Source organism: Sabethes cyaneus, chromosome 1 (assembly GCF_943734655.1).
Source record: "Sabethes cyaneus chromosome 1, idSabCyanKW18_F2, whole genome shotgun sequence".
Taxonomy (NCBI): domain Eukaryota; kingdom Metazoa; phylum Arthropoda; class Insecta; order Diptera; family Culicidae; genus Sabethes; species Sabethes cyaneus.
Genome location: NC_071353.1, coordinates 49,495,713 through 49,635,953, shown reverse-complemented (window position 1 = coordinate 49,635,953; position 140,241 = coordinate 49,495,713). Strand labels below are relative to the sequence as shown.

Here is a 140,241-nt window from a genome sequence, read left to right as displayed (position 1 = left end):
ACATTAGCCATTACCATAATTAAATCCTTGATCCGGCCTTCTTGTGCTGTCCGGGTGGCAAAGGAATATTGTTTTCATTTTGATTGCTTCATTTTAAATATTTTATTCTCGATAACGTGAAGGGCGAATTGATTCGGGTTTTCTGCATACTGAACATTACACTTTAGACTAATACCAAAAATTGTGTTTTCATATAGAAACCACTGCCCCACTCTCTGACAACCCCTTGAGGTTGGACATTAAAAAAAATAGAAGGCATGGTTTCATGAAATGGCGCTCGTGGTTTCGGACCCCGAGACACAGCACAGGATTCCAATCAATGGAAGTTAAAGATTCTACTTGAATTTTCATGCCTCCATACCTCAGCCATTTGGGTGAGGTTCCGTGTTCTTTCGCGCTTTCTTCGTAGGATACATTACTGCGCAGAATTTGGAACATGGATAAAAAATCTGTGCCTAAATCTGCGCATTATTGCATCACATTTTTCTAAGGAAAGCAATGCATGCAATCACTCTTTTTGTCTAAAACATGACTAAAACTAATTATTCTTTCTAATTATGCTGGGTAATTTGATCACTGCAAATAATTTCGATCATAAATTTGTTAATTTTCTAGCAGGACAATCTTAGCGTTGGTGCTAACGACGATGTTTTCTGCCATATAAAATACTTTCAGTTTCACGTTAAATTATTTCGCTCTCAAATATTATGGCCCATTTGTGAATAATGGCGTAATATTCAACAGACATTTATTAAAAAATAACGCAATGATCATAGTTATGCATAATGTTAAAAAATACTTATATAAAGAAAAATGCGCAGAATTAGGAGCTGCGCACAATTAGGGGCGGTCACGGTACTTCAAAAGTTTTTGTGCTGATTTGACTAAAACACACTTACCTTCCGATCCGTGAACTTTGAAATCACTGAAAAGCGATTATTAAAGCATATTATTGTCAATCGCAAGGAAAATTGTACCATACAAAGTGCGATATCGCTCATAAAAGTGCTATTTTAGCTTAAATCGTTTCGGTCTCTTCGGCGCACTTATTGCTTGGAAGATAACGAAAAAGTGCGCCGAAGATACCGAAACGATTTAAGCTAAAATAGCACTTTCATGAGCGATATCGCACTTTGGATGGTCCAATTTTCCTTGCAATTAACAATATTGAAATTACGCAACTGACTTTATTTCTCAAATTCGTCGTACCGATTTAAAATCGGCCCATGCAAAATTTAAAGATCACAACAATGTTTACGAAGCTAACGCGCATGTATTTGTGTAGGACGGCATGACAAATGTTATTCTACAAAATTTCTGTAGGTCAGGCAACTTGTCCTGGTTGTAGAATAACGACAATGCCTTGCGTGAGTTATTTTCATTTATGAATGACGGAAATAAAAACGATTAGTCGACATTTTCTTCTTCGTCGTACGAAAGAAACGTAAGAAATTGGGCTGGTAGCACTTCTTTAATCATAAAAAGCATTTAAATAGATCCCAGCTCACTTTAATTGACCGCGTATGATAGACAACAAACTACAATATTAGGGGAATAACTAGTTTTGCATTGTGTGTCATAAAAATGCTGATATTTTTAATAATTTGTGTTGGATAGGACGGTAATAGGAAATTACGACGAAGCAGCAACATACCCTACGCGAAGAAAGCCAAATTGAAACGCGAAGAAAGCGTGGAACATGTTTCTAAAGACGAAAACGTTGTCATCGTTGAATGAATGGATACAACTAAAGTTGTCGTAGTATCCACACGTCTACATTCTGAGGTTTAGTCAAAATGCGTCTTAAAAAGATGGTCTATACAGGAAAAAGTGCATTGACGTGTTTAGTTCATCTACTATCACAAATTAGAATTCTTATATCGGGTGAGATTCACAAGAATAGGTGGTAAAATTAAAACGCATCATCATATTTTAGGTTCAATCAATGTTTAACAAAGGTTATGTATAATTACCTTTATCATTCTTTAATAAATAAATAATATCCCAAGCAGTTTCGAGTTATTTGGCGAGTGTCATTTTGGAACCTAAAATGTATTTAAGACAATAATTACACAGTCACTATTCGATTTTATTATGCATCGCAGTTACATACAATGAGGAAACTTTTCGTATAGTTTTTATGTGTTCCACACACAGATTTTTGCAATGTGCCCAGTAAATGAACTTTATGTGCCAAACAGTTATCATTTATGTGTTTTAACAGTTATCATCAAAATTTGCACATACTATTTATATGCGTATAATTTTTATGTGTACAGGGATACCTCGATATAAGACAATTTATAATTTCAAAAAGTTGTCTTATATCGAAATTGTCTTATATCGAAACATGGTTTTTTCATCAAAATTTGGCATTGGCAGTCACCAATTTTGCTCTATGTTGTGTGTTTATGTTTTTTGAACTATTTAATATTGTTTGAGTTATTAGTTATTTACAATTTTTAGGATTATTTTGAAATAATGAACAAATCTATGGCGCCGCTTTTGGAATGGAAAATGTGCTCCGGTGCCGTTACCAACTATGTCAAAGCAATTTGTCTAATATCGAGGTAAAAATTGTCTTATATCGAATTGTCTTATATCGAGGTTGTCTTATATCGAGGTATCCCTGTACTTCTGGGCGGATTGTGTCTATATGTGGCACATGATAATCATATGGATTTTCATATGGAAATTTACCATTAATTATGTGCAGATTATTTTGAGTGTAGGTTAGCCTTTGTTATTAGATAAGGCCGAACCTATACAATTGTGCAGGTTGCTAAATTTAGCAAATATTTATTGCAATGTGTAGAATATATTTGTTTTGTTATCCTGAGAGATTAAAAAATTATGTTGATCCAAAAACCAGAAATATTATAACTAAAACCCTCCTATACATTCCGGTTTTCTCAGAAATTCGAAAAATCTGAGCAAACCAAATAGTTGAAGAACAAAAAACAGGCTGAAGCGCTTTCATCGACAAGCGCTTCTTCAGCTTCTTCACATGAACAGAATCGTACGAGTGTCATACGAGAAACTGAAAGAGTACGCCGAGTTCTAACGATGTAACCGTCTTTGGCAAAGTAGAGAGTAAATTTAATAAGTGCCGAATGAACCCAAAACTGCGCATAGATAGATGGATGATGGATGGATGATAGTTAAAATGATATGTTAATATTTTTTATATTTTATTATTATTTTTAATAAGTACTAACTGACCCGGAAAACAAATCTGTAATTTGAGAAACTCAGAGAAAGGGCAGCCAAGTAATTTATGCTGGAGATGTGTAACGCTGGAGTATCTAGATAATCTAAAGACCCAACGCAGACAACTGTTTAAAGCAACGCGCATCTTGCCAATTGCCCTAGCAGAAGCATTTCACAGTAGCTCTGAGCCATAGATAAAATGGGTTGTATAACATTTCGCGGAATACCATTTCGCGGAAAACATTTTCGCGGAAAGTACTATTTCGCGGAAAGTACCAAAACGCCGAAAACCTTTCGCGGAAAGTACTATTCCCCGGAAAACCGTTTGGCGGAAAGAACCATTTCGCGGAAAACCATTTGGCGGAAAATATTGTTTAGCGGGAAACATGTTAGTAGCAAACGTTTCCTAGATGATTCAGGGCGAGCCGGCCGCAGGCAACGGCGAGCTTTTTGCGGCTTTCAAACTGAATAAGCAGTCGTTCTCCGCCAAATAGTACTTTCGGCGAAAATGTTATCAACAAAATAGTACTTTCCGCAAAAATATTTTCCGCGAAATGGTACTTTCCGCGAAATGGTTTTCCGCGAAACAGTATATTCCGCGTTATGGTCATCCGCGAATTGGTTTTCCGCGAAATGGTATTCGGCGAAATGTTATACAATCGATAAAATGACGTAGTAATAACGTTTTGAACAGTTTAATTTTAAAACTAGAGGGAATAATGGGGGATGTCTTTCTTAAAAGACGCAGTCCTGCGTAAATTTTTCCTGATTGATGATTAACGTGACTATCCCATTCAAAATCACTTTCAAACATTACTCCAAGAATTGATACTTTATCTATATAACCAATCAAGTCAGTTCCAAGTACAATATCTGGTAGGTTGTCAACACGTCTATTTCTTTTGAATAATACAGCTTTTGTTTTAGAAGTATTTATGAGAAGAATATTTTGTTCTGACCAAGCGAAAACGTTCATAAGACCCGCGTTCAAAAATCGAGTCATTTCGAATGGACTTTGCTCATTACTGCATATATAGATGTGCACATCGTCAGCAAATAATGGGTGGCAACTAAAATTTTGGAATTTTTTTCTCAAGCTGGCAAAAAAAGACAAAGATACATGAAGAAGATCTGATTTACCGAAATTAAAGATACATTATCCATTGCTAAAAAAAAGTGTGCATTTAAAAACGGTCCGTAATCGGCTGTTCGGCGAAGCTTTCGTTTGACATCAAAACAGGAGCGTTGTACGGCCATCACGTCAACTTTGCGAATGCATCTCTTGATTCTACCAATCAACTGTTTGCAATTCGTGACTCTCCAGTTATTTTTGTACACCAAGGAACTCAAAATACCGAATAAATCTTCGATTGGGCGCACTGAGAGAGATTTTTCGGGTCGTGGTTTTTGGGTAAAAATAAGATCAAATGGGTATTCAGGAACGATTGTGTTTTTTTGTCGTAAGGCGATGATGCTCTATCCGGCCAAAACACGTATTTTCTATCTGCATGATGTTTTTGTAGAAATGGGATCAAAATTTTCTTAAAACATTTGTCTTGCGCATCTTAATTGATTTCCAAACCAGAGGACTTATTGTTAAAGAAACGAGAAATAGAACGATGTCCTTCTGCGTCCATAGTTTTGGCTGGTCTTCCACTACCTTGCTTGCGAATAGTTGTTGGGCATCTTAGGATATGGTAAACAGTCGAAGCCGCAACACAATCGCTTTTTAACTGTTGTGCCGTAAACTTTTTTCCCAAGATTTATGCGGAAGTTTGTAGAATTGTACAACGCGCTCCAGAAATGCTTCTTGTTTTAACAAGACAAAACAAAACAACAAAACAAAAATATTAATAAAAAGAGGAGAGAAAGAGCTAACACATACATACTCTCATTTCTCTCTGAGCTCATTTGTTGTTGAGCATAACGGCCGCGAAAAAATTCCAAAATTTTGGTTGCCACCCGTTATATGACAGTTGCAGACTTTGAGTATTGACGGTAGATCGTTAATGTACAAACTGAAAAGAAGTGGGCCTAGAACCGATCCCTGAGGAACGCCAGGCGAAACAAATAAGGAATATGAGACGCTTCCGTTCGCAGAGACAAATTGAGAACGATTAGACAGATAAGACTCAATAAATTTAACGGCACTCCAGCTGAAGTCGAAATTAGTGCACACTTTCTGTAAAAGTCTGTTATGAGATACCCGATCAAAAGCTTTAGAAAAATCTATCATGACAAGTATACCCATTCCCTTTTTATCAATCGTATTGTGAATATCATCGTGAACCTTGAGTAATGTAGTTGTCGTACTGTAACCTCTTCGAAAACCTGATTGAAAAGGGCTGAGAAGATCGCGTTCATCGATATATGTCCTTATTTGCTGTTTGACTATTTTTTCCAATGCTTTGGACAGGGAGCACAAAATGCTTATTGGTCGCAAGTTGTCAATCCTAGAAACTCTTGGTTTTTTTTCTGATTGGCAGAATTTTAGCCGTTTTCCAGACACGGAGAAATTTGCACTTGGAGGTTATCAAATTAAAAATATAAGTGATTGGTTCAATAATCGACGGTAAAATCCATTTGATGAATTTCATTGGTACCCCGTCTGGTAATTGCGACTCTCTTATCCGAGAATAGTTTAGAGCGTTTCATTTGCTGCTTTGCGTCAGTTAGTTGCTTGCAACTCTTTTACCTTTACATAGTTTCGATAATCAAGCATTACATTTAGATTTTTTTCGGAAATGATGAACAAGACAAAACAGTAGGGATCCGTAGTGATGCAAATGTTTATTTGACCGTCAACTCAAAAGCAAAGCAAAGCCATGGGTTTATACCGTCTTTAGACATTACCCTTCTTTATCGACAGACTTCGCAGCCGGCTATTAGAGTACAGGAAAATTACGGGGCCAGTGCAACAATTCTACTGACTCTAACTAGCAAGCACCGCCTAGCCGAGATTCGAACATAAGACGACTGGCTTGTTAGACCGGCGTCGTATCTCGAAGACAACTGGGCGGTTAAACCGTCAACTCAGTATAAGTAATTAAAAGGCACTTAAATTTACTTATATATGAATAAAACGCTGTAAAATATGTAAACATTGCCAGAAAAGTTCATCGTAGAAATGCCACTATCCATAGCTACAGCGTTTATTAATCAATTAATTCAATCTGGTAAATTAGCTCCCTGTCGTTTTATATGAGCTGCAGGTTTGCTGAAAAAAGCCAGACAGTCGATTGAAAACTATCCAAATTTGCAAATGTACTTTAACAAATATGGATTGCTGGGCAGCGAAATAGTCAAGCATTGGATGAAGGAGGTAGTTTTGGACATAGTTGAATACAATAGCGTTTTAATAATTCACTCGTGTTCTGGATATAAACAAATGATGGAGCTACCGCAAATCGCTCAGAAAAAAAATGAAAATCGAACTACCGCCTGACTCAACCTTAGTACTACAACCGGTAGATGCATATTTTAATCGGCTATGAGATCCATAATCATTTTTGTCCTGTTACTCAAGTGTTCAGGATATTCACAGCCTCCACTTCTCACAATTTCAAGTTAAGTTTACTCAAAAAAGTTCCATAGGCTACACCTATACGAGCAGTGCAGTGAAGTTCTGGATCGACAGCACTACACTATGACGTATATGGTTAAGCTCTAAACTTGTGACCGATAGTGATGTTTCCTCGTCAGCAGCAACTGGTTTCACTGGCATCTGGTCCGAAAGTAAACACCTATTCAGACAGTGGTAAAATTCGGCAAATTAACGTTTTCTTCCTTATCTATGATTTTAGTATTACCACTACACTTGTATGTCAGCCTCAACAAATTATGAGTCGGAATTTTATTCAATGCATAATTTGTTATAATATGATACAAATGATACCGTCTAAATCATATGAGGGTTGGCTGCCAAATAATTTGATTTATTATTTACTATAGTTGTGATACTTCTCTTTTAATGTTCCTAAAAGAACCAAAACATTGGAAATATTATATCACAATCAATCATTTGAGGGAAATCTTTAAAGGAATATTTTGATTTATGAATAATGAACCCCAATTTCATTTAATAAGAGAAGCTACACTGTTATTCAAATCTGCGCCAGCTGAAAATCCTATTTCGATCAGCCATCACACGCCGCTTGTTATCCGTTGATATAATTTATTGATTTTTGTGTCACATTTTAATCCTGTAACTGGTTTTTTCGCAATCGCTTTCCACACTGCACGCACAACGCTCTTCCATGTAGATAATCGCTTATCGACCTAAAAAGCTCATCAACTAGCTGCCCAGCAAGAGATTTCTTCCTTCGCCCTTATACGTTCCACCCACTACTACTAGATGTGTAGTTACATAGCGGAAGCAAACGGAACAAATTTTCAACATGCCGCCATCATGGTTTTTCTTACATCGCAGTAATTTTCCATTTGCTGCAAGATTAACGCTGTAAAGTTAGCAAAATATCGAAAGAAATGCTTACGAAGCATTCATTTTCATTTTCATAACACCACTGAATTGAATATTCTTCTATAATTATGTAATAAGATGTCTATTCCAGGATTTCATCTCAATTTTCACTGAATCTCATGTCACTATGGCATCCATGATTTGAGCTCCACCCGAATTTTCAACATCATTTTTCGCATATTTACACTGCACAAAACCACCCAGTTTTGACATTAATCGAAAGAGAATTATCACCGCTAACTTTTGGTACTAAATTTACCTAGACATTAGTGGTTTTAGATTGACACTATTCACTTAATAACGACCCGAAAAATGAAGCGACGTCATTTTGTTCCAAGCTCCCGGAGATGGTTACCGTTTCCCTGGTCGAACCGAAATGAGAAGAACTCCATGGAAAGCAACTGATGATTGGCGTCGTTTATCTTGCAGATTTCGGAAATCGCTCATGAAAATTGCAACGAAGCCGAGTGTGCGCGTTTCCTTCAGCTGACGGTGTTTGTAAACAACTCCACGTGCGTTCATTCATGGAAACGAGTGAGCACATGGTTGGTTCGGGTTGTTTACAAATGACTTTGGATCGTCAGTCGTGGGTGCAACTGGAGGACGCGGGTTTGTTGTTCTCGTAGAAGAGTACAGCTAAAACATTGTTTTCAAAATTTTCGTTGGAAAGAATGAGTGGAGCTTACCGACGCCACACATGTTGCAGCTGATTCTCGTTTCCATGGAGAACCGACCGTATCAGGTTCGGATGCTGAAAGGTTGAAGTGCATCTTCGAGAAAATCCTGTTGATTTTGATCAGTGTTCGTAAGTTTCCGTTTCCCGGCACGCTCACTGGCGTTTCTATTTACCGGCGGATGAAATACTGCAGTCGTCTCCAGGAAGTCAACAAAGGTTCAACATTTTTTGTTCAGGAAGGACAGGACAATAGTTCGAGGTTGCTTGTTTAGGTAAATATAATTTTGTATATAATATAAAAATGTGGGATTAGTCATCCCTACTTATTCGCTCCTGAATACGCTGATGATTATTATGATCAGCTGTTTTGTGCTGAAATGCTGGTCAATCGCCTTTAGTTATACTCTATGAGGAACGGAAAGCTTTAAACCGAGATGAACGTTTCAAAGCACCATGCATCTCCTTTAAATTCTAACTAGAGAATAAGACAGTGGCATCTAGTATGATGTTAGCAAACAGTTGATCGTTTGTGCTTTGGCACATTCCACGCAGTTGTACACCAAGAAATCGGCACTTAAAACTGCATATTTCAACTCATATTATACTGGATATGAACCAGTGATTATTGAATTATCAAGAAAAAGTGGTTCTCAACACAATTAACATACAGTACGTTTAATAATTAGTACATTAAAGTGTACATAATAGTACATAATAAAACATAGTTGAAAAAGCGGTATTTCTGCGATGGTGTCGCGTTATGAAATGTAAGTTGTTATAGGGTATGTTGCTACATCGTCGTAATTGCCTATTCTCGTCCTATCCAACACAAATTATTAAAAATATCAGCATTTTTATGACACACAGTGCAAAACTAGTTATTCCCTAATATTTTAGTTAGTTGTCTATCATACGCGATCAATCAAAGTGAGCTGAGATCTATTTAAATGCTTTTTATCATTAAAGAAGTCCTACCAGCCAAATTTCCTATACGTTTTTTCGTGCGACGAAGAAGACAATGTCGACTAATCGTTTTAATTTCCGTCATTCATAAATGAAAATAACTCACGCAAGGTATTGTCGTTATTCTACAGCCAGGAAAACTTGCCTGACCTGCAGAAATTTTGTAGAATAACATTTTTCATGCCATCCTACACAAATACATGCTCGTTAGCTTGGTAAACATTGTTGTAATTTTTAGTTCGGACGATGAAACATTTTGATGGACGAATTTTAAAACGGTACGACAAGTTTTAGAAATAAACTCAGTTGCGTAATTTCAATAATATGCTTTATATGCGATTAGCTTTTCAGTGATTTCAAAGTTCACGGATCGGAAGGTAAGAGTGTTTTAGTCAAATCAGCACAAGAACTTTTGGAGTATTTATAAAATCCCTCCAACAAATGATGAAAATTAGATTGGCTTTACCTATTACGACAGGAATTAGAAAAAACCCTACCTACCTAAATAACAATCTAAATCAAAGAGTAAATACTTCGTTAGAAAGTATATTTAACAAACATGATTTAAATCTTGTTTAACAACTTAGTCACAAACGTAATTTTTGCTAGCGGGAGTGAAATGTCTTTGAAAGTCGGGTCCTCATGGTGTCCCGTTACGTCCCGGAATACAGAGAATACAGATATGCATGCTAATAAATCGTATTTAACGACAAATTAGTGATCATCTTCTATTAATTGTTTATTGTTTATTTGTTTATAAGACTCATCTGACAATAAGCATGTATTAATGAATATTCTTAACTATTACCACTAATTTCTAACATTAAGCAAACGGTCATGAAACACATGTATTGGTACATTAAAGTCGAACATTTCGAACACCTCGTTCAAACGAACACACATAATTCGAACAGGTTCATGAGATCCATATAAATGGCTCCGTGGTTCCCAATAAAAGAAATTTCTCTGGTGTAATGGTCGTTCGGGAGCAGATATGGCCAGTTGTTTTAAGCAAAAACCACCGATGCGGTTCGTCGTCTGAGTTCTAGTGGCTGAATGCCAAGAAGCCGGCAGCGGTTTTCACAAGACAGGTAGCTGATCCCGCCACGGAGGATGGCAAAGGGCATAGCGGACGAATTTCTTCTGTACCATTTCGAATCTGTGCGACCTATTTGCGAGGAATGGACACCAAATGACAGAATTAATCTCGAGAATTGACCGCACAAGTGAACAGTAAAGCGATTTAAGGCATAAGGCAATCTTAAGCATGAATCCAAGTTGACGGTTGGGCTTGGACATAATACCGTCGTAGTGGCTCTTGAATGTCAATCCATTATTCCAACAGCACTCCCAAATCTTTAATACACTGTACGCGGAGGAGGTGGTGGCCGGAAACAGTATAGTCATATTCAATAGGCGCACGTTTTCTGTGAAACTAAATCACGTTACACTCCACTATACTTAGCTTTAAGCAGTTTGCTCCGCACCAGCACACAAACTCGTTCAAGTACTCTTGCAGTTCCACAGAGTCACTCAGGCACGTAATAGTTGACTGAAGTTTTTGGAGCGTCTTAGTAGAATACGAAACCTAAAAATAAAAAATAAGAAAACTTATCCAATTTAATTCTACTATGTGTATTTTATTCAATGACAGATACGTATTTCGCCTACGACTTGCAGGCTTCCTCAGTGTCTGTTTTCGAACAGTTCGAACAGTTCGAAAACAGACACTGAGGAAGCCTGCAAGTCGTAGGCGAAATACGTATCTGTCATTGAATAAAATACACATAGTAGAATTAAATTGGATAAGTTTTCTTATTTTTTATTTTTAGAAGACGTAATAGTTTTAAAAATTTTAGTATCGTCAGCATAAAATAGTCGACAACCATGTGGAAGCAGAAAAGTAACATCAATTATAAAAATTGAAAAGAGCAGCGGGCCTAAGTTACTACCTTGCGGGCCTCCAGATTGATTGGAGAAGCAGCTGGAGACAGTAGATCCTATTTTGACACATAAGTTTCTGTTTCTCAGGTAAGATCTGAACCAGCATACGGCATCCGTAGATATACCCAGTCGTTCCATTTTGCTAAGCAGTATTTCGTACCATCCGGACCAAGTGCATATGAGTTTTTCAGTTTACCCTAAGTAGATTTTACGATTTACGGCATCTCGAATGAAAAAAAAACATCACGTGGTACTACGTTTCGAGTAGTGGCGTCCGAAATTTTCAATTATTCGATTACCGATTAATCGGCGATCGTTGTCTGCACTATTCGATTAATTTAACTATTCGTACTAGTGGTATTCGATTAGAAATATTCGAATACTTTTTTCATTAATTCGATTAATCGAACGATTATAAACGATTAGCGGCCATTATTCGGAGATTATTCGCATTCATATTATTTCCTTTGAACTATTCGATTAATTCAACTACTCGTGCTGGCAGTATTCGATTAAAAATTATTCGAATATTTTTATAGTTCTTCGATTAGTTGAATTAATCGAACGATTGACGGACATCACTAGATGTATCGCAGGCACCGGTTAATGAATACCTACAGTTTTTGCGTTGTCTCCGCTGAGACGCACCACGTTTCGCAGGCATACAGCAGTACGGATTTAACGTTTGAATTAAAGATTCGGGTTTTCGTACGTAGAGTGATCTGGTTTGAGCGCCAAATGTTTTGCAGACCTGCAAAGGCACCCCTGGCCTTCCTGATCCGTGTGGCTATATCAGTCTTGGTACCACCATCGGGCGTTGTTTGGCTACCAAGATATTGAAAGGCGTCTACCTGCTCAACTTGTTGTCCCGCTACTGTGTAGTTGGTGGAATTGTCAGTGTTCACTACCATTGACTTAGTTTTCGCTACATTGACTGTGAGACCTGCTGCCTGGGAGCTCTCGGAGAGGTCGTCTAACTTGCTCTGCATATCGTTTCGGCGTTGTGCGAGTAAGACAATGCGTCGGCTAGGTCGAGGTCATTTAGCTGCTCCATCTTTAGAGGATTCCAAGGCAATCCTCGATTTGGTCTACTGTCAATTGCTCCAACTAATATCTCATCCATAACGATGAGAAACAGAAGCGGTGATAAAATGCAGCCCTGTCTCACGCCAGCAGTAACCCTTATGGGGTCCGTCGGACAAAACCTTGCACGAGAACGCCTCGTACTAAGTCTCGATGAGATGGACTAGCTTATCTGGAACTCCTCTACGCCTAAGTGCGCCCCAGATGTTTTCGTGATTGAGTCGGTCGAACGCCTTTTCCAAGTCAACGAACACCAGCAGAAGAGAGTCCTGGAATTCGTTGATCTGCTCCAATATAATGCGGAGCGTTGTGATATGGTCTACACATGATCGGCCAGCACGGAATCCAGCTTGCTGCCCGAGAGTAGCGTCGATCTTCTGGATCCGGTTGAGGATTACCTTACGGAGTACTTTGAGAGTAGTACAGAGCAACGTGATGCCACGCCAGTTACCGCATTCAGTTAGGTCTCCTTTCTTAGGGACTTTGACCAATATGCCCTGCATCCAGTCCACCGGAAAAGTTGCGGTTCCCCAAATATTGCTGAAAAGCTGATGCATCATCTGGGCTGACAAAGATGGGTCAGCTTTGAGCATTTCGGCTGAAATACGATCTATCCCTGGCGCTCTATTGGATTTCATACTCTTGATGGCTGCATACAATTTCATCCAGCGATGGCGCCTCCGAGTTCACGCGATTGATTCGACGAACTGTAGGCGTCATACGCTGCTGGTTTTGTTGGTCTCTGACATTTGAAACTCGGAAGAGTTGTTCAAAATGTTCAGTCCATCGCTTAAGCTGTTCTGTACGGTCAGTCAATAGCTGACCAGCTCTGTCCTTTAGCGACATCTTTGTATTCATCCTGGCACCACTAAGGCGACGAGAAATATCGTACAACAAACGGATATCACCATTGGCGGCGGTGGTTTCTCCTTGTTCGGCTAGGGAGTTAGTCCAGGCTCTCTTGTCCCACCTACTAGCACGTTTAACAGCCCTCTCCAGTTCGGCGTATCGTTGACGGGCAGCTGTCTTAGCCGATCTGGCCCGCGCTCGCTCAATGCCGGCTTTCACCTCTCTCCGCTAGTCGATCTTCCTCCAAGTTTCATCCGAAATCCACTCCCTCCGCCTGCTGCGCGCTGTGCCGAGGGTTTCATCACTGGTCGTGATGAAGGCGTTCTTGATGCCGGTTCATTGCTCTTCGACGGTTCCACCTGGTGGCAACTCCGAGGCTCGAGATTCAAGTTGTTCGACGAAGGCCCTTTTCACCTCAGACTTCTCCAATCGGCGGACGTCGTAGCGGCATCCAACTTTTTCATCCCGTCGTTGAACACGTGCGACGCGCAGACGTTTCTCAGCGATAACAAGACGATGCGTTTGTTGCGTACATCAAGAAGGCTCCTTCTCCATTTCCGGCTGATGAAGATGTGTTCGATTTGGTTTTCTGTTCGACCGTCGCGGGAAACCCGCGTGACTTTATGTACTGGTTTATAGGGGAAGAGCACCATGACCATGTCGTTATTACCACAGAATTCTGTAAACAGCTCCCCGTTTTCGCTCATCTCTCCTAGGTCCGCGTTGTTTGAGCCAATCTTCGCGTTGAAGTCGCCCATGTGAATTTGGATATCCCCCTTCGGGATTTTCTCAACCACGCTGTTCAGCTGGCTGTAAAAACTCTCTTTCTCCTGCAAGTCGGCAGCATCTGTTGGCGCATCGCACTGGATTGCCGTAAGGTTCCTAACCCGTGTTCTGAATCTGACAAGGATTATTCGGTCATTTATCGGTTCCCACTTCATCAGGGCCGCATGTGCCCTGCACTCAGTAGGAATCTAACTCCTCTTTCTCGAGTAGCATTTTCACCTCGTATACCAGAGTAGAGCAAGACTTGCCCGGATGATGTCCTGTGTTCGCCAGTACCCGGCCAGCGGACCTCGCTCAGCCCCAGGATTTCAAGCTTCAGGCGGCTAGCTTCCCTTGTAAGTTGAGCCAGCTTGCCCTGCTGGGCAAGGGTCAGTATATTCCATGTTCCGATTCGTGTCCGTGTTTTCATGCTAAGGGTCGTTTCTAATAATCCGGAGAGATTTCTTCTTTCATTTTCGGTAACTTTTTTTATGTTCTGGTATAGTAGGCTGTTAAGCTAAGGTCCTTATGCCGCTGATGGGGCTGCCATCTTAATGTGGGCGGGAGCCACTGTGCCCCCTTTCCTATTAGCATACGACAACCGAAGTTGCATACCCCAGCCGGCACCTCGTGGAGGTAGGAATAGGAATTAATGAACAGAGGTTATGGAATACACATGTTCACCCTTTGCCAGCCAATCTTCATAGCTCTTTAACAGCAATTTTTAAGTACATTCTTTTAATTTGTTGTAGGGTAAAGAACCGGTTTTAAGCAGCCTAAGCGGGTTATTATTAAAAGAAGAATTTTACAATATTCGTTAAAAAGCAATAGATTCGATTTTCGTGTGTACAATTTTAGGAACAGATGTATCAGCATTTTTTCGCTACATTACGTGATATGTTTTTAAGATGACACATTTCCAATATAGTTATACCTACGGGGTTTTGAAAATTTGATTTTGCACAAAAAAGACGAAGGAACGTTTAATTTTTCTTCTGTTTCTTAATATAATAGGATTACTTGCATGGTTTTAAAAACAGCAGGAATTAAGTTTTCTGGTATAACACTCCAAATGTTATCTTTCTGTTACCTTACGGTAAAATCATGATACTTTTGTTTCGTTCATCATTTTCCTTGTTCGAACTGCCAAATGTTGGAGTCGCATGGGCTTAATTAGCTTGCCGTTTACTCGCCAATTGGGAAAACAACCTCAAATCCGGTTAGTCACACAATATAATCTGCGTTTAAAAATACACCTAAACACAACTGAGGCAGTTGATCAACGACGCCCTGTTTTACGGTGGATTTGTTTAAATTGCGCATGGCTAAGAGAGAAACTTTCGCACCCACCAGAAAATATTTCCCGTGTACCTACAGCCAAAGTTGGAGAGCAATACATTTTACGAGGTTAACCAAAAATATAACCCTGGCTCGGATGTTGGAAGCTGACGGTGAAAGACTTATCGACACTTTACACTCGTCTTATTAAAAATCTTAATAGTAGGAGTGTTATAATTAGAATCGATATAATAAACACATTGTTATGTCGACAATCTTACGACACAAACCTTACTAGGAGGCTTATTGTTTGAGTTCATAATAGATAAATTTCTGAGAAAGGTTCTGAGTGTTGGCGAAAACATTGTAATTATGAATTACATTTATTGTAATCTATGCCATGTCTTTACTGACTGTACTTTTATGCATGATACCAAACAGTCGCTCATCGCAAGTAAGACTAAAAGTAATACTCACCTATATTTTTAGGAATTCAAGAGTTTTGTTCAGAAAACCTTTGGAAATAATACTGCTGAAGAACGAAATTACCAATCACTTATATGCCATGAGAATGCTACGCACAGTTCAATTTTCTATTACTTTTTTGACTGCACCGCCTCAACCAATCATAATTTCAAAAAGTTATGTATGAGTCACTCATAGAGTTAGTTATAGTTTACAATATTACTAATGTAAATATTGCTCTATGTTTATTACTTGCTGTTTAATTTGGTTGCTACCCCGACTGCGCTCTTTTTGGTGCCAATATTATTACTGCCTTATAGCACAATAACTACAAGAGGTAGAGCAATGTTTAGTTCTGCATTATTGTAGATTATTGTGAACTCTGCAACATTTCTATACACAACTATTGAAAATTCTGCTTGACTGAGAACGGTACAGTCTAAAGAGCAAAATCGAATCAAACTGCCTACCCTACCTGTAAGGAAAATTTCTTCGACGATTCTCTAAAGTTCGCAAGTTTAAACACAGCAGGTTGTTCGGTTAGAATTATGTAATAAATATCTGGTCGATTCGAAAAATTCGACAAGTTGTTAAAGTTTTGCATTTTGTATATCCTCTCTTGCATGGGTAATTGGTTTAACTCAACCGCAACCTACACGTTCGCGATGTTTATAATTCACACGTTTCCGTTTTGGAAATGTGCCCAAAACATTGTCGGGCAATTCGTTGGAATTTATTTCATGTTTCATATCTTTCGGCAAGCGAAGTGTACACTCTGTTAGTTAGAGCCCGCAGTCCGGCGGTGGTTCTACCACTAACTAACCTGTTGAATATCTGGCGCAACAAATATCGTTGCTTTGCTTTCGTTGGCTGAAGTAGCCAAACCGGGTTAAATTTAGTTTGACAGCTCGTATGTGTTTGCTTTTGAGAATTATTTTTACCATCCGTTCGGCATCGAATGGAAAGCTGAATAGGCTACATACACATATGAATATACATACGGCGTTCGTGGGGGTTGTTCTGAGTTAAAATATAACCAGGAAAATTTTCCACAGTTTTATTCGGTGCATCAGTTTTGCAATCGCTTGGACAAAATTTCTTATTTACGACATTGCATTTGCTTTAACAGTTTGCCTATGGCATACAAAAGTCGGTTGGAAATTAGAATTTAGAATTCTCCGAACACTAGCATTTTGAATGTGGTAGTGTTTTTCCGAAGGCGTTCATACCAATGAGAGCAGCGGCGTACATACAGTGCAACTCTGTAGGAAATTTAAAATTAAACTTTTCCGACGCGTTTGCACGCTTGGCGGGTCGAAATACATATATGTTCATGAATCATGTGTCAAAAATCTGAATGTGAATGACGTCACGCAACGTATTTTACGTTTAGCTCTTCGAACCGTGGTGGCCACGTACAGCAAACTGATCACTTCCAAAAACAGTCTGAAACGAGAAGATAATTTCGACCTTGCTAGCTTAACTTGTGCTTGTCGGCAAATCTGGATCTCGATTTTAACGAATTAGAAAAGTAGGTTAAATATATGACAAGAACATTAATCAGTCGTTCGTATGACGTAATTAATTCGACTATTTGTTCTGCATCTGTAAGACTAAATAAAAGTTGCAAGGTTTCGAAATCACCGATTGGGGCATTGTTCAATGTTTTTATGCAGTTTAATGTTTTAAAGTTTTATGCAATGTTTTTTTGACACTCGACACTTGACTTGACTTCATTTCCTAATTAATGGCAAAGCTGGTAAAATTAACTAGAATCCAGCATTGACCGATTTGTATTATTTTAAAATACATGCTAAGAGTTCACGCGAACGTTACATTAAAAGCGCGTTGGACGAAAGTTACCTACACTTTCATATAAATTTGAGGTGGCAATTTTTTGGAGTGCAATTTTCTTTTATTTCTAATGATGGAAAACTTTTGTGAACTTGCCAGTGATACTTACTCAACAGCTTTAGGTGCTACTATTGGTCAAACATTAGCTACCTCACAGCACAGTTGTATTCCAGATAAATCCAGGGATGGGAAAAATCGCTTCTACTGTGTTACCTGACTCACTGCGAATATGCGTTGTGTTCGCGGGATCGTGTTGGTTCGAAAGGTTTCGAAAAATATCGCCCTTGTATCGAAAATATCATTAATTTTAATCACTAAAAATAACGTACTTAAACGTTGTATTTCAAGTGCCAGTAGTACGCAATAATTGTATTGTGAAACTGAATTGTTATTTATGCACCTTTTTACAAGTTAAATGCAATAACAAAAGCACAACTTATAAAAAATCGTGTGTTATCGATATTAGCTGCATATGCGTTATAAACGAATAAAACGTATGGTTACGTTTTATTTCAATAACACGTATATTCGCAGTGAGTCAGGTAAACAGTAGCGATCAAGATCATAGGAGCGATCAGATTCAGATTCATCGACATCACTACTTGTAAGCGACAAATAGGGTACGGGAGGGTATTTCCAGCCCATTAAGCGGTAGCCTGAACAATATTCAGGAATTACGTTGAAACTATATTTATTCGAGACAAGATTTTTATACCAGTTGATAGAATAATATTTACTGAATCGGTTACCGGTACTAGACCTGTCGAGAACCAAGAAAAGCTTGTGGCTAGCTCCCCGCCTAACTTATTCTGTGTGTATCTCTCGCGGTTCCACCCCACCGTGACTTCTCACGTCGTAGAAAGACTTGTAGGGGAACTGTGGGTAAGACGAACAGGGTGGGTAAGACGGACAGGTGGTTGATTCTACCCGTTAAGCATTAAAATTCGTAAATGTTTTGATGGGCATCCAACCATCTTACTATCTCATGATGTCTGAACGTTTCCATCATCATTTAGAACTTTCCAATTTTGATAAAGTACAGAAAAACTAAAAATTGGAAATGATTCTGCTTCTGGATGTAACTTTTTTCCATCGAAATTAAGCTTTTTGAGTGGTTTAATTCCAAAATGTTGCCCATAGCATGAAGTATTTCGATTTAACATCTTTTCAAGTCACGTCTGCATTGAAATAATACGTAATTTCATTTGCGTATGAAAAAATTGTGAACGCTTTAAAAAATGTATAATGATGGGGTGAAATGGACAGCTGCTAGTGTGGGTAAGATGGTCAGTGAACATTTTATAATAAAATGGTTGATTTTGCTTCTTATAGTATTATCTCATGCATAAAAATGAAAATTTAACCTGAAAATGTGGACTTCAAACAAATTAGCAGCAGCCAGGCATGAAATAGCCTTTGGAATGCTTCTTCATATTGCCGCTGCCAAACAACTTTCTATTGGCTGCCTCTAGTGGAAGGGAGTGGACTGCCCCTTCATTTTTTGCACGCTCTCAATTGAGACGATTTACAATACCTGTCCATCTTACCCCACCACATTGTCCGTTTCACCTGCAGCACTAAAAAGGTTCACTTTTTCGGACCATTTTTAATACTCAAAATACACATTGAAAAACATTTTTTGTTAACTCTTTCACTAGCTGCTTTTGAAAACAATATATTGAACTGAAGTAAACTGTATTTAGGTTTTATAAATCATAAGTTTTCTGTATTATATTAGATGTTCTTCTTAACCTGTTCGTCTTACCCATAGTTCCCCTACGAGACGGTCTACAAATTACCGATGCGATTCGTGTTGTTCCGTTGGTCAAAAAGGGGACCGACCTTCAATCGCTCAACTTCGTTTCGTTTAATGTTGGCTTTTCTCTGGCGTACAAAACTGCGGCCTTGAACCCTGATGCTTGGCCACAAGGGATTATATTCAGGGAATTTGAAGATGCTCGGGCGAATTCAATGGTATGGCTGCCCCCCATTGACCCAGCTCCTGCTAGTACTCCATCGGTTGAACCCTGCGCTAACCCCGGCTCCGGTTCATCATCGGTCACTCCAATGGTGGTCACTTCTCCAGTCCCTTTAGGACACCCATCGGCTTTGGGTCTAGCGCAGACTCCTGCAGTAGGCGGACCATATTTTGCGGAATACGGACGCCACAGGGAGGCTCATTGATCCTGCCTGCCGACTGCTGCTCCCCCAACGCTACCGCTTTCTTCAGACGACCGCTTATCTCATCAAATGACGTGACACTGGAACGCACTGTTGTTGGTATCATGGATGCCTCCGACCCCCCCCCCGCCCCCCACCGTAGGCGTGCCACCACTGCCAGCGTTCATCAGTCGTCCCGGTCCTACGTTTGGGCGTGCGGAACGGGGCTTCCAAAACATTCTCTATGGCAAGTACATATTTGCTAACGCCTATTCACCCACTGACTCGCACTGTGCTTCTAGTACTGCCCAATCTGATGATCCATCGTCAGTCTCTGTAGTGCAAAACATTACTGACAGCACACCGACTACTGGACTTCGGCTTTACTACCAAAACGTTTGTGGACTTCGGACTAAAATTGACGATTTGTTCTTGATGACCACCGCATGTGACTACGACGTTGTTGTATTGACCGAAATCTGGCTGGACAGTAGTGTTAATTCCGTGTAGCTTTTTGGTAATCTTTTTACCGTTTACCGCTGTTTCTAGAGATTTAATCAGCTATGCTGATCCGACGCCAATTTGTGATATACTAGAGCAACTGTGGGTTAAAATTTCAGCCCCACCTCGCTGCATTAGCTTAGGCGCTATCTACATACCACCCGACCGTCGATCTGATTTTGTCACCATAGAAAACCATATTAGTTCGATTTGCTCCATTCTTGCGATTATTCTCGGAGACTATAATCAACCCGGTATAGTGTGGAAACGCATGGATGATGGTACCCCTGCTGTTGATTTTCTACAGTCCAACATATCTGCAGCATGTTCCACGCTATTGGAAGGGTTAAGTCTACATAACCTAACGCAAATTAACCATGTAACTAATGGCAACGGTCGCCTGCTCGATTGGGCACTCGTTAATGACGCTGCTTTATGTGAAGTGTTTGAAGCAAGTGAAACACTGCTACCGCTTGACTCTAACCACCAAGCGCTTGACGTTTCTGTCAGTCTACCAGAGCCGGTACAATTCGTGGATATCCCAGACATTTCGAGTTTGGATTTCCGCAGCGCTGATTTTGAGTCATTGAACGTTGCCGTTTCTCAAATTGATTGGCAGTTTCTGGAGTCCTCCCCGCCTGTTGATGAAGCTCTGGAATACTTCAACTCGGCTGTTATGTCAGCAATCGCTCGTTCTGTTTCTTATCGAAGACCAGCTCGAAAGCTCCTTTGACTAATCAGCATCTCCGGCTGTTAAAAAGACAGCGCTCCTCAGCTCTGCGAGAATATTGCAAACGACGATGTCCAATTTCTAAACGGCATTTCAACCGTGTTAGCAGCGTCTACCGAAAATATAACCGATACCTCTACAAGCAGTACACCTTTCGAATGCAGAACAATCTTAGCCGCAACCCTAGATTGTTTTGGTCGTTCGTAAATACCAAACGTAAAGAAGCGGGGCTACCGGTTGGCATGTTTCTTGGTGATAGTCATGGCAATTCGTTAGCTGAAAAATGCGTTCTCTTTGCTGCAAACTTTCAAAGTACATTCCATAACACTTCTGCCTCAAATGCTGAAGTCGATGGTGCTCTACGTAACTTACCTAGTAATGTTATTAATTTTAATTTAGCTGAAATCACGCACCGTCATGTTGAAACTGCAATCGATAAGTTAACATCCTCCTTTTCTGCTGGTCCCGATGGGATTCCATCATGTGTGCTGAAAAGATGTGCTGCTGTATTCATACGCCCGTTATGCCTACGTGATTACAGGAGCATTACATCACTTTGTGCGTGCTCGAAGAAGATTTTTGAAATCATTATGTATGACGACCTATTCATCAACTGCAAACATTACATCTCGTCGGAGCAACACGGGTTCTATCCTAAAAGTTCGACAGCCACTAACTTAGTGAACTTTTGCTCAACCTGCTTGCTGAACATGGGTGCTGGTGCTCAAATAGATGCGGTATACACTGATCTGAAAACGGCTTTCGACCGAGTTGATCAAGGAATTCTTCTAGCAAAACTCAAGAAACTAGGAATCTCGTCTGCTCTTGTGGAATGGTTCCAATCTTACCTGACGAACCGCACTCTTTGTGTGAAAATCGGATTGCAACTTTCAGCACAGTTTACAAATACCTCAGGAGTACCGCAAGGTAGCAACTTAGGATCACTGCGTTTTACGTTGTTCATCAGTGATATATCGCTGCTACTTCCGGATGGTTGCCGAAAGCTCTATGCAGCTCTATGCAGAAAAATATTCAAAGTCGTACGAAATAGCCTGGATTGCGATGAGCTTCAGCAGCTCGTTAACGTTTTTCATAACTGGTGTTCGCAAAATTTTCTGACCGTCAGCATCCAAAAGTGTTGCGTCATCTCCTTTCATCGGATAAAATAGCCCATTATGTACAGTTACACCATGTCCAGTCAGCCACTATGTAGAGTCACTCAGGTACGTGCCCTAGGAGTTTCTCTAGATGATGCGCTTTCGTTTAGAGTACACTGTAGTGTACTGTAGTGAAATCATTACGAAAGCTAACCGACAGCTTGGTTTTATTTTTAAAATAGCCAATGAGTTCCGGAACCGCTGTGCCTCAAGTCGTTATACTACTCTTTAGTGCGACCGATACTCGAAACCAGTTCTGTTGTTTGGTGTCCGTACCAGAGTACCTGGATTGCTAGAATAGAATCGGTGCAACGAAAATTCGTCAATTTTGCTCTGAGATTCCTACCTTGGCGTGATCCCTTGCAGCTACCAACTTACAGTGATCGTTGTCAACTTCTGGGTATGCAAATACTGGAATAAAGAAGATTCGTTTCCCAAGCTGTGTTCATCGGAAAAGTATTAATCAGCGAAATTGGCTCCCCGGAAATACTGCAGTGTTTGGATATATACGCTCCTGTCAGATCACTCAGACCACGACTTTTCCTGCACATACCGCAACGCAATACCACCTATGGACAACACGACCCGATTTGCTTCGTGTCATCTAGCTTCAACTCTGTTGCGGATCTATTCGATTTCAATTTGACGAGTGCTGCCTTTAAAGAGCGACTTTGGCGTAGATAGTTTACATCCAGCTTTATAACTATTTTATTCAGTAAGACCACAAATAGGTTAGATGAATTTTTTTAAATAATAAATAAATAAATAAATAAATAAATATCGGCGTCTATTTTGGTCTTAATAAAAACGCTACTGAATTTGAGTTATAGTCGCGAGAAATGATGAAGTCGCTGCGGCTAAATTGAGCCCATTTTCTATAGTGGTGTCTGTGTTTTTTTAAATCCGGCCGAAATAGCCAGCACAGAGATTATGGGCCCTATTCTCACAGGCACCTTATCTAAATTTTTTAGGTTAGGTGACAATTTGCGATTCTCACAGTCACCTGTATGACTGCACAAATCAAATGGGGCTTGTAAGGTGAGGTGACTTTAGGTGAGGTGACAGGAAAGTGAAAGAAGTGAGGTGAGGTGAGGTGACTGGGAGAATAGGGCCCTAAATGCTTCTTTTCAAAAACAGATCAAAAGAGAGACCGACGGATAACGTGTCGGTATCTATACCTATAAAAAAGGATTTCTGTCTGTCTGTCCTGTGTTCCTTATAGAATCAAAAACTACTGAACCAATCGGCGTGAAAATTTGCATGTAGAGGTTTTTGGGGCCAGGAAAGGTTTTAGTGATGGTTAGAGACCCCTCCCCCCACTAAGAGGGGGGGCTCCCATACAAATGAAACACAAATTTCTGCATAACTCGAGAACTAATCAAGCAAATAGAACCAAATTTGGCATGTGGGTGTTTTCGGTGACAAGAATTTATTCTAGGGTAATTTGAGACCCCTCCCCTCTTTATAAGGGGAATTATAACTCCTCTTCCCTTTAAGAGGGGGGGTTTCCATACAAATTTCCTCGTAACTCGAGAACTAATCAAGCAAATGGAACCAAATTTGGCATGTGAAAGTTTTCGAGGGCAAGAAAGTTTTCTATGTTGAATTAGGACCCCTCCTCACTTTAAGAGGGGGGGCTCCTGTACAAATGAAATACCAATTTCCTCATAACTCGAGAACTAATCAAGCAAATGGAACCAAATTTGGCATGTGTGTGTTTTTGGAGACAAAATTTTTTTCTATGATGAATTGGGACCCCTCCCCGCTTTAAGTGGGGGGGGGGCTCCTATACAAACGAAATACAAATTTCCTTATAACTCGAGAGCTAATCCAGCAAATGGAACCAAATTTGGCATGTAGGTGTTTTTGGAGGCAAGAATTTTTTCTATGATGAATAAGAACCTCTCCCCACTTTAGGAGGGGGGGCTCCTATACAAATGAAATACAAATTTCCTCATAACTCGAGAACTAATCAAGCAAATAGAACCAAATTTGGCATGTGGGTGTTTTCGGTGACAAGAATTTATTTTATGGTAAATTGAGACCCCTCCCTCTTTATAAGGGGAATTGTAACTCCTCTCCCCTTTAAGAGGGGGGGCTTCCATACAAATTTCCTCATAACTCGAGAACTAATCAAGCAAATGGAACCAAATTTGGCATGTGAAGGTTTTCGAGGGCAGGAAAATTTTCTACGGGGAATTAGGACCCCTCCCCACTCTAAGAGGGGGGGCTCCTGTACAAATGAAATACAAATTTCCTCCTAACTCGAGAACTAATCAAGCAAATAGAACAACATTTGGCATGTGGGTGTTTTTTTTGGTGACAAGAATTTATTCTATGGTGAATTGAGACCCCTCCCTTCTTTATAAGAGGAATTATAACTCCTCTCCCCTTTAAGAGGGGGGGCTTCCATACAAATTTCCTCATAACTCGAGAACTAATCAAGCAAATGCAACCAAATTTGGCATGTGAAGGTTTTCGAGAGCAAGAAAATTTTCTATGGTGAATTAGGACCCCTCCCCACTTTAAGAGGAGGGGCTCCTGTACAAATGAAATACAAATTTTCTCATGACTCGAGAACTAATCAAGCGAATTGAACCAAATTTGGCATATGTGTGTTTTTGGAGACAATTTTTTTTCAATGATGAATTGGGACCCCTCCCCACTTTAGGAGGGGGGGTCCTATACAAACTAAATACAAATTTCCTCATAACTCGAGAACTAATCCAGCAAATGGAACCAAATTTGGCGTGTAGGTGTTTTTGGAGGCAAGAATTTTTTCTGTGATGAATTAGGACCTCTTCCCACATTAGGAGGGGGGGCTCCAATACAAATGAAATACAAATTTGCCCATAACTCGAGAACTAATCAAGCAAATAGAACCAAATTCGACATGTGGAGGTTTTTGGAGGCAAAAATATTTTCTACGGTGAATTAGGATCCTTCCACACTTCAAGAGGGGGGGCTTCTACACAAATGAAATACAAATTTCCTCATAATTCGAGAACTAATCAAGCAAATGGAACCATATTTGGCATGTGGGTGTTTTTGGAGGCAACCATTTTTCCCATTATGAATTAGGACTTCTTACCTTTTTAGGAGGGGGGGGGCTCCCATTCAAACGAAATACAAATTTGCTCATAACTTTAGAACTAATCAAGCAAATGGAACCAAATTTGGCATGTGAGAGTTTTAGATGGCAGAATTTTTTTTCTGTGGTGTATTACGACCCCTTTCCCTTTTAAGAGGGTGGGCTCCCATACAAATGAAATACAAATTTCCTTATAATTTGAGTACTAATCAAGCAAATGGAACCAAATTTAGCATGTAGGAGATTTTTGAGTCTTGAATTTATTTTATGATAGTTAGAGACCTCTCACCCCTGTGGTAGGGGGATATGGACTCTCATACAAATAAAACAGAAATTTTTGCGAAACTCAAAAACTAATCCAACTCGAGAAATTCGAGACTCTTCCATAAAACATTAATCAATAACAAGACCACAAAAACTATCTATAGTAACACTAGATCATTCAGGACGAGCCGGTCGCGAGTGTTGCCGGTGACCCGCCGTCGGAAGCGCCGCCCACTGGGGGGCTTGCAAAACTCGAGATAGTGACAAAGATCATTCGAGATTCATGATTTATGTACAACACAGGTTAATTTGTGGCAATACGAAGTTTGTCGGGTCAGCTAGTAGCCTATATAGCGGCTCTTTGAAGATATCTAGTTTTGCAGTGACAACAGCTGGCTGCTGGAGCGCGAAGGATACATCCTGCGTAAATCAAATAAATTCCGAAATTCGCGTAAAAAACCGCGTAAATTCCAAAATTCGCGTAAAAAACCAAAAATTCACGTAAAAAAAACTTTGTGATTTTTGACATTACGCGAAAAAATAGACTAAAAATAGACTAATTGAGCACATCCGTGAAACTTAATGCCGAATAAAAATACTGCAATCCAGTCATTTATGAGTTTTTTTGCGCCGTTCCAGTCCCTAATGGGTTGTTCTATGCGTCCAGATTAACTTTGAGCCAAGCTTTAACTGAATAATTCCGAAATCCAAAATATTTTAGCACTGTGTAATTCTCTCTCGTGCAAGTCATGTAATACTATAAGCACGTTATTTCGTCTTTAACCAAAACCAGGACCCTGATAGGATGCGATATTCTTGTGGAAATCGCATTAAGCGAAGACTCAAACCAATCATGCTTGATTGCAGTCAAAACAACCATCAGCATCGTAGTTGCATTGCATTACATAGTGTTAGTGGTACATTTAGGCGCTTTGGTCATACATTCTAGTTATCTCCGTTATAGTGAAGCTAGATTAACACATCAAAAAAGTGTTTTTCGCTAAAATTATAGAAGATTAGGTTGGGTACCTCCGATTCGCTCTCAATTAGACACGAAGTTCAAAACCCAGCTGTAGTATGGAGCCCTTATACAGGAATTTGGTCGCGCAGATTGATACTAACACTACGTTCCGTTAAATGTGTGTCTAAATTAGTTTTAGAATATAGCACAGATTTAATGGAAATCTTCCGTCAGAATAAAGCTTCATAGCTGTGGAGCCCAGTCACTGTGAAATCGAGGACAATGAACCTGCTGGCAGCCTAGTAAAACAATCTCCACGGCAGTTCTTACTACTCCATAGCTTACCATACTGAAGAACAAGTCATAACCGAAATACGCGAATCTGTAGGATTGCTTTAAGTTGTAGTAGAAGTAAATGGAAATGGTTCCAAACTTTCTAATTGATTAGTGAACTCTACTTGGACTCTCAAAAATGATTTCATAGTTAACTCTTTTGTTTTTGGAAGTTTTTTTTGTGCAAAAGGATAAATTACCGAAGCAGAAGAAAAAATACCCTTCCCAGGTATTGTAATAAAATCATTGAAAATTAGCTAAGAATTATTCATTGAAAAACAACGTTCTTTAGTTTATAGACTTCATTATTTATCATAAAAATATTTGAGTCAGTAAAATAGCACAAATTATTCAAATTGTTAGAATTGGTATAGTTACAAGTTTTACAAGTATGTTACACATACATGGATTCGTAACACATTTAGGGTATAGCGGTGAACACCTACTGATCAGTCCGAACCGCATTCCTACAGGTATGTCCCAATTCAAACGGTGTTATTCCGTAAAAAGATAAAATTACCCGTTTCGGTTCTCGTGAAGTCACTCCCTGTCGTAGGAGTAAAAATACGACTGAGCAAAGGCAGCAAGCGGTAGGCTGGGTGCGCAAAATGTTGAATGTTGCTCAGGTCCCGCACATCGGCTCGCTGGGATCTACGGGAAAGTTACCGTAAACTGAATGAAATCCTAGAACGGCGAACCGACTGCGCATGTTTGTTAGCACGAGCTGCCACCAGCAAACTGTGCTGCGCGCTCTCAAGGTTCGTTGCGTCAAGTTATGCTTTGCATTAGCCAAATATATCTCGCACTAGTTTCACTACGTCGTGAGCCGTGATTAAGAATCGTCCTCAGTTGAGTCTACTGCGGTCCGCGAGATACACAAGATCACAATGGTAGGTGCTCCAAGTGTACTTGAGTTAAAATTTTCCAATATCTAGTGATGCGTGATAAGAATTCTTTTTCGGTTTTAATATCGATGCTTTGTGAAGTGAAAACAAGAAGTTCTTAAACATGGTTTTAACGGGCTTTCGAACTTAATTTTCCTTTCAGGCAGCCGATCTGAAAGACGTTGAAATTGAGAGTAAGTATTTCTGTAGTTAGAAACGACTAGTTTCAATCCCAAATGAGGTTCAGCTGAAATCAGTGGTAAAAATATGCCTTTCCATTGCGCCTGCTTGGAAATTATGGCGATTATATAATAATGCATTGTTCAGTGAAAAGTGGATTTTCCGTTTTAAGTGAAATAAATTGAGATCTTAAAGCAGCTTAGTGGTATCGCTATGATCAAAAATTAATTTTAGCTTTTCAAAACCACTAAATCAACTGGACCTCCGAGTTGACTCGGTCTGTTATTGATAATTCGAATTCTACAGAGGCACAGTTCGTGTTCTCCGTCTACGATTTTGAGGGCAAAAACAGCATTGATGCCTTCGAAATTGGAAATGCCCTGCGCGCTCTCAACCTCAACCCAACTTTGGACCTGATCGGCAAAATGGGCGGAACCAAGAAGCGTGGCGAGAAGCAAGTCAAGTTCGAAGAATTCCTGCCCATCTACGCTCAGGTTAAGAAAGAAAAGGAGCAGGGATGCTTCGAGGATTTCCTTGAGTGTCTTAAGCTGTACGACAAGAATGAGGACGGCACTATGCTGCTGGCTGAATTGAGCCACAGCTTACTTGCTCTGGGTATGATTGATAATATGATGGTCCCACAGGGAAAGTGACTCATTCTCTTTCGCACCTCAGGAGAAAAGCTGACCGAAGATGAACTTGACCATGTCTTCAAGGATTGCATGGACCCCGAGGACGATGACGGCAACATCCCATATGCCCGTGAGTATTGCTTTCCCCAACTACACTCTTTAACAATCATAAATCGCCCATTTGATCATTCACCGCCCACTTTAATTGCACTTGTTCAAATATATCAAAAATATTCTTTTCGTGTTTTCCATGTATTTTGTGTATCATCGGGATAAATGTTCATACATGTATACCTTGAACTTTCTGTTTGTAACGTGATAACCATGAAATTGGATACATAATGTGTGATAACAGCCTTCCTCAAGAAAATGATGGACAACATGATAGTCATCAACCTTAAGTAAACACTTGAATAAACGTCTACATTACTAAATTTACCAGCAAGTAATATGTAAGAGTATTCGTAAGTATTTTACTATGTTTTTCGTTCGTTAAACGCTTTGCCGCCATTTTTTAATTTTGATTCTGCCACAAAAAATAGACCAGAAAAAATATCTCGCATTCTGAAACTCGCGTAGCACCAATAATGTTGTGTGGGTGTATGAGCTGATTACTTAACCACATGTTTTCCGACAAACCGGCTATTTTCAGCGCAATGTGTAAAAACGTGAAAAATCCCACTCGAGCAAAATCTCACGCAGCGAATTTATATTTAGATTTTCGTAACTTGCGCTCTCGGTCCTGAAATTGTGTCTGCACCACCTTTCAATTAGACTTGCCATTCTAGCACAACCGAACGATGATTTTTCTAAAAGTGATAATAAATTTTGCTGGTTTCGTTTCGTGTTGAAAAACTATGCTTTGCCTAGCTTAGACACTTGCTTAGAGCGAATATTTCATTAGGGTTTTCTCTAATCTTTCAGCATTTCTTCAGAGATTGTGTGACTATACACCACCTGCATATTAGATCTGCGTCTGCAGTTGTTTCCGATTGCAGATAATGTATGATGGTTATATTAACGATAACTTACGTCCAGAAAAATAACGATATGCATAGAGCAAAACATCGAAAAAATATCAAAATGTTTTAAACGGCGCTCAACCAACACCACCAACATCAGCGCGTCAATACGAAAACTGATAATTTATAATGACATCTAGTATGGGAGCGGTTATTATTAATTTCTTTTTTTTAAGTTTAATATAAAATATATGTGTATAAAGAGATTACAAAACCGTTTGGCATTATTTTTCCAGTTTGATTCTCACTAATATCACAGCCTTTTGTAGTATTAGACACTGTTAGGAGATTTGTTTCTTTTTACCTACATCCTCTCTGCTCCAAAATAAAATCGTTTTAGAAAAAAAACTTGAAACTCCTAAAAAGTTGAATTTATTTTACAAGAGCCATTTTATTTACTAAATGTAACTTCACTGAACTGAACTATATGGATTTGCTCGTTCGACAAGCGCAAAATGACTTTCATATATCGTTGATTAGGATAATGATGTGATGGCGCTCAACCTTGATCCGACTTCGATAGATGCAGAACAATTTCTTTTTATAGAAAAAACAAAAAAAAATCTGTTGAAAAATCAGAAGGTTGTTGCCCGATAAGAAGTGGCATTGTTATGCAAAAATCAGCAAAAATGTCTTATTCAATTTATTTTCGGTATGTTAGGGTAACGACCCCAGAATTCGCCCCTTTTATCAGGTTTTTATGCTGTAAAATGAATAAATCGCCATATTATTATAAAATCAGCCCTGAACTCAGACAAGTAGGACTATATATTAATATTCTATCTATTTTGGCTATTAGGAATAGCGAAAATTGAAATTTGATAGCAAAAAAGCCAATTTTGTGCAGGAACCTCTAGTACCACATTTCGCCCATAGCGATCCAAAATTCGTCCCCCATGTGACCCAGATTTCGCCCACTTGTTATTTGTTGCAAATTTCCCAAATAACCTCAATTATTTTGTTAGAATTGTTGTTACTATTATTTAACTTTAAGATTATGTCTATCCAGTCCTTAATATGGCAATCAATTTGCGTCAGGAATTCGTTAAATGTTAATCTAAATTGAAATAAACTGATCATCATCACGTCCTGATACCTGATTCAGTAAAACTAAAAAACACAGAGAAGGTGGGGTTTTACTAAAGGTTTATTTTCATTGCAGTAAAATAAGGCTTTCGACACTCGTCAAAGATATTTAAAATGAATAGTGCTTTTTCTGGTCCTTTGTTGAATTCATTTTCACTATTGATATGTGGGCGAATAAATACAATTCAGTGCCTACAGAATGGTACAATGTTTATTTTAATAGTTTAAATAAACTTAATGATTACTTATATCATTGTTTAGTAATTTTTTGGGAAAGAGTAAATGTTTACTGTGAACAATAAAAAATTAGTTGAACTGGAAAATCTTGATATTCGGCTATATATATTGACTAATCGAAGGTGAGACTCGAGTCCACAACCTAACCTCTTCCCCAAGAAATAACTAAGCTTAACTGCTTAATATAGTCAATAAAAAGATGAAGAAAAAAATTGTTTAGTAAATCACTGTCTGTAAATGGGTATGTCGGTTTACAGTATTAAATATTCCTGGTAACTGGTAAGCATACCCATCTTACCTACTCAACTAGGATATTTTTTGACATAACTTGGAATTCTTAACTAGCATTTTTGGTTAGACCGGGTTTGTAATGCTAAGCTATTAGAATTTTCATGATATTATCGAAATATTCTATTTTATCAACACGATTATTTCTTTGTTGTCTGCATTGCACATTAAATACTTTTCAAAGTTTTATTCATGACAACAATTTTATTGCGCTTAGATGCTTTAAAATAGTAAACGGATTTTTCGTGTGATTTTCCAATAGTCAGATTTATTCTCATGACAAGAAAAATTGTGATTTTTGAGAATATTATGCGCGTCTTATTAATTCGTGCGGTTTTAATCTTATTATCAATTTCGATGTCGATTATTGCTAAAAGACTTGGAACATTTCGTTTGGTAGAAACCCCATTAGCCCATGTTTAGCAGGTAATTCTTTTGTTAGATGAATTCAAATGAAGATATGATGTGCTTTCTGCATCAAAATATTATTTATTCTATACTTTTACTCATCATTTTGATAAACATAAATCAGCGAACAAACTAATCGATTGTGACTTGCATTTGCTTATGTGTGGCATATTTGCATATATTTGATAGATGAGGGCGAAAACTGGTTCACGCAGTAAGTTCGGCTAAGTATATACAGATTCGACCCGGGCGAATTTTGGAACTCATATGATTTACAATACCCAGTTTTCGCCCAGTGCATTTATGTTCTATTTTCAGCAGAATTGCGATAAAATATCAAAATAAAAGCACAATTATGAAATTTGAAACAGATATAACCAAATTGATGCGAAAAAAGTGCAAACAGATACGATTTTCCATTACTTTTCCTCAATTTTATTTTTCGTGCTCGTTCTTGAAAATGGAAAAATCGCGTCTTAAATACATTACCTATTTTTCAAACCACATTAAATCATTAAAATACATAAAACAACACAACGAATTCTATTCAAATAACTGAAAACTGAGTTAAAATGAATATAAATTAAACTAACAACTTATATTTCAACTATATATTGAGTTAAATCACGGGAATACCAATGGGAGGGCGAATTCTGGGGTGGGGGCGAATTGTGGGGTTCTTACCCTATACTTCATTTTTATGAATTTCATTGAAAATTGTCGTGGAAGCTTTTCCGAAATCGTGTATTGCTGTTGCAAATGAAAACCGTAATAATCGACGTGCGACATTCAGTTTTATTCTTGTTCTGTGTGTTGCAACTACATCGCACGTGGACGCTGCTAGTTTCCCGTCAAACGTATATAATCTGGTAGCAGTGGTTAATGTATGCGGATGGGGCTTTCGCGCAGCGACTATTATTTGAGTCTCGACTCAAGTGAAAATTTGAAACGATCGTTTTTACTGGCGATGAAACGAAGCTTCTCCAACCACCCCTTCGGCAGGCAACCATGTTTTCGCCGTCAACATCTCGTATGTGCGAAAATGAAATGATACTTCACCACTGCGTTTCACTCAACTGTCACTCTTTGCAACTAGAGATGCCAGTAACGTGTCCCCAACCGTCGAAATCACAGAAACACTTATCTAGGCTTTGCCTAGAATGCTTGCAAATAGAATGAGTCCACGCGAAGACTTGGGTAAACTAACTAAAATCAGCAAACTTAGGAAAACAAACCTAACGGGTGACAACTGATATTTTGGAATTTTTTCGAGGCCCCTATACTCAACAACAAACGAGCTCATAGAGAAATGAGAGTATATATGTGTTAGCTCTCTCTCTCTCTCCTCTTTTGGTCAATATTTTTTGTTTTGTTTATGCTTGCCCAGTTTTGCTAAAAATGGCGTCGAAATCTCGGCAAAAAGTATACGGTACAACATTTAAAAAGCGAATATGTTGCGGCTTCGACTGTTTACCATATCCTAAGATGCCCAAAAACTTTTCGCAAGCAAGGTAGTGGAAGACCAGCAAAAATTCTGGGCGCACAAGGACGTCGTTTTCTTACTCGTGTCTTCAACAATGAGCCCTCTGGTTTGGCTATCAATTAAGATGTGCACCAGACGAATGTTTGAAGAAAATTTTAATCCCGTTTCTACAAAAATATCATGCAGATGGCCAATACTTGTTTTAGGCTAAAACTTTTAGCATGACCCGACAAATCTGTCTCAGTGCGCCCAATCGAAGATTTCTTCGGGGTTTTGAGTTCCTTGGTGTAAAAAAAATAACTGGAGAGCCACGAATTGCAAACAGTTGATTGGTAGAATCAAGAGATAGATGCATTCACAAAGTTGGCATGACGGCCGTGCAACGCTCCTGTTTCGACGTCAAACGAAAGCTTCACCGAACAGCCGATTACGGACCGTCTTCAAATGTACACTAATTTTTTTTCAACAATGGATAATGTATCTTTAATTTCGGTAAACCAGACCTTCTTCATATATCTTCGTCTTTTTTTGACAGCTTGAGAAAAAATCCAAAATTTTGAATGTCACCCGTTAGACAGATGTGATTTTTCAGCCCCCCGTAGAAGCTGGTACCTCCGGCGGTGGCCCGCCGGTAACATTCGTGTGCTATCTATTAAAATGGTTTTTTGATATGTCGCGAAACTCGGAAAGGAAAACGGACACGTTTTATAACGAGAGAAAGTAAAACAATCTTAATTGTATGTGAAACGTGTTTAATGTTAATAATAATGAAGAAAAGTATTTGACACTTGACACACAGTACACGCTTAAAAAATTTAACTCTCGAATGAATAAGAATAACTCAGAAATGAGAGAGGTTCAACTCAAAAACGAGTAAAATCCGACTCACTTTAATAAAAAATGGAACGGCCCAAAAATTTGAGTAATTTGGCAATTTCTCAATTCTGAGTAGTTTAAGCCGACCTCATAACTGTAATTGTAATTAATCATAGTTTGTGTAAGAACTACTCAGTTTTGGGAGTAAATATTGGTCATTTTTGACTAAATATTGCTCATTAATGAGTTTCTGCGTTGAAGTGTTACTCAAAATAGTGTGTAGAAAATACGCATGTTTTGAGCTGTTCCACTTTTTGTGAAAGTGGGTCGAATTTTTTAAGCGTGTAGAGTATGTATATTAAGGGGCACACACAGTAGCGGCGGTTGCATACACTCTAAAAAGTCGACACGTCGAATACACCTGAAAAATCATTTAAACTTCTGTACAGCAACTTACACGAACTTCATGTACTAGTTAATGAGAAAGTTGATAAAATTTACCGGGATCGTACGTAAACTGGTTAGTATGAGTGCAAGTTACCAATAAGTCATGTGAATGTTACATGAAAAGTGTAATTGATGAGAATTACCAATGTTTTCACGTAAACTTGATGTGCCGATTTTTTTGAGTGCAGATACAAAAGTGTAGCCAAAAGTTATTCTTTAACATCCCACCCATCTTACCCTTAATCATCAATAAAGTGTTTACAACATCTTGCTTGTAAACCAAAGAGTCACTTCGCCTAACATCCCTATTTGTACTTTTACAATCTCTGGGCGAATATAAAAAGTATGGGAAACATACATTATGGCTTTCGTCTATTATGGCAAATATATACTATGTCATTCATCTTTATGGCATCCGTACGTATGGCAAACGTCCCTAACACTTCGAACAAATTGTCTAACAAAACATCGGAGTTCCTCCAGAGTACCATCGAAAAACCGATGAACATCGGTGAACGAGTTGGAGGAGAACCTGATGGAGCAATGCTATCACATCTACGATGCGATCAGCGTTGGGTGCAACGTGCAACAGGAACCACTTTCAGCAAGTGGTTTGACGAGAACAATCGAGCCAGAGCTTACCTATTGGCTAAAACTGTGACACGTCAGAGCAGATAGGGTTATCGAGAAGCAAGAGCTTCAGAAGAGAGACTTCACCGTCGCAGGAAACTCCAGCACTGCAATAGTTGCGAAGGCGGTGAATTGTTTCAAAAGGTGTGATACGAGAAGTTTCTTCAAAATGATCAACGAAAGCAGGGACCGGATCGTGCCTGTTATCAATTCTGGTTATGTGCAGCGCCAAATGCATAGAGAGAACAAATCGATTCGTTTTCTGCGCTTTGTCAGTAAAACGCCGAGATTTGCGGTTTTTTCATAGCACAACAGAAGCTTGCTTACCAAGCGCAAAGCGGCGACACCTAACGACGGACCGACGCTGGTAGTAAAGAGCAGGGCTTCGACCGATCCTTTTTTCTACCGCAGTCACACTAACGCGCATTCAAGTTCACACCGTCCGTTTAGTGGTGGAATACGAACACTATGCATAACACAACTGGCAGTTTGCTCAGTCAAACGCCTATTGCGCCTGCGTAACGAACGCGTTCTGAAGCTTTTTAAAATTTTCGTTTCGATCAAGTTCCCTTTACCGTTTGGAGCAGCGAATGACTGCAAAACAGTCAAATGACTGGCAGTCACCACGCTAACGAAAAGCAACTGCACAATCATATGATTCAATACTACAAAAAATAACTACATGTGCATGGAAGAAGTCGGTCGGACTCCGTTCAATACAAATGAATATTTTGCTTGCGTCGGACCGACGTCCGGGTGACAAACTATTACTGTGAGCAGCCGATTTGGAGACAAAAAGAGAAACGAAAATATACGTCACCGTATGCTTCCAGTCAGTTTGCAGTTTATATTCTCAAAGCGCAAAGCAAAACGGGAGATCGACTGTTTGCTTTTGCTTAAATTTGCCGCATGAATTGTAAGACGGCAGCAGCGCAACTGAGTGGATTCAAAAAAAAACAGTCAAATGATCGTTCAAAAAGCGGAGTTTGAATGCGGAAAGTTCGCATTTTCGGCAGTCACATTCAACTTGCGATCCCTTTTCAAGCCCTGGTAAAGAGGCAGCAGACTGGTCGCGCCTCTACCAGTAAGCAGATGGAAGAGGTTCCGGAAAAAGAGATCTCGGATGGTGCCGAACCAGAACCGAAGACAAATGGCCGCCCACCCATAAACCGAGGATGGCTTTTATTACAGTACTCAGCGAAGAGTGTAATCGCTCGAACCACGAGCTGACCAACGTCCTAAGTCCTAACACGAGCATGTGACACAACCATGCCCAGGAACGGACAGCCAACGAACGATCGCCGTTCGGTATACTGGAGAAATGAGACCATCGGTCTCCTCCGCTCTATATGCCACAGAGCGAGAAGGTGTATGCAGAGGGCCCAAGTCGAGCCAGATTGGTGCTCAACAAAGAGGTTAGAAGTAGCAAGAAATCCTCTTTTCAGGAGTTGTGCCGTGATGCGGGTTCAAACCGCTGGGGTGACGCTTACTACGGGAGATGAAAAAGATGACGGGTGTAGATGCATCTACTTCGCCAGAAACCTGCCCACACAAGCTGAAAGTCATCGTGGAAGAGTTATTCCCGCAGCACGATCCAGTGACGTGGCCTCCGGCCCCGTGCGGTCAAGTGATTGACACCCTGATTTCGGTCACGAATGAGGAGCTCATTGCGATTGCCAGGGGTCTAAAAACGTAAAGAACACTCGGTCCTGACGATCGAAACATATCATGCATTGTTTAGAGAGATGCTGCAGAACTGCCTAGAAATATGCGAATTTTTAGACAAATGAAAAATCCAAGGACTGGTACTGCTATCGAAGCTGGGAAACTACTAGGGGATCCCTTATCGCAGTGATGGCCAAACTGCCAAACTGATAATTCGTGCGGCCCAAAAGCCTTGGCCTTAAACCGTCTTTAGACATTACCTTTCTTTATCAACAGACTTTGCAGCCGGATGTTAGAGTACAGAAAAATTACGGAGCCAGTGTATCGATCATACTAGCAAGCACCGCCTAACCGCTATTCGTGCGGCCCGCGGACTGATTTGAGAGACGGTGGACTTATGAGTAAATGACACAGGGGTCACTCAGTTTAGTCGCCGTTTAGATGCCTCGTGGATGTTGTGGATCTGAATGCTCTCCGGCTTAAAACTTTCCTAAATTCCTTTCCGGTGGTGATTCCTAAATGGTTTTCGCTGCCGCATATTTTATATTTTGTTATGCGCAGGAATAGTCAGAGGTCGTTGCGGCCCTCGGCATGGGACGATCATATTCAACCCGCACCATGCCTATGCCTCCTAAAGAGGGGAGGGGTCTCAATACACCATAGAAAAAATCCTGCCTTCTGAAATGCCCACATGCCAAATTTGGTTCTATTTGCTTGATTGGTTCTCGAGTTTTGAAGAAATTTGTGTTTTATTTGTATAGAAGCTCCTCCTCTTACACCCTCCTTAAAACTGCTCTCTCACCCCTCCATAAAATTGCTACTGATTTTATCTATCCAACGACATATAAATTGTTCAGTTTCGTTCAGTAGTTTAGTAGTTATTAGCATTTGAAGAAATCTTTCATTCAAGCGTTACACTTCTGTTTTCGTTTTCACAAAGTACTACCCAGTCCCAGTATAGTAAACGAAGAGGTAGTCCTACGTGAAAGACAGCATCATCCGTTAAGTGGAAGAGGGCAAAAATAGTCGCCGTAGAAAGGCTGCATAAGAAGTCAAGTGCAAACCTTTTGTAAAAACTTACGGTTTATTTTAATGCATTTTTCTATATGCATTACAGACCGGACTCGATTATCCGGGGATTCGAATAACCGGGGATTCGATTATCCGGGTTTTTAGATTCGATTATCCGGGTGAAAAAAAAATTATTTTTTTTTCAATGATTTATTTTAAACCTTAATGTTATAGTTTTCATGCTACATGATGATTCCAACTTGACAAGTATTGATACACCTCCCTAAAGCTACAAAATTCCTTTCTTATATTCCTTTTATCGGCGAACAAAACAAAAATAAATCCTGCGATGATAAAATCAATTTTTTTACCTACAAATCATCATTATCATCACCATTACCAGCATCATCATCATCGTAATCATCAATAAAAAAAAATTGCAAAAAAGGAATTTTATGACTTTAGGGGAGATTGATCAATAATAAAAAAATGTTCATAATACCTAAATATTGAAAAACATAACATACAAAAAATTATATTGTACCAAAAGAAAAATTATCAGTGGAAAAAATCGTAAGAAAGGAATTTTCTGACTTTTGGGAATAAATATCAATAATAAATAAAACGTTTCTGATACCTAAAAGTCAAAAAACTTGATATGCCTTAAAAATTTTTGTACCAAAAATGATGATTCGATTATCCGGGCTGAAAATAAAAATTGTCACCCGGATAATCGAGTCCGGGCTGTATATTGTAACATTATATGCGTGGTTCCTGGAGGGATAGAGGAAGGGGGGTGCAGGTGAGTTTTTAGTAGGTAGGCGCAATGATATTTCACCTTGCAAAACCTACAAAACTGTCTTTAGAAGATTTTCACAAACCTGCGTTATAAAAAATACTTCCAGGCGGCGTAAAATTTAGTTAACCGAATTGAGCTATGGCAGATTATGCTTGAACATGGTTTTCCAACAATACTGATTGGGAGTGTAGCATTAGGAGGCATTGGACATTAGGCAGATCCCGTATCCGTTAGTTGTGCGCTGTTAACGAGGGTGCTATGAAAGCTGGTGTAATGGAAGATTGGAGAATGGCAGCCAAAGACCGACAAACGTCATGGCAGATCCTAAATACGGCACTGATTCGATAATCCGATTGGTGCCGAAAGATTAAGTAATAAATAATAGGTTATTGTTCGTCAAAAATATAATTGCCTTAAATTAAGTTATAACCGTCCAATGATTAAATTAAAGCACCCAACAAACATTTAATTTGTAGAGCATCATATTCAACCGTTTTACAGATAATTTCCTGTAAACAAGCGCTCGTCTTCACTTGTTCAATTCTCAAAGTTAAGGCAAGTTGACAAGAAGTTCAAATCAGAGATGCATTTTCTAATACTGGTCTAACCAGGGAACAGTACAAAACCTCTACAGTACGGTGCAGGTTGCTAGATGAGCAATGTTGTGGAGATCAACTACAACGAATATTGAATGGATCAATGGATTCTTGAAGAAAGCTAGTTTTAGAGTGACAACAACTTGCTTCTGGCGCTACTAGACAATTTATTGTACATTACCGCCAGAAGCAAGATATTGTCACTGCCAAACTAATAGCGAATTCATAAATTAACCTGGATTCGTGCTAACTCGAACCCGAAATTTATGAACGATATGGGCAGTTTGACAGATCGACCCGTAAACCGTAATGCTAGACAGTTTTAACCTGCGCTTCAAACTGAATGCTGTCAGTTTAACCGAAATGCAATCTCGGTTAATTTATGAACGCTTTGACAGCACTTCGATTAAAACTGAGTGCTAATCGACCTGAGCCAGGTTAATTTATGAATTCGCTATAACTATCTTCAATGATCCACTGCTCAGGATTGCTAATAAATTTATCAGAAAATTTAACAAATCAGGGAAAAAGTACAAATCCGGTTTCATATGTTGGAAAACCGGCCTTTTTGCCGGATTGACCGGTCACCGGCTTTGTAAGTGAAAAACCGGTCGGGCCGGCCAAAAACTTTGCTGTTAAAACCTAACAGACCAATTGCTTTGAAAATTATAGCCGAACGATTCACACTGAAATTAAGCTTTACAACAAGAACAACGCACAGATCGATGACGTGTTGGTCTGTCTGTCTGTTGTATTCGAACAGTTTGAGACTAGTTGTAGAAAAACGCCTACATCTAATCTCCTACCAAAACAATGTTTACTCCAGCCTGCGCCAACTAACTGACCAATGCGTTACACAACTTACCTAATTTTTATAAATAAACAACCGTCAACCGTGCGTCTCCGCCATGCAAGCGAAAGCTTTTAAACATGCAAAATTGTTTATCCAAACCGAAAGAAAGTTTTTATTGCGCGCTGTGTGAGCTTCGAATGCAAGCATTAGGCCATCTGTTGGATTATAGTGACAACAAGCCAGCGCATGCGCCGCTTCGTACGAAAACATCGTACAGCGCATAGTGAAACGAAAATTCCCTCAGTCCAAACGGTCACGGCAGGTTTTATGCATACTTCCTAAATCTGTTATCATATCGGTATCTATCATCTAACGAATGCGACGCGGACAGTAATTTGTGATGCAGGCGGTGTAAACAGAATAGGTGGTTTCATATAGTTTAAACGATATTTACTGGTTCGAAGGTCAACTTTCATCTGATAGTCGGATGAAGCTGGGGTGACACTTGTTGTGCAAACAGTGCAGAAAAATCACGAATCATCACTGCCGCGCGGTTTGGATACGTAAATGAGATAAAAATTGAATATTTCTATGTGTTTAAAAATAGTTGCAGGAGGGGTTACTTTGTTTTTGCGAAGCAGCTGTGAATGTGTGATCAAAATTGATTTTCTAGAAGTGTCAACAGTGATTGGCCTTTCAAAGTGAGTACCTACGTAAAAAGCGCAATTCGATTGTTCTGGAAGAAAACTAAAGGCACAATTTTTCACTGCAAACCCGGTCCTTTGTGCGGTAGCAGACCCAACATCAGCAAGGATACGTGGATAAAAGGTGCAACGGAAGCTGAGCAAGATGGCGACTGTCGCCGAGAGCAAAGCAACGACATCGGCTAGCCAGGCTGGGGCGGATGCTGCAATTGAACGACAACGGCAAAGCACAGGTATTTATTCGTGGCTTTCAAGTACGTTGTAGACACTAGTTTGTGTTTCGAGCGATTGGCGAAGTGCAGTTGATCACGGCAGCTTCTAAAGGATGCTGTATCGATTATCGGTGTTTGTTGTAATTTACATGCTCGTTACCGAATGATTACCGTGGAATTAGATTTGCAAAGCATCGAGTCGTATTCAGTTCTATGTTTTATTACTAATAATTTCATCCAAACAGAAACATTCACTAAACAATGAGAAGTTTTTCTACCCAATCGTTTATTGAGTATAATTTCGATTTTTTATTGCTTCTATGCTTTCCTCAAGATTTTGGAAATGTTTGAATAAAGTGAATAGAAATGAAGATTTGATTTTAAACAATATGGATTAAATTTGGCTGAAAAAACTGAAGTTCTACCCAAATTTTATAAATATTTTTTATTCGTTCAAATTGGGCTATATTCTGCAGAATAATCCCCAGATTTTTATAATGAGACCTGGTTTTCAAAATATGAGAAAATTCTCGCAGACTGATATTATATGCCGCAAATAAGAGTTTGAAATCTTGTCAGAATCAATGCTATTATAATCAGAAAATTCATGATCGTCGGTTTTGAAAATGAAGGTTTCGAGTAAAACGCCTTTAAAGCTTTGTGCGGTCCTCATGGCTCTGGTGTTAGTGACGTTGTTCGGCTAGCTCTCACAACACTGACGTTGGATTCCATTCCCGGTCAGCACTGGACTGATCGATGAGTGTCCTTATTCTATAGCATGTAAAATATGTGACAATTTTGTTTCCATTCAAACAATCCGTCGCTGAACCTATCGATGCATGTTCCATGCAAGCTGGTCATTCGACATCAGCTCTTGAACGATTTGTGTTTTATACGATTTTAGGCCATATTTCTTGCTTGAAATCTTCCATGTAATCAAGTAACACGATCACAATTACTAAAAACAGCAACAGATAGCCAGTTCCCGTTCCTCTTCAAAACTGGCGGCTTAAATACAATGATTTGTAAACGTTACTCAGGTGCTTCCATGATAAAATGGCAATACAAACTTAGCATAGAATATATACAAACTGTGTCACGAATCACTTCTGTCAACTGAAAGTCCATAATATTCGCCCGTTACTTCGAGGTACTTTGATAAGTACCAGTGAGTGGAAAAGCGGAAACAAGCATAGAAGTGCCTGCATACGAATACAGTATCATAGTTCCCGGTCTCCTGGCGTTACAGGGTTAAATAGGGTTACCAAAAATAAATAGAGCTACCGGAAGAATACTAGCTACTACACAGAACGAAAAAATGAATCTCACATTCGACGTAAGCTCTGATATATATAAATTAATAAACACGTAACCAAAATCTCATATATTTTTCCATTAAATAAAACGCCAAAACTGTTTTTGAAGATATATTTTTATATCAATCCAAATGTAATAAATAAGCCTACATGTATGTAACACACGTTACAATGTTTTGTATTGTGAAACAACACGTAATTTGATATGATTTGCGATGCTTCATTTATGTGCATGTTGAAAGACGTAAATTTACAGGATTTTTTTTTTCGAAGTGTCTAGTAGAGATTTACCAATATGGTGAAGAATTTCTTGGAGCGCAGTAGAAAACGCCAGAAATTTCGGTATGGACCAAATATACACCGGGTTGTGCAATGCTAGGTGGGGTTCGTTCCCACGATCTTTCGATTGGCACTTGACTGTTTTACTAACTAAACTACCGGCGTCCGTTAAATCAGGTAGTCTAATACCTAATTTTGTTACTATTTTCCCGATTCTATCATCCCGCATACACATCCCAAGTAACAATTCCAAGTTTTATTACTTTCGTATAGTGGTTTTTATGACCAATTTCATAAAACCGCTAAAAAAAACTGTGAGCTCCACCAGAACTTTTCTATGACCGCTGTAAAACTGCTTTCTAACCAAGTGACCCACTACTAAGAATGTTTTCTTAGCCTCTAAGAATTATGTTGTAAGCTCAAGTAGTTTAATCATGGTCTGTTGAAAGCAGCAATAAAACTGATTAAGCTTTCGCTGCTTGACAGACACTGCCATAATTTAATTAAGCTTTTTGCCTTTCGCTCTGGTAAAAGCTAAATGCTTTGTTAGCTTAAAAATACATCTATGAGCAGAAAAGTTTTACTGTCAGATCATTCTGAACGATTTGGTTTATAGTGGCCATCATAAATAAATAAATAATTTTGAGCAGTCTTAGTTCGTTTGCAGCATGTGCGTATTAAATTTTATCATGCATATTGATATAATAGGTGGATAAAATCAACTTTTAAACTGAACTTTCAACTGAGACTTTCAGCGGAGTTGGGAAACCTTTTGATTATAGCTCCGTATCTTTCAATGGACCGCAGTTCTGAGCAGTTTAGTGAGTTTTAACAGTAGCCGCGATAAAAACAATTATGTATTGCTACGAGCGTGTATTCGTACGCCTTCCCATGGAAATACCTAGAATTATTTTGTAGGAGATAACGTTACATAACCAGTTAGTTTTAATGCGGCTATATGTAGTTTTGGCTTTTCGGATAGTTTTATTGGAGTTTTGTAGTCAGCTAAGTATTTCATATGATGCGTTCTTAGCAATGTGTATGAATACCATAAGAAAATCGTTAGGCTGTAAAGCGGAACTATTCACAACATTATGGACGTTGATTTTGTATACAAAACACGTGTTCTGAGTTCAATGCCTAGAATTTAAGGAGTCAATGCAAACACTGTAAATATGTCAGGTGTGTTGCCCAATTAGTAATTTAAGTTTTATTATGTTCCTCTGGTGGTTTACATGACCAATTAAATAAAACCACTAATAAAACTACGAGCTCCTCTAGAATATTCTGATGCCACTATAAAACTGCCTTTCGATCAAGTGGCCCCCACTTCAGAAGGTTTTAATAGCTTTTTCAAAAATCAAATTATAAGCTCAAGTAGCCTTATAGCTGCCTGCAGCAGAGCATGAAAACCGATTCCAAAATCAAGACTTTCTCCCTTTATTTATCAGTCGCAATCGTTGTTGAAAAGTGTTACAGGTGGCACGTTCGATTTCCTGAGACATTGCGCCGCAATTTACTTCAAACGTTGCTTGAAATTATCCACAATCAATCCTAGTTTGATTTCATGTAACCCCATGCATAGAAGTCGAGAGAATTCAAATAAGGCGACGAAGTCTTTCGAAGAAATAAAATCCTGAAAATTGTCCTCGCAACAAGCATGTGTAGCTTTCGCCTGGTGAGACAGTGCAGAATCTTGTTAGAAGCAGTATGGCGCATTATTGTAGTGTTTTTTAACGGATGGGAAGCAAATGGTTCTTCAAAACATTATCGATGTGATATTTAGTGTTGATTCCAACCAGTGCTGTTAATATTCATCAGCATAGCGTTCAAACTTCTGGATTATCAGTCTACCTTGCATTGAAAATCTGCTTGCTTTGATCAAACGTACATAATAACTAAATGCAGCAAGCATGAACTTCATGCACGAGAATATACAATATCAGCGCCCTGTGATATTGTAACAAACTGATATTCACGTTTGAGCAGTGAAAATCAATAAAAAAATTTATGTTGTTATTTAGCATCTATTGCGTTCAGCTGTTGGACATAAGATTTTTCTTTTCATTTACTGCATTTAAAATTGTTTTTTTCCTGAAGTGAATATCACCTTGTGGGTTTGAAAATCACTTTCTCCTGTTCTATTTTCACGATATATTGAACTTGTATACTACGATGAAAATCACTGTGCAGTTGTACATACGAAACTCAGAGGCATAAAAAACAATGTATGCTAAGAAAAAAGATTTTCTGTTTTGTTTGAAATTCGGTGATAATTAAAGGCCCTGATTCCAACGCCAGATTTAATGAACAATGCCCTACAAAAACTAATGTTATGGTGTACTCATCTGCAATCATCCGTGCGCTGCAACAACGTCTCCAAGTTGACGCTATATATACAGATTTTTCTGCTGCATTTGATAAACTAAACCACCAAATTGCAATTGCTAAGCTTGAACGTTTTGGCTTTTCCGGCTCTATACTGAATTGGATACGCTCGTACTTGGATGACCGCAAGATGGCAGTAAAAATCGGTGACTCTCAATCGATATTTTGTGCCGCAACATATGGAGTTCCACAAGGAAGTCATTTAGGTCCCTTAATATTCCTACTATACCTGAATGATATCCACCTACCCATTGAAGGCCAGAAATTATCTTATGCCGATGACTTCAAATTGTTTCATATTATACAAAACGTAGACGACCAAATCTTTCTTCAAAAGCAACTGGATAGGTTTTACTCATGGTGCGTTACCAACCGAATGGTTTTGAATGCTTCGAAATGCTCTGTCATCTCATTTTCTTGAAAACGCTCTCTATTATCATACGATTATAAAGTGTCTGGTCAAATATTGAATAGAGTAACTGTAGTCAAAGATTTAGGCATCTTATTGGATACTAAGCTTACCTTCAAAGAACACATCGCTTATATTTCTGCAAAGGCTGGGCGTGCTCTAGGTTTCATGTTACGTGTAACTAAATTATTCAAAAACGTCCATTGTCTTAAATCAGTCTACTGTTCTCTGGTTCGCTCAGTTTTGGGAATATGGATCTATTATATGGGCACCATATTACCAAAATGGCATTCAGAAAATTGAAGAAATTCAACACAAATTCTTGCGGTTTGCCCTTCGCTTTCTTCCATGGAATGATCCTAATAATTTACCTTCTTATAAAAGTAGATGTCAGCTAGTTGGACTGCTAAGCGTTGGTCGCGATGTTGCTAAGACTACCTTTGTTGCCGATCTAATTCGCTCGGATACTGACTGTCCCGATTTGTTTAACCGTCTCAATTTCAATGCGAGGCCTCGAAATTTACGTCGTAATAATCTCCTGTTCATCCCTGGCTCTCGCACAAACTACGGCCACAATGAACCGTTAGTAAGTGTATGTCGCGTGTTTAACCTGTGTAATGAAGAATTCGATTTAAATGTCTCTCGTGCTACGTTAAAGAAGAAATTTCGTCTTGTTATATCTGCCTCATAAATATTTATAATCAGTGTGTATAAATTAGGTGTATTGTTTGTGAATTAGCGCATAGGATAATATATAAGCAATGTTGTACTGTAGGATGTCATGTTATCTGTTGTACAATTAAAAGAGGAGAGGTTTTGTACCCACGGGAGAAGATACAACGACATAGAGTATCACTCCCGAGGGCTTTTCCCCACTCCACAGAAAATAAACAAAATAAACAGTAATGGAACCTTCAAATTTTTGGAGAAATATCCCCAGACAATCGCCCTGAAAACATTCTGGAATATTTGAACACCCAGTTTGTCCCAAGAAATAGCAGAAAGATGTTTTGCATATATTCGATCATTTTGGTGGTTGTGGTAGTCCAGCAGTAGGAACCTTTTTTCGTCCGAAAGAACTTTATAATCACCGTGCCGCTTAAGCAACTGTCGACATCTTTCGACTCTTGCAACCTTCTGCTTTTCGGTCAAACCGTGCACCCTTTGTTTCTTGTATGGAGTCAATCGTTCATGGTTGATTGGGAAATTCCCAGATTCTTGCTCATCTTACGCCCAGACCGATGGTCTCTGGATGGATGGATGGTCCGGCCGAAGTTGCTCTCTTACTCGTTTTGATGGTTTTCGGTGTCCTTACTGTGCGTTTATGGGCAGGTTAGGGTAGTATTTGCCAAGAACCGGTTTCTCTTGATGGTACAAAAGGTCAATCTTTCGTTTGTTCCGAGTGGCTTCAGCTAAACGAATGAAAACTGCAAACAAACTTGCAAGCTGTGTTGACATTTGAATACTTTCTAATGAAAACATTTTTAATTAAACACGTCCAAAAAACACTGGCAGATATTACTAATCACCCTGTAAAGGCCTTTGCCATAATTCATTTGAAACGGAATTTTCGGACATGAGCACTTCTCTCTCTCTCTCTCTCTCTCTCTCGCTCTCGACAAACGTCTCCTCCTTTCTTATTTTTTCATGCCCTACGACGAGTTTTGGCGAGTGTGTATTTAGCAATCAGCCACGGAAGTCGCTCTCGCTCGTCATTGCAACCCGAGTAGTTGACACTGATCGCTCACGAGGGCCAGAACTACAGCCACGTGCGATTGAAGCCAGGGCGTAAGATGAAAACCAAAGGCAGAAGTAACACAAAATCTGCTGCCAGACATCCTACTCATGCTCGGGGGATGTTGTCAGCTTACGAGTTTTTAATTTTGTGAGCGAGCTGCGCAGAACGACGCTATGAGGCTGTGCGTACGCGAGTGAGTCGGTTGCAAAATGTACGCATACAGCACCAGCGGTTGTATGTTGTGCGCTTGTGCCAGAGGCGCAAGCGTTAGTAAACGTTCGATGCAATACTTCTTACTCGAGTACAGGTCAGCAGCGTTTGCTTCACGCTCGATTTGCAACATTGGTGGTGCTTGTTCACGGCACTCGTCCATTTCTAATATTTTTACCATTTTACGTAGGCATTTTAGCATAGTTTTCTCGATATGAAGAGAAATAAAAGTTCATATGTCCTGATTCTGCAGGGATAAAATTGAGCTTTTTTCACCATAATCAGGGATGGAAAAAATCGCTTCTAGCGATCAAGATCATAGATGCGATCAGATTCAGATTCATTGACATCACTACTTGTAAGCGACAAACACTTTGTCGCGATCCGTACAGATTATGACAAACCTCATGTTAGATCATGTTCATTGTATGATTGCGGTGAGAAATATAACAGATACAGACGATTGGTTGCGCGCATCGTATGAATCATAATACAAACAACATGTATGACCTCTTTTATCGCAGCTAGGTAAGATGTAACACTGTGATCGACTGCTGAGATTGTTTAGAGAACAAAATCTTGTGATCAACGCTAAAGATTCACTATTTGTCATGATATGTACGGATCGTGATCTGTGCGTGTGGCGATAACTCACAGATTTTATCAAAATCACTGATCTTCCATCCCTGACCATAATACACATACAAATACATCACCATCACTATGATACACATACATACCATAATACACGTACTAATAGTTTGTACGCGGAATTTGACGACAGACTGTTTGTTTACTGCATATGGCTGTTTCTAGATGGTTTAGTCAAATAAACGGCACAACCCTCATTTTATCGTTATAAAAATGAATATTTCAGGATTCTGCTGGGCTAGATTCAATCGTTTTCAGTCATTCGAACAATTTGGTGTTTGTTCACAGCACCTGCTTGCGTCTTGTAATTTTGGCAGCTTTAGTCATATGAAGATTATACAGTCCACATGGAAATAGTAAGATAAAATGTCTTTCATTTGGCCAAAACTGCTAGAAATAGATGTGTGCTATGAGAAAGAAGCATACAATTGGAATAAGCATAAGCATAGGAGCCCGCCCGTGTGCTGCTATTCCGTTATTGACTAGGACCGATAAAAACTGAAAAATGGTGGCTGAAAAGTGTATTTGGGACAGCACGCTTTTCTTTATTGTGCAATCTTATCAGGTCCCTGCCCAGTAAGCACTTTAGTTTCTATATCTTTATTGCAACTGAAAAATATGAAATCATATCTGAACGAAAAAGTTATATTTCACACCATGAGTACCAAAGTGGAGGCAATATACGTGCGAAAATTTAGACAACCAAATGTAATTCTATCTTATATTTTATATAGCGGTTTTTAGAACATGCAACTTAATACACCTGAATATATGATTATGATATAACTTAATATTACAATCATCTCAACTGCTTTATAATTCACAGTCATGAGTTGCATATGAGGACACACACGACTGTAGAACAACTTATTGTTCACTTTGTTGTGAGTTCACAACTTGTGATATACTCTTATCATTATACAATTCCAATGTAAAACTGACATGCATATGATTTATTGTGAATTTTCTATTGCGATCTTGTGTTATTTGGGTGCATGCTGATCAATATCGACGCTGGCTACGTCCGAATACGGGTCCCTGTGGACGAAACAAATGCAAAAAAATATCAATGCCTAATTGCTTTTATCGAAAATCCGTATTGTATTGACGAAATGAGCAGTATATAACATTGTTTAGGTTTCTATATAATTCATATGAAATAAATTAGTTCTTAGCCGGAGTTGCGAAGAAAAGGAAATATTGAAGGATCGCTTCCTGTCAGCAGCATCTATTCCTGGTATGCGATCTATGCATGCCGCAATTCCTGTTAGTACCAATTCTGTTATAATGAAAACGGTTTTCGAATCAAATTCAGGGACTACATATAAAGTATCAAAAAAATAAGCAGAAAAGGCACAAGGAAATAATTATTAGGAGGAATAAAAATATATTAATACTGTTAATACTGATATAAAATATTGATATGGATTTATAATGTTCCAATACTAGTGAAAACTGTAAAGTTGGCATCACTGTTAGGAAAAACTATATTATATTCTTAAATTAAAGAAAAATCTAAACTACAAAACAGTTCGAAAACAGATATTTATGAAGCCTTCAAGTAGAAGGTGAAAAGCGTATCTGTTGAATTAAAATTAATAGTGGAATTTTATTGTGAAAATAGGTTTTACTTTTCTTTCACTCAACTTTCGTATTCTGCAAAGACGCTCAAAAACAAACTTTTGTTATATTATATACTGTTTATGTGCTTCCACAACAGCGCAATGTTGCTTTAGATTAAACCAAATTAATTTTGCTTCTTTTGTTATTTGCTTATTGCTAGGAAATTTAATTTTGTTTACAGTTTTACATGAGAAATTGGGAATTGTTTATTTCAAAACGCTATATCTCGTGAACGGGACGGAACACCTCGTGGTTTTGAGTGATTCTTATGTAAAAAAGTCTGGGGAGCACGATGGTGTTGAAATTTTTGAGATCAAATTGTACTCATTGAGAGAAAAATACAAATTTAGTTTTCAGATGGAAAATAAAAGTATTTGGCAGCACTGCCGCAAAAAACTAATAACTTTGTCTAATATTTGTAATATTTCCCATGAAAATGTAGAACAAAGTTTTTTTCTAAATTGAATATTTTCGATGATATAAGCAAAAGAAAATAAGCGAATTTGACGTAAATGATGCTTTTTCTAATAAAAGGAGGGGTTCCCAAAAATCGAGGGAAAGTCCAATCGGCACCAAACTTCTTGACCCAAAACGAACAATCTGGCCGAGTTTGGTGAAAATCCGAGAAGGTTGATTACAGGTGGACGTGGAATGACCCGGTTATAATCTCAGATTATAGCTTGGTTCGATTCATGCTTACTTACTTACTTAATCAGCTCCAGGCCGTGGTTTCCTCTGCTGTACGAAGAAGTCGTCTCCATTCTACTCGGTCCATGGCCGCAATTCGCCAGCCACGTAGTCTACGTAGGGTCCGCAGGTCGCCTTCCACTTGATCGATCCATCTTGCTCGCTGCGCGCCCCGCCGTCTCGTTCCAGTCGGATCGTTATTGAGAACTTTTTTAACCGGGCAGTCGTCCGACATCCTCACGACATGCCCAGCCCATCGCAGGCGACCGATTTTTGCAGTGGCAGCGATGGGTGGTTCCCTAAGCAGCTGATGCAATTCATGGTTCATTCGCCTCCTCCACGTTCCGTCTTCCATCTGCACTCCGCCGTAGATGGTGCGCAACACCTTCCGTTCGAAAACACTAAGGGCGCGTTGGTCCTCCACGAGCATAGTCCATGTCTCATGGCCGTAAAGGACTACCGGTCTAATCAGCGTCTTGTAGATTGTTAACTTCGTGCGGTGGCGAATTTTGTTCGATCGCAGCGTCCTACGGAGTCCAAAGTAGGCACGATTTCCTGCCATAATGCGTCTTTGTATTTCTCTGTTGGTGTCGTTGTCTGCGGTAACCAGTGAGCCCAGATACACGAACTCTTCTACCACCTCGATTTCATCACCGTCTAAATGAATTCGGGGAGGGAGGTCAGCATTCACTTCTTTAGAACCTCTTCCTTTCATGTATTTTGTTTTCGATACATTAATGACAAGTCCTATCCGTTTGGCTTCAGCTTTCAGTCCGATGTACGTTTCCGCCATCCTCTCAAAGGTACGTGTAATGATGTCAACGTCGTCAGCGAAACCAAGAAGCTGGACGGACTTCGTGAATATCGTGCCACTCGTGTCTATACCCGCTCTTCTTATCACACCCTCCAAAGCGATGTTAAACAGCAAACATGAAAGCCCATCACCTTGCCGTAACCCTCTTCGAGATCCAAAGGGACTCGAGACTGCCCCTGATACTCGAACAACACACATTACTCGATCCATCGTCGCCTTGACCAATCGCGTTAGTTTATCCGGAAATCCGTAGTAGTGCATAATCTGCCATAGCTGATCTCGATCGATCGTGTCGTACGCCGATTTGAAGTCGATGAATAAATGATGCGTGGGCACGTTGTATTCGCGACATTTCTGCAACACTTGCCGAAGCGCGAAAATCTGGTCCGTGGTGGCACGGGCACCCATGAATCCCGCTTGATATTGCCCCACGAACTCCTTTGCAAATGGTGATAGTCGACGACATAAAAGTTGGGAGAGTACCTTGTAGGCGGCGTTCAACAGTGTGATTGCGCGGTAATTGCAACAATCCAACTTGTCGCCCTTTTTGTAGATCGGACACACGATGCCTTCCGTCCACTCCTCCGGTAGTAGCTCATCCTCCCAAATCTTGACAATGACCCAGTGCAGCGCTCTAGCCAGTGCGTCACCACCGTATTTCAGCAGCTCGCCGGGTAGCTGATCAGCCCCAGCCGCTTTATTGTTCTTCAGCCGACCGATCTCTTCTGCTACCTCCTGGAGGTCAGGGGCTGGTATTCTGTCGTCTTCTGCACGTGCTCCAAGATCTATTGCCATATCGTCACCTCCATGTTCAGCTACATCGCTGTTAAGGTGCTCGTCATAATACTGCTTCCACCTCTCGATCACCTCACGTTCGTTCGTGAGAAGATTACCGTCTGAGTCTCGACACATATCGGCCTGCGGCACATGGCCTTTGCGCGAGCGGTTTAACTTCTCGTAGAACCTCCGTTTATCGTTAGCACGGTACAGTTCTTCCATCGCCTCGCGATCCCGATCTTCCTGTTGGCGCTTTTTCCTCCGGAAGACTGAGTTTTGCCTGTTCCGTGCTTGTTTATATCGAACCACATTCGCCCTCGTACGGTATTGCAGCATCCTCGCACGTGCTGCATTCTTCTCCTGCACTAATTGCTCGCATTCGCCGTCGAACCAATCGTTTCTTCGGTTCGGATTCATTGTACCTAGTGCCGCTAGTGCAGTGCTACCGATGGCGGTCTTAATGCCTTTCCAACCATCTTCAAGAGTTGCTGCGCCAAGTTGCTCTTCCGTTGGTAGCGCTGCTTCCAGCTGCCGCGCGTATTCCTGGGCAACTCCGGTGACTCGTAGCTGCTCGATGTTGGGTCGCGGCGTACGACTTCGACGCGTGTTATGCACCGTCGAGAGTTTTGAGCGCATGCAAACTGCAACTAGGAAATGATCCGAATCTATATTCGCACTGCGGTAGGTGCGAACGTTTATAACATCAGAGAAGAATTTACCGTCGATTAGAATATGGTCAATTTGGTTTTCTATTCGTTGGTCTGGTGATCTCCAGGTGGCCTTGTGGATATCTTTGCGGGGGAAGGAGGTACTTCGGACTACCATTCCGCGGGAAGCTGCAAAATTTACGCATCGTTGGCCGTTGTCGTTCGTTGCGGCATGCAGGCTGTTTGGCCCGATTACCGGTCTATATATAGCTTCCCGTCCTACCTGCGCGTTCATGTCACCGATGACGATTTTCACGTCCCGTCGCGGACAGCCATCATACACCTGCTCCAGCTGCGCGTAGAACGCCTCCTTCTCGTCATCGGGTCTCCCTTCGTGTGGGCAATGCACATTGATGATACTGTAATTGAAGAAACGGCCCTTAATCCTCAACTTGCACATCCTTGCGTTGATCGGTTGCCAACCAATCACACGCTGGCGCATCTTTCCCAGTACTATAAAGCCGGTTCCCAGCTCGTTGGTGGTGCCACAGCTCTGGTAGAAAGTAGCCGCTCGATGCCCGCTTTTCCATACCTTCTGTCCTGTCCAGCAAAGTTCCTGCAGTGCTACGACTTCGAAGTTTCGGGGATGTAATTCATCATATATTATCCTATCGCAACCCGGGAAGCCGAGCGATTTGCAATTCCATGTCCCGAGTTTCCAATCGTAGTCCTTATTTCGTCGCGTGGGTCGACGCCGATTGTTCCGATCCCTATTTTCTTCTTCGTTGTTGGTAACTTTTAGTTTTCCAGGGCGGCTTGTTGGGCCTGCCCCTAACCCCCTGTCTCGCCGGAGGACCATCGTGCACAGCACTGTTTAGAGTCCCTGCTGGCATAAGGACGAGTATAATAATCAGCCGCCCCTAACATGGAGAACAGACGCTGTTTGAGCCGCACCTCCTTGGTGAACAGACGCTCGTGTTTGACGAAGCATTTCCTCTACCGCCATGCTATGGTTACCGCGCCAGTATTCGCGTCGCACCTCCTCACTTCGCTTTTGTCAGATTGACAACATTGCCCAGGCTACACCGCATTTGGAGGCGTGAGGCGGGAGCTTGTGAGGACCAGAGCTGTGTTTGACGCTCCTTCCAGGTTGTCAACTCACCATTTGAAGCCCAAATTCATGCACCTTCCAGCATTGGACAAAAGGTAGGAGTCAAAATGACTACTTGTCAAGCGTAGCTACCAATATCCCCCCCCCCCTTTCTTTCCGGTCTTCCGCTCCTTCACCAAAAATTTTCATTTCTTTCCCCTACCGTCCCTTCATCAATTGTAGAACCATCGTTTCAAAAAACACAAGATATTTCACTTCCAAAATTATACTTAAATATCAATCAGTGTCTGCATACATGCTTTACGTGACGAAAAAATGATGCCCTCAGTACGTTCATGAAAAAAAGTTATGTGGTTTCGAACAATAATACAGTTGGATTTCGAATTTGGCAACAAATGCGTGTCGCCTATGTTGCCAAAATCCAAACCGTGCCAAAATCGAGACCCTTTTTTAATATGAATTGAATAAAAATTGAATGTAAGTGCGTTAGAAATTAACTAAATGTTATTAATCAACGATTGCAACCTTTTTATGTTTACAAAATCCGCCTCGTGCGGTGCAAGTAAGTTTTTGGCGATCTGCGGTAATAAAAATATTATTGTGCGAAACTGCAATTTTTTTTCGTGAACACACTTAGGGCAATATTTTTTCGTCATTTAAAGTATGTATGCGGAAACTGACGGATGTTTAAGCATATTTTTAGAAGTAAAATATTTTATGTTGCCAAAAACGGATACTTTTGTTGCCAAAATCGAGGCATGCCAAAATCGAAGCATGCCAAAATCGAACCATGCCAAATTCGAAATCCCACTGTATTTTTATTGCCGTAGGACTATGTCTTACCGCAGGGTGTCAATAACTGATTTACACTGGACGGATAGCTATTGGCGGACTTTTTAAATACAAAATGGTTGCAATCGATGATTAATGATCTTTAGTCAATTTCTAAAGCATTTACATTAAATTTTTTCATATCGAAAAAGGGTCTCGATTTTGGCACGGTTGCGATTTTGGCAACATAGACGACACGCTTTTGTTGCCAAATTCGATATCCTACTGTATATGAATTTGTAAAATCAGTTTTTCTATTTTAGTTCTTTTTGGAATTGTTGTATGATTTTTACATGTATTACAAAGTTGTACAAATAGTTAAAATACACAACTTTGCTAAATATAGTATAGCTCTATGTTTGCTTGTTCAGGAACTGTAGAATTTTGATTATAAAAAATACCCTAATTTTGACTCCGAATTACTTGACCACCAACAGACGGATACATTTTAAACATTTTACATTTGCTGATAGTTTTGCTGCAGAAAAACACCATTTTTCCATATGAAGGAACGAGAGAAAATTCCGGTTGGAGTCAATTGCGGTACACCTCACATGCTGCTTGCTTCATTTCTGTGATGTCGGTTTATGCTGTTCTATTTTCCTAACAATTTAAAGTATTAATGCATTGAATAGTTATGACATTTTGCTCATAACAAGTATATTGAAGAATATACGTTAGTTAAATAACGATTTGTAACTTTATAACAATATGGCATTCAAAAACCTACACGTGTTGTACAAAATATCACAGCGTAACTCACCGAAGGTTAATACAAATTGATGAAATTTATTCAAGAAAACTTTATTGATGTGAAACAAATAGAATGGCATTACAGGAAATTATGCATAGTTCAAAAACCTATAAACTAGACCTTTACTACGCAATATATATGTTAAAGAATAGTATTTCCCCTTACAACTTACTTTTACTTGCACTTACTCAAATTAATAACAACTGACTCCGCAATTTTATGGCAAAAGGATCTATCAAAATTTATAAGTGCTCCTGTTTTGTTCAAATTTTGTAAACTTATTCAATTTCCAAAAATTTTATGTAAACCAACGCACTACGCAACGTTAACCAATAGATGAATTATGTTCCGAAGACGTGTCGATTTCTCTCTTAAATAGCAAGTAAGATCGTATAACAAAGGTTCCTTTCACCACTAGGTGGATTGAATCAGGTTTTTAATAGGCAAATAAGTGAACAAATTTACATTTGGGTATCTTACAAGGTTATTAATTTTTCCAGAAACAGTATTGTGACCTGATGAGCCATTCTTGATATATTCGTTTTCGAATTGGTTGGTTATTTTGCATTTTAATTTGAAATAATTTTTTTGGTTTATTTGGTATAATAAAAAAGTTATATTATAGTAGGTAAAACAAAGGTAAAATATTTATTGTGGGATAATTATTATCTGTAAATACTGCATTGTAAATAGGCAATTTAACATTATTGCTAGACTGGTTGATGGCCGCTCATCGAGTTATTGATAAGATATCAGTGGTATGACTTGACTGACACGTACATTAGAAGGACTGTGAACTTCGCATAAATCAAATATTTTATCCATAGCAGGTCCCCATTGCATGTATTTTACTGAAATTGTTAGCGCCAAAAATTTGTTATTTACCAAACTGCATCACTTACTTTGCCGGTGACAAACCCACGCGTTGATCTGTCCGCGAGATCATATGCTGTTGGATAATACGATTCACAAATAGGTGTGAAAAACCTTGAAATATTGTTTATCGTCGTGTGCGCAAAGAAGAGGAAGTACAGACCTACGTCAAACCGTCTACGGGTGTGGACAACATATGTATGTGTTGTATCGCTTCTCAGTCTATTAAGTCCAATAGTGATTACACCTATTGACAAACAACGGCGTTCGGTTGGACATTATCGACATAAGCACGTATTGCACCGTGGCAGCGGACAGAGAGCGACCGTTGACACATAATGTAATTAAAATAGAATAAACGGGTGATTCAGTCGACTGGCAGTAATTTCGCTGGCGTGTCCAGGGTGTGCTGAGCTAAGATCTGCTTTAACTTATATGTAGGGATTTATGCTAGATGATATGCAAGATTGAGCATTTATGGTTACAAAAATCTCAATCGAATTTCGAAGTATCTGAGCGGTTCGATGAACCAGTCGTAAGATATTTGCAATTATGAACTCTACTACGAACTTTATCTGTACAAAAGTTAAGCTCCCAGACCGAAATGTAAATGTGGTTCAAAAACGCAACCGCGGGTATGTAACCGTACTCTTCGCTTGGAGTCCTAATACACCTGATTACGCGTCTTCCTCGCCGTGCAGCAACATCACGGTCAATAGACGACACCGTGACTTTCTAACATACATAACCGGCGGTGTAGGTATCGGAATAGGTGGTTTTGTTTTCATTTTCTATTTTTATAATTCAATTTAGTTCCGAATCGTCCTACTCCGAACAAATTCACGCGCAGCGTCAGTGATAATAATAGTATAGGTCAGCGTCGCATGTTCTGTTTGCAAGTGCACTTCTAAGCTTACTGACATTCAGAAGCTTTCACTTTTGCAATGTTGGGGAATGGCTTGAGAAACGAAATTTGTCATGATGAAATTTATCAATGCCTATCTCACTCGTTAAAATGGTCTCAGTCGTCAGTCCATTGTCTTTTACGATGCTTGCGATGCTTGTCTTATACACAGAAACTGTCCTGCTTTCATGTAACTGATTGATTTCGAACATGTCAACAATCATCCTTTACCTTTTTGTTAGGCGACAATTTATGGTAGCACGTTATCCAAATGAACAAACAAAAATAATTAAAAACTATAAACTTTATTTGATCCCAATTCAATTGGGTCTTGGGGTTTTCTTTTCTAAGTTTGTTAAATAGTAGCGATTTTATTACCTACGATATTCGATTCAACAAAGCTTTATTCGCAACTTCGGGTTAGAACCTTTTTAATTTTCCTTTATTGGCGAGCAGCCTTTGGGGGCATTGCACAAAGTTTTGCTTTATTAATTTATCCCATTGAATTAGTGTCAGTTTCGGTATTTCAGCAGCTACCTACTTGTTTGTGGAAACCGTCTGTTGCTAGGACATGGAAACGGTGGTGCTTATTAGTGGCAGGAAACCGCCGAAAAGCTTCTTTTCGCGAGCCTCAGGAAGCTCTGTCACAGTCGGTTGGTACCTGCTCCAACTTGGTTGCTCTGCTGAATTGGTTGAAGCTACTAGCTACGCACATTAATTGTTCATTCGTTATCATCGCAGTCTGACGCGATCTCGGGAATTGTGAACTGTATTAAAACGGAGATTGATTTGTGTATTGTGTTGGTTGCATCAATTAGAATCATGCGAACTACTAAGGTTTTCACGAGGAGTATCTCCAAAAATCGAGGTGAGCAATGCAAGTGGTTTGGTGCATAAATGTTTGACAGTGGTTTCGCGTGTAAAGAGTTTAATGACCCCGTGGATTGCAATATTTGTGAACAGCATCAGATGGGACATAGTATAGAACTTTCACAGTTTTGTAATTTCAACGCGTCTAATCCGTATTTTTCTTATCATATGCTTTGTAAAGTTAAAAATTTATGTAAGCCACTGAATGTATTCCAACAATAAAAACAATAAAGAAATGTTTCATGCAGATCACCACAGTGCTAAAAACTCACAGTTGCTTGGAACCGACAATGCTATGTTCAAGGCAAACGTTTGATCGATTTATACATTAGTAGAAGCTATTTTAAAGACAGGCAGCTAAGTTCGTACGGGTTATATCATTGTTGTACGGCAAAGCAAAATGTGACAACTGTTGAATATGGTTTTAATCTTTTCTCTGAAACTTTTTCTACCAGTGAAAATGGGTTCCTTTGGATAAATACAGTCAGCCCTTGCATTGTACGATACATTCATTACCAAAATGACGAGAAAATCGTGAAGAATCCAAAAGGGAAACTCGGAAGAAAAATCAACTTTAAACATACGTTATATATATTTTACTAGTACATAGTTATATTTTTTCAAAATTGTTGAATTTACTCTTTTTGTCGACAACTATGCTAACTTGCAAGATAAAAAAGCAAAGCAAAGCCTGGGTGCTACATTCCGTTATCGAAACTTGACCTTCTGGTTTTATACGACACACTTCGCAACTGTTAGAGTACAGGACAATTGCAGGGCTAGTTGCTACAATCCTGCTGACTCTAACAGCCTCTCCCACCTGAGATTCGAACATACAACGACTGGCTTATTAGGCCAGCATCATACCTCGAGGCCAACTGGGAGGAGAACTTGCAAGATATAGAATATTATATCACAAATTTATCCTTCGTACGATTATAACACAATAAGTTTGGAAGAATAATTTAAGACGTGACTTAAAGCAGTTTTTAGGTATTTTAGCAGTCTTTAGGTATCATTCATGCAAAATTATGCTCGTGAATCGCGAAAATCTCAACTACTCCCATGTCGACTTAGCGAATTCCGTAAAAGTGGGCGAATCTTTTGTATCCAATGTAATAAAAGTGTCTGTGGAACGTTTGCCGAAGCCGCAGTGACCAGTGAGTTCAAGCGGAACCCCAAGCTCTCCGTCCGAGATATACAAAACAAGCTGTGAGTGATGTCTACGCGTTGAGCTCGAAAATGGACTGTCGACTAAGCAGATGAGTGATGATAAACAAAGCAACACAGTCAAAACACGATTCCGGAAGCTGTACACGACGATATTGACAAAGTTCGATTGCGTGGTGAAGAAAGACGAAACCTACATCAGGGCAGACCTCGAACAGCTTCGTGGGCAGCAGTTTTATATGGCAACCAGAAGGGGAGATATGTGAAACTGTCGAAGTTTGCTGAGAAATATTTTATTTGGCAGACTATCTGTACCTATGACTTGAGAAGCGACATTTTCATCTTAACCGGGACAGTCAACTGAAAAAAATTCACGGGATTTGCCACCTTTCCTGAAATAACACGATTACACCGTCACAGAACGAAGGCCATGGCGTGATAAGCCACCAAAACGTGCAGGTAACTCCCAAGACCAAGAACTTTCCCAACACGCCAGAACTCCATGGAAGCCAGTTTTTTTAGCTGGAATCACAGCCTCTTATTCAACAACTCCTATCCCAACCTCCTCGTGGTACCAGCCGGGATACGAGTAACTTTGATGCAGATCGGGTAACCAACCAAGGTCATATGCTAACAGGAAAGCAGGGCTCTTTTGAGCTTCGTTGGTCCTCCGACGAGGCAGGCTGCCACCGTGATAAATCGAAATACATCCATGCGACGAAAATAGACTATGGATTGGAAACTCGGGACGTGTAGCTTCCGATCTGTCAACTTCTAAGGGAGCAGTTGAGTGCTCTCCGGCGTATTGAAGAGTCGCAACTTCGACATTATAGCGCTTTATGAGGTGTACTGTAAATGTTCAACAGTACGTGCGTATCTACCAGTGCTCCTGCAACTGATAGGAGTAGAGTAGAGGTTACATAATGATGGGCGAGATGCGGAAACAGGTCATTGGGTGGTGGTCAATCAATCCTCGTATGTGCAGATTGGGAATCAAGAGCTGGTTCTTCAATCGTCCTCGGTCATCGAGGATTTCAAAGCTCAGGTCGGCCAGGAGGAGGAATACAAACCGGTGATTGGAGGTGATCGTAAAGGTTCAGCGTCCTCAGGTCAACGAAATGGGCTTAAGACTTGTCGATTATGGCACATCCAAAAACATGGCCATAGAAATTTCTTTCAGCATACTACTAGTAGACTACTAGCACTGACGAACTGACAAGCCCAAGTAACCAGTAAGCACTAAACACTAGTCCTTGGACAACATTATATAAGCATACAGAACTATGATTAAAAGCATATTTTTCATTATATACTTCTATAGAACTCACATAATGCTAAAAAGGCGAAATAGCGGGTTGTTAAAATGCTACGCCACAAGCATGCAATAAGCATTATCAGTGTTTGTTTGAGGCTTAAACGAAACGTCATTTTGTCTACATTATCGACGTATCGAAAAAGTATCGATGGCATATCGTTTGCTTGTTATGGTAAATAAAAATAGATTCGGTCGGGATTTAAAAAACTAAAAAAGCAAGCGATTTTTTTTGCTGCATCTCAAGGGAAGCAGGATAAACAGAACCATTTTTGGAAATGCTGAATAATCTTACCACCTAGACAGAGCTCGAACCGGGAGTTAGTCGTGCAACCTCATTCGTTTCCTTGCACCTTTGCTATCTAAACCATAGCGGATGTGATTGAGTGAGGTGAAATTAGTCGTATTTAAATCTTGGTGATATTCCCTCTCATATCATAGCTACTTGTCCTACATTACCAATAGGGTAGAAAAAGACGGCAACCGTCAGATGGAAGAGAACACAAATAGTGGCCGCAGAATAGCAAAATAAGAAGTCAAGTACAAGCCGTTCATCAACACTTACGGCTCGTTTTAATGCAATTGACTAAATGCATTATATTGTTACGTTATATGCGCATATATTGCTTTCTTTAATGCTGATTTACGTTAATGCTTCTATGCATCAACAATGTTAATATTCGTTTTATAAGCATTAAGATTGCTAATATACAAAAGTTTGGCACTTGGGTTGCAGAATTATTTCCAATATACGGTTTTAGATTAATGCTTATGGTTACTTGGGAGACACATAGAAGAAAATCCTTTAAAAACCATCGTCCTACACATTTTGCTTGCACACTAGCACCCTCTGTTATGCATGTTGCGGAGTAGCTTGCATTTGCAGGGTTTTATGCTGTAGGGTTTTTACATTTGTATGGTTTTATACTAAAAAATTCGAAGCAACACCCGCGCGCCGCGGTGGTTGCGAAACATGCTTTTTTGAAAAATGAGTGTTTTTTGATTGGACGATGGAATTAACTCGAGTGTCCCGTCTGTTTGTCTGTGCTACTAGTTTACACAAGTACATCTGGAGGCCATTAAAACAAACAGAATCACAGATCGATCAAGAAACGCTAACGTTGACTCCCGTGGACCACTACCTAGTGATGCTTACCATCGCCAGCCTCGGTTGAACCTCGCGCCGTTGCCATAAACTACTCGCAAATCACTCGAAGCCGCGCTGCCGCCAGTGGACGAGCTGGACGAAGCCCCTCTCAAGGACTATTTGAACACCATCAAACCAGCCAACAGTCAACAACAGTGTAGAGGAGAACTCCTTGGGGCACGTGGCATAAAATCAGCAAAATAACTGCTTTAACGATGATTGAAGCAAGGTGATTGATGAGGAGAACACTGCGCAGGCGGCAAAGATACGCAGTGCCACACATCAGAACGCGGAAGAACACAGGCAGAAGAAAATGCAGCGAACCCAAAATTTCCGTAAGATAAAGCACTTCCTGGTATAGTAGAAGAATGCGGAGTTGGAGCGGCGGCATTATTGTCAGGAACCGCGAAAGTTCTACCAGAAACTGAACGGATGCGGAACTCGCAAAGGTTTCCGCGAGCAGAAATGTGTTGAAATGAGAATGGCAGTATTTTGACGGACGAGCGTGAGGTTACTGAAAGGTGGAAGCAGTACTTCGATGAACGCCGGAATGGTACCCAGGTAGAGAACCATGGCGGCGAAGAATGTGTCAGCTCCAACAATAGGCGAAATTTATGAGACCATCATGCAGCTAAATAATATTAAATCGGCTGCAAAGAATGAAATCGGAGCGGAGCTTATTAAACTGGGAACCATGCATTTGTTTGCATCGGCTAATTGTTAGAATTTTGTATACAGAACAGCTACCGGAGGATTGGAAATATGGGTTTATCTATCCGATCTACAAGAAGGTGCGATCACCCTTCGCGATGCCACCTGCAAAGTGCTGTTACTAATCGTTTTTCGCCGGCAATCGCCAATTGCGAACAGATTTGTGGGAATTTATCAATTCGCAAAGGCTTCGTTGAAGGACGGTCAACAACGGTTCAAATATTACACTGCGGCAGATGCTACAAAAAGGTCGGGAATACAGAATTACCACGCATCATATGTTTATTGACTTCAAAACTGAATATGATACTATTGACCGAAAAGAGCTATGGAAAGTCATGGACGAGAACGGCTTCTCCAGGAAGCCAAGCTGATCAAACGGATTCAATCTGCGATGGATGGCTTACAGTGCTGGGGGAACGGGTTTTGTAGTGTTGGGCAGAATACAGGATTTAGAAGGCGATCAACACGAGGCTGTTTCCATTTAGGACTAGATGATCCCCGACTAGCCCGATCTCACTCGGGGCTCGTTTGTGTCTCAGTCGCTTGTACATCTGTTATAGTCACAATGAACCAGATTGACCACGTTCTCATAAGTGGCCGGTTCTGCTCTTATATCACGAACATACATACGAGGAACAGATATTGACTCTGATCATTGCCTAGTAGCACTTTATTTGCACATAAAACTATCAACCGTATACCAGACTCATCAAAACCGTCCTTCTCGGCTGAACATCAGGAGGCTAAATAACCCATAATTTGCCGATAACTACGGGCGAAAACTGGGTTATCTCTGATCTCCAAGCAGTCAAACGAGAAATCGGGTTGCTGAAGATCAACATAGCCGCCGGGAAGCATCGCCTACTAGCAGAGTTGTTTGCTAATATTTAATGAATATCTAAGTGTATTTTTGTATTAATAAACACACACACACGCACACACACGCACACACACACGCACACACGCGCACACACCCACACAGACATTGCTCAAATCGTTGAACTCAAATCGTCGATTGGTATATGTGACTTGGCCCTCTGGGCCTCGGATCAATTTCGTGTTTTTCAACCAATTTTTATACCTTTGTTATAGTATAACAAAGGTAAAACGTCTTTGTATTTACGTTATTGGCTAAAAAACGATAATCTAGCTGCGACTGTTTCTAGCTTGCGATTCTATTTTCTGTCTATGTGTATTCTATTTTCAGTAGGCAACAAGCGCCTGTATGATACAAACAATAACACTTATACAGTAATCTCTCGTATAACGTGATGTGTGGTGCTGCGCGTGCGCCGGCCGTAATTTCTCAGTTGCACAATAAACAATAACACGGAAACACGGTTGGCTTATCGCCTGCCAAAAAACTGCTCTATCTATTCGCTATGGCGGAGTCGAAAAAAGCCTCCTTACATGAAATCCCATGCCGAACTGTCAACGCGTGCGTGAAAACAAAAGCAAACATATTTCTCTCTCTCGTGTTCTCATACAAAAATCAAAAAATACCTACAGTTCCGTTATAGCTAATTGGAAGAAACTTGAAAAATTGTAATGAGCAAACAGCAACCACCCAAAGCCCTATTCGGGGGATATAGTTCAACAGTAGCCTAAAAGGGTGTCAGCTGGTTTCTATGTTTATCTGCCTTATGTAGTAGTGTAAATGATGAACATCAGTTAAAAACAGCAAATTAGTTACATTTTTGAGAAAATAGTTATTACATATTGAAACATATAAGTGCTACATTTTTGATGTAGGACTAAGGTTTGGCTAGATAAGGTGTCATTCCAAAAAATCTTTCTCGAAAAGCGATCAGGTTTTGAACGCTAATAATTTAGCGATTTCCCGATCGATTTTAAATATTTTTGCATCAATCGAACGGAGCTAAGAGCTGGCCCGAATGAAGAACGCTATTATTTCGTGAGTGTACACTATTGCAAAACTAAAAATAATGTAGCATTTTCCAACTAGAAATCCACGCATTCTGATTGGTTAGAAAAGGCGTCATCGAAGTTTGCACGTGTTTTTTTTTGCACAAACGTGATAGAAACTCCACGTTCCAACAAGTCGAAGATTCTTTTCGGCGTTCAAAAACGTTCATGCCAATTTGACATCTGTGCTTGGGAAGTACGCCAAAGTGTAAAACCGCCTCTTTTCTTTAACCGATGTCAATCTTCAAACATTGAATCTAGTCCAAATTAATGTCCTGAAAGTGAAACGTCATAGAAAAGTTAGCATCCTTTAATTTTGCCAGATCATATCTGTATGTATCTGTATCTGGATATGATCAAAATACATATATATGTACAGTCAGTCCACAATCATGGGTCACATACAATTCTGGCTTTAGTTTTCAGCACGTCACATAATCCATGCAAAAGTGTTGATTACACGACGTTCTGAAAATTAATGCCAGAATTATAGGTCATTTTTGCTTAATCTGTTTATTAATGCATGAATATTATACTAATTGATTGATAAAATTATTATTCATAAGCAGCACTAATAGGTCAATCATTCGGTGTTATTTAAACGGAAATTAGCAGCTGAAGCTAAAATGTCCCACGATTGTGGACTGACTGTAAATAGTGTTTGATGTTGAATTGAGATTTGAGCCTTTATTAACATTCATTTAAAAAAAATCGAATTTTCTCGACCTACAGCCTCAACAAACCCTATATATGCTTCATGATAGCATGTATACATGTATACATGAAAAATCGAATTATTACATGCATGGCAACATGCTACTATCGATACAAAGAAGTTAACGTAGTCCTGCGTCACTTATGCGGTTGTGTCTTGTATATAACCCCTCTGATTTCTCAGCATTTTTATATAACGGCAAAGTATTTATTCAGGAAAGCGCAGCTAAATAAGAAATAAGGTAACCAACGTATTTTGGACCCCCTCAGTCACTGTACATAATTTGGACACTTACAGCAAAATCAATTGGAAGTGTCCAAATTATGTACAGCCGCTGATGGGTCGGAAATAGGTTGGTTACCCTAGGCTGGATGTATGCTCCCGTATATCCTTTATTTTTACAAATATCTTACAAATCTTATTGTCTAATTCTGGCTTGGATGGACCAGCTTTTTGGACGCGACCGGGTAGTTCCTTCAATGTGTAATATGAAGACTAACTCCTTCTTGTTTCGCCAATTTTCTCATCGATAATCCAGTTTCAGTTTAGTATTTGTGCACAATCAATTTACGTTTTTCTTCTGTAAGCCTTCTCATTATTGCACTTGAGACAAAAATGATATTTTTACGGAGTAATTTAAACATGCAGAATGAAATAAATGTCCACAAAATGTAGCTGTCAGTTCACAGCTAAAGAACAATGGATTTAAACGTTAGAAAATATTCAACTAAATCGAAAGATAAGGGAGTTCATTTTACTAAAATCATTAACAAAACAATAACATGTGTCAACAATAGCTCGAAACATTTGTATTTCAATATATTCAATAATACTACTACTTTTAATTTGAAGAATATAGAAGCTCCTTTAACAAAGTGCACAAAGAGTTTAAAATTCAGTTCAGTTGGTTCTGTTTTTCGTTTAACATGTTCATATGACTCTCAAATGACAACTGGTATTACAATGTGGTGATAACTGTCTTTTTTTATTTCAGGTATGCTGGGCCTTTTATTAAATATTTAGTCATCACTAAAAGGAGAACAGTAAGCATAATTTTATTTTATTTTTTGCGTGTTTCATTTGATATCTATAGTTTTGTAACCATGGTCAATAACAACATAGTTAAAATTCATATTTTGCTCACAACAGTTGTATTTTACACATCCTTAAATACCAGGATTGGTTTTAGCAAACTTTTCGCCGTGTAACCTCCAGTGAAAGCGTGCAATCCGCAAACAAATTTATATCAGAAGTCTGCCACCTACCCCCTGCGATCGGTTCATTGGCAGTTGGCATTGAAATTTAATGTGATTCCTTCCTCTAGCTAGCTACACCGTGCGGTACCGAAGGAGTTGTTTTGGTCCTCGGCTTTTCGGGACTATGCGCCGACTCGTGGTTTCCTTGGCCGCTCAAAGTTTTGTGTTTGGGGAATGGCAATAGGAAAGCACCTCAAGAAAACTTTCAGTCAGCCGTAGTCCTTTAACCAGTTAGCACATGTTCTAAGAAAAGTGTTAAGGATACCAGGTAAAGGAACTTACCTGGTTCAGGTTCAATTTTTTGGATACCCTAGAGAGTCATATTATCACTATACATATTCACACATACCACCAAACAGCTAGTTTCTTGGTTACATTCATATACTTTTTGTTTCTTTTATTCCACTCATTTCTCAACACGTAAAAACTTTGTGAAAGCAAGTGAAATTGAAATACAACACTGGTCATAATTATGTATAGTAACTAAGCAGCCAGGCTACTTACAAACTGTGCTGCGGTTTTGTCCTGTGAATTAAAAGTTTCTTCATTTCCCGAAATCACTAATTCTAGTATACTGCAGCGCAATCGCAACTTTTGGAAATTGCTTTTCCACATTGTACTAGATTCATCGTAGTGTGTGCAATTAGTGTTGATTTTAGTTCGGAAAATTGCCCTGATTTGGCAAACAGCAGTACATCGTTAGTTTGGCGTGTAAAATGCGACACCTATTGCGTTAATTTTGGAATTGGTAGCAAAACAGTAGTAAAGAGAAATGGTAGAAGAAAAAAAAAATGACCATGTGAACAGTGAGCAGAAACACGGATCATACCAATCGTGACACGTGGCCCGCTTCGGTTCGTGGAGCAAACCGAAAGTGTGTAGTGAGTCATCTAGCGGTTGACTGGCCGGAATATTGAACTGTGTGGAACATTTGATTTATTGTTAGATATGTGGAACTATTTGTATGCATTTGAATTTGAAAAAAAAGCACAAAATCTACCCGCCGGTTGGAATAAATTTAATATGTACAGACTTGCAAATAGATGTGATTAGTATAAGTAAGCAAAAGAAATACTAAGCAATGCTCGAAAAGTTTATCAGTTTAATTTTCACCTGGAACGTTTATATAAATTACTTTTCAAACAATTCAAACAATTCTTTAAAAGTGTATGAATGGATGGGGAAATGAGTGGCTGCACAATTTATAAAATTACTAAACTTTAGAAAATCTGTATATCACGCCTACTTTCTTTTGTCTTCGGTAGTACTTTACGAGATTTATATTGTAAGCCGACTGATTCCTTTGGAGTAATTAATATTGTTTGTTGTCGAAAATTTTCGGGCGGGCGATGAGACATGTTAAAGCAATATATTTAGATATCGCTACATCCTCCATCTTTGAGACGAATACAATGAATACTGATTTGTAATCACCTTAATTGCTTAATTTCGCATTTCATTTGAAAAAAATTATCGTTCGCTTTTAGTGGACGCTTCGATGGTGTATCTCTTGTTCGGCAGAAGAAGGAATACTCCTTCGCAACGTCGACTAAAAACGGTAAATTTATGTTTTCGAATGAAGTCTGAGGCCACGTAAAGTGCGTGAGAATACTATTATCATAAATTCACAAAATATTTAATTTAAAATAGTTCGTGCAACAAATTATTCACTTGCACCTATTTACCTATTACCTATTTACCTATTACTATTATTTGCAACTTTGGTGAGGAATCTCACCAAGCACTGATGAAGCTAGTAAGTAACAGCCGAAATATATGTGGGTATATGTGGGTTTTTCTGGCTCCTGCTGGTTTTTTCCTACATCCTAATTATATCTTGTTTAACTAAATTTTGTTTTGTGCCATAAGCGTTATCACTAAATATTAAATACTTAGTTTAGAATCCCTTCAAAGGAACTAATGTTCCATTGGGATTTCTCTTTGTCTTTCTTGTTGTAGTTTTATACTCCGCGTTGCGTTAATTTTTGTTAGTAGGTGTCCACTACCAGAGGGCTCTCGATATGAGCTCTTTGGTGTGGGGGTTAGTGGAGGGTAAAAAAAAATCAGAGGGGTTGTGTACAGGACACGACCGCATATATAGGTGACGGAGGACTACGTAAGTCTCTTTGTAGTGATAGTAGCATGTATTCATGCTTGTAATCATTCGATTCTTCATGTATACATGCTATATGCAACATATATACATGCTGCGTGCGTTGTATGTAACATTTATCAAAGTAGTAACATTGCAAACGTTCAATTCTCAAAAGATTGTGCATTTAAATACAATTTAACAAAATCAAGAACACAAACTATTGATTTCCTGCTACCGTATTGAAATTAAAGATTGTTTTTATTACCCATGGTTTCCCACGTTGAAAGGATTTTACCAATTCAATTCTATTTTATCAACAGCACTACACTTCTAATGAAACGGCAAGCATGCGTATTCATACAGAGTCGTATTATAACCGAACACTACAGCTGTAGCACATTTTTCCAACACAGATATCAAATTCGCCTAGGTTTAATCGTCTCGCAGTAAAGAATTTGCGATCTGTTGGGACAACGAACTTGTGTCATTTTTTCTGGCACACTTCCCTAACACAGACATCAAATCGGACTAGGTTTAATCGCGTTCTTACGAAATCTGTTGGCACGAGGGGGCTTTGTCACTCTTTCTGGCGTACTTCCCAAGCAAGGACATCAAAATGGTCTAGGTTTAACCGCGGTGTTAAGAAATCTTGTTGAAATAAGGTAACTTCGTCACTTGTTTTGGCTTACTTCCCAAGCACAGATATCAAATTGGTATAGGTTTAGATCATCGTAAAGAATCTTCCAACCAATCACGAAGCGAGAATTCTGGTAAAACATAGGTTCATTATTTTCAATTTTTCAATAGTTCGACATCAAGAATCCATACTTTTTTTCATTTGGGTCAATTCTTAGAAGATTTTCCGATCGATTGGTGTAAGAATATTGAAAATTGATCAGAAAACCGCTGAGTTATTAGCGCTCAAAACCTTTCATTTTTCGTGACGCTCGCATTTTTCGATTTTTTGGAATGACACCCTATCTCAAAACTTGCCATAAGACGTAGTCCTACGTCAAAAAAATACAATGGCGATAGTAATAGCAAACTCTTTTTACGCTTTCAAAGGAAATTTTCTTCTTTATTGCATAGAATCTCACTATTTCAAGAAGATGTCATTTTACTTTTAGCTTTAATGCTGGAAACGTGAGTTTTGCTTCTGGTAAAGGAGATGACCGAACATTTGGGAACGCTTTTAGTGAGGTTTTTCAAATGACACCAATCAGCTTCGGCCTACCAAATCATGCAGGTTCTGTACTGATCTTACATCAAGGAATATGTAAAACATCAAGGAATATGTAATGTCCATAAGTAAAACAACTTAGCATTAATGCCAATGTAATAATTCGGAAAATTAAAAAAACCTGTGCAACAATTGGGCGTGAGGTGTGCAATAATAAGATTTGAAGGTTATTTTAGTGTGCCATAATTAGGTGCAGAGTTGCTATGCATAAGACGCATTTTAAACGATTTTTGTAAGGAATTCCACACAGAGAGCTATAGGATCCTCTTTTATATTAGTCTATCGGCACAGAACGGAAGATCAACTTCAAGTAAAAGCGAATTCAAGAACTGACCACAAAAGGAATGCAAAAATCAGCAACGATTTTTTCTTACTTCGAGTAAGTTTCTCAGACCGTGAACATTTATGCCACTTTGGCTGTGGTATAAAGTGGTATAATATTTTTCTATGCTTTGAATTGACCGTTAGCTCTACAGTTCTACCTGGTTAATAAGGATTGTTGTTATTAATGACAACTTAAAGAAGATATTGAAAAGTGATGCAGTGTAATAAAGATTTTACTGTTTTGAAATCTAAAATAAAATATCGACTTGGCACATATCAGTAATTGAAACTGAAATTAACATTTCAGTTCTTTAGAACAAAGATGATTTGGAACTTGGAAGCTGTTAATAGATAAAATGATTTTAGTGGAAGGACTTTCGAATACAGGTTGTTCCTCTACCTGCTACCTGTCAAAATTGCACAACTTAGACGTTTAGCAAAATGGAACCTGCTTGTTTTATCCCTAAGTTCAATAGATCAGTTCGTTTCAGTTTTGGCACCGATCGTTTTTGGTTTATCACTTCATGTGTCTAGACCAATCAGCATCTATATTAACGCACACGTGTATGAATTTTGACACCAATAGAGCCTCTTTGTTCAAAGTACAATTTTCCGATAAGAACGCTAAGACGGACCGCTGTAACGGCTGGTAACGGCTGTAACGCTCTGCAGCTGGTTCGCCTTAGCCTATTAAATGGACATAATTTGACCCCCGGTACATAGCCATTTTTCTGTGGTTGAAATCTAGAAGTCAAAAGCACTGGGCGGGAAATCATTTCATAGAAATAGAAATCATTTCATAGGATTCTATGGCCATTGTTGTTTCGGGGCCAGCATCGATGGGCCCATCAGTATGGGACTATTGTCAGATCATATGTGAGAGTGTATTGGTGATACCGGACTGACTTAAATGGTTCCAACATGTAGAAGTATGTGTGTTTGAAAATATTTACATGCTTATGGTAACTTTGCTCACCGCAATTTGACACTTTGACTCATCACTCATTAACAAATAATTGCGTACTACTGTCACTTTAAATGTAACATTTATGTACGTTATTTTCACAGTTTAACCTTCCTAGTGCATTGGGGTCGTTTTCGACCCATCGGCATACTTACAAAGCTTGATACTCAGTAACGGTACGGGCTAGAGACTTGAAATTTTCTGACTATTCCTAACTTTGGAAAATTAGCATTGTGGGGAAGTTTCAGCTTTCAGCGACATCTAGAAGAGCCACAGCAAAAAAAGTTACATATTATGCATTAAGGGTCGAAAACGACCCAAGTTTTGAAATTGCTCTCATTAATCCATTTTCAATCCGAATTTCGTTTTCTTTACCTCGTTTGAAAGATATGGCCAAAAACTAGCACCCAAGGTATGTTGGGGAATATTTGTTGACTGATGGCCACTTCTGCGTCGGTTCCGGAACACCCACTACCAGGTCCCGGGGAACATTTTTATATTTTGAGATAATTCATTTTGCGGCACATCAAATCACATTGGCTCGATAAAATAAGACTAGTGGAAGTACAATGGGGACATTTTGGACCCGAATGGCCACTCCCCCATCGGTTACGGAACATCCGGTACCTGGTTTTTGAGGCCATTTTTGAGTTTTAGGATGATTTCTATTGTGGCACGTCAAATTTCATCTCATTGATAACATAAGACTATTGAAAGTATAATAAACACATGTTGAAGGCAAATGGCCACATCAGCATCGGTCCTGGAACATGCGGTACCCGGTTTTTGGGGGCATTTTTGTATTTTAGGATAACTCATAATGCGACATATCTAATCACATCGGCTTGATAAAATAAGACTGATGGAAGTAAAACAATGTCATTTAGAAGCCAAATGGCAACTTTACCATCGGTACTGGGTCATCCGGTACCAGTTTGGGGGGACATTTTTGGCTTTTGATATAATTCACCATGCGGCACCTCAAATCACATCGCGTTGATAAAATAACAATAATGGAAGTATAATGTCTATAAGTATATAATATATAATGTATAATTGAAGTATATAATGTTTAATGGCGTCAGTCGCATATAATCCGGTACCCGGTATTTACAATGAACCGTAAAACGGGGTAACTCGGGGCAGATGAATTACCCTGTAATCCAAAAATGTCCCCAAAACCCGGATACCGGATAGTCCGGAACCGATGGTGAAATGGTAATTTTGGCTCCAAAATTTTTCCATTGTACTTCCATTAGTGTTATTTCATCAAGCCAATGTGATTTGATGTGGCGCATGATGAATTATCCTATCCAAAAATGTTCTCATAAACCGTGCACCCGATGTTCTGGAACCGATGATGACATGGCCATTTGTCTTCAAATGGTCCCCATAGCTCTTGTAATTTATTTGATTCTTGTTTTATTTGATCAAGGCGTTGTGATTTGATGTGCCGCAAGATGAATTAATTCAAAATCCAAAAATATCCCGCGGATGTTGCGGAACCGATGGTAAAATGGCCATTTGGCTTCTAAATGACCTTATTTTATTTTCATCAGTCTTATTTAATCAAGCCGATGTGATTTGATGTGTCGCAAGATGGGTTATCCTAAAATATGAAAATGGCCCCAAAACCCGGGTACCGGATGTTCCGGGACCAATGCTGATGTAGCCATTTGCTTTCAAAATGTCTTTATTATACTTTCAATAGTCTTACGTTATCAAGCTGATGTAATTTGACGTGTTGCAAGATAAATCATCCTAAAATTTAAAATTGTCCTCAAAAACCGGGTACCGGATGTTCCAGAACCAGTGAGGAAATGGCCGTTTGGATCCAAAATGTTCCCATTGTACTTCCATTAATCTTATTTTATCAAGCCAATGTGATTTGATGTGCCGCAAAATGAATTATCTCAAAATATAAAAATGTTCCCCGGGACCTGGTAGTGGGTGTCCCGGAACCGACGCAGAAGTGGCCATCAGTCAACAAATATTCCCCAACATACCTTGGGTGCTAGTTTTAGGCCATAGCTTTCAAACGAGGTAAAGAAAACGAAATTCGGATTGAAAATGGATTAATGAGAGCAATTTCAAAACTTGGGTCGTTTTCGACCCTTAATGCATAATATGTAACTTTTTTCTAATGCATTAGGAAGGTTAAAATTATGCGAGGGACCGTCGCTCATAACGATTTGTATCGGATCGATTTTAAGTGCGAACACAAGGTATATTCATTATGCTTCTGGTAGGATTGAAGTAGTGGTGTGAAAAAAATTATAAACATATACAAAAAAAATTTCACACAAAACACAAGCAGCTTTACAAGGGTGAACCTGTTATCTCGCACATCGTTAATTTATACCAGAATATTTGACAGGTCTATTTGTTTATTTGTTTATTTGTAAAAATCAACTGACATGGATGGTCTTATTGAATATTTCTGGTCGGTTTATAAAAAGTAGTGATGGGAAATCCGCTCCTGATCCATGTAAAAGATCCGGATCCGTAAAAAGAATGACTGGTCCGTGAATTTTCTCTTTTAAGACACGGATCTTGCCCGTGCGACTTTTAGTTTGCAGCGAACTTCATTAGGTTTTATTTCACTGATGACAGTTCTACCTAGAGTTTCATTTTATGTCTTATCTAGTAGTCCTTCGTTCTCTTCACTCTATTTCAGGTTGCTGTCATGAAAGCAGTCTACTGACAAGACAGGATAAAACAAGATCAGAGACAACAGGCCGTATGAATAAAAGAGTTAGAGCAAATGCTCCCATACGATTTAAACGGGAAAAGCAAAGCAACCTGTTTTATTCATACGGCCTAATGGCTCTATTCTTCGCGCGCTTTAATAATAAATTCAAATTTGTATTTGAATGGAAATGTCTCCGTATTGTCGTGTATTGTAACAAAATGAGAGAAAACCAGACCCCTGTCACGACAGTTGCCAGCTGAAGCCGCTTCCGATAGTGGTGGTAATAGAGGTAGACAACAAACTTTTAAACAAAATTTATACGAGACAACGCATGTATTTAATGCTGCGCAGTATGACGAATGCAGCGTGTTATTTCCCCTCTTTCGTTTATCGTAAAAAATAAAACTATCAAAAGTCAGAATTTTTCCTTTCTTACGTTGCCGATAACAAACAAAACGAACACGTTTCATTATCTACATCCCACATGCAACAAATTTTCTGAAGCATAAAACCGCATATGATTGCGTAATTCTTACAGCTGCTGTCAAATTTGACGTAAAATCGGCTTCAAGAAAAATGTATGAGAATGCTGTTCGTGCCAGGGATGTGGAGAAAACCCGTTTCAAATCACTAGCTTGTACGAAAAACGCGTGCACGTGAAGCATGCATGGCCACGCAATCTCCGTAGAATCTTCTTCAGAGTTATGTCTTTCTCTCTATGGAGTAACATTGACTCTTTTTCTAAAATTCTGCCTGAAGAGTAGGGAAAACCCTAGTGTAACTAAAGATGTTTAGTGTAACTAAAGATCCGAGGAACCGTTCCGAAGATCCGGATCCTTGACTAAATGAACCGGCTCTGATCCGATCAGTCTAGTGATCCGTTTTGCGCATCACTAATAAAAAGCTAACATTAGACAATTTTTGAGCGAACTTATGTGATGGTTCATTAAATTCAAATAAACTTTCCACAATAGAAAAAGTCCGGATGCAGGCAGTTATTGGCTCATAGGATCCAAAGGTGGTCCGATGGAATCTCGGTTGCAATAGCTCGGTTGAGCGCAGGGCACGTTGCGAAGCATGAAAGTTGATGAGAGACAGGATGCTCGGTGACTCGATTTCACCATTTAAGATCTTTGCAACACACACTGCTTGCTGAACCTTCCTACGCTGTTGAAGTGCCTGAAGACCCAATAAACGGCAACGATCGACGTACGGTGGTAGATAGATTGGGTCGCGCCATGGTAGGTCTCTCAACGCAAGCCTCAAGAAACGTTTTTGCACTCTTTCGATACGCAAATTCCACGACAACTGATAGGGGCACCATACCAAGCAAGCATTTTCAATCAACGGGCGAATTAATGAACAGTACAGCGCCTTCATGCAGTGGGGATCACTGAAGTCACGTGCAATTTTAGCAATGAAACCGAGCTGTCGGGAGGCTTTCGATATTGCCGTGGTACGATGTAAGTTGAAGGTGAGTTTGGTGTCAAGCAGAACCCCAAGGTCATTGACTTGATCGACTCTTTTGAGTACATGTTCATTTATTTGGTAATTGAAAACAACCGGACTGGCGATGCGGTGGAAAGTCAACACTTGACATTTTGTGATACTGATAACAAGCCAATTTTTCTTGCACCAATCAACAAACACATCCAAGAGCCTTTGAAGCCGGATACAATCGTCTATGGAACGAACTACTGAATATAATTTCAAATCGTCAGTATTAAAAGTGGTATAATTTTTTCCGTGTAACAAGCGTTCATGTTACCACTAGATTGCAGTCAAAAATGAACTGAGTTGTATCCAGTTTTCAAATCGAAGGTGATATTCCTTTCTTTGCCTTAATGACGACAAATTATTCGACCGAATAAAATATTGATTTTACAGTCACTCGTAATTACGTGCTCGATGAACAATCAGAAGGGCTGTATACAAGACACGACCGCATAGGTGACGTAGGACTACATAAGTCTCTTTAGTAGCATTTATCCATGCATGTACGATACGAATACGATAATACGATTCTTCAAGTACAGTCAACCAAAAAAGTATTCGAACGGCAGCATTCAAATTTTTCTTTCAATAATATTGCTCAGTATTTTTACAAGGAATTGTCTTGCTAATTGCAAGGAAAATTGTTCCAATCAATGAGTGCGTAATCACTCATAAAAGTACTTAGATCGTTTCGGTCTCTTCGGCGCACTTGCTTGGAATGTAACGAAAATTTCCTATTATAGATATGAAATTATCCATAAAGATATTAAATGGGGTTCAAACCTGGGCTGAGTGCTGATGTTTTAATAACGTTTTAATTTTTTGTGACGGTTTAATTAATCGTCTTGCTCTTAAGAATTTGCAATCTGTTTGGACCAGAGAATTGTTATTTTTTCTGACACATTTCCATAACACAGACATGAAATTGGACTAGGTTTAATTGCGTTTGCAAATTGCAAAAATTGCAAAAAAATTGTTAGAACGAAGGGGTTTTGGCACTCTTTTTTTTTGGCATACTTCCCAAGTAAGGACATCAAAATGGTCTAGGTGTAATCGCAACATTTGTTGAGATGTGGAGACTTTGTCATTTGTTTTGGTTTACTTCCCAAGCACAGATATCAAATTGGTTTAGGTTAAATCGTCGCAAAGAATCTTCGATCTGTAGGCACGGAAATATTTTGTCGCTTTTTTTTTACTAAAAATACGTTAAAACTATGACGGCGTCTTTTCCGACTAATCACGAAGCGAGGATTTCCAGTTGGATAATGCTTCACTATTTTCAAATTTTCAATAGTGCATAGTTTGAAATCAATAGGCTAACCTATAAGCGCGCAAAATCTTTCATTCTTTCGTGACGCTCGCATTTTTCGATTTTTTGGAATGACACCCTATTCCAAACTTTGCCGTAAGACGTAGTCCTATGTCAAAACTAAACAGAAGATTAAGCTTTTTAGTCTATATTGTGCTTTTATTTACTTTGTATAGTAAATGGGTCACTTCTTTTGTGAGCAACGCATGGACCTTGTATTCTGTTGTCCGCCGAACACTACGTTTTCTCTTTTTGGCTGTGTCCAACTCAAAATTTTCCGAATCCGGAGACATTTTTGCACGATTAAACTGCTTACAACATCGTACAATAGGTTTGTAGCTATACAACAATAAGTTTGAAGCACTAGCCTCGCCATTGTCGTATGCTCGAAGTCTGTCGAACAAGACAAGCGAGAATACCAGATTCCGTCTAAATGTAGTGTGTTACCCAAGGGAATGTTTCATAAGAGAACAGCAAGTACAACATCGAACCGTTAAACTCAATGTTTTGTTTTTTATGCACTTTTGGAAGCGCTGACATTTTTACAAGCGCGTTGTTATTTTCTATCAAATGCATAGCGAGGGACAACAGAGGGATAGCTCTTATTGCCACCATTATGAGATGATATGCAATGCTCATAGATTGGTGTTCGTCCATTGGGACTTAGAATGTCTCTAATATTAACTACCGTCATCCGGGGATACTTGCAACACTTTAGCGCATCGCGCTTTTGACAGCTCTAATGCATTTGTTTGTTGACATTTGCACCCAATGCCGTTTTAAAGAAAGGACGTTAACCTATTGTTTAGTTAAGTTTAATCCATTACATCATTGTTTTGCTTGTTTTTATACGCTTGGAAAGTAATTTCATTTTCAGAGTAGGAAAAATGGATGTGCATAGTTGCGTCAGTTCATTGATATGAAATTATTTTTGATCGTTTGGTTCCTGTACACAATTAGTGCATCATATAAGCTAACAAATAGCAACTTTGAGCTTTGTTTATATTTTGAACTTGGAGAAGAAACGATGAATTCGTGTTGTTACTTCCAATATGGTACGGCTTGCAGCACTTGTAAAAAGGAAAATTATCGTAATAGACAGTATGTACAAAGTAAGTTTGCATCTGTACGATGTTATTTTGTCTACCGCCATCTCTAGAAAAATTAAAATTGTGAAAAATTCCATGTGCCTTCAAACGGCAATTTGGAGTTCGCCGACATGCTGCATTTTCACCGAATATCTTAAAAAAAGCGATAGACGAAATCGGGAAACAAAAAACGCCTCCAGTATCTCTTGTTTTACTATAAATACATTCAAAATATCTGAAAATAAGGCTTGTTCGCGACAAAATCTGGACACCTCAAATTTGCAATAAAACAAATTTGCCAGAAGTTTAATCAATGAAACACTATTATATCATTTATGAGTGTATCGTTAATAATTATCAAACAAATTAACATTACCTATTTGGTCTGCATGAAAAATTGGTGAACTTTGGAGTTTACTCTTGCCATGAGGGTCAGTGCAGACTTGTTGGCAACCAATTTAGCTGCGTTTGTCCAAGATTTTCGAAATTTATCTGTATTTGTTGCTTGTTGTTTGTGCTGGGACAGCTCTCTCTTTATCAAAGCCCAATACCGCTCGATGGGGCGTAACTCTGGACAGTTAGGTGGATTCGCCTCCTTCGGTACAATATGGACTCCATTAGCATCATACCATTCCAAAACATCTTTGGCGTAGTGATAGGATGCCAAATCAGGCCAAAATAGCGAGGGTACATCATGGCTGTGTAGGAACGGTGACAATCGTTTCTGCAGGCATTATTCACGGTATATTTCCTTGTTAACCGTTCCCGTAGTGATGTAACTTTTGCTTGCTCGACCACAGCTGCATATAGCCATATTAAATATTGTGTGGGAAACTTGACTTTCTTCTTTGCCCTAAAATGCTCTGCAACGCCATTCCGTTTCATGGCAGTGTAAAAAGACATACCAGGAAGCTGTTTAAAGTCTTCTAGGACATACGTTTCATCGTCCATTATAACGCATGGAAACTTCGTTAAATATTCGCGATAAAGCTTACGAGCGCGTGTTTTGGCCGTCGTATTTTGCTTATCATTACGGTTTGGCACAGTCCTCACCTTGAAAGACTTCATGCCTTGTCGTTGCTTAGAAGTGTGCACGAATGTTGGCGACATTTTTATTTCACGAGCAATGGTACTTACAGAAAGATCTGGTCTACTTCGTAATATTTGTTTTACCTTCGCATCCTTGTGGTGGTTCCTCAGATCCGTTTTTGTTCCACTTCCCTTCTTCCTAGTTGTTATCAAGCGAGTATCGAACAATTTTAAAACACTGTGAACAGTGCTTGAATGAAATCCAAGCTTTTTGGCAAATTTTCTTAACGCGAGATCCGGGTTTTCATTGCGACCGCATACCATTGCTTTTCGCACCTGCTCTCCTTTCGACGCCGTTGTAGGCTGAGCACTTGTAATATAAACAAGTGTTATATTTTCAGAAAGAACAGACATACGTTTACCACTCTGCAAAAAATTTCACTCATTGTTAATGTATTTCCGAAGCTGTGTGTGTTTAAAGGTTCCAAATTTTGTCGCGAACAAGCCTTAGTCATTCGTGGTTTAAAATCAAATATAAAATAATAAAAAACGCATAATCAGAAAAGTGTTGTAAGTAACCCCGTTTACTGGGTAACTTGCAACACCCCTATTTGTGGTTCATTCTACAGATTCATTTAGTTTATATTTTTTCTCATAATCATAAATCAAACGTACTGACCACTATTCAAGTTTTGGCTACTTACACTTGCACCTAAACGGTATACTTCGAAAGTTATACTAGGTCAAAGTTCAAAAGTATTCAAAGTATCCCCGGATGACGGTACTATATAATTGCTCTCTTAGTGCTCAGATAGCTGGGATAGAGACTTTTTTTAGAGTGGTTTTAATCCAACGGGTCATTCACCACTTGGGACAGAGGCTGTTAATCATCATATTGCACCATTCAGTACTTTTTCTAATATTTCCACGTTTCCACCATCGGCGGATTTCCCAACACTGTATCTCATCTTTTTTTCTCTGCTCAATTGCTGTAAGGATGAATCTTTGTAACGATAAATATTTCTGCACTTAATTACTAACTCGAGAGATTAAGTTCTTAAATTTGTCACGCATCTAGTAACTTTTCAACAAGCCGTGTTTAAGAAGAGATCCTAATTAATAAAAATTAGCTGTTAGACGACCCTACCTTCAACGAACAATTCTAGCAATGCACATTCTCAGCTCAGCTCTGCTTCTCTACAGGGTGAGTAGTAATTGTCAGTAAAGTAAATGGTCACAAAAATTAGAAGCTTTAGAAATTTTAATTTCGAGTGTATTTCGTGTGAAGGATGTCCACAACATTTGTCTTAAATTTGTCCAATTCAAATCTTTCTCCCTTTGCTTTAATTATCAGTCACAAACGTTGTTGAAAAGCGTTACGGTTGGCACGCACGATATCTTGAGGCATTTTATCCGAAATTTTCTTCAAACGTTGCTTGAAAGTATCCATAGTCAATTCTTTGGTGCTCCCTAGTTTGCTTAGCATGTAACCCCACGCAGAGAAGCCAAGCAGATTCAAATCAGGTAAAGAGGCAGGCCACTCTTTCGAAGAAATAAAATCCGGGAAATTGTCCTCATACCAAACCTGTGTTGTTTTCGCCTGGTGAGAGGGTGCAGAATCTTCTTGAAGGCAGTATGGTGCATTCTTGTAGTGTTTTTTGACGATGGGAAGCAAATGGGTCTTCAAAACATTATCGATATGATATTTAGTGTTGATTTGAACACCAGGTTCATTGAACAGCAACGGGACCAGACTGATCTGGTTTCCGTTGAACTCACTGTCTTATCCGTTTGATGGCTAGGCATTTTCCAAAAACCGGTTTCCGGTACGAAATATGAATCTTTTGTTTATTCCGAATGGCTTCACCTTCTTTAAAATATCACACGGTCGAAAATTTTTCGAAACGAGATTTATCACAAGTTTTCTTTTTGCGTTCATGATTACTACGATTCTTAAACGAATAAAAATTCAAAACAAACTTGCAAATTGTGTTGACATTTAAATACACTCTAAACGAAAATTAGGCAAAGACATCTGTGATTAACCCATTTTTCGTTAAACGCGTCCAAAAAAACATTGACAGTTATTACTACTAACCTTGTAATTCTTCCAACTCGGAATCATTTCTCGTCTTCCGAAGGAGTGCTAGGTCAATTACCTCACACAAAGCCTCACAAAACGGTTCAGAAACAGAGTATAAAAATGATTTTTTTCCGGCGGGAGCTTGATTTATCCTTATTCAGTTTCTAGTTTATCGACTTGTGCAGATATAGCTTCGCATAGCCGAAGGTCAAGTCCCGCGGTGGAGTTCAATACTAAAGTTTCTCTTTTACGCTAATGGTGACATAAAAACAAATGCAAACACACAATCTACTGAAGCCGACCAGGCCCGCCCCTACCCTACACATGTATACTATTTTAACTGCATGAAGTGTAAATAATCAGCGAAAAGTTCTTATTCGCACCACTTCGAAAGTGTTGCCTTTTTTGCTATGGAAGGAAAAGTTTGTGTTTTTCCTCGCAATAATGGTGGAATAGTGAAACCTCGTGTGGTTCACGTGACGAAGCAGTGTGGTTACACTACGGCAATCTTTCTTCCACCCTTTTTATTGCTGTTTTACTGCTGCAGGTGCTGGGAGAGTAGATGGTGGACCGGATTGCATGCAATAGTAGTGTAAATTCTAAATACCATTCCGGGAGCACGAACCTCCGTATTGAAAGATAAGTCCTATGACAGCGTCTGTCTGCACGAAATCAGAAATCGTTTACCCATTGTCTATTCTGCCATCTTCTAGCAGTTAGAAGGACCGAGTAGCAATATTAGCAAACGTTTATAGTCACACATAAAAATATGACTCCCATTTCGCATAAATTTTATGTTTGTTCAATTGATCAAACAAAAACGACTATATAGAGACATACATATGGAAGTAAACAATCGAACCAGGTCATCCCGATGTTTTTATGCAAATTTGTCCTAGCAGTAAACGACAACTATCATGATGCAGAAAGGCGGAACCCGTTGAAAAGTTTGACCGAGAAAAATGGGAAACTGGCGGGAAATTGATTGTAGACACTAATGCGATGTTTCGGTGATTGGTGTGTTTGCATCCGGCTGTCATGCATTTGATTTGGGGACTTACTGACGTGTGCTGACGTTGTCTCTCGAAGGTCATATACGAAAATAGGACAAATGTTCCATAAATATAGTCACGAGAGCGAGCAAATAAAAACGTTTCTAGTCGATCTCGTTTTGTTAATTTCTTAATCTTTCTTTACACAACTTACCATACTACAAAAATATTATATACAAACGGCTTAAAATGGAGAAACCAAGAAATATCTTGAAATTGAAACCAAAACATTTAGTCTAACAGACAATTTTATTGTTTAATTGCATTCTTCAATATAAAGGCTTTCAGCCTGCGGCTGACACAGAGGCGAACAAGCCGTAGGCTGAAAGCCTCTACAACTTCATTGTTGTTTTCCTGTCAACATTTCAAAATGTAACATTCCCATTGGCTTTTTCAATCATTTTAGTTCATGTTAGGACATAATCATATTTGAAAAATTAGCCCTATTATTGTGTATGTGGCAGCTGTGAAACTACGAAGGGCGAAAAGGCCACCCATTGCTTCATTCGGGGTTGTTATAAGGTCTATTCACAACATGTATAGACATGAAGTTAACCAACCGAAGGATAATTATTGTCGGATACACACGATTTATTTGTTTGCTAATAATGCGGAATTGACACTCAGTCCAATTCGTTTTGGAATTAAATGTCCCGTGTAGTTGACTTGACCCCTAAACATTTTCGTGAAAAGCCGCAACAAGAATGGAAGCGATAAGTTGCAGTTCTGTCGGAGCTCACGTTAGGTATACTTATTATTCCAAAGCCAGACCTAGTAGGGACGAGAGAGGGAAATCGATACCGAAAGCGTGTGAATAGTAAGAAAACTGGAGCAAAGTATAGTGTCGTTCCACTTCGATTACTTCTACGCCGGCAGCGGCACACTAGTCGACACGGGAATCGTCACATCCGGCTGAATTTATGAAAAAATGTGTGTTCCTATTTTGTTGAACATTATCCTGGTGATACGGTTTCCTTAAAATTCCTTAATTTCTTCCAATTTTATTGATTCGAATTCAAAAGCACAGTACCACAGCGAGAGCGCCCCGCTGAAATCCCATTTTATTATTAATTCTTTTTCACGAGTTTGCCAGGAAACATAATTTTTCTTTGGATTTTGTTGACCGACATTATCAAATCCTTTCTAAGTGGTACTGTATATTTTCTTTGGCCGATATCCATTTGCTTTCGTGCACGCAAACACCGTGACCAGTTATCGCTTTTGTCGCGAAGTACGGCCAACCATTGTCGCATTGAAATCTATCATACTCACTTGTTCGTCTACTTTTTTCAAATGTATTCCACAAATTCAATTGGAAAATTCCACAAGAATCAACCGATTTCAGTTCAACCCGAGGTGACCGAGAAAAAGTTCAAATCGACCTTCTCGGATTCGAATTAAATTTGAACAGAATGCTCATTTCAGATTAAAACCCGATTTATACCACCTATTGGTGAAAGGTTATACCATCTCATTTGTCATTTGAGTTAGAATTCGACACGCCTTCGGAACATAATTCAGCAGCAAGTCTATGTAATATACTGATTATATTAGGGGAACTGGGGGGAAAATGAACACCCTTAGCAATTCCACCATTTTCTCCCCCACAGTGGTTGGAAAACTCGCAAAATGAATAGATACTCCGAGCATCGGCAAACGGTTTTTATCATGATAAAACAGCTACGCGAGTGGTTCAATTCGCCTATAACCCTGAGCAACATACACTCACGCTTCATAGCATCGCGGAATATACGAATATCGTGAGGAACGGAAAAGTGCAAATTACTGCCTTCTGCTGCTTGTAAAGCCACTAATACTACTTTAAACTATTCCCTTTTCGTGGTAATATTATTTTGAATACTTTCCGGCGTCCCCGGGCATTCTATATTCGATAAATCGAAAACACTCAATGTTCAATATTCAATTTTTGAACGAATTCTGATGTTCACATTGAGGTTCTGTTCGTGATAAAATTCAAAGCTGATGCGTGCATTATCGGCGAGGCAGGCGAATAGTGTATGTTCATGAGGGATGTTCATCGATTCAAATGATCACTTTTTCGCGAATTCTCTAACCACTGCTCCCCCAGGAATCAACCAAATGCTGATCGCACTATATGAATTGAAAGCTGGATTCATATTCCACGTAGCAATATATAAAGATCTTTAAAAAAGAACTCCTTTTTTTCGAAAGCGTCACACTCGAGCCTGATTTTTTTCATGTGGGTAAAATGAACATGCAGTGAGGGCAAAATGAACATGTCATAGAAAACTAAAGTTAACATGCAGTTTGGATAAATTAAACATTATTTTACATTATCATTGTTCTACATAAGCCGTAGGTATCGCGACCCCGGTGAGGTAGTATACCGAAACTTCAATTACCACGAACCACGAACAAAGAAATTCAGGACGGAACAATCGGTATAGGACACGGCAAGGGACAAGGAAACGATTAAGGGATAACGATTGGAAACTTGGTACCTGGAATGTCCGAACTCCCCGTGAACCGGCACGGGCTGGCTTGCTTGCTCGAGAGCTGCATCAACTCGGAGTGGAGATCGCTTCTATTCAAGAAATTCGGTGGCCAAATTCCGGAGAAAGGGAGTTCCGTGCAGTAGACCCTATTGCAGGCACTTCTTTCAAGTACCACATCTACTACAGTGGTGGTAAGAAAGCTGAACACGGAGTCGGTTTCGTAGTGCTGGGAAAACAAAAACAACGAGTTATCCGGTGGAAGCCCGTAGATGACCGTATATGCGTGTTGAGGATTAAGGGCAAATTCTTCAACTATAGCCTAATCAACTTATACGCACCGACAAATGATAAATCCGATGATGCTAAAGACGAGTTTTACGACAAGCTTGAGAGGACCTATGGAGAGTGCCCAAAACACGACGTGAAAATCATCATCGGAGATGCAAACGCGCAAATCGGGAGGGAGGAATTCTTCCGTCCAGTTATTGGAAGACATAGCCTGCATCTGTCGACCAATGATAACGGTCTGAGGCTCATAAATTTTGCCGCGGCCAGAGGGATGGCCATCTGTAGCACCTACTTTCCACGTTTGAATATTCGGATACACACCTGGAGGCATCCAAATGGAGACTCTAGCTCTCAGATCGATCATGTCTTGATTGACGGTCGACACTTTTCGGATGTTATCGATATACGGTCTTTTCGTGGACCAAATATCGACTCTGACCACTATCTCGTAGTGAGTAAGATTCGCGCAAGGCTGTCGAACACGGCGAAAACTTGCACTGAAAGGACGCTGCGTTTCGACATCCAGCGGTTAACGGCAGACGGCGTAGCAGTGGAGTACGCCAGGAAGCTTCACCAGCGAATCGCAGAACAGCAGGTAGAAGAAGATATAAATGGGCTGTGGAGAAACATCCATGGTGCCATCCAAACAGCAGCGAGAGAGGTGGTAGGCACGACGCGTGGAAGACAGCGTAACAGCTGGTTTGATGCCGATTGCCAGAGAGTGACAGATGAAAAGAACCAGGCCAGGAGTCGCATGCTCACTGCGGCAACGCGTCAAAATAGAGAGAGATACAGAGTGACTAGAGCTGCGGAAAAAAGAATCCATCGTCTAAAGAAACGCGAGTACGAGCAGCACGTGCTCGCCGGCGCAGAGGAGCGATACATCAGCAACGACACACGGAGTTTCTATAAAACGGTGAGAAGCAGGAATTTTGCCATGCCTGTGATGTGCAATGATAGTGCTGGCAACCTGCTTACCGACAAAACGGCGGTAGCAGCCAGGTGGAAGGAGCACTTTCAGACACTGTTGAATGGAGAGGTAAATGCGGAGATCAGCAGGGACAGGATAGAAATTGTAAGCGATGATCAAGCTGTGGAGCCACCAACACAGGAGGAGGTTAAGAAGGCAATCAGTGAGCTGAAAAACGGTAAGGCTGCTGGGAAGGACGGTATCCCGGCTGAACTTCTAAAAGCGGGGAGCGAGCGGCTGTACGAAGCAATCCATTGGATCACTGTCAGGATCTGGGAGGAGTGGTTGGATGGCCTCATTTGCCCAATTTTCAAAAAGGGACATCGAATGGAGTGTAAAAACTATCGAGGAATTACATTGCTCAATTCTGCCTACAAGGTGCTTTCCCGTATCCTGGTCTGCAGACTGAGACCGTTAGCGGAGTCCTTCGTCGGCGAGTACCAAGCTGGTTTTCGTGAGGGTCGCTCCACGACGGATCAGATGTTTACCCTGCGCCAGTTGCTAGACAAGTTTCGGGAGTACAACTTGCAGACACACCATCTGTTTGTGGACTTTAAAGCGGCGTACGATTCAGTTAAACGAAATGAGCTGTGGCAGGTAATGCTAGAACATGGTTTTCCGACGAAACTAGTTACGCTGATTCGTGCGACGCTGGACGGATCCAAATCATGCGTTAGAATAGCGGGTGAGACCTCAGCTGCTTTCGTGACGTTGGATGGACTGAAGCAAGGGGATGCACTCTCTAACCTGCTATTCAACATTGCCTTGGAAGGTGCATTACGAAGAGCAAACGTGGAAAGGAATGGAACTATCATCACGAAATCTCACATGCTTCTTGGTTTTGCGGATGACGTCGATATCATCGGAATCAACCATAGAGCAGTGGAAGAGGCCTTTAGGCCTTTTAAAAGGGAAGCTGCGAGATTGGGACTCACCATTAATACCGCCAAAACGAAGTACATGGTTGCTGGTAGGGAACGTGGGAGCCCAAGTGGTGTTAGTGCCGAGGTGGAGTAAGATGGGGAACGATATGAAGTAGTGGAGGAATTTATATACCTTGGTACACTCGTGACATGTGACAACGATGTAAGCCGCGAAGTGAAACGACGAGTTGCAGCCGCGAATCTGGCTTTCTACGGATTACGTAGCCAGCTGAAGTCCTGTAGTTTGCAAATTCGCACAAAACTGGCGCTCTACAGAACACTAATCCTCCCGGTGGCCCTTTACGGACACGAATCATGGACGCTAAAGGAAGCTGATCGGCGAGTGCTTGGGGTTTTTGAGCGTAAAATTCTGCAATCTATACTTGGTGGCAAAATGGAAAATGGAGTGTGGCGCAGACGCATGAATCACGAGCTGTACCAAGTATACAAATATGCTGATATAGTGAAGGTAGTGCAATGTGGCAGGCTGCGGTGGGCTGGACACGTGGCCAGAATGCCCGATGAAAGAGTAGCCAAAACTATTTTCAGCAGAGAACCAGGAAGAGGCCGTAGACTCCGAGGCAGACCCCGCACCCGGTGGGTGTGTGCTGTCGAAGACGATGCACGTTCAGCTGGTGTTCGTGGGGATTGGAGAACGGCAGCCCAGGACCGACGGTACTGGAGGACCATAATTCGTTCGGCGCAGGATCGGTAACGGACCGTTGCCACTAAAGTAAGTAAGTACATAAGCCGTAGGTATTCAACAGGGCTGTTGGAATTAAAATGGGACTCCACAAAGTTAACTTAATGTATGTTCGCCACGTTCATACAATGCTTGACTTTTAGCTCGCAGGATTTTCCAGCACTCGGTCATTTTCCGTCAGTTTTCGAGAGACTCGATCATTTTTGTTGCTTGAATTGCAATTATTTCGTAGCTGCTGATAAATGGAAAGTAAAACATCATGATACACACTGTTCATTTTGCCCCCATAGTGAGGTGTTCATTTTACCCTCAAAACACCAATTATTTTCAAGTGTTTATTATAAACAAAGAGTTGATAAAAATATTTGGAATTTTCGACAGATCCGCAGGATAGTGATAAGCAAACAATACTAAATGATACCAATAGTCGAAATTTAATTTGTTTCGCCAAAATAGCTTATTTACTAATAGTGAAAATTACCATCGGCGTCAGATTTCTGCAAATATTTTTTAGTTTTTTCATTTTTTTCACATTGGAAAGCTTATGATCACCACATATTATCTCAAACAGCTTGAAATACTTCTAGGAGAAGATACCTATTGATCTGGAACGGGTTTTAATTAATTTACTGGAAATTTGGCTGCCTGTTCATTTTACCCCCCCCCCCCTGTTCATTTTACCCACAGTTCCCCTATACAAATATATTTCAAAGCAATCCAAAAATATTTTCCTTTTATTTGTAATTTGTTATTTTGAGTTAATAGCGGGGTCGCATTCTTGGGTTTGATTTAAGTTAAAAACTAGTCATTTTCCTGGAAGTATTCGGAACGTTCCTAGAACGTGTCCGGCTGTCGCCAATGTAATCCTGGACACTTTATATGACGACAAATGAACTACTTTTGCAATTTTGAGTACTTTTTTTTCCATGTGTGGACTTCCATATGAGTATAGTTGATCTATTGTAATATCGCCCGGGTATTTGCTGTATGACCTGCACTGCATTTCTTTTTGTTATAATCGCGATATGCTCACTTGTTATAGTGAGCGATATGTTTATTAAATTTATGCGTGCTTGTGGTATTGGGATTTACCCTTCCTTCAAAGCTTGATCTATTTTACCCACTTATTCCTCGCTGCCAGCACTATCCCATATTATAGCCGTCCCTGGCGAGGACTCATTCGTTCCTCTGACCAGTACACTTTACTATAGGAGGGACATTTGCACTGTCAGGACTCAGGAGGCTTCAGTGAGTAAATATATAGAATTCAGCATGAAGGAAGGGTATATGGAGGGGCTAAAGTGCTAAAGTCACTTGACATCGAATGGCTTGATTCTACTAAGATTCGAACTTACGACCATTCGCTTGTCAAAGCAGACTCGGTAACCTTGCGGCTACGGAGCCCCCCATTTTGAGTACTTAAAGATGTCACAATTTTTATTTTAGTTCAATTCAGAAATTGATCCCCTATCCGGAACGTTTCCAGACGTGGTCGATGATGTCTTGAACATTTTATACGACTACCAATGGTCTAGTTTTGCAATATCGAGTACATGGAGGTGTCGCATGACGGGTTTGTTATGATTCAAGGTGCTTCTATGTTCAAGTTTCATATATTCCGGAACTTGTTCCAAACATATCTTCGGAACCGTACATCCGTTCCAAATTCTGTTCAATAGAATTATTCTAGGCTACAAAACTTTTCGTTTGGTAGTTATTCAGTCAAATCGGTCCAGGCATTTCCTAAAAGCAGATGTTTATTGTTATATTTTCACTACTGAGAAGACTGTTATGCGTTTATTTGTAACTTGTGACTGACATAGTTTGATATTATTTTCAAAATTTTAGGAACAAACATAACATTACTGTTTGAAATATTGAAAGCATGAACAATTTAAAGATGATCCCCAGGCCTTAAAGTGGGGAAAATCACATGGGACTGTTATGTATTTATGGGCAGTAATGGTAGTTATCATCAAAATATGTGCATGTGTATGTAATCTACTGATAAATTTATAGAATATTTGAAAGCAATCAAAAAATCGTGTGCAAAGTTCTTGGGCAGGGTTGATATTTAAGGAGGGGGCGGGGGAGTCGAAAAACTTGTTTGATTTGCATTTTCAGAAGCCTTTTATCTTCAGAAATGTTGAGCCCAAAGTATTTTTTGGAACGTGGTCTCGTTGAGAATTTGCAGTAAAACTGTGGGATCACTTGAAGAGAAGTGCAATGCTGTACAATAGTTTCAACGCGCTCTCCTCGAAACCATTTGTTTTCAGCGACGGAGCGTGTATCTCAGTATCTAGAGGACCGATTTGGCTGAATTTTTTTTGACGTGTAAAAATAATTATCTTAATTGTAACGTAACCGCTTTTCGATATCTCAATTCAATTTTCGCTGCATTTAAAAAAATATCGTTACATTTCGCAACCAGTGAGAGATAGATAGTTACTATGTACAGCAAAGTTGCTTATTTTACTGTGTTCTACAACTTTTGTGGAGACATTGTGCTTTTTTGGACGCATTCAAAAAAACAAAAATTTGTATCATTTTAATAGGTAGATTTACGGTCACCCTAATAGTGTCCAAAGTTGCGCCATATTTTTTAAATAAACTTTTCCAAAGACACACCACCTGGAAAATTGAGCATTTTTACGCTAGAGCACATGATCGCATTTTTTTCTATTTGGTTCATATCAGTAAAGTTTGCTTAAATAATTTCATCAATGTTTTTTCAAATAACTTTTGTCTGGTTAGGCCAATTCTAATAAGATTTAGCAGATATGTTCATAGCGTTAAGGCCTCTCGTTTGATACTAAGATAATTGAAATCTGATTAATTATCTGGTTAAAATCGTTATTAATAATTGTAAATTTTATTATGCTGTACCCGACTGCTCATTACTTTCAAATTAAACATCCAAACAAAAAACAATTCAATAGTGATCTATGAGGCTATATTACCTACCAAATGAGACTAATGGCGCCTTAATTGGTGAAAGAAAAGTTCGATTAATTGACACCTTAAAAAAGCACATTTTTAAGCATAACTTTTGAATCGCTTGATTGTTTTCGATAAAACTCCTCCAAAAAATTTGCGATAGCAAGAGCTTTCAAATCGGTTGTGCGGTTCCGTAGAAAATCATGTGACGTAATTTTTACATTTTTGCTTATAACTTTAAAAAAAAATGTCGGACCGCAAAACAATTTAATATTGATTTACAAGGTGATAACACCTTTCAAATAAGCGTAATAGCGAATGAATCGGTTCAGCCATCTCCGAGAAACAGACAACTAAAGTCAAGCGTCACATACACCCACACACACACACGTACACACACACACACACACACACACACACACACACACACACACACACACACACACACACACACACACACACAGACACACACACACACACACACACACACACACACACACACACACACACACACACACACACACACACACACATACACACACACACACGTACACACACGTACACACACGCACACACACACGCACACACACGCACGAACACACACACACACAGAGACAGACATTGCTCAATTCGTCGAACCTTATCGATCGGTATATGTGACTCGGCCCTCCGGGCTTCGGATCTACTTCGTGTTTTTCGACCAATTTTTAAACTTTTGTTATAGTAAAACAAAGGTGTTTATAGTATAACAAATATAAAAAAAAACAATTGGCATTGTTTGTGCTACAAATTTGAATGTACTTTTTTTCCGGGTTTGCCATGGCTTTTTGCTGGCTCAACATAAATATGAATCTGCCAAACTGAAAATGGTTAAAACCATTTATTTTTGTTGTATACAAAACATATCGAACACGTGCGATTAGTTCAGTCATAGATATTATAGGACAAAATATTATAAATACGACCAAAAATCCGCTATCCAACATTCTATGATATTGCTAAACTGCTCAAAAACCTAATTACTATCCGTCGATAATACAAGATTAAAGATTCTTCTATTGTAATAGTAGATCAATTTTTAGAAAATTACCTATATTACTACTTCAGTTGAGTTGCCGGTTGATTCAATCAATCCGTATAGGATTGGGCAAAATTTCCAAAAGTATCGATAATTGAATATCGATATCAAATCTGCCGGTTTATCGATACCCTCGATATATCGTTCTTGATGCATCGATATTAGCTTTATCGATACTATTTAAGGCGGCATTCTGGGATTCATGTTGAGCAAAATGAGTTCCTCCAAAACACACACGTAACCTAGCACGTAACACATCGCTCGCTCCAATGCAGCTTTATTTTAGCCACGTTACTTTGTTCGGTTAACCGTACTCGTGCATTATCTGCCATAGCTGTTTGCGCTCGACTGAGTCGTATGGTGCACTGGAATCCACAAAAATGTGTCTGATGGGTGCCCAAGTAACAATGGTAGCTGAATTGCAAGAGTAATGGCTGTTTACGGGTTGGTTTATGGTGATCAAAGCTGCATAAAGTAAGCACTTAAATGGTGTTTAAATAAGCGAAGTTTAAACTACTTTAAGTTTTTCAAACCAGGTCTCTCCCAAAAGCTGATAAACAAGCTTAATAGAGGATTTTTCTGCTAAACAATCTGCTTCTAAACATCAAACCGTTTTACGGCTGCTTAAAGGTGTTAAAGTGTAGAGTGGAAGCTTTCATTAGGCTCACAGCTTTCAAACTATTTTAAGGCTGCTTAATGGTGGTAAAGTGGCTTTACAAACTTCTACCAAGTTTTCTTTCGGCTCACAGCACACATACTGTCAGAGCATAGAATTTCGCAATTCGGCTGACAGCAAAAGTTTGTCAGTTATCGACATTATCGACTGCTTCACGCTAGGCGGGCTAGGCTTCAGGTGTAAAGATATTCTCACTGTCTGTTCTGCAGATGCAAATGGGGCGGATCATATAGTGAGTGCTTGTGGATCAAAAGATGGTGGGTTCAATTCCCGGAAAAAAGACATGCATTTTTAATTAGCTAGCTCAATTATAAAGTTATTCGAAATTAAAAATATCGCGTTCGAAACATGTTTACAGCAAAATAAAAAAGGCCGCGTTCCATTTTTTAAATTTAAAAATATATATTTTTTTTGGCTGCATAAAGGTTGATGAAGCGTTGATTGAGCGACTAGAAAAGCAGATTGCAAAACTATTTCTCGTTCTAAAAATAGAATTGACAGCATTGTGCAACTTGGCTATTTAAAAGCGCAAAAACATTTCTATTAAGCTTCATTGCAGCTTCGAAAGCAGCTATTAATTAGCCTGAAGCTTGATAAAATCACCAGATTTAGATGTTTAAGAGCTGAAAAAAGGTTTTTATTTCTATACCCAAATCATAGATCAGCCACAGGTTGAATAAAATCAGCTATAAAAGCGTTTGATCAGCCTGAAATTGTTACTTGAGTCGCATGTTATACTGCCGAGATTTCTAGATGATTTGTCAGAGAGTAAAAATTTGAGAATTTATGTAGCACGGGCCTCCATAAAGCCCACTTGGTACTACCCTACGAGAGCACTTTGTTGGTGGCTTTCAGCAGCGTTATGCTGCAATAATTACATCAACCTAGCTGATCGCCCTTTTTGTAGATAGGTAAACCACACCTTCCATCCACTCCTCCGGTAGTTTCTTCTTCTCCCAAATCCTTGAAATTATCCAGTAAAGTGTCGTTACTAGCAGTTCTTGGTCATTTCTGTAGAGTTCTCTTAACGATTTTTGTACTCCTTCTGCCACTTTTTCCTCTTCAGGATCGTAGTCAACTCATTTCGCACTCGTCGAAACTTGACCAAATTCTTCTTCGTGGCAATAGATTGACGTAAACAGAGATGTCAAAATTAATGTTCAAGTTTTAAAAGCACATATTATGTCGCGAGAAAAAATCCCTAAAATTTTTGCTTTCTTGGACATTTCTTGGCCTATTCTCAAACCCATTTTCTTTCAGCTTTATCAAAACGGTATCGGGATGAAAGTATCGATTTAGCATAATATCGGCGTCGTAAGTATCGATGGAATGTATCGAAATATCGGCCCTTGAGTATCGATATCGCGGGTATCGATACGGTATCGCCCAATCCTAAATCCGTATCCATAATTCGTCTAAGATTGGGTTTGAATATAAAATTTGTTGCCAGCTTTTGTGCTAATCCTGAAGTATTTGTATAAGTACCTTGTATTCGCTTACTTTGGCATCAATCTCAATAAATGCTGGCGTGATATTCTTTTCTAGGGTACAATTTTGACTCTTCGGCCCCATTGATATGCGGCATAGTCACTTCATTTGCGCCGCAATATATTCCATTTGGCTTTGGTATTATACCACAAAACTCACCCCGAAGGTTCGATTTGGCAAAAATCGCCAATATGATATCCTGCTTGTTTACCATCCAACCCCTGACTGACTCTGACTCTCATCTCATCCCATTTACGCGGTAAGCTGTCAACACTCCACTCCGACACTTTCTTTCAATTCCGGTTACACGTTACCGGAAACTACCCAAATAATGTGTGTCGACATTACACACTACATGAGTGTGATGTGTGTTAACAAAATGGCACATTACAGGCAAATCCTCTATTATCGTATAAATACCAGGATGCCACACCGAGCACCACACTCGCGATGGTGCATTCGATCTGCCGATGTCTGTCGTATTTCAGAATATTATTGACTGTGATTTAGACGGTTTAGACTTCAACAGAATGAATTTTGATGGCTTACCAGAGCAATTACGCAGTTCGATTGGCATTTCTTGCATTTTCCTAATGAGGTTGGCACCGCTGTTGATCAGTTCATTCACACTAGGAACAGTTTGATCGCATCTTTGACACACATCTTCGTCGATTGAAACGTATAAGATCGTCCAGCATTCTGTCCAGCATTATAAAGCCCATCCCCAGTAAAGCTTGCTTCATTTAAAATTGGAACAAACTTTTGCTCATATTATGGCGCTGTTGGTGGTTGGATTTGGAAGTTCTTGGCGCCCACTTGTCGGAAGTTTTGTTAGCTTCACTTATGTATTTTTGACTTTCTGTAAAACGACTGTATTTTGTAAACAAAAAACATGGAAGTCGAAAGAAGGGAAAAAATTGTGCACAGTTATTTAGAAAATCCATTGTGGTCTACATCTAGGCTAGCCAAACAGCTGAAATTGCCCAGAAATACCGTATGGCGCGTTATCAACCGGTATAAAAAACATTGACGACGATTCAGAAGCATCAAGCTAATCATCGAAGTGGAACTGTCGACCGGAAGCTGCTTGGTAAGATTTTGAAGACCATCAAGAGCAATCCCAATCTGTCGGACCGTGATTTGGCCAGAAAATTCTGTGCTGCCCATAGTACCGTGAGAAGAATTCGACTCCGGAAAGGAATCAAGTCGTATCGAGCTAGCAAACAGCCAAACCGAACCATAAAACAGAATAGTGTGGCCAAACTCCGTGCTCGAAAGCTATACGACCGGGTGCTAACCAAGTTCGATGGGTGTCTTCTGATGGACGATTTAACTTCGGGCAAATGCCAGGTCAAAACTTTAACTAGGCAACGGCTCGGGGGATGTTCCAAGCAAATTTAAATTTGTTTTTGCCGAGATTTGGACGGGCGAGCGTTCGGTAAATTTTTACCTTTGTTATACTATATAACAAAGGTTTAGGAATTGGTCGAAAAACACGAAGTTGATCTAAGGCCCGGAGGGCCGAGTCACATATACCAATCGATAGGGTTCGACGAATTGAGCAATGTCTGTGTGTGTGTATGTGTGTGTGTGTGCGCTGCTTATTTTCTATCGCCTATTTCTCGGAGATGGCTGAACCGATTTGTCTGCTATTACTTTTGTTTGAAAGGTATTATAGTGGAGAATATCACTATTGAATTGTTTCATGGTCTGACTTTTCGTTTAAAAGTTATAAGCAAAAATGTGAAAACTACGTGACACGATTTTCTCCGAAACCACACAACCGATTTCAACGATCTTAGTACCAAATGAAAGCTCTTACTATTGCCAAACTTTCCGCCAGGTTTTATTGAAAACAAACAAGCGGTTTAAAAGTTAGCCTTAAAAAACCAGTTTTGACAAGGTCCAAATGATCGCTTGTTTCTCAGAGATGGCCAAACCGATTTATGAGCTATTAGTCTCATTTGAAAGGTAATATATCCTAATAGATCACTATTGAATGATTTTTTGATTGGACGTTTAATTTGAAAGTAATGAGCAATCGTATACACCACACCAAAATTAACAATAATTTATAATGATATTAACCAAGATAATCTACCTGATTTCAATTATTTTAATATCAAATGAAAGGTTTTTACACTACAAATATATATATGCAAAATTTTATAAGAATTGGTTTTACCGGTCAACAGATATTAACCCTCGAACACGCGCGCCATCTTTTGTAACACGGTTAGTCGCGCGCACAATAGCCCAAAACCAAAGAAAACGTGCGTACTAGAGTTTTGACTAGAAAAACTTGGTTTTAAGTTTATCGAACTTTTGGAAGAGTCTCTTGAAATTGAAAACTCTATCGTCTGGTAAAATTTAAATTTTGTTGATCCCCCTAAAAGGGAAATAAAAAAATTATTTTTCTTCAGTTTCAATATAAGACATTGATGTGTTCTGCAAAGTTTTAGAGCATATTATTACAAGAAATTTTGCTGAAGACAGTAACCTTCTATCTCTTCAGCGAAGATAGAAAAATCTTATTTATTGCATATGAATTTGTAAAATCAATTTTTCTATTTTAGCTCTTTTTGTAATTGTTGTATGACTTTTTCATGTATTGCAAAAGTGTACAAATAATAAAAATACACAACTTTGCTGAATATAGTATACCTCTATGTTTGCTTATTTAGGAACTGTAGAACTTTGATTATAAAAAATACCCTGATTTTGACCCCGAATCACTCGACTACCAACACACGGATACATTTTAAACATTTTACATTTGCTGGTAGTTTTGCTGCATACAGACATCATTTTTCCATATGAAGAAACGAGAGAAAATTCCAGTTGGGGCCAATTGCGGTACACCTCACATGCTACTTGCTTCGTTTCTGTGATGTCGGTTTATGCTAATCTATTTTCCTAACAATTTAAAATATTAATGCATTCAATAGTTCTGACATTTTGCTCATAATAAGTTTATTGATGAATATACGTGAAGAATATTTGTAACTTTTTAACAATATGGCATTCAAAAACCTACACATGTTGTAGAAAATACAACAACGTGAGTAACCGAAGGTTAATAAAAATTGATGAAATTTATCCAAGAAAACTTTATTGTTGTCAATCAAATAGAATTGCATTACAAGAAATTATGCATAGTTCAAAAACCTATAAACTAGACCTTTACTACGCAATGTATATGTTGAAGAATAATATTTCATCTTACAACTTACTTTTACTTGCACTCACCCTCATCAGCAATCATCTTGCACTTACTCAGTGATTTCCGGAGAAAAGGAACAATCGAAATTGATAAGTGCTTCTATTTGATTCAAATTTTGTAAACTTATTCAATTTCCAAAAATTTCATGTAAACCAAACGTGTCGATTTCTATTATAGCAAGTAAGCATAGCAAGTATGACCGTATATAACAAAGGTTCCTTTCACCACTAGGTGGATTAAATCAGGTTTTTTATGATACCAATCGTTAGAAAAGATTCGTTAACGTCGATATGCACCACCGAAATTTTGCCGAGTTTTTTAAGTGTGCAGCTGTGGCAGAAAGACGACAATTTTCATTATAAATAAGACAATGATATCGGAACTGTACCAAAAGGAGTGTTTCCAATAACGAATTTTGCTGTTCATTCGATCCTACCACCATCCCGTGATGTTTTGCCAAGATTTGGCAAGCTATCATTACAGCAAACTCGTTCAAGAATGGTATACAGAGAATGGGGTCCAGTTTGTTCCGAAAGACTTTAACCCACCCAATTGCCTCCAGTTCCGCGCTATTGAGAAATACTGGACAATCATGAAGAGGAGACTCAAGGCAAAGGGAAAAGTTGTCAAAGACATTATTAAGCAGATGAAGACCTGGGGGAATAAGATAGCCAAAACGATGGTCGAAGAAAGTGTGCGCCGCCTAATGAGCCATATTACAGGAAAAGTTAGAGAATTCCTTCGAAACCGTGACGAACAATTTTATCCGTATATTTTCTTGAAAGTATGAAGAAAATGCTACATTTGTGTAAGAAGAGATCTTGAATTCAATCATAAATAACTGGAATACACGCAATTGTTTTTGTTCCAATACTATCTGAAGCAAGCTTTACGTTGAAGGATCCACCTTAGTGGTAAAATTGGACATTACCACCCTGGATCTTTCGCACCTCCTCGCTTTTGCGACATTGTAAGAGAATGCCGCGATGTTGAACCTGTGGGGTTCTTAGCTATCTGCAATTCCAGGTATCAAGCTTCCTAGAGTACAGATGCTTACTAGGAGAAAAATATTCCATCTTGCAGTTGCTGAAGAGATGAGAACCGCTGTGGGAAATATTTTATGCCGACAGGTGCGCTCCAACCATACGCATGGTCAGTCCGTTAACTAACCATAGTTTATATTCGTTATAATTCCAATTTTAGGTTTAAGGTGAAATTAGCAGTCATCGATTCTGTCAATTTCAAAAGCAGTTTTTTTGTTTGAAACAAAAATTCTGTTCATAAAAATATATTCGCTGTGTTCAGATTGGCAAGAAGAACGCAGTATTTACATTTTTACAAACAGAACCCCGCTTTTGGGCCCAAAAACTGCTTCTGAAATTGAGCTCTCCGACGAAAAGTTAATGATTGCTAATTTCCCGTTAAACCAAATGAAAAGATAATCTTATATCGATTGCCACAATGTATGTCACAGTTACCGGTACGGTATTCAAAACATGACTATCCTGTACTCCGTACAGGATCAGTACTCCGAATTGGAATCACCGACGTGGAAAGTTTTGCTAAGCAACAATAGTAGGATACATTGTTAAGACCTACATAGCTGCAAAAGCTGTAAATTATTACTTCTTCATAATTACTTAACACACGCAACACAATTGACTACAGTTGTTAGAAGAACCCATCTAAGTTGTTAATTCAGGACAATTTCCATTAGCACGCACCTCAAAAGACGTTCCCACTGACAAGATACAATGATTATAAAAAAAATTCTACTGAACAATATATCCTAGTTCTGAATATTCTTCCTAAGTTCGCATACTTTCCGGTCCATCATGACAAGTATATTCGAATGGTTTTCCGTTCGGTAAATTAGTACTTAAATAGTTTTAAAAGTCATATATTTATTTCAAATTCTTCAAAACAGTTTACGACTTTACTCACCGAATCTCATTGTCTAAAATACATAACATGTAGTAGATCTATGAACAACGGTCTAGTAGTCATTAGTAGAAAACCCAATAGAATTAGCCGAAATCGCTTCAACATCGAAATTTGTTCACATAGTTAGTCAGTAGATAGCTGGTATCGTTAATTGACAAAATGCTCCAATGATTTCGCAAAAGGCGAAAGAACTCATAAAACACCGTTGGCGTGCCGTAATACCGATTGTACATATTGAAGACTGTGGAATGTGCATAAAATCACCGACCGATAGTTTTCCTGTATTAGTGTACATAATTGAAACGAATCACGAACAGGGATAGAGCCTGCTGCTAAATGATTTTTTTACCTCACAATGCTCGGTTATGTTTGCCGAAAAACAAACTTTATCGTCTAGTGAAAATGTGTCTTTCCCACAGGCGACTGTAACAATACAAAAGTATCTTCGCAGCATAACTAGCGGGGAATCTTTCGCTACACGCTCAGGCCCTGATTACAATCGAAGCTACATGAAGGCACCAGTCTATTTGCATTGATTATAGTAACTGTCAAGATTGAAGTTTTTGCGTTGACAAAATGGTAAGCAAATGGTAGTAGACATTTAGCGAATGTACGGAATGCGGCACAGGTTGGCGATTGGAACAATGTTTCATAGTTTATGTTATACCCAGAACGAACCAAACCATAATTCGTAATGCTTGGTTTGCGTGTGGCCAACAGATATATATGTATTCAAAATCTATTATAAGAAATTGGATTCCAAATTATATAGATAATGTGTATTTACCAGTATTTGAAATACTTTTAAATTAAACTGTGTTCTAAATTTTCCTTAAATACCATTAACAAATGTTTCAAAACCTTTTTACCACTACTGTTAAACACGAATGAACTAACATAGCTTGTAACTATTGCATATTCCTTTCCGTGTGTATTTAGACTACACCACTAACACCGAAAGTTAGTTTTGGTGAAGTTAAAGGTGGAACCCCATCGATCGCTCCTTTGCAAGGCTCACCAGTTATCCGTCCACCCTATGCTAAGCCTGCAGCAGCACCCCAAATTCAGGATTTACCGGTTAGGCAACCAGTAGGACCAGCTCAACAATTTATTGCTTTCAAACCACCCCAACATCCCAATTACAAGCCTCAGGTGTACTATCAACCTGGAACTATTCTTACAATGAACCAAAATGGGGCAGGGTCACAACGGCCGCCAAATCCTTCCATGTCACCACAGAACATGCGTCCAATCGCCCCTCCGATGATGCGGCAAGGACCTCCTGCCGGTCCTCGTCCAACTGGATCCATGGGATCAACACCACCCAACATGCAGTACCCTAGCTCACCAAATGTCAGGCCTCAAATGCAATCACCCTTAGCGGCGCAGCCAGCAATGCAAAGGCCACAAATGCCACAAAATATGCGTCCACTGGCGCCCCAACTCGTAAGACCACCTGGGGTTGGACCACAGAACGCCAGGCCTCCGGTTTCACCGCAAAATGTAATCACTAATAATACCCAATTCATTAGACAGGCAGCGCCTCAATTTCGATCACCGAGCCCTGGACAACCTTCGCCGCAAATAACAAATCCCAACTCCCAGTCTGTTCGTCCACCGCCTATCCAACAACAAGTTGCGAGCAACAGACCACCATCTGCGTCTTTTAAGTCCCCACCCCAAAGCAACACTCCTGTAGACCAATATGGATTCGATTCACCAGAAAATCAGAGTCGACCTCAAGTAGATCATACAGGTAGAATGGACAGTCCTAAAGGTAGCTACTTATCGACAGATGATGATGAAGATGTCGTTATTGGAAAGATTACTCCACTGTCCTCATCACGATCACCGGAAGGACAAACTAGTCCAACTTCAAAAAACCCATCTTCAGTTCCAATGTACAGGTCAGACAGTCAAGCATCTATACCTTCCAGACCACCCTCTGCTCTCGGAAACTTCAGCAGATCGTCAGACCCAAGACATTCACAGCCACCGTCACAGATGCTTCAGTCCAACGAAATAATCTACAAAGAAAAGCTACCCGCTTCCGCAGACAAGCCGCTGGACGGCCTTAGCGGAGTGACAAGAATGAAAACTCCATCGCCGGACGAAAACAGTGCGGAATATGCAAGATTGTCCAACCGTTTGCCCTCGGTTGATACTTCGGCTAGGTCGAACAGACCACTGGAGTTGGGCTCGACACCTTCACAAGAACACGCTACGAGCGGCCGAAGCAGACCACCGATTTCCAGCACTCCAAGCACCGAACGAGTTACCTTTGTTTTACCGGAAGAAACAAATGACGGCACAAACTCGGAACCCATGCGGAAGACCCCAGTCCCGCCCAATGTTCTTAAAAAGCCCGACGCGGAAACGCGTGGCCGTAGCCCTTTTAAGAACCATCTCACGGTTGGAGGGAGCAGCTCAGCCAGTGATAATAGTAAGCTTATTTTTCGCATTGTTACGGTATGTTTATGTTTTGTACGGGAACTGTTCTCCTTTTAGCCGATTTTTTTATTTTTCAGCGTGCGTTGTGATTGTCAATGTTGATAATGTTTGTTTTTTTTGTATTGCAGAAGGCGATAATGACAGCGGAGTCGATGAGTCGACACAAGAAAAGGTAAGAATACTATAAAAAGTTTTTTAAATGATTATTTATGAAATGCTTTACATTGCAAGACGGGATGGTGGCATTCTACCAAAGTCTAGTATAGTTAGAATTTTGATGAAAGGAAAATCGAAACTACTACTACATTTCACAATTCCAATATTGATTTATTCCGACAGATACGCATTTCGCTTGCGAAAAGCAGGCTTCATCAGGGTCAGAGGCAGAGGGAGGGAGAGAGACTCTAACCCACTAAAAGCACTTGACCTAAGCCCCCCCTAGAATTGCCGTTAAGTATTACTTCGGGAGGAAGCTGTGTCTGAGCACTGTTGCGTAGAATAGCCAAGACGGATGGCGGCTGTCATAACGTCCATTCCTTCACAGCCGCCCTCGCAGGATTTTTACAGGATGCTTGATGATACTCCATCTTGCTAGACCTTCCACTTTCCCTGCATCTGTCGAGATGTGTACCAATCCAGGGAAGGCGACCGTCATGACGTCGATCTCCTTCGCAAGGGTTCTTATCGAGCTCAGCCCTGCTCCGTCGAATTCGCTACTTCACTTCCAATTCACCTATCGAGACGTACACTGAACTAGGGATAACGAACTACATACAAGAATTCTATCCTTTCACGGTCAACCTCGCAGGGTTTCTGACCATCCACAGTGTCGTTGCTTCAAACTTTCCTCTCCGTTTCTATTATGTTTATCCAGGCGTCCTAGTTGGCGTTGTTTGTCCGTTTCTCCATTTTTGTTGCAAAAGTTCCATAATCTGTGCTAATACACTGTTGACGCCATTCCAGATTTCGTTTACTACGTTATCCACGGTTAAGAGTAGCATCTCGCTTCTCACCGCGGTAAATCTTAGGCATTCGAAGACAACGTGCTACACTGTTTTTTCTACCTCTCCACATTCTGAACAGGCAGGTGTCGCTGTGTGTCCGAGCCGGTGCAGATATTGCATGAAACAACCGTGCTCCGGCAGAAACTGCGTCAAGTGAACGATAACTTGCCAATGCTTCCTGTTCAACCATGTCGATAGAAGCGGTATGAGCTTAGACGTCCCATCTACCGTTATCGGCCCTGACCCAACCCTGCTGCCATTTACCCAACGATTCTTCTGTCTACCAGCTGTCGAATTCCTCTGATGTGTCTTTGTCTGTAGCATTCGTTATATTCCTCGAGGATGATGCAGATGGGAAGCATTCCGGCGGTAACACATACTGCCTCCATTGATATGGTTCTGTATGCACTGGCTATTTTCACGGCCATGAGCCGGAAGGTACTATTTAGCCTTACACGATTCCGCTTGGTTCGCAGGCTACGATCCAGCCTAGGGCTCCATATCGTAGTACACGATGATAAGCTGGTCAGTAGTTGTCGTTTGCTGCTACTAGGCCCGTACCTATTCGGCATTATTCTGGCTAACGCGTTGAAAGTTTTCGCTGCCTTCTCACAGGCGTAGTCGACGTGACCGTTGAAGTTAAGCTTGTCATCTATCATTACTCCAAGATACTTAGGCATACGCGTTAAGGCAATTGCGTGCTCTCCGACAATGATTTCTGTCCGTTGTACGGCTTTACAGCTACTGACCAGCATGATCTCTGTTTTTTGTTGGGCTATTTGCAGCTTTGCTTCCTGCATCCAGTTTCCTATTGATCTTAATGCCTCGGTCGCTAGCATTTTCACCTCCTCCAGTGTTTCGCCTATCACGGATTACACAATATCATCGGCAAAGCCTACAATAAGTACTCCTCTGGGCAGTTTCACCATCAATACCCCAATGTACATCCCGTTCCAAACCATTGGGCCGAGGATGGAGCCTTGCGGAACTCCCGCCGTGATGTTCATCATCTTCCGCCCCTCTGCGGACTCGTACACAAGCACTCGGTTTTGGCAATAACTCTTCAGAATTCTGCACAGGTATCCAGGGACATGCGTTCTGTGCAGTGATTCGGCGATGGTCTCCCAGTTGGTACTGTTAAAAGCGTTTTTTTACGTCGGCCGTTACAACGGAGCAAAAACGATCTCATCTTCGCTTCTGTTTAGCAGATTTCTCGGCTCGCTCGACTACTATCCGAATTGCATCTACAGAGGATTTCCCTTTGCGGAATTCACACTGCATATTTGGCAGACCGTGTTCACCTTCCGTGTACATCGTCAGCGTATTCAGCACAATCCTCTCCAGAAGTTTTTCGCATGTATCCAGCAGACATATCGGTCTATATGATGTTGGATCTCCTGCAGGCTTTCCTGGCTTAGGCAACACAACTAGTTTCTGGATTTTTCACCGGTCCGAGAAGCGGCCATCCTCTAGGCATTTCTGTAGCATAGTTGTCCTGAATATATTCGGGTACGCTTGTATCGCTGCCTGCAGGATCACATTTGGGATTCCATGCGGACCTGTCGCCTTCTTCGGAGACTTGCAGCATTATCTGCCTCTTCTAAACCGAATGGCGTTGGCGGTCACATCGTAGAGCCGTGCGTGGGGAAAAGTCCCGCCACGATGGCCTTCAGCTCTTCCGAGCACAGCTCCCTAGCTGTCACAGGACCTTTGATCTTTGCCATCGCTATGCGGTACGCGTTACCCCACGGGTTGGCATCAGCTTTCTGGCACAGCCCCTTGTAGCAGCTGCGTTTGCTCAGTTTTATCTCTCGTTTCAATGCAGCCCTGGCTGGTTTGTCGGCTCCAGTTTTCTCGGTATAGTGGCATCGCATGCCCTCGCCAAGATATGCATCAGCGCGTCCGCAGTCAGGATCTTCGGTATTTCACTGTTCACTCGGAGTGTCTGAACAAAGGGATCCTTGTCGAAAGCTGTCTTTGCTCTTTGTGTAACCACTGAATTCCGCCGACCGATGCTATAACTGATCGCTTGATGAACACTATGTGTTTAATACTCACATACTCCAGTTCATGTTCGGCATGGGCTGCCGAAGATTACATCGATTTCATTGCCTCCGTCTTTACGAAAAGTGTTCCCGTTACCTGCGTTCAACAGAACTACATCTAATTTAACCAAGACCTTCAACAGGCTGTACACTGGAGTGCTATACATCTGATATGCCACTCCAAGACCTAAGCATTGAAGTCGCCTTCGATGATGATTGGTGTTCGCCCGACGAGCTTGGCAGTGAGCACATACAGCATCTGGTAGAACTGCTCCATTGTCTTGGTGATGCGTAGCAGCTGCATATAAAAATCCCGTTGAGTTTTAAAATCAAGAAACCTTCATATGGTCAGAAACCACTTCTTCAATGGGAAACTTGTCCATTAGGTACGTGTATCGCAGCCATCGCTGCTTTGTTGGCTACCCAGTTACCATTGCCGGGTGGAACCCGATACGGCTCTGCAATTATCGCGACGTCACACATTGTTTCTGCTATCGACTGTCAAAACAGTTGTTGTGCTGCGTAGCAATCCTGGCCTCCTTCGCCTTTTTATACGTTGGGCATTGGAAGCCTCCAGTCGTGCGGTCATTTCTCTCTTCGATTTTGCAGAACCTGCACCTTGGTGGCTTTACGCAGTAGTTTCCGACACGATCTGGAGTTGTCCGGTCCTTGACAGTTTTGCGCCTGGTGTCCCAGCACTTGAAGCATCGCTCCATTTCCTTGGCCACACGTGGGATGGCTTTTAACACGCACGCTGACCACCCAGCTTTAATTTTCATCTTTTTCAGTAGCTTGGGCGTAGTAGCTGCTGCCGAAAAGCGAATCACCATCGTCTGCGTTCCACCATAAGCCTTTTTCAACAGGATTACTAATGGTACGTCGTCAAACTCGCACTGTGCCTTCAGTGCACTTCTCATTCCTGTTTCATCGTAATTTCGTCCAGGTTAGCTTCATCCCCCAACGCCTTGGCAACGAGCTTCTTAAAGGCTGCGCTCCGATGGATCCTTCTGCACCTCAAAGAGCATCTCTCCTGTTTAGGTTCGCCTGGTCCTTACCACTCGAGCTCGAGTTCTGGAGCCTTGTGTACTTTTTGGAGTATCGCAGTGTACGAAACATAAGCGTTCGCTTCGACAACTAGTGCATCGCGCAATAAATCCGCTCCTGCCGAGCCTAGGTTACTTTTCTCCTTTCCCTAACCAGGCGTTTCTCTTCCCCGGTGTGTGTGTGTGTGTGTGTGTGTGTGTGTGTGTGTGTGTGTGTGTGTGTGTGTGTGTGTGTGTGTGTGTGTGTGTGTGTGTGTGTGTGTGTGTGTGTGTGTGTGTGTGTGTGTGTGTGTGTGTGTGTGTGTGTGTGTGTGTGTGTGTGTGTGTGTGTGTGTGTGTGTGTGTGTGTGTGTGTGTGTGTGTGTGTGTGTGTGTGTGTGTGTGTGTGTGTGTGTGTGTGTGTGTGTGTGTGTGTGTGTGTGTGTGTGTGTGTGTGTGTGTGTGTGTGTGTGTGTGTGTGTGTGTGTGTGTGTGTGTGTGTGTGTGTGTGTGTGTGTGTGTGTGTGTGTGTGTGTGTGTGTGTGTGTGTGTGTGTGTGTGTGTGTGTGTGTGTGTGTGTGTGTGTGTGTGTGTGTGTGTGTGTGTGTGTGTGTGTGTGTGTGTGTGTGTGTGTGTGTGTGTGTGTGTGTGTGTGTGTGTGTGTGTGTGTGTGTGTGTGTGTGTGTGTGTGTGTGTGTGTGTGTGTGTGTGTGTGTGTGTGTGTGTGTGTGTGTGTGTGTGTGTGTGTGTGTGTGTGTGTGTGTGTGTGTGTGTGTGAGAGAGAAAGTAAGTGAGTGAGTGAGTGGCTGAAAGAGAGAGTAAGAGAGTTGTTATTTAATTGGCGTTATTAATTTAGTAGGAAGTAAGTCAACTGACACATTCCAGTGTTACGGGACACTATTAGCTATCATTTAAACTATATGAATAGATTCCGCATCTTTGGCTCGAGCAGCGCGTTGTGCAACAGCTTATGCTGATGTGAATAGGTTAGTGTTTCTTCATCTAATTTTTGGAAATTAAAATGTGAAATAGCTCCTTAAAAGGGGCTTTATTTTTCTGTTGTACGCCAGGGATTTGGAAGAATAGGAACTGACGTGCGTAGCGATGATGATATCCCGTAACGCTGTGTTCGCTAGCTTGGAACGGACAAAGCAATTGAGGAACATTGCATACTTCTACCCTGCAGTAATTCTCTTTGAAATGGGGCCACTACTGACACGAGGTCTTCAAATATTGGAACTTTTGTACTTGATTGGTTGACAATGGTTAAAAACTAAGAATTACGCTTAATATCTCGAAACAGTAGAACCCTCGTTCGTAAAGAGGCCTGATAGTTTAAAAAAAGTTGAAAAACTGCAAGGTATACAGCACTAAGGGTTGTACGAAAGGGTAACGTAGGACTATGTCAGATCATCAGATCAAAAACTAATGTAAACTGCATTTCTGGCATATGTATGTTTATAAGAATCTGTGAGTGCCATTGTTTGAGTGAATGTTTCAAAGAGAAGAGCGAAATGTTCATATTCAATTCTTCATTTAATGCAATGGTGGCTTTGAAAATACGTTAACGGGGATTCATAAGTACAATGCCTGCAACCTTTGAGACATAATAATTTCTTTTAAAAATCACTTGTGTGCATCATAAAGGTTGAAATAGTAATGAATTATGCTCCTACCACAGGGGTGAGGGGTCTTAAAGCATCGTAAAATAAATAAATTCATGCCTCCAAAAAACCCCACACGCCAAATTTGATTTCATTTGCTTGATTAGTTCTAAAGTTATGAGGAAACTTGTATTTCATTTGCATGAGAGCCCCCTTTCTTAGAACGAGAAGGGGTCTTAGTACACCATAAAAAACATCTTACCTCCAAAAATACCCACAAGCCAATTTTGGTTCCTATTGCTCGAATAGTTCTCGAGTTATGAGGAAATTTGAATATTATTTGCATGGGGGCCCTCCTCCTAAAGAGGGGAGGGGTCTTAATTTACCATAGAAAAAGTTCTTGCCTTCTGAAACCCCTACATTCCAAATTTGGTTCCATTTGCTTGATTAGTTCTAGAGTTTTGAGGAAATTTGTATTTCATTTATATGGGAGCCCCCCCTCTTAGAAGGAAAAGAGGTCTCAGTACACCGTAGAAAATTAATCCTACCTTCTGAAACTCCCACATGCCAAATTTGGATTCATTTGCTTGATTAATTCTCTAGTTTTGAGAAAATTTGTTTCTTTTGTATAGGAGCCCCCCCCCCCTTTTGCGCCCCCTTAAAATTGCTCTTAAAAAAACCCCCTTAAAAAATTGCTGGTCATTTCATCTATCCAACGATCTATAAATTGTTCAGTTTCGTTCAGTAGTTTAGTAGTTATTAGCATTTGAAATCTTTCATTAAAACGTTACACTTCTATTTTCGTTTTCACAAAGTGCTACCCAGTCCCAGTATAGTAAACAAAGACGTAGTCCTACGTCAAAAACCTTGAGTTCTATATCATATGGTATTTTCTAAATTTGCAATGTAACAACTAACAAATGGTCCAATCTGTCAAGAAGAAGAGCGGGGCTTTCAAATGAAGTAGAAATTTTTTTCGTGGCCTTCTTGGATTTGGTCTCAATAAATCGCCGATTTCACCATGAGCCCATTTTCATTTTAAGACCACAATTGAAAAGCTGGTAAAATACTACAAGTAACATACATATAAAATTAGGTGTGCATTGTCATTAACTGAATGAAACAATTAATTATTTGTAGCAAGGTTCACAATTTTCATATAATTATTGTTACATTTCCAAAATTTGCTATGACACAAACAATTAACGACTCGGTTTTGTAAAGAGAAAGGATATGGCTTTAAAATGAAGTAAGACAAAATTGGCGGCCATATTGTATTTTATCAAAAAATCACCATTTTCGCCATAATCCCCCCAACAGATTTTAGTTTTAGGAACCATTGGAAAGCTGAGAAAAATGATATGGGAAACATTCATCAAATTAGATCTTATAAAATTATAAAATCATCCATTTTTTACTTAATTTTAAAGTTCTATCCTTTCTCTTTACAAAACTGTGTCGTTTGTAGTTTATTTTATAGCAAATTTAGTAAATATCACAATAAGACCATTACAAATATTTTATAAAGTTTTTGTCCTTCCGGTGTTTGGCCACTGAAGGGGGGGGGGGGCGAAAAAAAAACAAAGTGAATTTATTAATCGAGCAAAAAAACATGGATTTTAAGAATTTTTATTTATGGTTTAAACGTGAAAACCGAATCTATTCTTGCTTATAATATATACGTTATTATTTTCTATGCAAAAATATACGAAAAAAGACAAAAACGAAGGAAAGTTTTTTGGACGATTTTCGGAAATTTTATTGTTCGAATTTCCATTTCTGCTTCGTGCTAGAAGCGTTAATTCAACTCGGAGACTCATTTTTCAAATTTTTCAAACTGTAGAGCCCACAGACAATTGATGATTGACTCATATCCTACAAATTATTTTTTTGCCCCCCGATTTTTCAAGCCAATTTCCAAGGGGGGGGGGGGGGGGGTGTGACAAAAACTTTAAATATGATTTCCAATGGCCTAATTACATAAAAATTGTGAACCTTGATACAGATAACTGATTGTTTCATTCAGTTAGGGACAATGCACACCTAATTTTAAGAATGTTTCGTGTAGCATTTTTTCTCAGCTTTCCAATAGTGGTCTTGAAATAAAAATCGGTTGGGTGGCTCATGGCGAAAACGGCGATTTTTTGATGAAATCCAATATGGTGATCAAATCTAAGATAGCTGCGTTAAAAATTTCTACTTCATTTGAAAGCCCTGTTCTTCTTCTTTGCAGAATCGGGCCATTTGTTAGTTGTTTCATTGCAAATTTAGAAAATATCATATGGCATAGATTTCAAGGTTTGCTAAAAATTCAACTTTTTTTGAAACTGTCAGGCCCCTCGGCGAACGAGGGGTCTTCTGTTTCTAGGTATTAAAAGTGTAATTCTTATGTTTTAACCATTCTCAACCAATCAAGTAGAAAAGTTCCAATATTTAAAGACCTCGTGTCAGTAGTGGTCCCGTTTCAAAAAAAATTATTCCTAGTATTTTCATCATTAGAAACGAGTCACACTATAATGAGGATTGCATCCTTGTCCAATAATAGCTCAGAACGTAGCATGAATGCATTTAACGGCAATCCTCGTGGTAGAGACTCGATGTGCTGCGTTGGTTGATTCCATAACAGACCTGTTTCTGTTGTAGTTCGATCTAATGTAAACATGACTTGTTCATTTTTCTTCAGCAACCATTAAACACCCTGTAACTGATACTCTGAAAACCACATTGCTAGTCAGTTTTGCTGAGAATTATTTTCTAAAATAGATTAATGATGGAAGAAAGCAAATCAGTTGGCCATAGCACACGCTGGATTTTTATCCGGCTTCGAAATACGGGAAATTTTAGCATTTTCCATAACTTCGAATATGATTTATGCTGTGTGATTTACGCCAAATGAAATTGCATTTTTAAGCATACTTTTCGGGGATCTTATCCAACATTTTTATTCTTTCACAGATTACTTTAGCTGTAGAGAGAAATTATCCAAATCGTTTGAGTACTCTCCTTGTAAATTTAATCACATCGATTCTACAACTCTACCCAAAATTTTTATACGAAGCAATCGATAAAAGAAATTAAATATTTATATCACTTCTCAAACGATAGCGTAAAAGTAAGCTCAACCGGCACCCAAAACAGAGATTCTAGTCTCCGATTTAACTGTTTTGACTAAGTTTTACATGTCTATCACATAATTGCATCAAAGTAAGAACCAAGATAAAAATGTAACAACCTACTAAATCGATATGAAACAGAGTAATAGCACTTGTGGTTGATGGAAAGTATTACATTGTCATATCGAATCAAATCCTCAAGCATGTTAAACATTACATTTACTTGCTGTGTTGTGCCGTTTCCGCAGAACGCGTGGTAAATGTGCGATTATTTTCTTATGTTCCGAAACATACAATCCGATGCCCTTGCGATACGATGCGCTCCATTACACATCTTGATATTAATCAACATTTGTGACTGGGTTTGGTTCCAGAAAACGTGCAACTAGGATTGGTCTTTAGTCTGTTGCTGGCTTCCGTGAATTGAAATTGGTTTGCTCCTCCGGATTAATTCTATTTGTTGTGCGGCTCAATTTTGCAAATAAGAGTGCTTGATTTTTGCTGCGTCTGACATTTGAGTGATTTAAATTAACTGATAATACTTTGCTTTAACACTTCGCCAGAGAAAGTGTTACCAACCCTAGACTGCTAAATGATTAGAGGAAGAATTGCGAAAAAAAGCACCAGAGTGAAGTTTTTCATAGAAAGATCGTTTAAGGTTTAAAATTACTATGGTTGTGAAACGAGTTCTAATAGGAAAAATGTGTGTTTCTATTTTCACTGTCAACAGGAGCGAAATGGTCCAGGCTCTCCTGGTTCCCCACTGAAGTCACCCAGCAAAATTCCTTCATTGCGACGGCCAGAAAGCATTACGCCACAGACACGATCCAGGAGCACATCAAAGCAACGACTAACAGCAAAAACGCCCGAAACTCCAACCGAACCGCTCATCAAAAGTAGGTGCATTATCCACAGTTATATGAATTAAAAGCTAATTTTTTTTATTGTTCTTCTCTCCTTGGCAGAAGTACCAATGAACAAAATTCAGGTCGGTGCAACTCCATCGCCGAATCTAAAGGTGGTCAAATCTAAGATTGGGTCCCTGGAAAATGCAACCCATAAACCGGGCGGTGGAAACATAAAAATAGAAACGAAAAAAATCGAGATCAAAGCGGCGCCAAGGATTGAAGCGAAAAACGAAGCCTACGTGCCGAAGGGTGGCGACAAGAAGGTAGGAAACCGAAGCGAATTTCATGGCAAAAGTTTTGAATTGCAGTGTGGCGCGAGAGTTGTGAAAGTTTTGTTTCAATGTTTCAATTTCCGTCCGGTCTAGCTTTTGGTTTCTATTTTCACCATGGTTTCAGTAGAACACAGTACACAATGTTGTTTTAATAACTTTATCACTGTATGGAATAAGTTTCACTCACAGGTTTTTAGTTGCGAGCTTAAAATAGTCATAAACACTTTGTTATTACTTGGATTATTACTTTGAGCCAGCTCTACAGTACATGGTTGTAACTGTTTGATTCTGTCGCAATTTCAGATATTGTCAACCAAGCTGCAATGGAATGCCAGATCGAAAATTGGGTCGCTGGAGAACGCGAACCACAAGCCCGGCGGAGGAGACAAAAAAATCGAAACTCTGAAAACCGATTTCAAAGATCGGGCAAAATCTAAGGTGGGTTCGAAGGACAACCTTGGATACCAGCCCGGTGGAGGAGATGTTAAGGTAATGAGAAGACGCACTCAGTTTCGTTCATTTACTCTTATGGCTCGCCAGGAAAATCAGTGGAATCTCATATACTAAAGTAGATGCTCCGTTTTTTTGCCGGAAAGCGCTAGAATGCCTAATTTTAGTCACTCTCAGGTACGGTTGCAGGGCTCCATATTGGAGAAATTTCTAGCCAAACGAATATAAGTATTCGGAAGGTTACTCATTTGGAAGAATTCTATGCTGTTTGCTCAATTACCCTTATACTGTAAGATTTAAAATCACCTCAACGACAGAACATTAAAGCAAGTAATTGCAAATTGGCGTCAAATTACAATATTCCTTAAATTTACAACTATTTAACTTCTAGATTACAAGTCTTTTCTAGATATATTTGTTCATAATACGTTAATCCTTCCTTGCAGGTTATTGTTTGTTTTGTTTTGAAAAGTTATTCAATTTATTTCATCCACATTGTATTTACTATATTTTGAATTCCACTAGCTACCACTAAATCACAGATGAATGCTTACTTTTCCAATTTACGGCAAACTCTAAACACGGATTTTGATCGGTTTTGTACAATAATGAGTTTACAAAAAATATATATCTCACTTGATATTGGTTTTTCTGAATGGTTTTGTTCACTCATTTTTCATGAACAAGAGCCATACATTCATCTCGTAGGATTTACATTAGATATAGCAATACAATATTAGGATTTCAGGTTAACATTGGATCATTTTTAATACGGAGGCCATGATTTTCGCTGTAGACGAGCAGAAAACACGATTGGCTTACTGGCTGGTTCATGGAAAGGTACCTCTTGTTAAACATTAACGCGCGAGCATAGAGTCTTGATCTGCATGCCATAATAGGTTAGCTCGAACACTGTAAGCTAATCACTGCATGTAGAACGTAAATCGAAGTCTTACTAGCCCTTCCCAAATATTACCTCGCTGTCTAGGCTCACCGTTCACCTTGTTCTAGATCGTAACTCATCATTCCGATCCATTTTGACGGCATAATAAAAATGGCAATTTGCCTTTGTTGTTCCAGTGCGGAATATATTTCGGTCGTACTGTTAAGCTCAGTAGCTGCTCTTGAATTTTACTCGCCTCATAAAATTTCGTCAATCAACAAAAATATGAGCTCATTTGCTAACTCAGGAACTGAGTGATCTTGCCACAATCCGCGCTTTTGGCACACGCCCAAAAATCGCGCGGTACAGAAGATACCTATTCATTCATTACTGTGCAGGGAGACCGAACCCAAGAAAACAAAAACCCAAATAGCGTCACATTCCAGACCAGCATGCGTACGTGGGTTCAAATTTAGCCAAATAAAAATAATCATCCGTACTTTCGTTTTTGCATGAGCGATCCGTCGGTTTGCTTGCATTACCTCATATCTCCTGCCTTCCATTTTATTTACTAACTCGTTTTACGCTATACCCATTTCTGTTGTTGTATTTATCATAATGCGTATCTTGAATGTTTCTGAAAGCCTGGAAGTGCCGCAGTTATTGAGCAAAGAAGAAGAGCCGTAAGTAATGTTTGTACTGAGCAGTAAACTAAACAAACAATTGAACACCTAGCGAGCAATCGTAGAAACCTATACGTCAAGAAGTGAGTTCGCATACGACCGCTGATTGATTTTATTTCCATTCGTAAGCTCATGTACACCCATTGTAAATGCATTCGTCTTACAGCTCACTTCCATTTAGTTTTTATGGTGGGTTACGTTATGAACTTTAATGAAAGTTTACCTACACCCACTGTGCTCATTAATTCATTATCACATCCAACAATCATCAACACTATTCACACCTCAATAGCAGAACACTGCTTCGTAGAAGTTGCTTGTCGAATATTTGAAATAGTTACACCACGAAAGACATTTTGATTACTATACGTGAGTAGAGTTATTAAATATTAAACACATCTTTAAAACCGACTGAAAAAAGTTGGAAATTTACCATTGAACCGCGTTTTATCATAATCATGTCTAGTAACTTTATGTTTTTAAATCAATTGTCGTGGACTGCTTTGTAGCATCCTGATATTTATACCATACTACACACTTAAAAAAAAGCGCCGTAGTCGGCTAAATTTTGCCGAGATTTGGACAGCCGAGCGTTCGGTAAAATTTTTTATGATGCCAAACGTTAGTAAAGATCCGTAGACGTCGATTTGCAAAATCGAAATTTTTACCCAACGCTCGGCTGTCCAAATCTCGGCAAAATTTAGCCGACTTCGGCGCTTTTTTTTAAGTGTGTAGAAGACCCGGCGCGCGTTGCTACGCAATTCTAAAAAGGGGATACATGCATAATCCTGAAGATTTGATTAATTGTAGTCTTGCAACCAAGAGCTTTCTTTTTGACAACCCAAGATATTCCTAAATCATGCCGCAAATTTCTAATCTTCAGCACGCATCAGCATTTGTGACTCGAGCAGCAAGTCCAACGTAACGATTTGGGTTTTATTACCAACCCTTAAAATAGTAATGTTGGCAAAATCGTAATAAAATCTCAGTGCAGTTCGATTGAAATCAGTTGAAAACTGGTCAGAAACCATAAACTTAGTGTAATCTCAACATTATTTTCTTCATATTTTCATTTCAACAATGTATTTTCTCTTCAATTTTGTTTTTAAAATAAGTATTATATTATCTTACTTTTATTTAATTTGACCCATTATCTAGGCTTCACCGATTTATTCTTAACAATTTTGTTCCAAATTTATCTTATATTTTAGTATGGACGGCAACATTCGCGAGTTCGATTACTTTTTGAATATTACAAAAAATTCTGTTTAATTTGTATGAGAGCCCTCCCCCCTTCCAGAGGGGAGAGGAATCTCAATACGCCATAGAAAAAATTTTTGCCTCCAGTAACCCCCAAATTCATTTGCTTGATTAATAGTCGAGTTCTGGGGAAATTTGTGTTTTATTTGTATGGGAGCTCCTCTCTTAGAAGAAGGAGGTTTCTCAATCTACCCTGGGAAAAAACATTCTACCTCCCTTCATATGCCAAATTTGGTTCCATTTGCTTGATTAGTTCCCGAGTTATAAAGAAATTTGTGTTTCATGTGTATGGGAGCCCCCCATTCTAGAGGAGGAGGGGTCTCAAACTACCATAGAAAAAAATCCTGTCTTTAGAAACCCCCAAATGCCAAATTTGGTTCCATTTACTTGATTAATAGTCAAGTTATGGGGAAATTTTGGTTTTATTTGTATGGAAGCCCCTTCTCTTAGAGAAAGGAGGGTTCTCAATCTACCATAGAAAAAAATTCTGCCTCCAAAAACCTTCACATGCCAAATTTGGTTCCATTTGCTTGATTAGTTCCCGAGTTATAAAGAAATTTGAGTTTCATTTGTATGGGAGCCCCCCCTTCTAGAGGGGGAGGAGTCTCAAACAACCAAAGAAAAAAATCCTGTTTCTTGAGACCCCCACATACCAAATTTGGTTCTATTTGCTTGATTAGTTGTCAAGTTATGAGAAAATGTTTGTTTTATTTGTATAGAAATCCCCCTTCTTAAAGGAAAGAGAGGTCTTAATTTACCATAGAAAACATATCTGCCTCCGAAAGCCTTCACATGCCAAATTTGGTTCCATTTGCTTGATTAGTTTCTGAGTTATGAAGAAATTAGTGTTCCATTTGTATGGGACCCTTCTAGAGGAGGAAGGGGTCTCAAACCATGCTAACAACATTCCTCACATCAAACGCAATGTGTATGCCAAGTTTCATCATAATCCGTCGAGCGGTTTGCGAGTCTATACCGGACACACGAAAAGCATTTCATTTTTATATATGCAGATTAGAGGGGTTGCCTGAAATGTGTAATGTGTGTTGTTTGCACATTATTTAGGCCGGCTACTTCGGTAACGTGTGACTGGAACAGAGAGAAAGTGATCGAAGGTGGTTGACTGCTTTCTACCAAAACGGGGTTCAGTCAGTCGGTACATAGTCAGAATATCACATTGGCGATCCTGTCAATGTCGAGCCATGTTCATGTGTTGAAAAGCAGGAATATTAAGATTAAATAATTGAAATATGTATTGAGTTTTTCTAGCTCAAAACGTTTAAAAAAAAAAATTTTTGACTTGACTATTTTTGTTGTTGGTTTTACATGGGAAATTGTGGGTTGCTTGTCTAAAAACTCTGTATTGCGGATTTGGCACGGAACACCTCGTGATAATGAATAAAACTTATTGTGAAAAAACTACAAGGTATACAGCCCTAAGGGTTGTACGAAAGGGTGACGTATGACTTTGTCAGATCATTACATAAAAGACTAATGTGAACTGCATTTCTGGCATATGTATGTTTATAAGAATTCGTGAGTACCATTGTTGAAGTGAATGTTTGAAAGAGAAGAGCGAAATATTCAGATTCAATTCTTCATTGAATGCAATGGTGGCTTTGAAAATACGGGGACGGGGGTTCATAATGTCCTCCTCTTTTGAGATAAATGGCATTCGAATATCCTTCTCTTTTGACCTAAATGGCAACAGGCACGTAAGTTAGCGGCGTCGGTTCACTGTCTTTTACTCCGAGAAGATTTTACTAGTTTACTTTCACAGCTTACCACTTGTTACATAGCAGAAACTATAGCTCATACGCAAAAATTTCTGTTTTATTTGTATGAGAGTCTTTATCCTCCTACCACAGCGGTGAGGGGTCTCAAACCATCATACTTAAAATAAATTGGGAATTGGGAAATAATATGGGAGCCCCTCCTCCCCCTCTCTTGGAAGGGGAACGGGTCTTAGTGCAACATAGAAAAAATTCTTACCTGCAAAACCCCCACATGCCAAATTTGGTTCCTTTTGTTTGATTAGTTCTAGAGTTATGAGGAAATTTGTGCTTCATTTGTATGGGAGTCCCCCCTCTTATGAGGGGAACGGGTCTCAGTGCACCATAGAAAAAAATCCTGCCTTCTAAAATTCCCACGTACCAAATTTGGTTCCATTTGCTTGATTAGTTCTTGAGTTTTGAGGAAATTGGTGCTTCATTTGTATAGGAGTCCCCCTCTTACGCTCTCCTTAAAATTTCTCTTTTATCCCTCCATAAAATTGCTGGTCATTTTATCTATCCAACGACATATAAATTGTTCAGTTTCGTTCAGTAGTTTAATAGTTATTGGCATTTGAAATCTTTCATGCAAACGTTACACTTCTATTTTCGTTTTCAAAAAGTGCTACCCAGTCCCAGTATAGTAACCAAAGACGTAGTCCTACGTCAAAAAAAGATCTGAGAAAAACCGTGTAGTGTGAATTATTGAGATCAAATTGTACTCATTGGGAGAAAAATGTAAACTAACGTTACAAATCTAATTGAAAAGTATTTGGCTGCACTAGGGTAGTTGATCCAATAGTTGTGGTAGGACCAATAGTTGCGCTACTATTCATTGTTAATGCATATTTTCGTCACCGTAGCATTTTAGATAAAACAACTACGTTCATTATATAAAACAGGTTCTTAGAAGTATTGGTATTTAGATTACACCATTTAAAATTAAAGCATTATTTGCTAAAATCCAATTTCCCGCAATCTAACGCAACTATACGCGCAGTTGGAGCGCACAACTATAGGCGCTCATTTCTATAGTTTTGCTACGATGTTTTTTCACTTAGCAACCTAACAATGTATATGGAATAACACAATTAAAGGAACACCAAACTTAATTAAGGAAACATTAGCGCAACTGTTGGTACAATATAATTGAATCGGAAAATTCATTTTTTCTTTATAAAGCTTCTCGTACAACGAAAGCAATTGTCTTGCCTTGTGACAAATACCTTGTATTTGATAAATTTATATCCCACAAGCATTAATTGAAGCATATACCTCAATAAACAATAAAATTAAATTATATTGTGCTTAGTGGCGCAACTAATGGAGCATCTACCTTACTGCCGCAAAAAAAAAATTTTTTTGAATTCCTTGAGCAATTTTCTTTAAAAATGTAAGAATAATTTTTTTTCTAAACCTCATATTTCCAAAGATATAAGCAAAAGAAAACAAGAGGTGTCACCAAACCAACCAGCACAAAACTTAGGATTTTTGCTTTCTGAACTAAAATCAACAATTTATCTGACTCAAATCCATGAAGGTCTTTTACGCGGGTCTCGGACACATTTCCACTGTTACTGGAGCATTTGTACCAAAGCTTTTTCAGTAGTGGAGCTAAAATTTTGACTCTTAAATTAAATCAATAAAAAGCCATTGTGACCACCTCATATTTGGTTATGAGCTTTAGTAGTATTTGTAGTTAACTAAATCGTAGTTATATTTATACTAGCTGAGCCGGTAAACTTCGTCCTGCCACAAATTGAACTAAATAAAAATTGTAAGTTTCGAATGTACTCAAGGTATAAATAAATATTTGGTTTTTGAGAAGCATTGTTTTTGAGAAGTTTATCCTTTGATAGAATCAATCATTTTCACCGTCATTTCATTGATTACCAGATTTATACAAATCGTCTGTTTTATACAACTGTGCTAAACCCACCCCGGTAGCAACTTTAACGTTTGCGAACAAAATAAGTGAAGCCACCATTGATTGGCTGGATCATTGGATTACTTGTATGCAAGTGTGCGTGCAAAAGAACGAATCACACGGTATTTTTACGGCATCAGCAGAAATTTTTGTTGAGTTATCATCTATCTCGTATGAAAAGTAACGTTTCCCCTTAGTTGAATGTAAATTATAATTATCAATGAGTTATTATTGAGTTTCCTAAAAAAATCTTCATTGCCATATCACTTAATTGATACATCACACTTCGAAAAAATCTTGTAATTTTACGTCTTCTGACCTGCACACAGAGGTGGCATAAACCGCAGCGCAGACCAAAAGACACACATTCTTAAACAACACAACACTCGCCATGCGGTGTGTGTTCGCCCACAAATTCCCTTCAGTATCTCTTTTGCTAAACACGCTCTTTCGTGTTTTACGCGCACCAAGAAAAGGCAGCCGCAAACGCAGAGTGATAAATTTGCTGCGTGCTTTACCACACCAAGAGCCGCACTCTGCGCGGCTGGATTGTACACCCTGCGCTGGGTCAGTTGAAGTGGTGTGATTAAAAAAAGCATTTTTACTGTTGCGGTGCCTGATCCGTACTAACTTAACATAGACCATATTAGTTGTTCAGTGCAGCGTGTATTTTCACTTTTAAAAGGGCAGAAAATTTGTAAATACAAAACAATTTTTTTGCGCAATTCCGCACGGAGTGTGGCAAAGGGCAGCACCAAGTGCTGTTTGTCACTCACTGGGCGATTTTCACCGAGTGCTGTTGTTCGCTCCCACTCCGCTTTCGCTCGTACGCTGTGTGCATATTAGCTGTAGAGGTGTGTTGCCGAATATCGCTCTGTGCGACAAGGCATGATATTGGAACATTGGGCGCATAGTGTGAGCGAATGACAGCCCTGCTGCACATAAATGGAACATCGCAAAGCATATAAAATTACGTGTTATTTCACTTAAAGGCTTGTTTAATACATGTAAATTGATGTAAAAATATATCTTTAAAAACGGGTTAGGCTGTTTACGTTTTATTTAATGGAAAAATGTATCGGATTTCAATTTACGTCGAATGTGAGATTTATTTTTTCGTTCTGTGATACGTGATTAAATTTCGATGGGTTGGTCACGTCAGTTTCATCATTTCCACTGTTGTGTGAATGCTGCTTATTAAAAGCAAAACGCATGTAGCGCCACCTCATAATGTGGCGGTTTCAGGAAACAGGGTAGAGGCCGGGGGTTGGCTAAACCATGTTACAAATGGCCATCTTTCCAAAATCTCAAAATTTCTCGCCAAATGTCCAATCGTAACATGAAAAAAATTTGAACACTTCATTTCCCATTTTGCCACCAAGTACCGTCGGTCCACAATCACACACAATCATGGGTCATTTTAGATTTTTCTGCCGGTTAATATTATACTAATTGATTGATGGAATTGCTGCCCATATGTAGCATTAACAATTTGATCAAACGGAAATCATGGGTGTGACCCATGATTGTGGACTGACTGTACTAATTGCAGAATTTTACGCTCAAAAACCCCAAACATTCGTTAACCATTTGCTTTTAGCGTCCATGATTCATGTCCGTACAGGGCCACTGGGAGGATTAGTGCTCTGTAGAGCGCCAGTTTTGTGCGAATTTGCAAACTACGGGACTTCAGCTGGCTACGTTATCCATAGCAAACCCGATTCGCGGCTGCAATTCGTCGTTTCACCTCGCGGCTTACATCGTTGTCACATGTCACGAGCGTACCAAGGTATATGCATTCCTCAACCTCTTCATATAGTTCCCCCTCCAACTCCACACCGGTGCTAACACCAATTGAACTCCCACGGTCCCTGCCAGCAACCATGACCTTCGTTTTGGCGGTGTTAATAGTAGGTTCCATCTCGCTGTTTTCCGTATAAAAGGCCTAACGGTTTATTACGGTGATATCGACGTCATCCGCAAAACCAAGAAGCATGTGTGATCTCGTGGTAACAGTTCCGTTTCTTTCCACGTTTGCTCTTCGCATTGCATTTTCTAAGGCACCTACTAAGGAATAGTAGGTTAGAGAGTGCATACCTTTGCTTCAGTCCATGCAACGCCACGAAAGCAGTAGAGGTCTCCCCTGCTATTCTGACACATGATTTTGACCTATCCAGTGTCGCACGAATCAGCGTAATTATTAGTTTCGTCGGAAAACCATGTTCTAGCATCATCTGCCACAGGTCATTTCGTTTGACTGAATCGTACGCCGGCTTAAAGTCCACAAACAGATGATGAGTCCACAAGTGATACTCTCGGGATTTGTCTAATACCTGTCGCAGAATAAACATCTGATCCGTCGTGGAGCGACCCTTACGAAAACTAGTTTGGTACTAGCCGACGAAGCACTCCGCTAACGGTCTCACTCTACAGAACATTTATAAGAGGCTACAGGATGCAGAATTGAACAATGTAATGCTTCGATAGTTTTACCTTTGTTATACTATATCAAAGAGTTAGAAATTGAAAACGAAATTGATCCATGGGCCGGAGGTCCGACTCACGTGTACCAATCGATAGAGTTCGACGAATTGAACAATACCTGTGTGTGTATATGTGTATGTGTGTGTGTGCAGTTTATTTTCTATCGTCTGTTTCTCGGAGATGGCTGAGCCGATTGTTGCGCTATTATTTCTGTTTGAAAGGAATTATAGCCTAGTATATCACTATTGAATTGTTTCGTGGTTCGAAGTTTCGTTTAAAAGTTATGAGCAAAAGTGTGAAAGCTACGTGACACGATTTTCTTTGGAAGTGTGGTACCGATTTCAATGATCTTAGTGTGAAATGAAAGCTCTTTTCGACATAATTTTTTTTAAGGATGTTTTATTGAAAAGAAACAAGTAATTCAAAAGTTATGCCTGAAAAGCCTGTTTTGATTAGGTACAAATAATCGTCTGTTTCTCAGAGATGGCCAAACTAATTTATGCGCTATTAGTGTCATTTAAAAGGTAATATAGACGTTCCAAAGACGTGTTGATTGTTATCTCAAAGTATAAGTAGGATGGTATAACAAAGGTTCCTTGCACCATCAGGTGGATTAAATCGGATTTTTACACTCGAGTCGAAGTCCTGTTTTGAAAATAGGGCAAATGAGGCCATCAAACCACTCCACAATGGGCAAAAACGAGCGAAAAAACAAACGCAATTAAGATACGTTCTGCAGGCTGATAAAATACAGCTTTCCACGAGTGATAATGGCGGCTAATGGGTACAGTTTTCTGAAGGGCACAGTTCGGACATTCAATGCAGGAGCGGTTACTGCGGTTACTATGAAAACCACTACGGTTGTAGCTTGTTTGCTGGTTGAGTGGAAAAATGTAAACATTGTTTACGCGTTGGATTCGTCGTCTGCTCGATTGGAATGACACTGACAGATAATTATCATTCCAATTTTGACATTGTCGCCACTCTATATATAGTCACTCTAACTACAGTTAGAGCCGGTTGAGTGGTAAAATGTAAACATTGTTTAGTTTTCGCAGACCAGCCGAAGAGGAATTTAGTTGAAGGGAAGCGAAGCTTTTTTAGCTATCATTTTGTGAAATAATCTTTGCATTGGGTCAATGTCACAATATTTCAGCAAAGAATAGCCACAAAACTGCGCTTCCGTACAGCTACATTCCTTTTCGGCTGATCTGCGAAAACTAGTGATGTCCGATTAATTCTCGATTAATCGAACTAATCGATTATCTGTCAAAATAATCGATTAATTTTTAATCGATTGCTTTATGTTCCGATTATTAGATAATCGATTACCTAGCCGATCGATTATGCCGGATTTTTTGAAATTTTATTATTCAACAATTTTAAGCAAATTCAATTTATTACAGTGGCTGGCGCTTAGCTACTAAATTAACCATATGCGATTGGCCAGTTAGTTAGTTTCGCTTAGTTGGTTTCGAGGTACGATGCTGATCTAACAAACCGATCGTCGTATTCGTATGTTCAAATCTCGGCCAGGTGATGCTGCTAGATAGAATCAGTAGAGTTGTTGCACTAGCTTCGTAACTGTCCCATTCTACTCTAATAACCCTCTAATAATACGGATGTGAAGTCTGTCGATAAAAAGGTGTCAAGTCGTAAGCCTGGTATCCAGCTGAAAAGAAAACAACTCAAGAAAAAAACCTGCTATTTACCGGCCAATCTAATATAGTTCTTTTAACGTCAGTTGCATAGAAATCGATTGAACAACAATGGAGATAGAGCCGAAAGTGTAACTGCAAGTATCCTTATTTCTGGTATCGGGACGTAAAGGTTATAACCAATCGATTATTTCGACTAATCGATTATATAGCGCCGATTTATCGATGTCGATTATTGGCCGCCCAAAAAGTAATCGATTATTAGCTAATCGATTAATTGGAAAAATCGGACATCACTAGCGAAAACTAAACAATGTTTACATTTTATCACTCAACCGGCAGACAACCATGTAGTTAGAGTGACTATATATAGAGTGGCGACAATGTCGAAATTGGAATGATAATTATCTGTCAGTGTCATTCCAATCGAGCAGACGACGAATCCAACGCGTATGCAGGAAAGAGAAAGAAAATAAGCATTGCTAGAGCATTGCATACTTTTGGGATGACATGTCGCCACTCTGTATATAGTCACTCTACGTGTAGTAACTTCCATACTAACTGCAGTGACTGCTCCTGTATTGAATGTCAAAACCAAACTGTGCCCTTCAGAAAGTTGTACACATCAGCCGCCATGATCGCTCGTGGAAAGCTGGATATATGTGATCTTTTGTAAAATTTTCCGAAAAATCGCGTGGTGCCCGCCTCTTTCCTGTTGGTCATCGGGAGGTGCATCATTTTGCTCATTTTCCCCTATTTTTGACATTTTGCACACTTATTAGACTGATTAGACTATGAAGAAATTTGCGGTTTCGTCACTTGCGAGAATGACATTAGCTGAGGCTCGATTATGTAGGAGTAAGAGGGGAGCAAAGAGTGGCGGAGGTGATCCGGGAGTTTGGAATTTGATGTTGTTGATATTATTCCTACTGCAAACAGCCTCAGCGAGGGCCACAGCTAATGTCAAAAAAATCTGTATATGTGTGCGTGGTGGAATACTTCATACCAAACTAGACTTCGAGAAGACAAAACTTAAAAACCTGATAATTTCGTGTAAAGAAGTCCGCAAAATCGAATAGGGTTTATTCTATTTAGTTCAGAGCCCATTAATTTTATTGGTTGAGTTCCCGTTTGGTATAGTTAGCTTGGTCGCCTAAGGAGTTTACTTAGAACGCACAGTTGAACGGAAAAAATAAATGTATTTAATCTGGGTTATTTAAAACACCGATTCGCATTTGCCAATTTCGTTGAAAATGGTTAATAGCACCATTCATTGTGATAGATTGGTTTGAAGTATAATTGTTTTTCAATTAACATGTGTACAACCAGTAAACAATTTCAAGTAACTAGCTCATGCAAATCAGTAAATTAAGGTTCAAACACGCGTTATTGATTTCTGGGATTTCAAAAACAGTTTTTATACTCAAAACAAACGATAGGTTCACGAAAATTTATCATTGTGTTCTGATAGACGCAAAGACTGAAGTAAAAACAGTTTCACGTACATATTTATTATTTTGAGCATAAAAACTGGTATTGAAATCCCAGAAATCAGTTACGCATGTTTGAACCTTAAACGACCAAAATCTATTTTCGGATAAGACAGTCGATACCGCCTTACCTGACTAATAACGAATATGCGTTATACACGGGGGAAGGTCTTGAAACTCCAAAGTTTTTGAGGTTCTCTCGTTTATTTGATTATAAATTTGAATGTAGCACACAAATAACAATTATTTAACATACGAAACTAGGCACATGTTCAGAATTTCGGAAATGCGGGTTGGTTTTAAGTCAGGTAAAACAGTAGGGCGTTACGCGTATATATCAATGTTGCAAATCGAGCAAGAAGTCAACGATGTCTGCTCTCACGCGAGAGAGTAGAAGAAACATAGCATTCAAAGTTTACGCCGCTCGCTGTTCTCTCCAAAGTAGATTATTCACCTTAATTCTTCCTCGCTTTTAGAATTGCTGCATTACGTCACATGCACGAATATCCCCTCAAGCTTGTTTACGAGCAAGACATCAGTTTAGAATAATTTCTTGCAGTAGGGTGATTTACCTATTTTGGACAGGCGTTACGCTATTTTGACATTTACGGCAAAATCAGATGGAAATGTCCAAAATAGAATACGCACAAAATACATAAATCGCCCTACCTAACGCTGATCTAACAAGCCAGCCGTCGTATGTTCGAATCTCGGCTAAGCGGCTGCAAGAGTTAGTAGGATCGTTGACTGGTCCGGTAATTGTCCTGTACTCTAACAACTTGTTGTGAAGTTTGGCGATAAAGAAGGGTCAAATCTTAAAGACGTTTATAACCTAAGGCTTTTTTAATTATCCCCCTTCAAAAAAAGTTTCATCAAAATCTGAGATGGTCTATTTTGGCAAATCGATTTTTAAATTTTAAAATGCTTTTAGTTTTCAGTGATAGAAATTTAGAAACAAACGTTAGGTAGACCAATTTTAGAAAGCCAAGCATGCAAAGTTCCTTAGTTATATGAACTTTCTACACACACACACAAGGTTTCATTGAATTCTAAGAAGGTGCTGTTGCCAGTCCCATAGACAAGTTGGAGCGAAATCGGTCAAACACATTATTAGAAAATTAATTCAATACGTTGATAAATGAAGTTATACAGACGAGCGATTACGGTAATTACAGCCACGATAGGAAAAATAGTTTCATTTCGATGATGATTTAAATTTATTTTTATCATTTATATTCAGAAACCTGTTTGTAGTTTGCAGAGTTAGTTGACTACCACAAAATATGTTACACTGCTGAATTACGCTAAGCATATGTAGGTACCAATGTTCAAACATGCACATAAATAAGTCACACTCACTCTGCTTCGATGTTCATGGCACTCTTACCGTGCACCAGTGTAAAGTATTTGTGTGACCAATTCCAGATCCTTCTAAACATCAATCTGTGAAGGAGCCAATAATGCCAATTGCGTCAAACGTACTCGCAAGGGACACCCTAGTAAACATTAATGATTTGTTTCGCTCAACTTTACTACAATTCTAGATTGTCAATCAAAAATTGGACATCAAGGCGGAAAGCAAGGTCGGCTCGCTCGAAAACGTCAAGCACAAGCCGGGTGGCGGTGACATTAAGATCTTTGATGACAAAGAATACCTGAAGCAAATCGATCATCCTATAGCACCAACACCACCGACACAGGTAAAGTCTAGCTCTAGAGAGTTCCTTTTGTACTAAGCGATAGGTGTCCGTTGCATAGCGATTCCGAGAAAAAAACCTATCCGTTCTATCGCGCCTCTAGGTATATGTCCGCTGTCGGAGTTTACTTGGCTTTCTAGTATTGTATCGCGTCAATCTATCTTACTTTGAAATTGCTAGAATTTTTCTAAAAATTTTAGATAGAGAAAAAATCAACTGATTGGACTAATTGGTAATGTTCAATTAATCTTATTTCGAGTAGATTTTTTGCATTTTTGATGCTGCCCTGCACTTTGCGACCTGAGTCTTCATCATCTCATTTTAATTAAGCTTTTATGCTTATTTCTGATTTTGCTTCGTAGGAATATCTGTACAAATTTTATTAGGACCATTTAAATCAAAACCGATCCATGTACAGTTAGCAAGAAGGAACAACAACAATTTGTCTTAAGAAAAGCTTAAGTTAATAAATACTACTGTAAGTGCGTTTTAGAGGTTGCTTTGGTGTGCTCCATTCTTAGTTCGCGTACATAATTTGGTTCATCAAGAGTGTCGTTTTCGTGTTGAGTTCGAATGCGTCTCGAGTTATGAATCGATCTCTGCAGGCGTAGATATCACTGATGTGATGTGTTGTTTTGATTGAGCAGTTTTATTTTTTATATCTTACAAATTTACAGAGTCCAACACCGGACGATGCCAGCAATACAGATGCCAATGCTGCCGCAGCTGCACCGCCCTCTATTGACTAATCTCCACGCAGACAGCACTCGCTTTTCGTACACAATTACTAACAGCAAGCAGTAAAACAGTTTATTTTGTTTATTTGGAACACTGTATGATTTTCGAAGAAATTGTTTTTGTAATCATTAGCTAGCCGTAGCCTAGTTCTAGTTAACGCGTGCCATTCCGCATTAGGTATTTGTAATTTGTACTAATAATATTCATCATGAGTAACACAAGCACAAAGCTCAAGCCTAGTGTCTAACTTTTCATAGACCCAAAAGTATCTAATGTCTCAACAAATTCAAAATACTGCTCGGTTTGTGTTGAATGGTTTATTGAAAAAGATTGACAACATGCGTCGCCTCCATTTCTAGCGCCTGCTATTATTGTATTACAGCGAAGACTACAAAACTCAAGACAGGGCGTTCTGTTAAATCTCTACGGACGGGGTTAGAACGTCCACGGACGACGGTGGCAACGGTATCATTGAGTATCATCGTACATCAACATCTCACGCATACATTCTTTCAGATGGTTGCGATCACTAACACTTTTAAGCTGCTGTGTATATGCGAGCCATCTTCTATGCCCAGTGTTGAGTTCTGTAGTCTTCGATTACAGACTACTCAGACGACTCAGACACATAGCGATTGATTTTCTTACGTTTTAAGACGGATACGAGGCTTCTCATATATCATCGGATGAGTGGCGAAATATAAAACAAATAAAAAACATATATCATTCGCCCTGCTACACCTATAACGTCACTAGAACTTACCTTTTTAATCGTTACGTGGTGCCGTGTGGTCATGAACGAGTAACTAGCGCCCGGCAAGCACTACAGTACAAGTAAGGTATAGTAACTACTAACTTTAGACATTGAAAACCGAAGACTTACCACAAATAACATATTAACTGAAAAACTTGACTCTAGTTTTGTGGCAATGGACCGCTACCGCGAGATGGAGATCAAGTATCGTTGGTCTTGGGTCGTTCTCAAATCACTTCGAATACCGGCTGATTGTGCGTCTATGCACAACTACTGGGGGTTAGGGTTACCCCGAACTTCGGGGCCCGAAGTCGACAACCTCCTTTTAGTTTTCAGCTGAAAACACTTCAAGGGCGACCAAGGCAGCGCTTAGTTCAGCCCATCCAACATCAGAAATGCGTCTGAGGTCCCGAATGGATAATTTTAATATTTCCACCATTATTCGTTTCAGCTTAATCAGCTTTGCCGGAAAACAATGTTCAAGCATTGTCTTCCATAGTACACCTTGTTTAACTAAATCGTACGCCGACAGTAACCTGTCTGTAGTCTGAAGTGTGGCCATAAGCCCAAGTCTGTCTCTTCAGCGTTGCTCCTGTCGATTCCATTCGAACACTTTTCAGTAGACTTCAGATTTATATCGGGTACAGACGACATCGAAGGTGGATTGGGGATCCAGTTGGGATGAAGCCACCAGACCCAAAGGATATATTGCAGGCAACGGTTAACGACGATCTGAAGTTTTCGTTGTCTTCGCCGACATCTCACAGGCGCACGATAATATGGATTCGTGTTTTGGTCGATAGGATGATCTTGGGTGACATTGCGATTCTCGTTTCGAGTGATTTTGGTTCGAGACGTCTATTTGTTTAACGTGGTCGAAACGAACCAAAATCACTCGAAACGAGATGCGCAATGTCACCCCTGATTTGAGGGCATCACATTTCGATGGCCTGCAAATACACTCCTGACCATCCTATTAGTCTTGGTACCTTGCTAGACTTCAATCCCTTCAACCTGTTGTCTTGTGTTCTCTCCCATCGATTTGGTATAGGCGACATTGAGACCTTCTTCTTCTTCTTCAGCAGCATAGAGCCGGGGTGGCTCGTGCTGTTTCAAGCACTCGTCTCCATTCAACTCGGTCTTGGGCCACTCGTCGCCAATTTCCTAGTCGTCTCAGAAGTCGCAAATCGCTTTCAACCTGTTCGAGCCATCGTGCACGTTGGGCCCCCCTGTTTCTGGTGCCGGTGGGGTTGTTGAAGAGGACGGTTTTCGTCGCACTGTCGTCCGGCATCCTTACGACGTGTCCGGCCCACCGTAGCCTGCTTACTTTCGCTAGATGTACGATGGGAGTCTCCCCAAGCAGTGCCTGTAGCTCGTGATTCATACGCCTCCGCCACTCTCCGCTTTCAGTTTGTACTCCGCCAAATATCGTCCGCAGCACTTTCCGCTCAAACACGGCAAGGGCGCGTATGTCCTCCGTAAGCAGCGTCACGGCTTCAAGTCCATAAAGAACTACCGGTCTAATAATGGTTTTGTACATTGTTAGCTTCGTGCGGCGGCGTATGCTTCCTGATCGCAACGTTTTACGAAGGGCAAAGTAGGCCCGATTACCCGCTTGGATGCGCCGCTGGATCTCCTTACTAGTGTTGTTGTCCGCGGTCACCAGCGATCCCAAATACACGAACTCTTCTATCACTTCTAGTTCGTCGCCGTCAACGGTTTCAGTCTGGCGTAGATTGGCTCCGCCGTCGCAAAGTTCCTGGCAATGATATCGAAGTCATCTGCAAAGCCTAGAAGTTGGCTACTCTTGGTAAAAATCGTGCCTCTCGTTTCAATGCCCGCTCGTCGGATCACCCCCTCAAGAGCGATGTTGAACAGCATGCAGGATAGACCGTCACCTTGTCTCAACCCTCGTCGCGTCTTGAAGGGACTCGAGAGTGTCCCAGAGATGCGTACGAAACACATCACTCGATCCAATGTAGCTCTGATCAGTCGCGTCAGTTTGTCCGGAAAACCGTATTCGTGCATTATCTGCCATAGCTTGTCTCGATCGACTGTATCGTATGCTGCTTTGAAATCGATAAAGATGTGATGCGTGGGCACGTTGTACTCCCGACATTTCTGCAAGATCTGTCGGATAGTAAACATTTGGTCCGTAGTTGCGCGAGCCCCCATGAAACCCGCCTGATAATTCCCTACGAAACCTTGTGCTATCGGTGACAGCCGGCGTAACAGGATCTGGGAGAGCACCTTGAAGGCGGCGTTTACCAGCGTAATACCACGATAGTTGCAGCAGTCTAGCCGATCACCCTTTTTGTAGATGGGACAAACCACTCCTTCCATCCATTCCTCCGGTAGCTTTTCCTCCTCCCAAATCCTCGAAATAACCCAGTGTAGAGCCTTTGCTAGCGTTTCCCCGCCATGTTTATAAAGCTCTGCCGGTAGGCGGTCCTTCCCAGCGGCTTTATTGGTCTTCAGCAGCCTGATTTCTCGTTTGACTTCTTGGAGATCAGGTGCTAGGACATCACTATCTTCCATGGGCGCTCCTAGGTTAATTTCCGTTCCGCCTCCTTCTGCGACTTTGCCATTGAGATGTTCATCGAAGAACTGCTTCCACCTGTCGACCACCTCGCGCTCGTTTGTAATTAGATTCCCTCCCTCGTCCCTACACATGTCAGGTTTCGGTGTGTAGCCCTTCCGAGTTTGGTTCACCTTCTCATAAAACTTGCGCGTGTCATTAGCTCAGAATAGTTGCTCTAATTCTTCACGATCTCTGTCCTCCTTTTGGCGCTTTTTCCTCCTCAGGATCGTGGTCAACTGGTTCCTAGCTCGTCGGTACTTGGCCAGGTTTTCTCTAGTGGCAATACTTAGATAATTTTTCCAAGCATTTTTTTTCTCCTCCACCGCTTGTTGGCATTCCCCATCAAACCAATCATTTTGTGTACTCCGAGGCTCAATACCTAGTGCCGCGGTAGCGGCCTCTCCGATGGCCGAGCATATTCTGCCCCAACCGTCTTCGAGGTTTGAAGCACCTAACTCCTCGAAAGAAGGCAGTGACTCATTCAGTACTCGCGCGTAGTTCTCGGCAGCTTGTGGCTTATCTAGCTGCCTGATGTTCAGCCGCGGAGGGCGGCTTTGACGTGTCCGGTATAAGGTGGACAGCTTTGAGCGCACATGTACTGCTACTAGGTAATGGTCAGAATCAATATCCGCACCCCGACGGGAGCGTACGTTCGTGATGTTAGAGAAGAACCGGCCCTCTATGAGAACGTGGTCAATTTGGTTCATTGTACGTTGGTCAGGTGATCTCCAGGTGGCTTTGTGGATATCCTTGCGCGGGAAAAAGGTACTTCGGATCACCAGGCCTCGGGAAGCTGCGAAGTTTATACATCATTGGCCGTTATCGTTTGTGTCGGTGTGCAGGCTATGGGGTCCTACCACCGATCTATACATTTCTTCCCTACCGACCTCCGTCGGGTCTACCTTCGTGCGGGCAGTGCACGTTAATGATGCTATAATTGAAGAAACGGCCCTTTATCCTCAATACACACATTCTCTCGTTGATCGCCTTCCAATCTATCACGCGATCCTGCATTCCGCCCAGCACTACAAAGCCCGTTCCCAGTTCGTTGGTAGCGCCACCGCTCTGGTAAAACTGGGCCTTTCCGCCACGGATCTTTCATACCTTCTCTCCTTTGCGACAGATTTCCTGCAGAGCTACGATGCCGAGTTTGCGGGGTTCCAGCTGTTCAATCAGCACCCGCTCGCAACCTGCGAAATTTAGCGATCTGCAGTTCCAAGTCCCGAGTCTCCATTCGTCGTCCTTATTCCGTCGCCTAGGTCGATGCCGAATATTCCGCTCCGAATATGCTTGAATGTTGTTAGTTTAAGTTTAGTTTAGGTGTGTAGCCGTACTGGGGCAACACTACCGAGTCTCGCGATGGGGCTGCCATCTCATAGTGCCGAGACGCACTATACCTCCTTCCCGGTTAGTATACGACCTTAGTTTCCACCGGGGTTGGTTACCCGATCTCCGCTAAGGTTGCTCGTATTCCGGCTGGTACCACGAGGAGGTCGGGATCGGAGTTGCTGGATAAGAGGCTAACGACCACTATGGGGTCTATATTCCGCATTATCTAGCCGTTTACCAACCGACATTGAGACCTGCTGCCTTGGAACTCTATTAGAGATCATCAAGCTTATTCTGCATATATGATTGGCGATGAGAGAACAAGAGAATGTCATGGGCCAGAACGAGGCCATTAAATTGTTTTATTGTCAACGGGTTTCAGCGTAATGTTTGATTTGGTTTACTACTAATTGTAAGCCGTCTACAGGCGAGACGACAAGCGACTTAGCGAGTCGGCTTTATAGGGCAATTTGGGTGCATCTCGAAAATGTAAAGCTTCCATGCCATGCAAAGCGGTGCATACGAATTACCTACATGTTGCGTCGCCTTCGTCTGCAAAGCACAATAATGGCAGAGGTGGGCACCGCTAATCAGCTAACCGCGTACCTTTTAGCCACCGAGTAGTGCGTTCGCTATGCTTTAAACGTTTTTGCGCTTTCATTAGCTTCCAATAAGTTAAAGTGCCACTAAATAAACTACTAGCCGCTAAGTTTTGAAAATAATAACAAAAATAAGTGTGCGATTTCTTGCGAATTGATAAAATTGGTGGCTGCTGTTCGCGACGCGATAAATATAGTTCATTCACAGACTAACAGACGTAACACTTCGAACAAATTTTCTAACAAAACATCGTTTCATTGACACCCCTAAAACTTGGAAAAAACACTAGCGTCACCTGGTGCAGTCTTCGCGCTACGCCAGCGTAGGTTGCTATAAATTTAGCAATGCTACAAATATCTGACATCAGCGCCAGTGCAGGCGAGCGGCGCTCTCGCGCAGCGGCTGTTGTTTGAGTCTTGGCTTATGCGAAAATTTGAAATGATCGTTTTTATTGACGATGGAATGAGGCTTCAGTGTTACGTCTGTTAGTCTGTGGTTCATTTAAGACTAGTTGTACTATTTCCAAAAATTATTTCCAAAAAATAGCGGCTGGTAGTTTATTTAGTAGTACTTATATTTATAGGAAGCTAGTAGAAGCGCTAGCACATTTAAAACTTAGCGAACGCACTACTCGCTAGCTAAAATGTTAGCGGTTAGCTGACTAGCGGTGCCCACCTCTGAATAATGGCTTCTTTCAAAATCTCGATCATAATGACGAGGAATAATACTAGTGAAAGTGTGCAGCTCGGACTCACTTCAGCAGTAATTATTATGGAGTTCGACCGGATGCTATTACAAACACGCCTTAGAGCCCCCCTTTGTTATTATGATTGAGTCTGTCGAATACTTTATCGAAATCAACGAATATCAGAAAAGGAGAGTCCTCCAATTCGTTTTCTCCTTTTTCAGAAGATCGCATAAGCCATGCTAAAGCGTTAAAAACTAAAGCCAGAAATCGCCCAAACAAACTTTGTATTCGAGTTTTAAGGGTCAGGGAAAAATGCTTTATGCATCAGGGAATTTTATTTTTGGATTTGAGTCGACACTCAAACTCAGGTAGTGTGGGGTTGGCAACCTCTCTGATAGATTCACCGTAGACTTCCAAGGTGAAGTCGTCTGCAAAGGCGACAATCACAACCCCTACCGGTAACTTTAGCTCAACACCTCGTCATACATGACGTTCCACAACACCGGGCCCAGTATAGAACCTTGCGGAACCCCTGCGGTGATTGGAACGCACTTCTGACCCTCCTCCGTATTATAGCATAGCACACGATTCTGGAAATAATTTTCCACAATCCTGTACAGCGACACCGGCACTTGGAAATTTCAAAGCGAGTTGGCTATGGAGTCCCAACTAGCGCTATTAAACGCATTTCTCACGTCGAGCGTGACAACTGCGTGGACAATAGCGGATACCTGTCCTCTTGCGCTGGATTGCCACCTCGGCTGTCTTAGTGACAGACAAGATGGCATCCATCGTAGATTTGCCCTTTCGGAAGCCGAATTGGTTCCTTGACAGACCGTTTGTACCCTCAGTGTACGAGTCTGTTAAGGATAACCCTCTGCACCACCTTGTCGGCAGTATTGAGTAGACAGATCGGCCTATATGACGAGAGGACAACCCGAGGTTTTCCCGGCTTCGGCAATAGGATCAGGTTCTGTCGCTTTCATCTGTTCGGGAAGTGGCCATCTTCCAGGCATCTATTCATTACTGCTCCGAATAATTCGGGAGCCTCTAAAATAGCCGCTTTATGGCCAAATTCGGGATTCCGTGTGGTCTCGGTGCCTTGCTCACCTTTAGGGATTTAGCGATCTCAATGAGTTCCTCGTTCGTAACCGTCGCTTTCTCCCTGATCTCTAAATCGCCGTCGCCCACGTTACTTCGGATGTTTGGCTGGGAGGCCGACCATCTTACGCTATGGTCTGAGATACTAGAACGTCGGCCGTGGGACGACTCAGCGGCCTGAGGCCAGGGCCTTGGCTCGTGGCGCAGAAAGAGGCCCTCGATGATCTGCTCCAGCATCTCTGGCGATCGCTCTGTGGGCGCCATCATACCCTTGGTCTTTGCCATTACGACCCTGTAGGCTTCACCCCACGGGTTCGCATTGACACTAGTACATAACCTTTCAAAGCAGGCTTGTTTACTAGCTTTTATCCTTCCCTTAAGCGCTGCGCGTGCAGCAACAAGTGCTACTCGACATTCAGCCCTGCCTTCGTCCGAACGAGCTCTTTGCATAATTCTCCTCGCACGAAAGCACGCTCTGCGGAGTTTCGCAATTTCATCTGTCCACCAGTAAACCGGTGACCTCCCATACCGACCAAGGCCTTTCCTATGCATGGTGAGGTCACACGCTCGCGACAGTAGCTCAACCAAATGATCAGCGTTCGGACCGGGCATAACGGAACCATCGCACTGTCTTCAGATCACTTCCACAAATACTTCGGGATCGAAGTATGATCTCGTCCCACCAGTTTACCGAGCAACGACCGGTTGTTGGCTGCGAATTCCTAGGCATGGTTGTACAACAAGTTCTCGGTAGGACGTTTGTCAGCTCATTAGCAGTCAGGTTCAAACGATTGCTCTCTGCGCTGAGTGCTCCCACGAACGAAGCCTTTATCGAAGGTTTTTCTCTTTCACCTTCGACCGGTCGATCTAAGTCCTCGCGACGGTAACGGCTGCAACGTAGGACTACAGAAGGTGTTTTCGATGATCGATTGTTGTACTAACGAATCCCTCGTTTGCCGGGCTGACGTCGCTTAGACAAAGTTTCCGATAAGCTTTACCCTCTAGGAGTAGTATGCATACTACCTCACTCGACTGCCCACGACTACCACATGACTCGACTGTGAATGCCAGCAGCCTATGACGGTTCTATTTATGCTCGCACAAAAATAGTATGCAACAATATCCGCACGTATGTCTTCCGCCAGGGCAGGACGCGACACATTCTATTTTCTGTCAAAAAGGATCCGGTTTTCGGTGTTTTTTGGGGGCCTCTGAGAGACATGAGATGATCGCCAATCGCTATTTTGTCGAGCGGTGATGTTTTTTTGATAAGCATCAACAGGACATATATTACTAATGTTGAAATGGTGACTTTGGGGATCGCTTTCGGATTCATAGTGACCCGGTTGACGCGTACCATGACTCGTAACTGCAGCAAAGTAAGTCATAAAGTCATATGAGCACAGTCGATTCTACGAGACTTGACAGTGACCCCGAAACGTACACGTTTTAGAGCAGCGTCAGTTAATCTGGAAGTTTAGATTTGAGCATCGTATCGTACTCGTCCAGGTGAAGCACCAACAAGTTTAAAACCTAATTTTGGAGATATATGTGTCAATTAAATCAATATATTATCTCTACGAAGTCTTGTGAGACGGAAAATGAACTCACTGAAACCCTACTTGCGACGAAGTAACTATTTTCCGTTCTTATCATACAAAAAATCGGTTTCCAATGTATACACCCATTCATGTGCTCATGCTGAAGTCGCTGAAGTTTACAATCTAGTTCTATTTTGAATTCTTATGATTTCGCAATTTGTTGGGACAAGATATATGTTTTTTGTTTCACGACATTAGTGATAAAATTTCATTTTTCATTAAACTAATTGAAAATCACCGAGAAATAAATAACTAAAAACTTGAACACAAATCAGTTTCATTTCGTAATTCCAAATTTCGGTTTGTAGGTTGTAAGAGGTAATTACACGCACCGAATAGCTACTATAACTTGCTAAATGGAAACTAAGCACAAATGTTTCAAAACCCATACATATACACAGATACACCTGAAAATTATAAAAAAAAAGTAGAAACACTAGAAACATCATTGCTTCCTTTGCATATTTTATAAATCTTTTAATTGAGTGTATCGAAAGTTTCGGAAAAATTCAACCTTGGCAAACTTGTTTTTAAAATTTCACTCGTCCTTAAATTGTTCCAGTTAACGCAAACATCACAAACCACTCATTAACACATCTAGTTTCGCTTGGCGAACACACTCATACATGTTGCAATAGAACTTAAGTAGTACGTAGCGCAGGCTAGTTATCATCTAGTAAGAGCACTGAACCTTATATGCTTTTGTTGTTCTTTTTTTACTTTGTATTTTGTTGTGATTTTTTTGCACATGTTATTATTACTTTATATTCATTTCGTTTTCTTTCTCTGATTTTGTTATGTATTCTTCTAGTCTCCGGTTCCTGATTTTGACAAGAACTCTTACTATTAAGTGAAAACTTTGCGATTAGGACAAACAAAAGATGCCAATACAGATAGAAACGTATATCCAACTAGTGTAAACAGCGTAGTTCAAACTTGGTCCTGTTAATTAGTTATAAGTTTTGTACCTTCTATGAGTAATGGTAAACACACACACACACTCGAAAAACTTTATAGCTGTTGCACCGATAGCTTGAACCTAGTTGTAACCATTTCTTTTTACTACACATCGTTGAGTTTACTAGCTTTCTAGCGACCCCAAAAACCTAGTAAATGGTATTACAAAAGATGACGGATATCGTTTATTTGAAAACATTTACTTTAAGGTAACAATTTATTGCGGTTTTGCTTTTCGTTTACATTATCGTTAAAATTGGACGAAATTTGTTTAAAACGAGAGTGTTTTCTAGTCGATAGATCAGTTTAGACCAAATACAGAAGCAGTTTCACGAATGCGTTAGACGATTTCCTTTCTTAATAATGATTGTATTTCATAAATATGATTGTATTGAAAGCAAATTAGTCACTGTTACATACAACAAACGCAATCGACAGATATATTGTTCAACAGGCACAGTTAAGGGAAGCTGCGAAGAAATGATCTATTTATGGTATATTTATCTTTGTAGAAGCATAAAACCATATAACCGTCATTGCTCGATGGTGAGTTTGAAAATTGATTGAAATGACAACCAAATAGCTACCATGATGAATGAAGTGTACCGATGTAATAACGCAAAACTACTAAAATTGTACTATTTATGATTACTTAGCCTTCTTAGAATGAATGAGAAATAAAATGCAGAACATTACAATAAACTCACGCTATTTATTCGATAATACCATACTTGTTTTCGTACGGCTTTTTGGCTTACAACCGCTCTAAAATTGTAACTGTGTACAAACTCCAATCGATCTTGGAGTCATCTTGAATCGCACCAGATAGTAGTTTTGCACAGAGAACAGACATTCAAGCTGGGGTGCCTGCGTTGGCTAACTTTCTGTAACTGCGATCTTGAAATTATTGTTCACTTCGGTAGCCATATTTCGGCTTTAGTTTATTCCAACCATCTTGGTTTGTATTCAGTTAAATTTGCTCTGGTCTGAATGTCCGTCCGATGTGACTTTAGCCTTAATAAGTGAGTACATTTCTCGAGCATTATTCACTTCCTCTTTAATCTATAAATGACAGAAATGCATCTGAGTTTAAATGCGAAGATAGATGTGCTCATCCCCTAATTCGTATCATTGATTATGAAGACTTCTGATGACAAAAGTCCATGTAGCAATTATGATAACTATTATCGTAGAACAAGTTGAATAATGCGAACCTGTAACCGTAAGTTATTCACATATTAATTCCACATCATCACAGTAAATTCGAAACTCTCATCTAGCTTTCGCGTAGCTATACAGTGAATTTTAGCAAACCAGCGAGCGTTTGCTTGTATCGATTCAGGACTACATCCCCGACTGCGTTCTGTTTTCTTCTGCCAAGCGTTCCGTACGGAAAATGGCTTCCAGCATGTCGGGCGTCGAACTGTCACGCGAGCTGGGCTATAGCAATGGGCCCGGCTCGCTGGCATCGCTGCAACGTCCATCGTCACTGACGGCATCCCTCTCGCTTCCGGCCGAGTGTATTGTCCTTTCCCTAGCACCGGGACCTACGGTGGATCCGTCCCCGGAGCGAAAGTTACGCCGCGTGGAATCAACCAGAAGTTTCATCAGGAAGGACGGACGAGCAATTCATCCCAAGCCATTCCGTATCTACTAGTCAGCCGACAACTCCACGGCAAGCGGTATGTCATGTTAAAATTTATCATTCACTTTTACTTAGTTGTGATTAATAGATGGCATTATTCATGGTGAATTTTGCTGCAAAAAATATATTTGAAATCATGTCACAGTTAAAAATTGCCACAGTTGACCAATTCCTAATTTGTTCAAAACAAAATAATAACTTTTAAGTAGGGCATCACGACAAACGTGTTGTACATAACAGGCCTTATTATATTAGAACAACGATTTGTTACAAAATTGGTTAGCAGACATAAAAGTAAGATCGGATTTCATTTCGACTTTTCCATGAATGGCGGAATGGCGGACGATTTTGACCTGCTTGAAATGTCAAACTTGAACAAACTCCTGTATACAATGCCAAAAACGACTGCCATTCCCACTCATGAGAAGCTCGATAGTAACTATGTTGCTAAAAGCAATGAGTAAATGGTAAAACAGTGACAGGAATATTAACTAGAGTTACATTTTTTACAGTTTTCACCTACCTTTGAATATATGTAAGCTCGGCCAAAATTGACCAAGCACCTTGATTACCGTTCATTTGTTAGCTATATGTGTGATTCGATTTGAAAAAGTATGGGTAGTGTATAGTAACTTAAGTTACTGGCATAATATGATCTTAATGCAGGTTATGTTTGATAACTTTATTTGATTGACAGGTTTAAAGAAGTATGCATGTGAATTACACTTTGTCAACATAAGTTTTGCGATAGGCAAATGAGCAAAGAAAGAAAGATTACATTATTATAAACACACTTCAAAGTATACCTACATCCACATGAAATGTGCAAAAAAGGCCGACTTAGGAATTGTTATCAACTTTTTAGAACTTGTGAACTTCACCGCTCGATTGGGAAAACCTTCTTTGATCTGAGATAGCAAAACGCTTGCTCGCAATATGGTTTGAAATAATTCCTTAAAGCAATGTTTTCGCTATAACAACTTTTTCTTTAAGCAAAAACATTCCATCTAGAAGACTGGCAACTCTGCTAAAAGTCGAGAGACAGCAATAACTATGCCATCTGCTGGGTGAAAGTTGAGATATCGTAGGCCGTAAGCAGTGTGTGCATATCAGAATAGAGATGCACGCAATGCAATGGCACACCCGCATACAGCCTTTTCCACCACTATATTTACATAGAGTGAAAGAGCTAGAGCCACTTTTGTCGGGAGAGTTGTCATTTGCATGGGCGGGTGTAAAAGATGACAGTCTTTTTGATGAAATGAGTTTGTTCTAAGTCTGTAATACACTATTCACAAATTACGTAAAACACTTGGTGAAGGGGGGGAGGATGTAGTGACATGTTACATTCCGGCAAAAAAGCGTTACGTTCGGGATTCACCATTTATTTTGAGTAGTGAAAGCTATGTTTACTACCAATAAAAGGTAAATACTTCTTTTTTCTGTTATTGATCTGTAGTTATTAAACTCTTAACCCTTTTCATAAAACATGTTATTGTGAGTTGCAATATATATTGAATCAGACCAATTCCTAGAATTACTCACTTTTATTTTTGCATATGTTTTATATGTATTAATGTTTTACCGAATGTTCGACCTAATTCGGCTCCATCAAAACTGTTTCACATACCTATTATGATTACAACAAAAATCAATGCATTGGAACCTAAACATCAAATCGATAAACTCATCTTGATCTTGACAACTTTTACTATCGTTTAAAAGTTGAAATCATAGATCTGTAAATAATGCCTCGAACAAATCAAATAGGAATTGACACCTTTCTTACTCTAGAAAGACCAAAACCCAATTCAACGTTGAAATTACTATTTTACGCCGACTTTTAAAGTTTTTGGAACATGGGGCGAACTAGATTACCGGTTGAAAGCCCTAAAAAAGCAAATAAGTATAGGTAATAAATAAGTTTTTGAAATCCACCTTCTGCGGAGAGATGCCTTGTAGGGATATTTATTTTGCTAAATGTGTCATTTTGAAACTACATACATTATCAAACAGTAGGGGAGTGTCGTCATGGTTGGGGAACGTTTTGGAATTCGCCCATAACTTTCGTTTCAAAAGGAATTTTGGAAATCTAAACACATTGTTGCAAAGGTCTAAGAATAAGGTAAATTTCCGGTAAGTTTTGGACTGATTGCTTGAAAAATAAAAAAGTTATAGGCATTTACGTGAAGACAAAAAATGTTGTCATAGTCAGGCCATGTTGTACAGGTTGGACCACCGCAGAAAATCTAAGACATACGTATTGATATTCTATATAGAGACATGAAAAGAATGAATTCCGTAAACAACGTCTCATATAGGTACAAATATCTTATTTTTAATTGCATTTTTGCGAAATTTTGGCGATCTTGTAAAATCAATATTGCTACAATCGCCTTTTCCGAAGTGTACAACTACAATAAAAAAAAAAGTTGCTTTATTCCATCACATTTTACGTGACTGACATTCTCTAGCGATTATTGCGCTTCTGCGCCAACCATGACTACTCAAGTGGCCCGACCGTTACAAATAGCGCTTTTCTAATATTTCACCTTAGCCTTCCCAAACACCTTACCTACTGGAGGGGATTTTTCTATAGTCTTCGTGTGCAGCACAACGCACTTCATACATTTTCAAAATTTATCTCGATAATTGCATTTCATGAAACATTTCTTGAAGAAAAGTTCATTGCGCCTGGAAAACTTTCACTGAATTCAGTACGGGTGTTTTGAATACACGATTGAAACTCACAATATTGTGAAAAGTTAGCTATCACAGTAAGAAGTTTTACAATGGTTGTATCATAGATATCATGAGTTACTGAGCTAACTAAGCTAATTTTGAGCTAACCTTGAGATCTATATCATATGATATTTCATAAATTTGCCATGAAACAACTAACAAATGGCCCGGTTCTTTAAAGAAGAAGAATAGGGCTTTCAAATGGAGTAAAAAGTTTTTGGCGGCCATCTTGGATTTGGTCGCCATATTGGATTTTATAGAAAAAATCGCCGTTTTTACTATGAGCCCCCCAGCCGCTTTTAATTTTAAGACCACCATTGGAAAGCTGAGAAAAAATGCTACAAGAAACATGTCCATGTTCATGTCCTTGGGTATGAAATTGACCCGGTTGGCTTCGTAACCACTCCAGAACATCCTTTGAGTAGTGGCACGCAGCTAGATCTGGCCAGAAGATCGTAGAGCTCTCATGTTGCTTCAACAGGAGGAAGCAGACACTTCTGTAGACACTCCTTGAGGTAGATCTGCCCGTTTACAGTCCTAACAGTCACGAACGGCGTACTCCGTTCGCCACATGAGTAGATCACTTGGCAAATTATGTGTTTCTTAGCAAACTTTGAGAGTTTCTGCTTTCTAACTTCCTGCGGAACATTAAACTTGTGGTGGGCGGTAAAGAACAATAACCTCAGAAGCTGCCGGAAGTCTGCCTTGTTCGTCACGATTTGAAAACTTAGAAACTAAACCTACACCTTGTATGCATGCAGCCCCTCCCGGTCATTAAATCTCTGAACGAAGCACTTGGACAGATACAACTTTTTGGTCACATTCCTGACCGAACCACTGAGATTCCGCTTAAACGCTTTCACGACACGCTTGTGATCCTGATGACTAGCGTCACATTCCGAAAGATCGCAACACTCCTCCCTGAA

General features: G+C 39.8%; 2 protein-coding genes across 3 annotated transcripts; both read left to right on the top strand.

The window, feature by feature from the left end:
• The first annotated feature begins 27,559 nt into the window (after window positions 1–27,559).
• On the top strand, window positions 27,560–29,681 carry LOC128741215 (myosin light chain alkali). Of its 2 annotated transcripts, none has more exons than XR_008412204.1 (6): window positions 27,560–27,654; window positions 27,812–27,842; window positions 28,135–28,443; window positions 28,504–28,590; window positions 28,816–28,924; window positions 29,385–29,681. XR_008412204.1 is itself a non-coding variant. In XM_053836865.1 (6 exons), the coding sequence occupies exons 1-5, from the start codon at window positions 27,652–27,654 to the stop codon at window positions 28,863–28,865; spliced, it is 480 nt and encodes a 159-aa protein (XP_053692840.1). In that variant the 5' UTR covers window positions 27,560–27,651; the 3' UTR covers window positions 28,866–28,912; window positions 29,385–29,681. The 2 variants fall into 2 exon arrangements, 1 of the variants encoding a protein (XP_053692840.1); XM_053836865.1 differs by having other exon boundaries at window positions 28,816–28,912.
• Window positions 29,682–74,511: 44,830 nt separating this feature from the next.
• Window positions 74,512–136,585, top strand: LOC128745656 (microtubule-associated protein tau). Its single transcript, XM_053842734.1, has 9 exons — window positions 74,512–74,568; window positions 98,796–100,299; window positions 100,436–100,479; window positions 109,826–109,991; window positions 110,061–110,266; window positions 110,579–110,764; window positions 112,253–112,291; window positions 124,427–124,582; window positions 136,310–136,585. The coding sequence occupies exons 1-9, from the start codon at window positions 74,512–74,514 to the stop codon at window positions 136,583–136,585; spliced, it is 2,634 nt and encodes an 877-aa protein (XP_053698709.1).
• The last annotated feature ends 3,656 nt before the right edge of the window (window positions 136,586–140,241 follow it).

Bases quoted from the DNA above. Each gene is read 5' to 3' on its own strand.
- LOC128741215 (XM_053836865.1), top strand. The intron at 27,843-28,134 runs GTAAGTATTTCT...CGAATTCTACAG, and splicing joins GAAAGACGTTGAAATTGAGA to AGGCACAGTTCGTGTTCTCC. The intron at 28,591-28,815 runs GTGAGTATTGCT...GTGTGATAACAG, and splicing joins CGGCAACATCCCATATGCCC to CCTTCCTCAAGAAAATGATG.
- LOC128745656 (XM_053842734.1), top strand. From the start codon at position 74,512: ATGAAACCGAGCTGTCGGGAGGCTTTCGATATTGCCGTGGTACGATGT. The intron at 109,992-110,060 runs GTAGGTGCATTA...TCTCCTTGGCAG, and splicing joins AACCGAACCGCTCATCAAAA to AAGTACCAATGAACAAAATT. The intron at 124,583-136,309 runs GTAAAGTCTAGC...TCTTCTGCCAAG, and splicing joins CACCAACACCACCGACACAG to CGTTCCGTACGGAAAATGGC.